At 46.2% G+C, this 107,481-nt stretch overlaps 1 protein-coding gene across 1 annotated transcript; it reads left to right on the top strand.

Annotated features, from left to right (window-relative positions):
- Positions 1–6,228: 6,228 nt before the first annotated feature.
- Positions 6,229–93,757, top strand: LOC122375110 (the record flags this gene model as incomplete). The annotated part of the gene is made up of 5 exons (XM_043354304.1): positions 6,229–6,759; positions 8,801–8,923; positions 52,049–52,182; positions 87,936–88,107; positions 93,564–93,757. Coding segments are annotated over exons 1-5 (682 nt in total), but the record flags the coding sequence as incomplete, so codon positions are not given.
- Positions 93,758–107,481: the final 13,724 nt, after the last annotated feature.

The following is a 107,481-nucleotide window of genomic DNA, read 5'->3' as shown; positions in this document are numbered from 1 at the left end:
CACGTGACTACAGAGGAGCATGGGGCAGGGCGGGGAATGATGCACTTTCACTGCAGCGTACAGTATTTGTCGCGGAGCGGTCGCGATACATGACGTCTTTACTACCAAGACGCTACAAATCAAGGCCGCTTATGCAGTTCTAACCACTCGAGGTTTTCCGTTGTTACGGCTTTCCCTGAACACGTCATTTGACAAATCCGCCACATAGATGTTACTTCATCGGCAATCCCTTCATGCGTGGTAATTAACATTCCCAACCGCTGTTGTGATCAGGTTGATATTAAACCTGTTTGTCATTCATGTTGCCGACAGAGGATATTATGCATTCCGATAAGAGCGTTGACACGTTGTAAATCTAGCCATTCTTCCAAGTGGGTTCCACTGGTTCCACGATTCAAGCTAATTCAATTGTTTACGAAGCGCAAAGTAGCGACAGTGGCTCATAGTACCACATCAGAAGCAAACACACACAACATGAACACGAAGGGGAGCTTTCGTGTCTTCTGTTCATCAATCATTCGTCAGGTTAAGTTGGCATGATTGTGGGAATGTTGTCAGCTACTGTAATGCATTATGGGATTAATGAGCACTGGCAGACAAGGCGGGACACAGGATGCCAGTGCTCTAGTTTGACTTGACCCTTAGCATTTGAGACTGGCTGCGCTTGGTGTTTTGTAATGGTATGATAGTGATACATGGGTATTCAGGTAATCATTGTATACCCATGATGTGTCATGACATTAATGAACAATGATATGGTATAGTTTTTTAAGCATGACTGTTCAGATGTGTCTATTACAAAATACACCCAAAAGTATCTGGAAAGCCATGGCTATATGATTGCTGAATCCACATGCAGGCATGTTTATCGGCCAGCTTCAATCGATGAGAAAACAATCTTTTAAGATAAATTTATCGACTTGTAAAAATAAAACGATAGTTGACACTCCTCGAATCATGCATGTAGCCGAAGGTTTGTTGTCAATAGTAAAACACTGTTCGTTAGAATTGTGTTTTTCCATTGAAAAACAAATCTGAGTTCCCGACAATTTGGCAAAAGCTGCCTGAGATCAGTACTATTTCATTTTGATTTCCTATCGTCCTTGGTTCATCGCCTTTATCCCCAACCTCTATGGTTTGTCCTGTGGCTTATCCTCTGTGGCTTATTCCAAAACCCAGATAACCTGCATCTGATATGAACACGTGTATAGCGAGATGTCAGAAAGGCCGACAGGTGCGATACGCAGTGCATATTCATGACTCGCCTCCACCTTTGATGTATTCAGTCTGTTTTGATAACGATGTCAAGCACCGCCTCGTTAAACACATGCGTGCCACTTCAGTACACACTCCATGATATATGGACCAAACGTGCACATTACTGCTGCAGTTGTGATCAAGCTCAGCAGTTAAAATCTCTAAATGGTGTTTATCGAAAATGTTGACATGCCAAATGTATAACAAAAACACGTAATAGCAGGTAAAGCGTTCAATCAGCAACTTAGCTCCACTTTTTGACAATATTTCTGTGTGTGTCGTACAATATGCGTTCGTAGTTTAGTAAATCAGGTTTAATCATTTTTTTTTAATTTAGATATCTGAGCTCTCTCTCTCTCTCTCTCTCTCTCTCTCTCTCTCTCTCTCTCTCTCTCTCTCTCTCTCTCTCTCTCTCTCTCTCTCTTTCTCTTCTTCCTATCCTATCACAAAACATTCGGCTTACAAGACAACACACGCAACTTGCGCATCGCACACTGAGTGCCAACTTTGATCAGCGCTACTGGTGTTAACACATTGACTCGACCGTTCTTCACCGCCCTAACCCGTACACCGGCCCTCCTGTCATCAACTGACCCTCATGTGGTCAGAATACGACCGGACGTGGTGCCTCGGGTCACAAGAGGTCACCCGAGGTCACCAGAGGAACGCACGTTACCCCAGACTGGTCCGGTTGTGGGTTAGACCACAGACAGCGTTAAAGTCGCCGGTGCTAGACCGCATGCAGCGATGCAGTCTACAGTGTGTATTGGCGCAAACGGGAGCTACTTGCGTAGGTGTTTTCTTCAATGCTTTCACAGTTTTAGTTCACTTGAACCGTTGATTTAAAAAAAAAATTAAATATGCTAAGAAAGCAGCTATATAATTTTGCCCATTTGCAAACGATTCGAGATTTTCTAGACAAATGATATTCAAAGTCGTTGTTGCGGTCCCACTTATCAGGGTAGTATTTGACATTCATTCTATCATAGACATCGCTTGATCATATTGAGCAACACTACGACCCCAATCTACGTCCTCCTTCAAACCCGTGCGTGACATATGTCACTGCGACCACCTGTTTCTTACATGTTTATCGGCTGCCCAGTGCGGGAGCTACCTCACAGATAGATTGGGCAGTCACTGCTTGCGTAATGCTCCTGAAGAATGAATTGCCAAGTGTCCGGCGACCGGCTGGTTGATGCTGCCGCACATTGAAAACCTATCTTGGTACAGTGCTATGAAAACGATGAAAACCCCTTGGCAGTTGTCTTCTTGTTGTTGACCTAATATTTAGCCAGACAGCCGCTCTGTAAGTGATTTTGAACCACTGGGATCTAGAGGAGAAATTATATGGTCGCCGCTATTCGATAGTTTTACAGATAATCATAAAACCGCCACCTCAAGTTCTCATTTTAACCAATTTTGCTCAAAGACGGTCTCAAGACATTTTTCGGGATGATCTCAAAAACTTATTTCGATCGTTAGAACGGACTCTATGATATGATAAAATACAATGAACTATGATAAAATACAATGAACTTATGATAAAATACAATGAACTTATGATAAAATACAATGAACTGAACTGAACTGAACTCGTGCGTATAGAAAGCGATCGTGGAAGGCGTCACATGCTCCCACGTGGAAGCCGAACAATTATAGCTGTCGCTCGGGGCAGTAGCTCAAACGGGACTTCGATGGCTGATCGTGCTTATCAGATTTGGTAGATTACATCGGGAGATATGTCCACACAGTACACAGCTGACATGAGCAGAATGCTGGAGAAAGTTGCTCCTGTTTGGGGATGTAACTGCATGAATATTGGATAAACTTGTGAAATCCATATGAAAACCATCAGTTTCCATTTACTGTGCCCGTCTCCCTTTGCTCTGTCTTTTTCTTTGCCTGTCTTTGACTTTATCTTTGTATCTGTATCTTTCTCCCTCTCTTTCTCAATCTCTCTCCCCCCTCTCTCTCTCTCTCTCTCCCCTCTCTCTCTCTCTCTCTCTCTCTCTCTCTCTCTCTCTCTCTCTCTCTCTCTCTCTCTCTCTCTCTCTCCCTCCTCCCTCTTATCATTTATTACATATTACCCAGACAGCTCTGCGGGACACCCGTCCTGCCAGTGAGTCTCTAGGACCCTGGGAAAGTCAGCAGAGTCAGAGTCCGTGTGGCGAATCCCTGGTGTGCCGAAACGCTGCCCCCAACGGTGCTGCGACGGCTGATGGTCCTATCGGCCAGCTAATCTAGCTGTTATTTACCCGAGATGCAAATAACTCGTGAAAAAGAAAGACAAGGACCAGTCCAGAAGTGAAGGTATTCGGCAGTGAAAGTGCGCATTCCGAAAAATGTTTGTTGAGGTTGTGGTAAGCGTAAAGCATAACAAATATTGTTCCGTGAAAATCTTGAGTAGCATTGAGTATTATAGTAAAATCTACGCGCTACCTGGACACTCTTGCTGTCCAATGTCCATGTGAATGTTTCCCATTTTGACAGGGTCTCTAGAAAAAGGTCTGCTCGAGCACCCCCTGAAACCGTACTTGGGTACCGATATACCGCCCCTGGGTAGATCGGGTCTGTTTACGTTTCAAATGCAGCCAAACGTGACTAGAGGTGGCAAAAGGTGAAAATTTTCGGAACCAGACTCGAACCAGACCCGATTGGACATTTCTGGAACCAGTCGGACCCGGTATAAGTTGGCATCGAAACCAGTGGGACCCGTTCCCCAAAAGTCAACTAACATGCAAACTATTTGCAGGTATCATTAGTTGCATTATGTAAAACAGCCTGTCCCCATTGGGAATAGTTATGAGCTACAGTGCGCAAAGAAACATACATGAGCAAATGTTTTCTTTCCATTCACTTTATATTTTGCAATCATGTGTGGTGTGCAAATGTATGGCTTATGGCAGGACCCGGTTGGACCCGTCAGAAAATTTCCAGGAACCGGTCTGGATCCATATATGGGTGCAAACTGGTTCGTTGGACCGGGTCCTCGGGTCTACATTTTGCCACCTCTAAACGTGACACATTTCAATCTTTTTAATGTAACTGCATTAGGTATAATGGAAGGTGGGTTTTAGTTGTATGTATTGGCGATGTTTTTTTTTCTCTCTCCCTCTCTGAAAACTTACATGCCTGTGCAATCTGCAGTATTTCGATAAAACAGGCTCGGAATTTAATTGTCTTGTAAGAAGCATTCGAAACCATGCTGCAAAGCACCACAATGATTTTCTAGTTGGAAATCCGTCAATGTCATTATTATTGCGATACTGTTTCCCTTTCACACAAACGCAGCCCACGACTCTGTCACGATTCTTACGCTTGTTCCTACGCCTTATACACACGCTGTCACATGTAGCCGCAGTAAATCCGAGGATCATTATCCTAATACCGCTCTAGTTTCCGGTGTCGGGCCGGGCCGCGCGCGACTCTACCGGACGCCCGTCACAAGGTCACGAAAGATCGCGAAAGGTCACGCCCCAGGCGTGAGCCGGGGTAAACGCCGCGCCATACGCCACGCTAATTTAGCGGACAGGCGCTCAGCCCGGCACAAAGAGGCGTGGGGGTGTCTTACCGGGCGACATTTGATGCGGTGAAAGTTGATGAGGTTGTTAGAACTGATGGAGGTGGATATGCCACGTAGGAAGTTGTTTTGAAGGGGTGTACACCTATGGGTGGATATGAATTACAGAGAAATAGGAGCAGTGAAGTACGGGGTTGTTGGTTGAGAATTATAGCTGGCAGTAGGCGAAACAGAGTTGTCAGACTGAGATTAGTGTCACGGTATGTCAGAGTGATGCATGTGGGGTAGCTGAAGATAGGTATGTTTGTTCAGGTTGATTGTGGGTTCGGCTTTGTTTAAAGCCTGTAAACCCTGAGTAAAACCCGACATGCAGCTGTGTTTGGAAAACTGTATGGCTGTTTAACATATTTTTGACGGAAACCTCTTACCAATGAAACGTCTGAAATGAACAACCATTTAATCTAAGCAGATCACAGGGTTGCAGAGTTGTAAGTTCCTCATTATTCCGGAGCTGGGCCATTCCATACGAGCCAACTTTTGGAAAACGATGAAAGCTTTGTCATGATTACTGCAGTCCAGGGATGATTTTATTGATAAATTTGAAATATGTTTGGTTCATACCATATGTAGATCTCTGTAAGCCCCAGAAGTTTCAATGAAAGCAGCCTACATTCATTGACCTCCCTTACATCTAGGACCGTTTTAGCAAATCATTCAGCCTCACGAAACAAATGTTTGCTGGTAATTGCATGAACCGTAATAGTAAATCATTCAGCCTCACCGAACAACTTAATTATTGCATGAATCGTAAATACTTGTTTTGTTGAGTATTCCATAAATCGTAAAGGCTTTTTAGAAGTAGCAAAAGTATGAGACATTACGCGTTGAGACCATCCAAGTTGTGTGTTTCTTTGTTCTCGATTTTTGCTAGACTGAACGAATCGAACAATAGAACACGCAATACCCACAGGATTCCACACAAGCGTGGTAGGAACTTAAAAGGTTCCGCCCTTAGCATACCGAGAGCCCAGCCATTCCACGAGACATAGCTTACTCAGATAAAATACCGAAGAGGAGCATAGTTCACTGGCCAATCACACGACTGAGACTGACTGTGACTGACCTTGACTGCGTGACTGACGGCGAAGCAGTTGTTTGTCATACGGGCACCGGGAACGCTCGCTTCGCTGGTTTGTTGTTGGTTCTTTGTTGGTGTGATGCTACATTTATGGCAATACCAATAGCTGATTTGGACACAAATATCATTTGAGGTTCAGACTCCCCCTCCCCCCCCCCTCTCTCTCTCTCTCTCTCTCTCTCTCTCTCTCCCCTCACTTCCTCGCCAGTCGCCACATACTCTCTTGCTAAGGTGACACAGTATGGATGATCTAAAACGCATGCCCACATGCTATTGCCGATCGCACAGCTAACAAACTTCTGTCTATTTCAGGTGCTGAATTTAGCGTGATCGTCAGACGCCCATCATCTCAAAATACCGCCCGAGGCGCGGACACCTGATCAGCCCCAACTAACGAGAACCAAACGCCCTGCGGCGATCATCACGTGACCCCTAACGAGCGGCGTGTATCAGCAGCGTGAGAGGTCACGTGACAGACCAACTAACGAGCTCCAAGCCGAAAGAAAAGCCGTGGTGTGCGTTCGACCGTAGCTAACGTGCTGTGTGTGGCCTACCAGAGACTATTATTTTTTCCGCAGTGTAAATGTGAGGAGGTGTAAATCGTAACGCTGCGTGCGACCTACGGTGAATTTAGCCTCGGGCTATAGGTCATCTGACTGATGTAGCTATAGAGAAGACAGATGTGAAGGTATGCTCTTCGAGCAAGGTTTGATAAAAGTGAACAAAGTGTCGTCTTCTTAGCCAGCGAAGAAGTGCAGAAAGAGAAGTGATCTGAAGTGAAGATGGATTTTCCGTTTGTGTTCTTCAACGGGTCGAGAATGCCGCCAGGATTTCCAGCTATGTAAGTAGCATGTTCAATCCTCTGCAGAGGGTTGAACATGGGATTGCACAGACGGGGTAAAACTTAAAATCACAGATGGATGTTCATGGACTTTGACACTAAAGAGCCAATGATCATGTTTGCCAGACGGGATACAGAGGCTCATGCCTCTAAAGATGATCATGTTTGCCAGACGGGATACAGAGGCTCATGCCTCTAAAGATGATTTGATATAACGTCACAGCGTTTTTCTTAGATTGAGTTTACTTTGCCGTATATCGAGTGTATGATCTCGCAGCACGCGTACTGTACATACAGTGTACCTACACATATAGCTTTTACAAAGTCATGACATCTTATTAATCTCATCGGTTAATATTTTCCTCATATCACAACGTGACTTGTATGTACCCTTATGTGTTTCAGTGTGTTTCAAAAGAGCACACAGTGAAAATGCCCACTGTTCAACTATGCGGTCCAACACTGCATTAGCACGCGCAGTGGAAGGGTTGCGGGTACTACGCCCAGTGGAAGGGGGGGGGGGCGGATGTCGCCCCCCCCCCTAAGATCTCAGCTCCCACTGGAGCTAGAAAGACGAAATTTGGAGGGTAGGTGGGGGCCATGGGGAACTCTATTGTGTGTGAATTTCATGACCCTAGGTCAATATCTTCAAGGTCAAATGAGGTCAAATGTGGTCAAATCTGCCATATTAGCGACTTTTTTGCGTTTGCACGCCGATAACTCAAAAAGGTACCGGCCGATTTTTTTAATCTTTCACTATACGAAAGAGCAAACATTTGTGAGTATGTATGGTGAATTTCTAGATAATCCAACAATAAATATGGCAGTTAGAAGCCTACGAAGGGTAAGATGTCGCCGGCTGAGGCGGCAATTGGCCGACGCGGGAAACGCGGCAATTACAATTTTGTGTTTACACACTCATAACTCAAGTTGTTACCGGCCGATTTTCAAAATTATTTGACCATATGATTGCCTCTACATTTCTCAGTCTTCTCACCGAATTTGACGCGAATCTAATATAATCAGCGGTAAGGAGCGCGATGTAAAGACGGAACCATCCCGCCCCGGCACAGTCTACAATTCAGGCGGCGCGTAACGGCTAGCGCCGGCCGTCGCGCCGCCGCGCCGCCGCGGCGGCAGGATGTTTGACTTTACACCGCTATTACCAGAAAAGTTGTGAACCGATTTTCTTACTTCTTGCACGAGAAGATCCGCAATTCAATTCTGGACAGGTAGCCGAAATTTCACATTGATATTATGCTTGCGGCGCGAGTTATTAGCGAAAAACAGGAGGGGTGGGCGAAATCCGCCCCCCCTTCCACTGCGCGTGTTAGCCAGTAAGCTGTAACAAGCTTGGATCTACCGGAAAAGATCAGTCCACTAAGCCATTCTTTTGAGGATGTAGTACGACTATCTCTTTGTTTATCACGTCAACTGCATGTGATACATGGAATGGGATTCTGGCAACTGTCTGTGGTGGCAGGAGGATGACGTAGTTTCAGTGTATATCCACAAACGCTTCTTCATATACGACTGTCGAAATTGGAAATTTGTTAGCTGGCAACCTTTCATATAATGTCATGCTGTCTTTTTATCAATAATGGCTGAACCAGCCTTCCACAGAAAAAATACCTTTCTTTATCGTAAATTCCTTATCGTTATTTTGATATTCCCCATTTTGACCGGTTTTCATTACGCTAACTCTGAAATTTAGCCTTGATCACGATTTAGCCTCACCTTACGCTAAGTTACTGGCTAATATCTGCTGAGTTTGCCTCCGATTGACTAAACATATAGTAAGTCATGACAAAATCATGCTTATGCTCTGACCCCCGCTGAAATGATCCCCATGGCTCATCCAACGCTCATTACTAATCGCACACGTCACATGGTTATTGTCATTTGTGACAAATTCTTTGTCGCGTGCGACAAAGCATTTGCTGTAACAGAGGTACAACAGTGTAACAGGTGCACCTGTTGCACCTGTCACATTGTAACAACCACCACAACTGTCACACCCTCTCCCCCCCGCTGTTTCCAGCTCTGAGGAGAGTGAGGAGGTGATTTTCGAGGACATCAAACCGCTCCGATCGACCCTGTGTCTAGGACCCGGCGTCAGCTTTATCGACGATATCGACGACCTCGCCGAGATTCTCCGAGTCAGGTGAGAGAATAGAGCGTAGGATTGTGGGTGTCGGTGAGAGAGATTTTGTTCGGTGAGATACCAAGTGTCAGGTGAGATATTTGACGGTGAGATTCTGTGTGTCGGGTGAGAGATTTGACGGTGAAAATCTGTACGTAAGGTAGCCTTTTGCCAGCGAGATTGTGTATGTCAGGATAAATAGTCAGATTTGTTGAGCCTGTCTGGTCTCTCTAAATGCACAAATAAATACATACCTACCTACTGCAAGAAGGAGCAAGAGGAATGAATAGAAAGTCAACGGGTAAGAAACCGGTCAGCTGGCCAATGTTTAAGGTATTGAGGCTCAGAGGCGGATCCAGCTCAGAGTTTTTTTTTTTTTGGGGGGGGGGGGGCAAACCATAACAATTTATCTATTCTTTCCATGCCTTGTCCATAGGCGTAATGTTAAAATTATGCCGTTTGGGAGGGGCAAACCGCAAATGCCCATTTTGCCCCCCCCCCCCCTTGGATCCGCCACTGTTGAGGCTACACGTGCGCATTTCTTTACAACACCGTAAGCGATAAAACAGACTTAAAAATTGATTATAGCTCGATTTGCCCAAGCCCCCATGCCCGGCGAGACCCTGTATAAACGCTCCACTCCAAAATGGCCAACGGCAACGCGGTTCACGTCACAACGCACGCCGCTGGTGGGATCTTTCCCTGAGCCGAGCAGATGTTTTTCTCTTGGCTTTCCTGTCATATGGGTGAGCACGTGATCAATCGTCCACGCACCTGGGAAAAGACAACAATAGAGACCGCATTCCACGCATTCCCTTGCTGACGGCTTGTGTTGTGTTTCCTGGCGGATAGATGAGTAAGCATTAGTACCAATTTTGGCCACAGAGGCCGCTAGCGTGCAGAGCAGTTGCCGTTCCGCCGCTGAGGCGATGTGTTGTCATCTCTAGTTCATAAAGCGGCCGTCTGGTGGCGCTGCTGTAGCCTAAGTGTCGAGCAATGGGGTTTGGTTTGAGTTCCCACATGCAGTGGTAACCGCAGGGGCGGTTCTCCCATATAGGCAAGGTAGGCAGTGCCTACGTCAATTGCCGTCTCCCCTGCGTCTAAATCATCCCTATATCGTGACTTTTGTTTGCTTGATTGCTTTTGTTAAAAAATCTTTTGTTTCTCGTTTTTCAAAATGCGTTGAAACGACAGAGAATTTCCTAAACTTTTCAAAAAAACGTCACATAAAGATCGTACTATAAGAACATTGACGAAAACCTTTGCCTAAGTTGTGCCTACCTCGTCCTACTAGATTATCGACTATTGCCATGCTGAGGCTATTGAGCCTTTTGGTAGAAAAGGTCTAGATGGTCGGCACATCAACTAGGTGCTACCTTCTAACTCTCAAACCTAACTTTTTAATATGTCCATTTATCGTAAAATAAAGCACTTTTCACTTTATCAATTTTTATCATAAGTTCAGCGTACGTAGCGTTGTTATGCTTGTTGTGTTATTCTATTGTTCCTTAAAAATTATATTGAACGAACTAGACTCCTACTGAGAGACTAGTTTGCCTCTGGCGGCAGACGTGTAAGCTCTAGTTAAGTTGATGGTTTTTGTAGATGACGCTGCTGTCGCTGCTTGACGCATCCCGACTAAGCAATAAGGCTGTCTCCCCCTCCCCCTTTTACCTATTCCGTATTCAGCTTTCCTGCCTTACCTACCAAGTGCCTACCTACTTTCAATAGGTCAGCGCCGCCCCTGGGTAACCGACTGGTCGTCCTCTCACTTTTGCATGGGTTGTAATCGCTCGCATTGGCGTTACCTAATCGTTGTCTAGCATCGACCTCGCTTCGCCCTGCCCCTTCGGTAGGCGGTGGCATTTTGTAAACTAAATGAAGATCAATGGAGAGTGCCTCAGTAGGAGTCAAAGTTGTGATTGAAAGCGGTTGATTTCAACGATTTAGCCATTTTTGGCCAAGATCGGTTTAAAATGGAAACAATGATCCGGATCGAATGCATTCCGACATACCCACTGGGTCGAAATAAATTAAAAACAGAAAGTGTTACAGGAAATGTATTCACTTCCTATTTGTGGACCTTGTGTTCTTTTTTGCGTTTTGCTTATAAGGATACAAAGAAAAATATGATTGTGAATAAGATTGGACAAAATATGATTGAAATGATTGACTGAAGCTTGCACCCATACTTATGAGCAGTGATGCGGAGCCGTGAAAATTTCAGACAGCTTCAGCTCCGGCTCCGGCTTCGGATAAATAAAATCGGCTCCGGCTCCGGTTCTGGCTCCGGTTGAAATGTCATGGCGGCTCCGTCTCCGAATCCGGCTCCGGCGGCTCCGGCTCCGGCTCCGCACCCCTGGTTATGAGGATGTATGCCTACAGTCGCGTCGAAAACAGTTTGCGTGGGATTTACTGCGAGACTTATTGGGCGGTGAAGGGGAGGTCAAAGCGTTAGTCAGTAATCTTTGTAAGCGTGTGTGGCTCACGGAAACTCAAGGGTTTTATCTAGCTTGAATGCCGCTTTGGAAAAGCCGATTGGTCTCCGGCTTACTCTAGCTAATGCTTTGTTACACCACAAATAAGCGCTTTATGTCGCGAGCTTTATTTATTTATTTATTTATTTATTCAAGTGATCACCAACAGGGCGGACCCCCACTGACAGGCGAAGTCAAACTAACACTATACATGATAAACAATGACATACGGGCAAACAATGCAGACTGCAGAGTAAACAGTAGGTAAATATTACGATAAATATAGCTAAAAATATAATGCACAAAAATATGTGGGTTAAGATGAATAAAAAAAAAACGAGCTTGTAAAAAGGCTCTATGACTTTAAAAAGATGATATATGCTTCAAAACATGAGATTTAAAAGTCCCAGTGGCATCGGTAAAAAAATGTGCCCCTGGAACACTGCATAAAAACGAATTGACTAGACATGGTACCCTGTTGAATAAACCCCGCTTCACGGTGTTGACACGTGCACGGGGCTCATAAAACAGTTTCTGTGTGCGGGTCGACCGAGTGGGTATGTGCAGTGCAAAGCTGTTTAATATGTGGCAGCAGTCGTGTCTCCCATGAAACACGTTTCTGATGAAAATCAGATCATGCTGAATTCGACGTGAAGCCAATGACTGTATCCGGAAGTGATTTAGTAAAGCACTGTAATCCAGAGAAATGGAATGTCCGGAGTGCGTGTTTGATAAAAGCCATATTAGAAATTTGTGTTGCACTCGGTCGACCCGCACTGTGTGGGTGTCAGCCGCACCCGCCCATATCACACTGCCATATTCTAAAATCGAGCGTACACTGGAGAAGTAAGCACACAAAAGTGCCTTGCGATGAAATTTGCTTCCCTTCTCACCTGTTTGAAAGGATCGAAACAACAGGCCCAGGCTTCGGTTTGCTCTGCTAACAATGCTGTTCACATGAGCAGCAAATGTAAGCTTGGTGTCTAAAATGATACCCAGGTCACGTATCTCTCCAACATGCTCGAGTTTAGTGGCGTTGATAAAATACTCTGTCCGGACGGGTGCGCGCCTGAGGGTGATCGTCAACGATTTGCATTTGCTGGGGTTTAGGGTGAGTCCCCATCTGACGGACCAGGCCGCCAGACGACCAAGGTCCTGCTGGAGCAGTAGTCCGTCAGATGGCGAGACAATTTTTCGAAAAATTTTGACGTCGTCGGCGTACAGAAGGCACCCGGAATCGACTTCTCGCGGTAAATCATTGATGAACAAAGAAAAAAGTAGCGGAGCCAAAAGGGATCCTTTGATCTTTTAAGGTCATTAACGTTTGTCTAAGCACTGTAAACGCATAGACCGGTGGCTTCCAAGCCACGGTGTGTCTTATCTTTTGCGAACACTGAGAAGCAGCAACCATGCTTGCTCATAAATTTTAGGCTAGCTGCCTTCATCTTGACGAAACTGACAACACAACTTTGCTGCAGTAGACTTTGCTTGTATCCCGATGTTTCACAACCTCTCAATTGTTTGGCAAGCTGGCTAAAGAGATGTGCTCATGCGGCTTATGCGTGCATGCTCTTAGCTTTCAGGTAAACCAAGTTTCAAAGCTCATCTGATTGTAAGTTGAGCTGGTAGTTTAATGAGTTCTAACTTGCTAGAGCGGTATTGGTGTGTAAGACACTTACCCTGCATAGTCTCCCCAGCTCCCGAACCATCTGCAGCTATCTTTGGTGAAGCATAAAAGGCCTAAACTACAACGTATCCACTGACACTTCAAGAAACAACTAATTATCCCAAAGTTGTATGTAGCTCAGAGCCAGGCTATTTAGTCTGACTCAAGGCTAAAGAACTCCTCCTGACCACTGTTCTGCTCAGTAATGTATGCTGACAGACTCAAGACTGATGCAATGTTTCAAAGCGTCGTTTCCGGCTGTAATGAACCCCAATGTGAAGTGCCTCTTGGCGCTTAGGCTGGAATTTATTCGATTCATTTACCAAAAAAAATATTTCGGTCATTTTTGCAGGTTTGTTTAATGAAACTAGAAATAGGATCTTGCGTTTTTTCATCAAAGTTATGATCAACATATGTAGCAATGCATTTGTCCTCTGGGCACCAGCCTTTTCTGTTGATTAACTAAATTCTGTTGTCTTAACTTTTATATACCAGACGAATCAAAAGCCCTTTAGAAATGCCTAGCAAACGCCATCAAAGTCAACGATTACCTTGTTTACGTTGAATAACGTAATGGAGAGCTGAATGCCACGTATGGGTACTAGAGCACTTCACGGATAGGCTTTTTAGGATCCGGCCCGGCCCATATCTGGCAAGTCATATCCAGATCCGCCCATTATCCGCCTTTCTTTGAATATCAGAATCCGGCCCACCCATGGCCCGTATTGCAGCCAAACTTCCAAAAAATATCCGTAATAATCCGTTTCACCAATAACTGGTTTCACCCAAAACTGGACTAACAAATTCAATCTAAGGGACCAGCCAGCCATACATCTCACAGACCATCATGGTTCCAAAAACCATGCTTATAAAGCTAAAACCACATGAAAATCACCACATTGGTAAACTAGGTATCAATTTTTAACTTCAATGTTGAATGTTAAAATTTTGATCCGTTTTGATCCGGGTTCAACCTTCAATTCCCAAATCCGGCCCGCCCATATCCGTTCTTTTTTAACAAATTTAGAATCCAATCCTATCCGGTCCGCGGATTTATCCGTGGATAACGGATTTATCCGGCCCATGAAGTGCTCTAATGGGTACATCGGCTGAATCATTCAATCGCCGTGACCAAAGACCTTGACTCGAGATCAGGATCGTGGCCCAGGTCAATACCGCAGCACAAGGCACGTTTTCTTGTTAGGGCTATAGCCACATGCGTGGTCTCGTCGTTCTGTGTGCTTGTCGTTCCTTTCGTCGGCGGTAGAAGTGGAACCTGGCGCCGGGAGAGACATTTCGTGATCTTCACGAGCGGAGAATCCGGACTCACGACTCACGTACGGTTCAGACGACTGGACAAAGTGTGAACCTTGTCAGGCCGGGTCAGAGAACTAAAAGCATCCAGGCAATTCACAGCAGCAGCCTGTATTTTTTTCTTCTAAGATTGGCTGTGCATTGCATTGCTGTGGCTGTGGCATTTTTCGGTGAGATCAGGCCTTCTTTCATGTACCCCTGCTGGTCGTTCGTGACGCCATTGTAAAAGCAATGGGTTAGCGTTAATCATATTCGATCATGTTTAAATCCTATTAGGTCCCGCAATTTTTGAAACATCGAACAACGAACAGTACAAAACTTCATTCTTTTCAAAGTTGGTCTAACAACCGTCTAATAGTGAGACTTTCGCGCCATCTCCCGACTCCTAACTGCACCTCAGTCCGCCTGGATAAAATCGATGAAACTACTTCAACAACTGGGTCATATGTCCCGAAGTTCTCAAGCCACCTGGCAAGATGCAATTACGAGGCAAACTTTGTGAGCAATCGGTTCATCTGGTGAATGGTGGGATAGATGATCTTACTGGGAGCGAGTCGGGTGTTCTGTCAGCGCCTGACACTGACACACGTGGTCGTGAAATGTCCAACATGTCTTTATTCAATGAAATGAATTAAGCGGAATAAAGTTCATCCAGTGTGGTTAAGTGCAAGGATGCTGCAGGCCAGTAACTCTTGTCACATTGTGAGTGTGTATTCACGTGTTGATGTCCATCGACGTTGAACAGAAATTCTATTTTTAACTATTTTAACACAAAACAAATAAACAAATAAACAAACAAGCAAGCAAGCAAGCAAAGAAACAGACGGAGAAATAAGTACAAACAAGCAAACTCTTTTGAACCCACAAATATAACTGCTAACTATATTCAAAGTCTGCTGTAGACATACGTCATTAGCCTCAGGCTAATAACGTCATCTGTAACGGCATTGGAGCACCAGTGACGAAGGAAAATTGAGCTGATTTTAGCTCGTTGCCGAGTCCCCTGATATCCACTTACAACATGGACTGCAGGCTTGAAGGCGGCCATTTGTAAATATCTGAACTGGAAGGAGGGAACAACAAGGCGGAGGGAAGCTATGACGAAGTGACTTGCTGCTGTCGGCATTAACAGGAAACACTTACTGCCAATTTTGACCTTAATCTGAATTACGAACGTTCCGTCCCAGTTCTTAGGAACAAGTTCACAAATAAGTGCGACATTTGCTCCCAAATGAATGAACTTATCTGAGATGATGGAAGAAACGACATTTGGTTCATTTAGCAGAATTGTTCTCCAGAACAAATTATAGAAAGTGGCCAACTTGCTTGAAATAAATCAATCTATTGCGTGCCTCAGAATGAGCGTTATCCGATTACAGGACTTGACGTGAGCTCCGCACCTTTTTAGAACAGAAACTTAGCTATGTTATTGTGAGCGTTAGCAATTTTAGCAGTGAGTGAGCAGGAGTGCAGAGAGAAAAAATGGAATCGAAAATTCACAAATCACTATGACGGTCTTAGATCTCTGCTAATGACATGGCCATTGGCCACGAATCGTTTCCAAACTAACAACGATGTAGCTGGTAAGCCGTGAACTGGAGGTCATGTTATGTTCTCCAGCTTTTCAGCAGAAGCTGTATGCTGCTCTCCGCCTTTATCGTCCCTAATTAAACAAAATTTTGCATGGATCGGGATTACTGGCTCTTTTTTTCGTTTCAAAACCGTATGAAGGAACTGTAATGACATGGTCATTTGTCACTGGTAACAGCTCACAAAATGTAGCGGGAAAACCAGCGCGTAAGGTAATACAATATTGCTTTGAAAACTTAGTCCTGTTGTATGGTCCGTGAATCCGTAATACCAGATCTGGAGGCATCTTTAATTTCAATTTGGCCCATTCATTTCAAGCGAAGTAACTGTTCCAACTCCTCAATTTTCCCACGGAGTTAGCGCACGTCGTCCCGTTAGTCACACGGGCGGGTAATAATTTTGCGTGAGGTGTGTAAAAACCGGTATCAACGGTTTTCCTGTGCTGCCGAGTGTTGTCTGGCTTGTTATCATTTTCCTCTGATGAAATAGCCTCACCTTCATGACCAAGGTCTTTGTTACTTGGAGACACGAAGACGTCACGATCAAAATATATTTGTGAGGCTCGGGGATTCATTTACGGTTGCATGATATACATTGTTGATCGAGACTCATTTTTATTGAATCGTGGTCGCGTTAGATTCCTGTAAAGCCTATGCTGTGCTCTAATCGAATCCTTTAAGGTTGACATTTAAATGGTGCACCACCTGAAAATATAATACAATACATCAGACGAAACGTGGAAAATTCCGTCTCCTTAAACGGTTCCAATTGACAAGTCAAATAGCAGGCTCCGCTCACTGTTATTCGACGTTTAATGTTCCATGCCCTACGTAACCCGACCTCCACCATTCAAGGTCCTGGTCACGTCTATCGGTAACCCTTGAAGGCGTCTCTTCCAATGCCGCTACCGCCTTCATGTCTGCTCAGACGCCACATTTATCCTCTCAAACACACCCTCTTGGGCCGACCGAGACGACCAAATCTCGTCAAGGTCATCCTTGAGCCGCATTTTCCGAATACCTCGTCACAATAGCCGCGTCTGCGTCAGGGGCGTCTGATCCCGCGTCGGGCGAGCGGGGGACAATCGCCAGCCATCCTCTTGTTTGTTCTTTCCCACTTGTTTGTCTTGTGACCTGACCCCGAAGTCATTCGCCGCGCGAGGTATCCAGCATCCACTGCCCGCAGACTCTACGCTAAGCCTCTATGAGACAAACTACACAGAAGAGACTCTACATGCCCCGGGGGTGGATTCCGCTACCTGCTATGTTCGTCCGATGCAGTTTATGGCCCCTCTGTCCAGTAAGATCCGTGCAGAGAATACCGGCGTCCAGGTACTGACTCGGCCAGCCCGCGGAGTCGCCCCAGGCACTGGTACACTCACCGGAGTCTTCCGCGATTTGGCGGCGTCTTATGTTAGCGAACGTTTTCCTTTAGACGTATTTAAAACCTGACTAGCTACCTGTGTGCATGTCATGTTTCTGTACCAACATTGGTGATATGAAAGGTAATAACGTCATAGAAAACATGTTAACAGCCAGATCACCAATTGGTGATTACCTGTCGCGGCTGCCTCGGTCGCGGCCGTGGCGGCGATGGCCCCAGCACCAGTGTTGTGCACAGGTCCAGCCTGGTGCGGGCGGTCGCAGCGAGCGACAGGTGCACAGAGTGGTGCGGTGGTGATTTTGGTGCTGTGGTGATATGTGGTGCATTCAGTGGCGTTGGTGAGTGGTGAGGAGTCCCCCACGACATGTTGTTGTCCTTGAAACAGGTGTAGTCTGGTCACTGGCGAGGTAAAAAGTGGAACATGCTCCGTTCTGGCCTGGCCCGGCAGAAGTTGGGTCAACAGGGACATGCAACCAAGCTGAAAACGTACTATGCAGGGTACTCTCTGGATACCTTGGGGTTACAGTACCGGGGCTACCCCATAGCCAATAACCATACAATTACAAACTTGTACTCAGTTGGACGGAAGGTTTACCTAAATCTGACTTCGAAGTCAAACAGTAATCTGAGGATAAGAATAAGCAAGAACACAAACATTTTAAGCTAATTCCATACCTGAAACAATTGGTAGGTTAGGAAATGCATAAAACTAACTACGTAACAGAAATGGTGATGCTGTCACGTGGCTGTCATGCATGCTGGCTCAACCTTTGTCAGGCCACGTTTTCGCTGATTCATGTGTGGAAGTGTTCACAAAGCCACCTATTCGTTCACGACTCGGCTCATCTTGTGAACAAGTATTGGAAAATATCGCAATAACTGGCCACTGGCTTAGTGCTCAAGTGCTTTTCTACTTGATAGAAGACAGGCGGCGAATAAATGCTGGCATGTCATGTGACACAATACTGTATGACAGATTAAACCTGAATGTCACGCATGAATTCATTTCAGCTTGTAAGGCTTTGTCGCTGTATCAAATGTGAAAAATGACCGGAAATCGTTCCATGATATCTCTCCGTCCCAAGAATTGAGCTTGTCATGGTTATCCCGCTGTGAGGCGATTAATTAATTAGCATCTAAATCTACCTGATCACTCCAGCCACCCCAGGAATACCGATTTATCAACCAGTCACGTCCTGACTTTTCCACGGAAAATCGCCAGGATTGGACGAAGAACGGCTAGCGTTAAAAGATGGCATCTTAGCAAAATTCCAGAGTGATCTAGTAGCATTCGAATGCACGAACCCAGCGGAAGGAGCGTGATGTCTTCGCAGTGGGCAAAAATCCAAACCGGTGTTGTAGCACTTTTCCTTTACGTGTTTTATGCGATGGGCGCGATCTGTGACAGAGTAAGTCAATTTTGGTGATTATACAAAGCCTTATCCTGACACGCTATCGCTTTATTTGTGAAAACAGTAGCGACAACACATCTATCCATATCTTCCTTTAGCCGACAGGACTGATGGCGGGAGCTTTCGCCGCATAGTCCATTCTTATAAATGCCGTAGAAATGATTTGGTAGCACTGGGTGAAGCTCAGCTGCAGTAAACGGTTATTAAATGCAAAATGTTGCTAATGCATTTCAGTCCATCGTATAATGACGGTCGCAAGAATCGTTCCGTTTTCTCGGATATGCATTTCTCAACACTCGGACCCTTATATTTGCTATCAAGTCCCGTGAAGAAAAAGGTACGGTTCTTTTTTAAGATTGGACCTGGATGGTGGACTAATCATCATCCAACCATCACAGGTGAGCCATCCCGGAAACCATATAGGAGTCCTTTGCGGTCCAGCGGCGGCGTTTAGTCATTGATGGTTATGCATGACTCATAATTATACCCAGGGATATACATGCTGAAGGATATGCATAATCCATAGGTATACTCCAGCTTTAATCTGGTCTCTAGTCGGTGAAATGGAATTTCCGGGACTGGTGGACTGGCTTGGTCTTCTGTCTATCTCCTTGGAGAGGTTTACTTGCACGGGGCGCGACCGAACATACGACTGACGCTGGCAAAGTTCACGGCAGAGGTAAAAAAAAAAAACTTCCTACTCGCTTACATTGTAGGCGACAGAAGCTGACAGGCACCAGAGACATTTGGTGACAAAGTCACGAAAATGGTGAACGCACTGCATCGCATTTGTTGACGGCGTTTTCGTACGCTGCTAGCGAACAGACTAACCAGCCAATCCGCGGCGAGAATAACTCTGAGCGAACCAATCGGATGCTGGTGACACGAGGGGACAACGCTGAGCTAACGCCCCAGCCGCCAAGGAGCATTCACTGTGGATTTTGTAGGCCCCAGGAGCCAACGCATCAAAGATTTTGAGCGGGCCTTTTCGGCGCACGTCTATACCGTGATCATGAACACGTAGAAAAACAGGAATGGACTCTCGCGAGTAGCGCTCAGTGCTTGTCCAATTTTCAAACAAGTTCGAATGCTTTCAAGAAAGGGACTGGCGCCGTGATGAAAGCTGAGTTGTTGTATTGTGGTTATGATTTTTTCTGTTTTAAGCAAGGCAGGACATAACACTGGAAGTAAGGAATGTTGGGTTGTCTAATTTTGCTGGTTTAGGTACTTGTAAGTTGGATATAACAACGCTAGCCCGGTGGGCATCAAAAGCAAGGCTGTGTGGATTTGTTGCCTGATTTTGAAACACTTGCCAAAGTTGTCAATGAATAGATGTTTTTACTGTTAATATTGACACAATTTTTATTTTGATTCTAATTTGTTGAGCCCTAGAAGAGCACAAATTTCAATTTTCATGAGCTGGTAAAAGTATACCAGTCCAAGGACTCTGAAAAAATGTTTTAGGTTGGTATGTAGGTTGTAAGTGCTGGGAGGTTGTAGGCTGGTAGGTTTTCTGCTTTGTGTTGGTATGTTGTAGGTAGGTTGTAGGTTAGTAGTTATGTGAGTTTGGTTCAGGCTTAATTGTTTTTCCTTCATTCCGACTTCTACTCTTTTACTCTTGCGTTAAGTGTTTAAGAAGTCTGAATGAAAGAAAAACATCATTACCTAACCTGATCTTACTTTCTACCCTACCACCTACCACCCTACTATTACCTACCAGCCTACAGCCTATCTACCTTCTACCTTATACCTGTACCTACAAGTTACAACTTCCTTCCTTAAACCTGCCAAGCGACAAGCTCCGAAGCATACAACCCACCTACCTAGCACCTACACCTATTTTATTTTGACTTATTGTATACTAGTACCAAAAATCTAATGATTAGAATTTTGGTTTAACAATATTAGTGGCCTTGATGTGGAAAAGGAACCTTTTGCAACATGTTGCATAGGTAGGCATATTGTATTATACATAGGCACCTATTATTTGTTATGTCATAACAGGTGTGAAATCCCACCATATAGAACACAAATTTAAATGTATTATGGAAAAGTGTAAAATAGAATGTCAGCAATTCTTAAATGCATCTGCACAAGATTAGTTAAACATGCATTCAGTGTCCCAAAGTTGAGTTTTGGCTGGGGTGTCAGAGGGGGATATTATCCACCAAAAAGGGGTAGAGGGTGGAAACTGCTGGTTACATTAGATACAAAAAGAGTGAGAAAAGATCAATAACATTTATTTTTATCCATGAGTATCTATGATCATAAACCAACTCCAAGTATCCACACAACTCAGTCCACCACACCTGTCCACTTGTCCAAGTCCACCACACCTGAACTGCCTTTTGAGGTAACAAGGTGTTCTTGGCTGAGAGTGGTTAATTGCTCTTAGAAATTGGTGATGAGAGTGGCAAATGAATCTCAGTATTTACCACCCAAATCAACAAATTTTGGGACACTGTATGTAATAATACATTATCCAGGTTTAGGGCCACACTAACATTGGCGACACTAACATTAACATTGGCCTGATGAATCCTAGAATTTTTCCAATTTTACCACCCTAGTGCAACACTTATCCGGCCTCCGGGGGCAGGGGACACAAAGGGGGTTGAAAATTTTTGTAGGTGACACAAAATAAGTTTCTTTGACCTCTGGTTCACGGCTTACCTGAGCTAACCAAACCACATGGCTGACGTTAGCAAGCTTGCCTTCACGGATGGTGTAAGCCAAGCTAACCGCATGTGGCTGACGCGAGCAGTCCTCACGTAACCAGGAAGTGGAGTCGAGACGGCGTCACACCGAATTAAATCGAATCGAACCAAATCCTCGGCGATTCGAGTCGAATAGTTACCGATTCGGACCAAACTTAACCCTCGCCCGTAAACGGTGTTTTGCCACCTTCGCCCATGCAGGGGGGGGGTTGGTGCGACCCCCCCCCCCCTGGCGTTTGAAAACGAAGCGTCGTAGAGCTTAGCGGAAAAGACCAACGGATTGCTCTCAACGAGATCTCGCGATTGGTGGTATATTTTTTGGTCCTAGGTCAATATTTGACCTACTTATGACCGGTCAAAGGTCAAATTTTCGGAAAAATCTAACTTTTTCAGATTTCCGCGCCGATTGCGGCAAAACGGTAAGAGATATCGACTTGAAACCCTCACTGTCGTGATCCTTGATCAATTCTCTATCGTTTGGTGTATATTTCGATGTCATAACTCTAAAAATGATGCGTTGGGAGCATCGGAAGTCTGCAAGGTCATTTGTGCATTGGGTCACGTCAGGCGTGTGACGTCACTGACCTGACCCTGACCCAAAATGAACTACAAGAAACAACCGACGATGCCTGAAATGGATAGCAAATTCGAATTCAGGGCATCAAAATACCCCGAAAAGGCATACAAGTGCAAGAAGTCATTACAGGTCAACCGAGGTCACTGACCTGACCTTGACCTTTAGTAACCTTGAAAAGGTCAACGGACATTGTGCCAATGTCAAATCAGCCAGTTATGATCCTAAAACAATCCATCAGTGTGTCAGGTCAGTCGGCATTTAGGTATACCAATGTGAAGCAATCTCAAATTTAGCGTAAATCTGGCCGGAGGTTGTTCCCTTTATGACGTCATAACTCCGTGACCTGACATGACCTTGACAAAAATTTTTTTACCAAAAGTTGCTCAAAGGATGCCCCAAAGGGTACTGAAAATTTGAGCAGGCTATCTGAAACGGTTCGGCGTGTAGCTAAGAAAAACCTCAGGGGGGGGGGGTTGCACCACCCCCTACATGGGCGAGGGTTAAAATAACTTATCTAAAACAAGCTTGAACAACTGAACTAAATTTAAGCTTAACCGATTTGAATCGAATTCTACCGGTTTCACAAAGGCTCTAATCTATATATGGTCTTTCAAGTCAAATTTTGGCCATTTCGAATAAAAAGCAAAAGAACCGGGCTTTATTTTCTCTTTTTTTATTCTCAGCAATGTAACTTCTCCTTGATTCGCGAGAGGAAAGCAAAGCTGCTGGCTGAGGAATGGTCACGACACGAACTCGTCTCAGACCATGGCGGACGGAGATACGCTTTAAACCACGGAATATATAGTCTACGACATGGAATGGACAAGATCGAGATTTCCTGTAACTGCCGAGTTTTTGGCGACCTGATGATTTAGTCGTGCGGATTCGCTGTGGTTACTTCCTTTACGAGGATGAAAGTATAGTTGCCAGACCTATAACTAATAGGGGAAGGTGGGGCATAACGGGGTACCGGGGCAATATGAGAAGGTGCATTTTATTCTAATCAGGTGTCGCTGTCTGGAATCACTTCTGACAATTTAAACTTCGCTCGTTTGCCGCCCTTTTCCGGTGGACGCCGGCGGGAGGCGGCGTTGCTGAGGATGGTGGGTAAGGTTTTTTCATGGTGCTGATGTATTTTTCAACATTCGTTTGGTAACTTCCTAGGTGAAAATCCGTTCGAGTAGGTTTGTCATAGTCAGTGAAAGCAATCACTCTCGTCCTAGCCAACCTTTCGCTGCGATAGAAAGTTGCCGGCTGTTTTGATAAACATGAACGATCCTGCTCTATCGCCAATGTCCTTCGGGGGTTAAAACGGGTTTCCGGTTGAGGCGATATGGGGTGGTGAATTTTACCACATTTTACCACATTTACCCCATTTACGTGCCCAGAAGTGCTTTTTTGTTACAGTTAAAACTAGTTGCCTTTATTGGCCCACTCACGTTTCATAAATGCATTTAGAGGAGGGGTTGTGTTAAACGTTTCAAACGTTGTCATAATGTTTCTTCATTATAAGTAGGTACACAGGCACCGTGTATGTGCCTAATATATATTTTGCCGAGATAAACTCTTTCATTTTCAGTAGCTTGGATCTTGGTTTAAGCGGCGAGTGCACAGGAACGTGCACCCAGCAGCCTGACAAGGATTTTCACCACGCCTTTTATCGTTTGTCGCGGTCCTCGAATGGACTCCATTCGACTCCTCGAATGGAGTCGATGCTGGCGCCGCCACCGACCGTCCACCGCTGCAGCCAGGCGTCGCTCTCCTGAAGGAACTGCAGGTGTTCTCCCGCCGTTGCTGGATGGAGGCTGGATATCGCGCGTCGCTTTGAGCAGGGGTCGAACCGGTCGGAAGAGTTTAGCACATCGAGCAGGTCGTTGAGGCGCAGCAGGAGAGTAGCAGTCGGGAGTGCAGTGCGCGGGAGCTTGCCGTGGGTCGCATGCAATGTGATTGCTGCTGCTACTGTCCGGCTCATCACCTGTAGAGCATAGCTGACTTTCATTTTTCAAAGCTGTTTGGCCTGATGTGTTTCTGGCTTAGTTTTGGAGCAGCCCGTGGGAAAGAAGCGCATTCCAGTGCGTAGAGTGTTTCTAAATGACTCCAAGAGGCTACTTCACCGTCTACTTCAATATCGTATTTCATTAATGCATTTCGTATGCATTTGAAGATGTGAGGCACGTCATACAGAGCAGCAACCTCGTGCCCGTCCACGGTGAACAAGCCGGTTTCCGCAGCTCCGAGCAGTCTGTAGGTCGCCTGGTTGTTCTTTGACATGTCACAAGTTGTAGCTAGCACAGTGAATCCCGCTGTTGTTGTTACACGTTGGACACACTGTGTTAACAGCTGCTGCTGCACAACGGCCTTGGTCGATCCGGAACTCAGAAAGAAACCGATGGGCTGTTTCCAGCGTTTGGTGACACTGACGCCCCGCACCATCATGACCAAGGCGTGGTCGGCGCAGGCATTGGCGCGGCAGAGAGAGCCATGATCAGTGAAGCCCTCGATGACATCATCACCCCGCTGGTAGGCCAACCTTGGTTTCAGCTGCATTTCGTCGAACGAAATGATGCACAGCTTGTCCTTGGCACTTGCTCCGGCGAACTTCTCTTTTATGAGAGCCAAGATAGCGTCATGAAAGCCAGGTCGCATCTGTATTTTTTCCATCTTCCTCCGCAGAGTTCGAGGATGGGGAAGGACGTACCGTTTTTGTAGGAACCGATACGCCCTGGGACCAAGGCCATATATAGTCCTGGGACCCTGAAAGTAGAGCGCGAGTGCTCACACTTCCTCATCTTCATCAAATTTTAGACGAATTTAATCGAATTTCATTTAATTTTAGACCAATGTTAAAACTCTAATGCAATGAATATGTATAAATGCTCCCGTAACAATGTGTGCTAAAAGTTTCCAATAAAATATACGGTTACCATTTCAAAGTCACAGTCACAACTTGGCCCTTGAAGACGAATCATTCGACGATTGTTAAGAAAAAATGTATGAAATGTTAAGAAAATATATGAAAATGTAAACCCACGTGGAAAGAAATTCATCCGCATCCTCCGGATCTCCGGATATTCATCCGGCAAAATCCTTGATTTTTGGTTACACACGTGGCAATGCTAATCGAAGCTCCTGTCCATTCCATGTCGTAGACTATATATTCCGTGCTTTAAACTCTGAACAGTTACCAAACGTGTGACGTCATCTCCAGAGCGGTAACAGGTTCGGTCTGTCCGAATCGGTCACCATTGGTCAAGAACGCTTCCTGGATTGGTCCAGCGTCGCTGAGACGGCAGTGATTTAACATGGTGCACCGTCAGGACTGCGATGAAACGATCTGAATGTAAAGATGGCCAATCTGCATATAGGTATGTCAGCCGACACAAGCTGAATGCTAAACCGCCGGCCCGATTCAATGCAAAAGTGGCCACTCTACCTACTTGCTAAGCGTGCGGACCGAGTAAGGGCTGAGTAGTGGGGTGTTCTATGGGACATTCATAGCGCACGTTTGGGCGTACGACAACTCTGGCGCATGTATGGGTCGGTGTTCTTTATGGCGTGGTTGATGTGGTGTGAATACTGATGTACCGAGAGTCGTGCCGTTAGGTATTCACCGCTAGGGCCGGGGTATTGTCTGCAATATTTGGGGCAAATGAAAGTGTGTGGTGTGCCAGAAGGGTGCTGCTAGGTAATAAGTAAAAAGTGATTAAGGTGAATAAGCTGATAAATACGCATTAAGTTGGGTATAAAGTCGTCACAAACGTATCTAATGCTGTTGAAATCGGCGGGGTATTGATAACACATTTTGCAGCTTCGATTGAAATGTCATTGGCATTTGTATACTTTCTGAGTAAGAACAAGAAGTTGTTTGTTATTAGCGAAAAATGAATTTCGAAACCATTTGCTTGCCAGTTTATGTTTCATTGTGCGCTCACCTAGCTATTCTTTCTCCTATTTCCGGCTACATATAAATTATACAGGCTAAAAGTATGACCGAGCGTTCCCAGAGAGCGCAGCCCTCCCGTGTCGCCACCCACGCGTCTCTCAGGCGTCTCTCATGCGTCTATCAGACGTCGGGCGGGACGTCTCCGGACGTCTGGGCAGACGTGGCCACCCGCTGCGATTCGCCACGCTTTCTCGCTGCTCCCTTCCCACGCGCTCGCCCGCGCCCGACCGCGCTAGTCCGCCTCACAGACTTGGCTTGTCTCGGGCTGAGGACCGGGCCTGCCTCATGGACTCCGTCGCCTCACCAGCATGGCTTTTTGGGTCTCGCAATATGTCTCTCGAACTCATGCGTGCCTCGCCGTCCTGCTGTCTCTCAGACCCATGCATTTCACACAATTTTCCTGTCTCACGAACTCTCACCGACTTGGAATTCTGCGCCTCTCGCGCTATGTCTCTCGGACTCATGCCTATATCATGGACAAAGCTGACTCTGGGAGTTATGCTTGCCTTACGGACTCGTTGCTTCACGAACCTTACAAATATGTCCCCCCTCACGGACTCGGTTGTCTCACAGTCTCAGTCGTGTCTCAGAGTCTCACAGAGCGTCCCTCGCACTCATCCCTGCCTCGCACTGACCAGGCTGCCTCTCGAACTCATGCCTGCCTATAATGGGACTCATATAATCGGCTCACGAGCCGAGCCCGCTATGTCTATCGGGCTTACGCTTCTCACGGACACACACACGCGTCACAAACGCTCTCATGTTCTACGGATTTGCACCTGTCTTTACCTTTATGCTTATTCAATTCGTTCTTTCTGGACGGTCTCGTGGGGATTATCGCAAGGTATTCGTATGCTCGGATAGCATGTGAATTGCGAATGAAGGCACGGGTACACCAATGCGTCCATATCGTGAGTTGGCGATACATGATTGTCTGGTTTGCGTGCTAGCTAGCAGACTTGTGAGTCAGCCTACATGCTCCAATTCGCGAGTTGACAGAACATGCATGACAATCAAAATTGTCAAAACATTCACGGATTTACTTTTGCGGGTTTGGCTTTAGCCAGATATTCTAGGATAGCTGAAGTAACTCAGGATTGTCCAAAATTCACCATGTCCAGCTGGCAATAGGTAAATTTCATTTACTTAGCATATATGATGATATGCAACCTTTCGGGTGGCCATATAATTTGAGTTAAGTTACATGCTCTGAGTATTAACTAATATCTTAGGGATCACTCTACGTTTGGTGAGCATGAGCTTGTATCTTAGGGATCATTCTACCCAGATGGGTGTTTCTACACGCGTTTGTCACGTCGACGCGCGCCTGTGGGTGATATAGGGCGTGTTAACAAACGCAGATGAGTAACACATACACGGGATTAGAGAGTTTAAACTGTCGACACTCTGTCGAAACGCGCGTGATTAATGACGTGTTTAGATCGGTGTGGCACCGGCGTGAGAAACCGGTCCCTTCACACTGCGCCTCTTTCAACACACATCGAGAAATGCCCAGATCGGTTTAGCATCGGATGGGAATTGGGATGATATTGTCCAGCGAGTTGTGATCGAGCAGTTATTAGACTTTGGTGTTGTTAGTTAGTAAATAATTTTATCATTGTGCTCCATTTTTTTGCTCGACTGTTTCTAAATCGTTAACTATATATACTTAGTGGTGTTTGGTAGCTTTTTTTAAATCAATTTTTTACAGAACAAAACACTCTTTTCTAGTCACTCTGCTATTGCACCACTGCACTGCACTGCCCGAGTAATTTTCTAAATCACTTGGAAAAATAAAAGTAAATATTCCAGCTGAATCTGAAAGCGCAATTCACTCTCCAAATCATTTATTTCTGCTATTCAATCCCATGAGATTCATTGATCCACTAAAGGCATACAAGTTGGAGTGGTAAGCAATTACGGAACCGGACCAGGCATGAAATTACGGAACGGTCGCCGTCGGCGGGCTGGTTCAGACTGCTCTTTGGATGTCGCTCGGGGAGTGACACGATTTTCGCGGTATAACCGAGCTCTTAAATCCCTCACCGGGTGTGTGTGGGAGTTAGAACTCCTCTGGGAGGCTGCGGAGCGATGGAGTTGGATAGGTCAGGCGTGCGTCAATGACAGAGATTGGAGGAAGTGGGTAGGTCATGTCCGCTGAAGGAAATAAAAGAGTGATAGATCGAAAGACATTGAATAAAACTCGCGCTGCGTCGATGAATTGAATGATAGCATTTAGGGAAATGCGAGTGATGACTGTTAGATGTTTTGTTGTGCTCGGATTCGTTCAGCTCATATTTATATATAGCATGCTGTTTGATTTGGGAAGGAAATTTTGCGCTACGCTTGCTCCAGTTTTGGTCAACTGTTCATCTTCTGTTTTGTTGGTCACGTGACTGGCCAGGTCACGAGCAGGTCAGTGGAGATCAAATGCCAAACGCAAGAGGTCACAGATATGCTTATTAGGAAGATTGACCTAAGGTGACCTCTGGGAGACTAATAAAATCCAGTCTGCCTGGTCTGTCATTTTGTGTGACCGCGTCAGTGGCACCCTCTCTAATTCTGGGAACACTTTTGCTAAATAATTAGCTAGCTAACTGTCACGAATATATTACGGAATTATCTGAAACATTGCGATATTGCCGTCAACATACCCCTTGATTGATAAAAGGAGAACACCGAACTCTGTTCTATCATCTTTTATGATTTTTCCCTCACACCCAGAAACGAATGAAGTTACGCCCGTGTTCGCCATACATGTCTACAAGCTAGTCTTCCAGGAGCTCCAATTCATTCTAAGTTCAACCACAAAAAAACGAAACATATTGAATGCCGGCATTGCCTGTGGTTACCTTGCGTCGCAGTACCATTGACTAAGTGAATGCCTTTCACCGCGAGTGAGAAAGCGTTCGGCTCAAGATCTTCTAAATGAGCGTTGTGCTGTTGTGCCACCTTATGCAATGGTCCAGTTGAAAGTTGTCAATTACGACGAAGAGTTGTAACTAAATGCAACGATTTAATGCACTCCGGTGAGGATATTAAACAGTCCATCGATTAGTATTTGTATATGATATTTTACGCAACACGTCAAAAAATACTCCCTCTCCAATTATTTTCGTGGAGCTCCAGCCTCCACTTGCCACATTTCGCCACGCTCGCATCGTTAGTGTTTTGCTATCCATTGAATGCGCACTCGAGCTTCCGAGTGGCATCATTAATTTTGTCGGCACTCGGTAGCCGGACGACCGTCGGATTCCAGCAAAATGCAGCGATATTCTACTCGCAGACACAAATTCGTCAGATGAAGGATGGACGACATCGATGGGTGGGTGATCTTAGCGATCGAAGAGAATCGCTGTGCATAGAAAGACGCTGCCTTTTTGCAGACTAGCGACTTGGCCCTGGGCCAACTATGGCGACGCTGTGCTCAGCTGAACGCTCTAGGGAAAATAAGATCACAAGATTAGGACTAGCTGAATAGACGAGTGATGAGAAAGTAACATTTTATTTCTTATGAAATGTCACAGAGCGAGCTTTACGTTCTTTAATTTATCTCTATTGCTTTATTTAAGTGATGTATCTTCTTCGCTGATGATGAAGTGAGCACTTATACGGCCTTGGAAGTGAGTAAACAACAAACCGACTGAGGATACTGTGCTGACTCTAACTTTTTTACTTCCTCTTCCAATTTGGACGGAAGCTTGTCTCAATTTTCCTATCTTCAATTTTCTATTGTATCACTCACCCGAGAGCATTGAATTTATGTGGAACAGACTGAGGAAACTCCCATTGTGAAGGGCTGAACAGAGCCCAGCCGCACGCAGGTCTCTCAGAGGCCGGCTTGCACGGCTATGTCGATCGTGTCGGCGGCAACCTCTCACTTTCTCCGGGTGTCGACCTTTGACCCGTGACCTGGACCTCGTTAGCGTCGGCAGTCGGGCGGAGGGTCAGCACAAGATGGCCGCCGCCAGTCCAACCCGGCTGCCGACCGCATGTTTAGTTATGTGATGGATTGGGGGTGTGGTGTGAAACAGTGTTCTGATGATTTACTGGGTGAGTCAGGGTGGGGTTAAAGAGGGTTTGTCACAGACTGATGGGTGTGAACATGGAGTCATGGTTAGGTTTGCTCATCCGGTGTGAGCCAGGAGCCTGGGTAGTATGCCGCCATCAAATGTTTGGCATAGTTCTCGTATTGAAAAATAATTGCAACTAAGCTAGACCCATTAATTAACTTCAAATAGTGTGCCATCTAAAGAGCACATCATATGACAAAAAAAAAACAATACATAGACATAACTCAACGAATCTGCTTGTCATCGTAGGCATATGGCTCGCATGCATTACGTTGCTGAATTCTGCTGAAAAAAAAAATCATTACAAAAACTTCAATCATGTAAATGTTGATGTTTCCCCGCCATCATTTCTATGTGAATGATATCTGTTTTCAGCCCGCGTTATTTTGTATCGTCCCCAGAACGATGCACACTGAAGCACATAACTGCACTTTTTGTGTAACTTTTCTAATTATCTGTTGTATACATCTCTCCTGTTTAGTTTCCTCATTCAGAGCACTCGTGGATACGAAAATAACTAATAAACCATTCTGACAAAACACTCCATGCAGCCAATAACGACATTCCCCCACCTCTCTCCCTCTTCTCTCTCTCTCTCTCTCTCTCTCTCTCTCTCTCTCTCTCTCTCTCTCTCTCTCTCTCTCTCTCTCTCTCTCTCTCTCTCTCTCTCTCTCTCTCTCTCTCTCTCTCTTCCTCTCTCACTATGGCTATCTTTGCTCTCTGTTTCTAGCTCTGTTTGGTCTTTTATCTCTCCATTCCTCTCTCTCCCTCCCTCTTTCTTTCTCTCTCTCTCTCTCTCTCTCTCTCTCTCTCTCTCTCTCTCTCTCTCTCTCTCTCTCTCTCTCTATCTCTCTCTCCCTCTCTCTGTCTCTCACAATCTTCTCTCTCCCTTCATCTCCCGCTCTCTCCCCTCTCTATCTTCATCTTTCCCTTACTCCCTCTTTCCCTCTCTTTCTCTCTCTCCCTCATTCCATCTCATTTTCTTCCCCGCACTTAACAGCAGTACGTGCACGCATACATTCACCCGTGCTCCGATTGTCCAAATAATCCAGTTTCCTCGCCCATTTACAACGTGTGGAAAAGGTAGGCCACGTACCCAGCGATGGTGGCAGAATTGGATACTTTATCTTAATTATTGCTGCTGGAAACTGACCAAATTGCCTCACCAGACGCGCACATTTGGTACATTATGCACTGAAAACGAGAAAATGGGCAAGAAGGTTATTCATGTTCTTCTTTTCGAGGCATATTAAAATGAATGAGTGTGTTTTAATACCAGAGTCTGGTATTTTTGACGAGACAAGCCACTTAGTAAATCAGCATTTCAGAAAAGATATTTGCATGCATGTTTCACGCTCTGTTTTTGCCCTCGGCGAGACCGTTGGGTCATGGATCGTGAGAAAGTGTTAGTTCTGAGACTAAAATAACTTGGTTCCCTGGGAGTTACTTGGCACATTCTTCGAATCGCTTCCACTTCCATGCCAACGTTGCACGTCTCTGCATACACCTTTTGCCAATCCGAATCGGCATCCGTTCATTCAAATACGGCAGCGGGCACCTTATCTCGACAGGCACTCTAACAACTCGACACTGGAGCACGCATTTCGACACTTTTCGCTAATTTAGAATAGCATCGGTTGATATTCGACCAGGGTCATTGAACAACGGCAGGGGCATTTAATATCGACAAAGGGCATTCTGTTTTGTCATATTGCATTTTATGTCGGCAGGCAGGTCATTCGGCAGGGGCATTTAATATCGACAAAGGGCATTCTGTTTTGTCATATTGCATTTTATGTCGGCAGGTTGCAGCCCAGCTAGACAGTGGTCAATTTATTTCATCAGTGAATTAAGCAACTCTTATCTTTTCGGAAAGGCATTTAAAGAATATGCGTTAAAATGTTCCACGGTACTGTAAAGAGACACTCAATATGGGCGCTTGGTTGCTACACCTTTTTTCAATCCGAATCGGCATCCGTTCATTCAAATACGGCAGCGGACACCTTATCTCGACAGGCACTCCAACAACTCGACACTGGAGCACGTATTTCGACACTTTTCACGGATTTAGACTAGCATCTGTTGATACTCGACCAGGGTCATTGAACAACGGCAGGGGCATTTAATATCGACAAAGGGCATGATTTTTTGTCATACTGCATTTTACGTCGGCAGCTTGCAGCCAAGCTAGACAATGGTCAATTTATCTCATCAGTGAATTAAGCAACTCTTATCTTTTCGGAAAGGCATTCTAAGAATGTGCGTTAAAATGCTCCACAGTACTGTAAAGAGACGCTCAATATGGGCGTTTGGTTGCTGAGTAACCACACCTTTTCCAATCCGAAGCGGCAACCGTTCATTGGAATACGACAAGGGGCACCTAATTTCGTCAGTCGCTCTGGAACCTTAACACCGGTTCGTCCCTAACATCACCCACTTCCGGCACACAAGCTGACCTCATTCGAGGTCACCATCCTTGCATCACTCTGTGACAATGTGGAAGCACTGGCGAATCCAAAGGGCGACGGGGGTCATTCGGGGCCACGCTCCTAGGAATCCAAAGGGCGACGGGGGTCATTCGGGGCCTCGCTCTTTTCAATGCATCTAAAGTTGACAATGTTTTAGCCGTATTTCTTGCATGAAAAACAAAAATATTGATTTTTTCCATTTGTGTCGATCTGTCGACACATTGTGAGTGGCGCTGACCGCCAGCGCGGATGGTTCAGGTCTGCCGAGATGGGAATGGGCGTGTCACCGGAGAGCGGCAACAATGTTTGCAGGACGGCGGTTTGGTCAGTCATGGTCAACTGTACTTCTGGACAAAAAAAAAACTGCCCTCTGGAAAGGTGGAGACCCGCTACGGGCTGACCCATCGATCGCTTTGGCGGCACATCCTAGCGGGACAGTTTTATACCAGCGCCTTGTCAGCCGCCGCAGCTCACTGCTCACTGGTAGACTCACCCAAATGCTTCCTCCGCATGATCCTCTCACCTCATGACTCTAACATGGCTTGCTAGCCTACTCAAACTCCATTCACAGAAAAAAAAAACGTTTAGACCTTAAAACCACGGCCTTGGCGTATTTTGTGTTCCATTTATCAAAGGGAAGTCTAAGAAAAGGAAAAATGCTATAAATTCTATTGGTAAGCATTGAAAACGCATCAATGTAAAAAATATGGTTTGAAATTTGTTCGGTTTAACTTGTTATACCGCCAACGAAACTGCATGACCATTGCCGTTGTAAAATGAAATTTGCCTTTTTCCAATGCCCGATGTCACAGTCATATGCCGTGTGCCGAAATCCATTGGCCAATGTCGAAAGCACGCTCATTGTCGACATTAAATGCCCCATGTCACGCTGTTGCACTATGCCGAGTTTGAGGCGTGGTTTGTCGAAAGCGCACTCCAGCTGACGTTCCCACTGGCGGATCCTGGGGGGGGTCCACGGGGTCATGACCCCCCCCAAAAGGTCTGAGAGGGTCATTTGACCCCCCCCAAAAGCCGAAGACCTAAATGCGCTATAGACGCCGTCTTGCATGCTCAAAATCACCTGTCAAACACTTCTGAGCTAATACCTTTGTTTTTCTGGATCGTGTTGCGTGAAAAGGCGTATTGAAGACCAGAATCTTACTCGTTTTTGTCTCAACCGTGCGAGCACCAGGGGATGATCCAGGAAAACTCCAAGGGGATGGTCATGAATTTAATTCGTGGTGCCCCTACCTATACGCAAAATTAAAAACTCAACGGATTTCGGTCACTTAATTTTGGTGATGTCCTATTTTCATTTTTTATTTTGTTTGTTTTATTTTTAGTGCCCCTGGGCCCTGGCAGGTCAAAATCACGTCTGAGGCGAAAGAAATTCACGGGAATCCCAAAAATCACGTCAGGACATTCAGGGCCCTCTGACCAGCCTGACAGCTAGGGCCCTTCTTACTTCCTGGGGCCTCCAGTGAATAACCGCTAGTGTCTGTGTCTGACCGCTAGGGCCCCTCTGACTCCTCAGTAGGTAGGAGGCCCTCTGTAGAGGAGGTCCTCTGTAGAAAGGAGGCCCTCAGTAGAGAGGAGGCCCCCTGTAGAGAGGAGACCCCTTTAAAGAGGAGGCCCTCTGTAGAGAGGAGACCTGCTGTAGAGAGAAGGCTCTATGTAGAGAGGAGGCCCTGTGTAGAGAGGAGGCCCTCTGTGGAAAGGAGACCGCCTGAATGCAGAAGGCCCTCTGAAGAGTGGAGACCCGCTGTAGAGAAGAGGCCCTCTGAAGAAAGGAGGCCCTCTGTAGAGAAGAGGCCCTCTGAAGAGAGGAGGCCCTTTGCAGAGATGAGGTCCTCTGGCTCTTTGAAGAGAGGAGGCCCTCTGTAAAGGAGGCCCTCTTAAAGGGAGAGACCCTCAGTAGAGAGGAAGCCCTCTGTAGAGAGGAGGCCCTGTAGCTTCTGTAGTTAAGAGGCCCTGTGAAAAGAGGAGGCCCGCAATAGAGATCGGTGGTCCTCTGTAGAGAGGAGGCCCCCTCTGTGTTTTGACAAATGTTTTTGCAAATTTTTCGCGGCGCTTCGCGCCGCCGATTTATGTACATACGTACAGGTCAATACGAAATCTTGACTGTAATTACATAAACCAACCGTGTCAAATTGAATCAGAATTCATATGTGTGCTGTAAAGGAACTCCGGCTTGTACTGCAATGCTAAAAGGGTGGTAAAATTTGTGTTTTGGAGCTGTGTTTCGACACATTCTTTTGCAAATTTTCTCGGCGCTTCGCGCCGCCGATTTATACACCAATCAATAAGAGAGAAATAACAGTGACTGTAATAACACCAACCGTGTCAAATTGAATCGGAATTCATATGTGTACTGTGAAGGAACTCCGGCTTGTACTAGCATGCTAAAAAGGTTGTAATATTTGTGTTTTAGAGCTGTGTTTTGACAACTTTTTTTTGCAAATTTTTGCGGCGCTTCGCGCCGCCGATTCATACACAGGTCAATAAGAGAGATCGTGACTGTATGCTACTATTTACTAATGCATTAGGCTAAAAGTGAGGTAGGTAACTATATCTACTTCTGGGTTTTTAAGTCGGTCGACCCGCCTCCCCCCCCCCCCCCAGTAAAAAATCCGTGGCGACGCTCCTATATAGGTGGGTTTCACTAACTAAAACTACTGAGCCGAGTGACTTACGATAAAACTTCATCTTATAAACGACGAAGATCAAATGTCATTTTTTGATCTCGACATACTCGCTCCCTACCCCCCCCCCCCCCCGGTCGTCAGAATTCATTCACCAGACCTGGTATGTCGGCCGACTGGTGACCCCCCCCAAAACGACCCCCTAGATCCGCCCTTGGACGTTCCTAATGCATATCTGCCGAAACTAACTGACCGGATGCCGATTCGGATTGAAAAAAGGTGTATTTTACTTGGTTCATGCTCTCCATAATTTATATTCCGCTATGCACTCTGTCGTATGCGGTGAACTCTGTCGCACTAAGTTGAGTGCAGATGCTATTTGCATATCAAACCCCAAGATCGGAATCAAATCCCGTAAGGTTCTCACGTGCATCTGTTCTAAATTTTCCGTCAGAGTGCTTCAGAGCAAATGACGGAAATTGCAGAGGTGCCGTTTCGCTCTCGTGCTATTACGTGAGACGTTTCGCCAGCACGATGAGAATAATTAGAGCGCATTCAGCCATGGAAACTAATCTTTCAGATGAGAGGTTGATCTTTCTTGGGCTACGACTTTGAAATGTGTATGTCCGCAGTCCGAATATTCTGGCCTGTTACCGGGCCAGTGGATGTTTATTAATTGTTCGTCACTCTCCAAAAATGTTTTAGTAGCCGTAAATAAACGTTTCCAAAAAGACGAACTCGTAACAAATTTGTTGGAGGCTGATTGCCTGCTGTGAAATAAGTGAGAATTTGGAGATTGCAATGCCTACTTTGAAGAAGGTTAAAGTTTTCAAGCACTTTTGTTCGTGAGTAGCGTTGTTGGCTGTTTTTTACAGGTGCCTTGCAACCCCAACTGCCACGCTTTCACGCATAAATTTCTTTATGTCCTGACATTTTTATAAGCTCTCGTGTAGCTTATTTTCCTCAATGAATATTTACATCATAAATGTCCGTGGTCTGTCTATTGACTAATGCTCACACTTCCCTCGGCCCCATCCATTCCCCATTGAAAAAAGCGCAGTGAATAGACCTAATCGGTCCGAATATCGTCACGGTTGTTAGCATGAAAAATGGCCCATTGATGAGCGGGCGTCAGAGCGTAGAAAATGCATGCTTTCTGGTTGGCGTCTGGGCATCATTCAACGCAATGCGTTATTGCTAGGGAACGCGAATAGTTGTGTTGCCAAGGGGAGCCGGTATTTATAGCAGGCATGAATGGAACTAGCACGTATGAATGAAGCCCGACATAGAGCTGAGGTGATGCATAAATGTCAGTGATCCATCACTAAAGTGATGGATCTTTAACTGCCACGGAAGTTTGCATGGTTTATGTACTTCTGGTGAACATAATGACTTTTTCATATGCTTTCGCAGAGCTTATTTTTCTCGATAAATATTTACATCAGAAATGTTCCTTGCCTGACTATTGGCTAATGCTCACACTTCCCTCGACTCCATGAAGGCAGCGTGCTAACTGCTAGATGAATATACTCGTAGCGTTTAGTGATACTACTCGACAGTAGGCAGGTCACCTGTAAACCATGTATAGTATGCAATGTGAAACTATTTATCGTAAAAATGGGCGCCAAGGACCAGTGCAATGTTTACCTCAGCTTCTACCTCATCTTCCCTGCCAAGGTTGCCAAGGCTGTAACTTATGTTCGTCTGAAACAACAAAGCCGAAGGACAGTAATGTCTCCGTCGGCTTTCATCTGATCGATCCTCTATTATCGCCTAAGCTATGACCAGACTACACCTGTGAGTTCACATAATCCTCCTCATTCCAAGAACTCCTTTGAAGTGAAAAGCAAGTATCTGCAAATGCGGTGATCAATTTGTGTTAACTACAAGCAAAGGCTGGAAGTGATTGTCCGTCAACAACTAACGTCGAAATGCAGTGTTTCGCCAAGCTCGTCTCATGGTAAGTGAAAAGGACATGGGGCAGACTTCGGAGTAACTTGGGTCAGACTTGGGAATATATGGGGTTATATCGGTTGCAAGGGAAGTAGAAAGGCTGTCTTTTAAGGCTTCTATCTTGTCTGTTTCTGGAAAGCAGTTGTTGGAAACTGTTTGTCGGAATAACTTATGTTATGTTCACAGTGTGTGTAGTTGCTACTTTGTTGTTCCTCATGTATAGTCGACTACAGAATGATGTTCCACTTTTCACAGGCAATTATTTGCCTGGAATGGTAGGCTGTGCCGCATCACACGGGCTGAGTTCACAAATTATAGCTTTGTCCCAATGCTCACAATCGACACGCTTAACCCGCGCCCGGCTGGGGGTCCTGGATTTCCACGCCCTGCTGGGGGGGGGGGGGGGTGTTTGAACACCCCCCCTTGTAACTCGGCTCCTGGGCCACGTAGCGATACGCGGAAGGCGGCGTTCGAAAGAGCGTCAAAAATAAGGACGAAATCACTTCTGTCAATTTTTTGGTCAGGTCAAAGGTCAGGTCACCAGAGGTCATTGAAGGCAAAATTTCGCCGATTTCCAGGTTGAATGTCGAAAATTTCCAAGAAGCCAACGCATAACTCTGGAACCAATAGAGCTACAGCGCCGCGGAAAAGCGCATTCGATAGCCCTATTAACACCCTTTCTGAGTAATTCTCTCAGATTTGGCCTAACGTCAACGGTTTTGCCTGCAGGGGACAAAAACTGGAAAAATAGCCGATTTTTTCGGAAACAGTTTTTCTGCAATAACTTTTGACCCAAGCCTTGTACGAGCTTACTTTCACCGGCATCGTGTTCCTCTCGTCAAGACAAATCGAATGAACTATAACTTGACCTTGAAAGGTCAACTTGAAAATTTGACCTCAGGTCAAGGTCATGACCTGACCGGAAAGGGTCATGTTGCATATCAGTCGATCCGTATCGTCGACCTGAACACATCTAAGGCGTTTTCATCGCTCTAGCATGCCTCTATCAAAAGTTATTTGCGAAAAACTGTTAGATACCATTCGTGACCTAAGATGACCTCAGGGCATAAACAAGGGTCACGGACACCATTTTCATGTTCAGTAAGTCTAAACCACTTGTAATTCGGTGTTTGGGAGTGCTTATAATGTCTTTCGTCCAAAAGAGGCGCATTTCAATTTTCTCCCATTGACTTATAATGGGGAGGTCGCAAAATTGACCTGACCTTAGGTCATCGATATCAAAATTCTGAGATATACATTTTGTACATGCTATTGCTCTTAGCAATCGCTGAAAGTTTCAAAGCGATCGGTCACTCGGTGTAGCTATGACAGACATTGAAACTTTTTATGATGCGAGGTCACTTCAAGTGACCTGGTGACCTGACCTTGAATGACCTTGGTCTGAAATTTTCACAACATGTGTAGAATTGATGTATGATAAGGTGTACCAAAAACGGCGGCGCTCCGCGCCGTTGTTTTTTGAGATATTCGCGAAAAACCACAAGGGGGGTGTTCAAACACCCCCCCCCCCCCCCCAGCAGGGCGCGGGTTAATTGCGTGATAAACGGCACAACTTAGCGCTCCGGTCAACTGATAGCTTCTGAGGAGTGGAACATCATTCTGTAGTTGACTATACCTATACGGGACTGATCCACCTAAAATCGTAGCTGGTTTTTTGTCAAGATCACCAATCGGATCTACTGTACAGCCCTCTGCAAAAGTTTGTTTTGAACTTTTGCATTTTGTTGCCACACGAGGCGTATACTTTGTTTAGTGATAGACCCAATCGAAGGAGTGGAGCATGGCATATCTAATTGCAGTGAGTTCCGACCGACTGATAACATAGCTTTTGAGTTATTACCAGTTTTGTCGATAAAGTAATACCTACCACGCAGTCTGCTGAGGGCTGTACATAAATACTAAATTCTCGCCTGGGGAATGCAAATATTTGTATTCAACACAAGTAACAAAATTTCATGCAACATTTTCCATAGTGTGCAGCCCGCCATTTCCTTTACTTACGGTCATGCGCTGCTCACGTGAACGTTATCACGTGACCTATGGCCCGCAACGTGGCAACAGTCACGTGGCAGCTATCAGTGTCAGGTCGGCAGGGGTCTGCGCAGGATCACGTTAATTGAATTAGTTGCGGCTGTGTTCCCTGCCTGCCCTGGCCACTCAGATAGTGGCGATGGTATGGTTTGTGATGGCGCTCACCTGATTCGGTAACGAGAGAGAAATATGGAGAGAGAGAGAGAGAGAGAGAGAGAGAGAGAGAGAGAGAGAGAGAGAGAGAGAGAGAGAGAGAGAGAGAGAGAGAGAGAGAGAGTCATATGAAGCGGATGAGGAAGAGGAAAAGGTAGAGACAGAGAGAGGGAGGCGGAAAGTCATTCGCTCGCCTGCTCACTGATGCGTGCTCTTTACACTCACACGTAAGCTCAGCCTCTATTGAAGTCAGTCACTGTTAGCCTATTTCCCTGCTTTTATTCTTTGTCGCCTCACCATATACCTACTCTCTGCCTCAAGAAGGTTTATTTAAGTTGACTTGGTTTCTTTATTCGTCTAATAATGCTTGAAGAATGGTGCACTCTGCAAGTCCTAACGTTGTTAGCCGCTGCGCCATTCGCCCCCTATTGAACAGCCTTTTATCATTGGAAGAGCATTAACCTTTCTACCTTGTCTTGTTCAAGTTATTTTTACTCGAATGAAATTAAATGTTAGTAAGCTTGCGAAGTGCTGTTAACTATTTTTTTTAAGAACTGATTGGAGACATTTTTCGAGATGCTGCAAATAGCGTAAAGTTATTTGCATTCTTGTTCTGTGCGCTCAAAACCTACAATAAGTACAGATCAGTCTATTCCAAAGCTGTTGATTTCATAGTGACTTATATAACATGCATATTGACATATAATTTCGGGGCAGTCTATAATACATATCATCAACTGTTAAAGGGACCCTCCCACCTTCAAAAAAGTTAATGAATTGGCACGAAAGTGATGTCGCTCGGTTCAGAAAGAGCGAAAACGAATATCTACCAAATTTCATCGAAAAATATTCACCGGTTTTCAAGATATTAGACTTTTACTTTTGTTTACTTTTTTGGATCTCCGCTGTTCCTAGCGACTTTATTTGAAAGTGCGGCATTTGTTGCGCGCAAAGCAGCATATACCACCGCGTGCTACCAAACGTTTTAGTAAAAGATTTAAAAATCGTTAGATCTCCGCTGACATCACAAATTCTAAGGGGGCATACCAATGCACTAGCCCCTTAGAATCCGAAAACTGCAAGTTTGAAATTCCATATCTCCGAATTAAAGCATTTGTCGATGTTGTGAGTGCCCAAACCGGTATTTGCAGGCCATGGCCACCAATTTGGCTATCTCAACTGAAAACTAATGTTAAGGTGGGAGTGTCCCTTTAAGAGCACATGCTGACTCAATTAAAAGTAGATAAAACCATCCATGACCCTAACTCATCAGAAAGCATCAGCCTGTTCCTAGACCGAGGAACATCTCCATAAATCGTTTTCATGTTGTGTGGAACTCATTGACCACAACGACACTCCCAAAGTCGTGCCCTCTCAGACCAAAACGAGGGGCTCCTCAGTCCACACGACAGCTCAATCTGAACTCCATGCAAAGTCATCGTGTCAACCGCACCATTCCTCCCGAACTGGAGGTCAAAGCCAATATCATCTGCCGTGACTGTCGGCGGCCGGTCGCTGCCTCGCGGCGGTGCCTGGGGCGTTTGACCCGACCGACGCCGGCCTCCGTCGGTTGCGACGAGGGTCGTCGCCAGCGACGCTGGCCACTGCAGAGCTCCGTCGGGGCTCGACGGGTTCGCGTCGGTCCCGACGATGTGTGTCGATCGGCGTTGAGTTTGATGAGGTGGCGGAAAAGTCCGGTGACCCTTCGGCGACTTTTACAGTGGTGATGATAAGCAGCGAAGCGTGCTAGTAGTAGAGGAGTGTCTTTATGGTGGAGTGGTGATGGTTGAAGTGGTGTTTGGTGAAAAGTGAGGTATTGTGATGTCTATGTGGACGAATTATCGCAAAGTGTGACGTACGGATCACCGTCAGTGGCGTGTTGAGCTCATGAGTGACATTTGATCTTCTCCGGAGTCAAGCGAATGACGTTTTCGTGATCTCAGTGAAATGAAGGTCTTCCGCTTTCCCCGTGAATCAAAGTTTTCTTTCCTTAACCCGGCAGTTGCTGGGGTATTTCGCCACCCACCGTTTGCTGGGGGGGGGCGTTAAACGCCCCCAGCCGATAACTCGAGAACCAATAGGCGCAGCGAAACGCACGAGGCGGCAAACGAAAGAGCGCGACGAGACGCTTCAGATGAGTACTTTAAAGTTGAATTTTGAGGTCACAGGTCGGGTCAAGGTCAGGTCAAACACCTGAAATCGGGCTTTCAGTAGCATGGGCTTCAGGACTTCGCAATGGGCGCCTCTCGTCATAAACTCTGTCCAAACGGTGCACAATCCATCATATAAGGCCTACAAGAGTGTCAGCTCCATATAGGGGTCAGTCAAGCATAGGTCAGGGTCAAGGTCAGGTCAACCGGGTAGGCACATATCCCCGAAAATCAAAACTGATATTCGCAGCCTGTGACACATGTTTTATAGGTAATTTGGGGCGTAGAACACGATGGTGACATTCATTTTACCATATGTGTACGTGTTTGGCTCAAAAAGTTCAATTTAAGAAATGCATGTATCATGGTCGTGAAGTAGTCACGAAAAATTGCCAAGATTCAGTTCAAGATTATGGAAAATGCGGAACGATAATCAATAATCGAAGATAGCCATTTGATTGATCATGGTATTGGCAGTCTAATGGCGTTTACGGCATGTCTGTATGTCTGTTCTGTGATTTTATATGAATTTTTGAACTTATGCCGTTTTTGGTCGAAAACTCAGAAATCATGACGTCACTAAAACCTCGATATCTCAAAAATTTTCCGACTGATTTTTTTGAAACTTTGTCACAATAAACTTCAATCAATTCCCTACAGGTACCCAAAATTTGGCGCGCCTGCGGCGCGCCGTTTTTATGCTATAGCCCGGCGAAAAAAGTGGGGGCGTTTAACGCCCCCCCCCAGCAACTCGCGGGTTAAAAGTTTCTAGCTATCATCCATCAATAAGACCGGAAGGAAGCCCTTTCGTCTCGGATCACTCCTAGTGAATCCCAGGCATTCTGCAGGCCCTGACTAGAAATCCCCGAATATCTCGACAGTCACTTTTCGCTGAACGCTGACTGACTGCTGACTGCGTGAGACATTGTTTACCTGCGTACATCAGGGTGTGTTTACACATCTTTACCGGTCTACGGAGAACTTTGCGTCCTGACAAACTTCTGCGGGCCGTGGCGGATAAGAGACACCTGGGTTCGGAAAATCAGGAGGCCAACTACGTCAGGGAACGCAGCTTCCAAGAAGGACGACGAAGACGGAACAGGTTCGGTGAAGGTCGGTGCGAAAGCAGACGATGCGTGCTGGTGCGAAAGGTCGCTTCATAGCGTTGGCGTGCTCTTGAGAGAAAACGCAAAAGTGTCGTATTGACAAGCTCACGAAGAAAGATAAGCGTCTGCTGGTTCGTTACTAGTAAGAAAAGATTAATTGAAGAAGATTAAAGAACTGCCTGTTCAGAAGATCATCGGGTCCCGCTTTTGCAGTGCCGTGCCGTGCGTAACTACAAGCAGTTGATCTCAGTCTTTTCTCGACGAGCGCCAGAGGAGCATAACTAAAACCTGGGACCTGTCACAAGACCGACTATCAGATCTCAGACAAACAAACTAACAGAATGTTGACTTTGTAAACGTCAACCTTGAAGGGCACTGACCTTGAACGTCGACCTTGACCGCGTGTGCCCCGCGGCGGAGTGTCGTTTTTCGGCGTGTTTGATGTCCACTGTCCGTGGATCCGATGCTCGGAGGGGTTCTGGTCATTGAAATGAATCGACCGGAACCGAAGCTGTCCTTCCATGCCGCCGCCTTTCTTCTGCTTCGCCTGGAGCGCATGAGGAAGGTGTTCAAACGGCGCAGGAGCAAGCAGCGGAAACCCAACTGGTAAGCGATTGGTCGCCTGTGGATCGAGGTAGTATGTGTTTTTGCGTTCCTATCGATGGAATGCAGGGATAAGCTTTAACGATGTATTTTATTGGTTTCTTTTTATTGCAAAACGAATAATGATCCTTTTTAAGAACCATTTCTGATACGTGATTTAAATTTTCACTTTGTACTTTTTTATTATGTGCACCAAATCACTTGCTTATCACTAAATTCTACATAACAATTTATAAAATATTTTGAAAAGAACTTGCATACCGGCCGTACACTATTCATTCTGTTTTGATGTTATCGCTCGCAAAAAATGAAAAAAGTAAAGTTAACTTATTTCTAACACAAAAGCTACAAATCTAAATCAGTTCCTCGGCACTTGGCACTGGGCAACGTCAAAGGGAGCACCGGGCACAATAAAACCATCGATTTTTGTGGCCTGCTGAATTGCTGTTTGGACAGCTAGCGTGGAGGGAAGGGCTGCTGTTTGCCCGAACTATGTAGAGTGATTGTGGTGCTTCGATTCAGACACTGCGTGTGTGGGCGTGATTTAGTCCGTAGCCCTATTCCTGGCTGAAAATAAACGCCAGTTTTGTCCAAATCGGGTGGTTGGATGTCGTTTTGTAGCCGTTGAAGACGCAAATAAGAACGATGAATTTTAGTTGTTTATGTATGTTTTTTTTTCGATTCCTGCGTTAGGCTTTGAGTTAATTGCTCTGGATCAAAAACACGAGCAGGGCCTCTTAGCTGAATCATTAATGTCTCAGCATGTCATGTTTGTTTCTAAAAATATTTCACGATGATAAACACAAACTGAGGAGTCTTGCACAGTGCACACACATAATTGGGCTTTAAACTTATTCAGCTTCCATTACGATTATTATAGCTCCAATTTACCACTATAATATAATTGCAATATGTCCGACAAATAACAACATTCCTCGACGCACGGAAATATATTCCCTACTTGGATGTTCTGTAAACAGCATTTGTGGCCTGTCACCAGTTCTGGGCCTGTAATTTGTTAACTGAACCCTAAAGTTGTTGACTCGTTGTCGGTCTTCCAAGGTGGTCTGTCGGCGTCTTTGCGTGAGTAGGTACTTTTCATTATTAAGTATTCATTTGTGGAAGTACTTCATTGCGTCGTTTTTATTTGCAAGTTATTTGTCAAATGGCTTGATGTAAGTTTGACATGCACCTTTTATGTTGACCGGTGTAATATTTAGGAGCCAAAATGGTTTGGCCTAGGAGGAACCACCATTGCTGACCAAATATGGCTCAGATGATGTTACCCTAACAAAATATGCTATTTGATTGCTGTTGGTTTGCTGAATTAATAAAAATAATAATATTTCTCTACCTAGCAATTCAACACCAAAACAGTATTCGTCAATGCTCAAAATAAGACTCAAATCCGTGTAAAATAAATTGTATGTTTGCCTTGAGAGACTTCCGGTTAAAGGGAGATAATGACCTTTTTCCACAAAATCTGAGTTAGGACCATTTTCTGACAAAACACAACAAGTTATAACGTAAATTAAAACCATTTTGCTCAATTCGGTACCTTGCCGCAAATATCTCAACTTGAAGTCACGTTAGCGGGGAGCGCTGAAAATGACCGTTGAATAAGTACTTACATCACTTTTTGGTACTTGCATGTAATTTTGTAAAATGAGCGTATTCCTTACATTTGATCTTCATCACATCTAGTTAGTTAATGGTCGTCTATAGTGCCTTCAAAAGATATTCATGGTTTGGGGGTGGTTTATGTCTAAATTTACGCAACTATTTTTCCTGTTCATCATCTGACGCCATATGCTGCTATTTTAGTAGCAACGACTCAATTTTGAATCGGTCCCGCCGACTGCACAATAAAAGAAGATAGATACAACACTTTTGCGGCATCACTGAAAAACTTATGCAGTACTGTTATCAAAATTCTCATAACACCGTTCGACAAACCTGAAGTCTTTTTGAAATAAATATGCTTGTATTTTTCGCTTCAGGCTCTGACGCCAAAATAATGAATTTCGTAGTCGCAATCGGAAGATTTGGCTGCGTTTCTGGCGCATGCCGTTCATTTGTGTGCAAAATAATACTTGGAAACAAAGAAGAGTAGGCACTATGTACCCCCGAATTAGAATCTAATTAATTCTAAACCGAATTAACTCTAATTCAAATTAGAATCCTTACAACCAAGCAACGACAAGGCGATAACATAAACAAAAACCCAAGCGTCGCTGTTTGAAACAAAAGCGCCATATACTGCGACTTTTTATAGAGAAGGACAAAGCATTTCGGTGGGTGTTACAAGAACTGCAAGTACTGCTTCTTTTTTGCAAAAATAAAAACCTTTTTCACATACGAAAATGTGCTAGGAAATTTTCATATTTTATAGAAACTACAGTAGAAATAGTATAGATGTCGAGTAATTTTTATTTAAGAAAAAAGAAAGCTCATTATCTCCCTTTAAATACTGCTTGGATGACGTCACATAACAAATAAATTCGCCGTCGAATGGCACTGGCAGTCATTGACGACGGTGGAAATTGCGCCTCATTCCGAGTTCATGACTCTGACGGGAACCGGCTCGTCCCAAGGACAGATATCACGGGCAATATCGATTAGTTGAATTCCAGTCGCTGAAGTTTCTCTCTCCTCTCTCTCTCTCTCTCTCTCTCTCTCTCTCTCTCTCTCTCTCTCTCTCTCTCTCTCTCTCTCTCTCTCTCTCTCTCTCTCTCTCTCTCTCTCTCTCTCTCTCTCTCTCTCTCTCTCTCTCTCTCTCTCTCTCTCTCTCTCTCTCTCCCCCTCTCTCTCTCCCTCTCTCTCTCTCTCTCTCTCTCTCTCTCTCTCTCTCTTTCCCATCTCTCCTTTTGTCTGTTTCTCTCTGGCCTATAGCTGAACTCAAATTGAAGATCGATGTTGATTCGGATATGTTGACAGACAGGAATAAATCATGCATAATGAAATCCCATGGGCTGCTCTACGATGCCAGAAAGTCATTTTTTATCCGAATTGAAATGGTTTCGGTCTGCAAGCCTCATGAATTATTCTATATAGATTCGGCTTGAGCCTTGTGATTTGATGGTTGTAAAAACTATTGCTATGTCTGTTTTTTTTTTTATAAATGTCACTTAAAGGGACCCTCCCAGTCCCACCTTCAAAAAAAGTTTATGAATTGGCATGAGAGTGATGTCGCTCGGTTCAGAAAGAGCGAAAACGAATATCTACCAAATTTCACCGAAAGTATTCACCGGTTTTCAAGATATTAGACTTTTACTTTTGTTTCCTTTTTGGGATCTCCGCTGTTCCTAACGACTTTATTTGGAAGCAATAGTTTGGCAGCTGAAAGTGCGGCACATGTTGCGCGCAAAGCAGCATATACCACCGCGTGCTACAAAACGTTTTAGTCAAACATTTAAAAATCGTTAGATATCTGCGCTGACGTCACACATTCAGAGGGGTATTCCTATGCATTAGCCCCTCTGAATCAAAATACTGCAATTTTGAAATTCAATATTTCCGAGTTAACCCACAAGCCGCTGGGGGGGGCATAAAGTTGCCCCCCCTTTACGTTTTGTGAAATATCTCCGAAACCTGATGAGCTACGAACGTGAAACTTGGCATAGCTTCAAATGAATACCTAGGCAATGTTTGAGGAAAGTTTGGTGGTTGTAGCACCTAAGATGACATCACAGTGACGTCATAACGTTTTGTCGTTTTCCGACATGGACCGTTTCTGATGACGCTGAGCATGAAACTCAACTGTAAATGAACTAGATAGCACCTGCTGTCATCCTAAAACATCTAACTAAACTTCCATCTAGTTTCTGACCATTAATCGACCCTTTATATTCGGTCCCATATATCTGATGTATCGTGAGGAATATGAGAGTCGCAAATCTATAATTTCACTTATGACGTCACTGTGACGTCATTTCAAATGGGATCGACACCAAATTTGGACACAACTTCGGCTAGCTATTCAGGAAGATGTGTGCAAAGTTTCGCTTCTCTATCTCTTCGCGTTGCGACGATAGCGCCGCAGAAGTAAAGGGGGGGGGCAACTATATGCCCCCCCCCCCCCCCCCCAGCGGCCGGCGGGTGGCGCGGAGGCCCAGCGGCCGCCGGGTTAAGGCATTTCTCGATGTTGTGAGTGCGTGCCGAAACCGGTAATTGTGAGCCAGGGACCCCATTTTGGCTATCTCAACTCAAATCTAATGTTAAAGGGACTATCCCACCTTTAACATGGGGTTTGAGTTGAGATAGCCAAGTTTGCGGCGAGGTTCAGAAACCACTATCTATCTAGGTTGCAACCCCCGCGGCCTCTTGGTGTTGAAGAAATTCGTTCCCTTCATTTGAAAATGGGCCTTGTGCAAGGCCCTATCTTCAACATGGAGCGACCGTTAGTGTGACGTCACCTCGTTTAGTCATTCTGATTTAAATGGGTTTGTTCGTTGAAAAATCGCTTAAAACTTGGTCTGAACTTTGTTGTGGTGCCTACAGAGTAAAAAGAATCAGCTTTATGACAGTAATGTGGCCTGGGGAAGTAGGTAATTTTGGGCTGTGACGTCACATATTTGAAAGTTTGTGTTTGGAATATGGGAAGCCTAAGATGTTTTATGAAAAATAAATGCCAGAACTGTGTTCCTGGTCATCCAATCTATAAAGTCGGGCACAATTTAACTGGTTTTAACAACATTTTAGAAGGTGGGATAGTCCCTTTAAGGTGGGAGGGTCCCTTTAAATGTGAATGATTGCTGCAATTAGACGACGGACCTAAATTATATTTGCTTTCTGTACCAGTACGCATGGCATCAGTCATGCATGCTATTCAGTTGAAAGCTTTCCGCAGACCAACTGCCTATCACCAACTTATGTCGCACTATAAACGGAGCACTAACAGCCAGTTGATATGAGTTTCCAGCCATGATAACCCGGTCCTGATGGCCAATTTTCACTTCGCACGCCTTGTCAAAGGTCACTTGGGCGCTTTTAGGACTTTTCCAAGACGAATGCAGCGCTGCTTCTAGCCGTTTCTCCATGATAAAGCTAAGCTTTGCAGGACGGGACAACTTGGATGTCCATTTTCCATTGAGGGATATGTCGTTGGGGCTAAAAGTCGATGGCTTTCGGAAATCGGACTCGTACTGTGAAATGTAATGGGGCGATGTTGGCTCTCAAAAGCTGGGCTAGCGGGTCGATGATAAGGTCAATGTCACGGGTGAGAAGACCATTGATTGGCGGTCTCTGTAGAAAGGGTGCTGAACGTGTTTGTATTTCGTGAGTCGTGGGGCAGAAACGGACGTTTAACGCGTGACTGCATTGGCTCTTGTTCACGGCAAATGATGTGCGAGTGTTACATCGGTCTTGAATACGTTCAATAGTTGCACAGCCATTCGTGGTTATATGCTGCTACTAAGTCTTCTCACTGAAGTTTCGTCCGACGATATAATGATATGAATTAGATTCATTGTTTTCGAGCGTGTTTTATGCTCATATTCTTTTCAATGAATAATTCTTGATAAAGCGACAAATGAAGATGTGCATAACTGGCGCACATTAGTTTTAGCTCTTCGGAGCACTATAAAATCAATGCCACTATAAATCAGTGCTGGAATCTAATTCTGAAAATTGACGCCGTCCATTGACATTAATTTCCAGTGGCGTCATCGATGCATTACGCCAGTCGCGTCATGTAGTGTGGTAGCTATCGGATCATTTCTCATAAATCGAAACGACGCATTGACTTGGGCATCCGTGTTGTGGTATGCTCGTTGTTCTACACGGCTTATCATACTTTGCATTGTTCTAAACAAGGTATGCGTCAATTTTTCAATATTTTTCCGTTGGCTATTGGTTGACAGCTGTGTCACGTTTCAGCTAAGTAATATTGGCAGTCTACGGTGAATGATTACCATTTGCCATTTGATCCTAAGCTGTCTTTATTAGGGTGGCACTTAAAAATCAATTTTTGATTTTTAATGCGTGCGGGTGGTTTTCCGGTTCCATTCCCGTAAAAAATAAGGGATGCAAATTTTTATTGAAAAATATTGATGTTTAGAGGTCGCGAATCAAGGTCAAAATTGAGATTTTGGTAGCATATTTCAATATCATTAAAATCGTTTCTGACTTTCCTATTACGCTGTAATCGGATGATAATAAGGCATTTCTTAGTAATTTTCATATTGTTTATTGATATTTCATGCAGTTTCGATCACACCAAAACGCTCGTCTATATACTCCACTACTCTAGTTCCTCCTCTTTAGTAGATTATTGGCGCCTCATTGGAGGGAGGGGTATCATGAGCAACGGGCACCCAGATCACGTGTGTAGCCTGGTTAGCAATTTGCAGTCGATCTTCGGGTGTCAGGTTAGCGTTTTCTGTGATCTTTTAAACGACATGGAGGAAGAACTGGCGCTAATCTTTGTCTTTCATGAGTGCCAGTCCTACATCAGCGCCATACCGCGCCTGGTGAAGTCATTCACCATCCGCAGCTCCCGGACTACACGAGCTGCGGTTTGGTAGCTGCTGTCCTCCCAGTGGCCTTGGTCATTGATTATTAGCCCCGCGTCCAGGTTGTAGATCCTTGAGAGCTTTTTGAACGATGGTGTGAGGAAGCTCGCCAACGTCTCGGTCGCGAGAGCGGCGTTCATAGTGTCCACTAAGGACTTATGGGGCGGGTCCTCGTCCTCCCTCTCCTACAAGTCTATTGCCCGCACCATGTCTTGATTGAGCCCGAGGGTCGGGGTCTAAGAGCTCCAGAGTCACCAGCCGATCGCTCAAGTACTACAGGTGACGGCCGAAGACCGGGACTGTCGCCTTCGACAGCTCCTTGTCGGGGTAGGTGCAGAACGAGTTCACGAAGGTCAGGTCCAGAGCCGGCGCAGTGGCAGTAGAGTCCCAAACCAGGCGGCGGCGGCGGCAGCAAACTTGCAGGCGACGGACAGCGCACAGCGTCTGATGACCTGGGCCTCGGCCGCCGTCAGCCGGAGCCGCTCCCTGAAGAGGAAGGCATCCACAGTGCGGATGGTCTTTGCCATCCACCTAACTCAGTGGAGTACTCTGAGGCGGAGAAACGGATGCCGTGCTTGGAACAACTCCACCGAGAGCAATTACGCAGAGCTCCAGAAGTTTTCGATAGGTAGTCTCCCCAGTTCCCGGAGCTAGGCATAGTCCAGCGATGGAAGCGATGGAAGCCGACCAGCAGCTCGTCCCCCTCCGGAAGGTCGTCGACGGCGAACGCCATCAGTGTGATCCTGTCAATGAAGTATGAACTCCCACCCGCCTTTGAACCTCTTAAACAGCCGGATGTAGAGGCCGCTCGAGATTCTAGGGCAGGTGGAGAAGGCCTTCTCTAGGACCAGTTCTTACACGTGGTGCCGGCAGGCCAGCTGGAGGACGGGCCGATCCAGCTTCTGCTCGATAAGGGCTAAAGTACCGTTCACCAGCATGCTGTTCGCCGTCGTGGCGTCGAAGCAAAAGGCCGCAGTTCCGCTTCTCCAGTTCTTGGTCCCCCAGCGCTGTGAGCATGGCCTCCTGTGCTTGGATGGAGGGGAGGTTGGGAACGGCGAGGAGCTTGGCCACCCCAATCCCTCCCCCCTCCCCATCACCAGTACCTAGAATCGGTCGACGCTCCTTCTCTCGCGATTCAGGATTCGCGGTTCAGCCGGAGTCGTATCCTAAGTTCCATGCCGCAGTTGATAACAGGCTCACGTGTTCTTCACACATTACGGTTGGGCAGTTTGGCCCGGTCGAGGCCAGTTCACTGTTGGGGACGTCCGCTCGCCCACATGCACTTGGGAGTGTGAGACGACGTTTCTCTCATGGTCGCCATCGTCAAAGACGTTCCCTCCGTGTGCGCGCCGCAGCGGCCAGGTAAGTCTGTTGCTGGCACTGGCACTAGAGTCGGAAGAAGCGCCCACGGAAGAACATCCCGAAAGCACAATAAACCAGTGCAGCTCAATGCACACTCTCGCCTCTGCTTTCGCCCGCCGGCGATAGACTGACTCCAACTTCTTAACATTCTCTTTGACAGAAAAGGAGCATGTCTCAAGAACCGATAGAACCGTAGGGCTCGTCCTCCCTTTGGAACAGGAGAGACCGGTCACTCCTCACACTATTCAGAGGATATGACCTCCACTGTGAGGAGGCACCGGTCGAAGGCCAAAACAGGCCTGACATGGGTAAAACAGCCCAGATCAGACCCGTCTTGGCCTGACCTGGACTGGCTACGATCGGCCGGAAGTGATGGGATAAACAATTGTTAAACAAATAAAGGTCAAAATACGTCAGAAATGACGCTTAATGACCACATATGTCATTCCAAAAAGGTTTAAAGTAGTTTCCAAAAAGTTGGATTTTTCCCCAAAAATGTTAACTTTGGCCTCAATTCGCGACCCCTAAATATCAATATTTTTCAAAATCATTTTGCACACATTATTTTTTACGGGAATGGAACCAGAAAACTACCCGCACGCATAAAAATCGGATGATATAAAATTCACCCTATTGCTAAGTGCCACCCTAGTCTTTATGTTGACCCCTGCCTGTTTCCGGTTTAAACCAGATTTGGTGTCAATATTGGCCCAAACTTGACCCGATATTGACCCGATGTCTGGTCCCTATGTCGACCCACCTCTGGCCTACATCAACCCAAGTTTAACCCTTACGTTTACCCCTGTTGTAACCCTACCTTTACCCCTGTTTAACCCTACATTTACCCCTGTTTAACCCCTACGCTTACCCCTGTTTAACCCCTACGTTTACCCCTGTTTTACCCCTACGTTTACCCCTGTTCAACCCCTACGTTAACCCCCGCTGTAACCCTACATTTACCCCCGTTTTAATCCCTGCCCCTCTCGTTCGCAGTCAAGTGACCGAGTCCGGTCTGCCGGCCACCTCACGACCTCAGTTGGTGCGTTCGCGGACGCTGCCCGCCATCGTCGTGCCCGGAGCAGGGGACGGCGACCCAGACTCGCAGGATGATGGCGTCGACAAGAAAGGTATGCTAAATGTATTTTGTTTTAAATGAAGCTTTGAATAGATCGTCATATGGTCTATACGGCTAGTAAAGTGAAAAGGAAGGTGCGCGTCATTATCAATTACGTTATTTTTAATTGATCGACATTTAGTATATCTAGTAAATGGTTAGTTTGCTCAATTCGCACATTGTCATGTTACATGGATATGGATTATTGCAACCTATTTGTACGGTATACCCCCTTCGATACGCTGGCAAGTAATCTCCCCTCCCCTCATGACTTACCCCGTTTTCCTGGAAAACCAATTTACGGTGGAGTGTAGGTATTTCTGGGAATAGTAATCCACTGATGGTAAGGTGATTATGAATTGCTACTCAGTAGTCCTTCAACTGTGAGTAGGAGTTTTCATAATATTTGATATTTTTGATATTTATTTTATCATCAGGAACTCTAAAGTCCTTTAGTGAACGCTGTAGTAATGTGATTTAGAGACTCATTAGCCTCGACCCAACCTATTTGTATTGTATTGTATTACCTTCATGGACAATCCACGCGGGGCGTGGCGATTACAGTCCAGAGTCTGAGTCGGGCACAGACAAAAACATGCGGGGACAAGAAACACAGGCATACAAATTCAATCGCTGGACATTCGCTCTCTCTATATACAAACGGACGATTCAAGACAGCACACCGCACACGGATGTCGCACCTCCTTCCCCTGACACGGGTCATCGTCGGGCGGTCGTCATCGCCGGACAGACTGCAGCCTTGGCCGCACGGGCGAATTGGGCGGGGCGCTGTTCGATGACACCGGGAGGCAGACTGTTGAGTAGCGCCGCGGCCCGGTAGGCGAACCGTCGCTTGCCAGTCTCGAGCCGCGAGCGTGGAAGGTGGAAGAGGTGGTCCTGTCGTGTGGATCTCTCTCGCGCGTCACTGTTATTCGTGAAGATGGCAGCTAGTGCTTCGGGCTCGCCGTTGCTTATTATTTTCTGCGCAGTTACCATGGTTTTAACATCGGCCATAGCTTTCGGAGGCATCCATCCGAGTGAATCGCGGAGGCCAGAGACGTGATCGAATTTCCGGCGGCCGAATATGACCCGTGCTGCAAAGTTTAGAATTTTTTGGAGTCGGTCGAAGTTTTTCTGGGAGCCGTTTCCATATACAGTGAGGCAGTACTGGACGCGCGAGATGACGAGTGCAGTCACGATCGTTTTGAGGATACCGTCTGGGAGGCAGTGTCGTGCGTGGGAGAGGCCGATCAGTACGCCCGTGCAGCGACGGCTCAGCTCGGCCACGTGTGCTTCCCAGGTGAGTGCGCCGTCGAATACAACACCTAGGTTTCCCACCTGCGCGCACGGCAGGAGCTCAGCGTCACGGAAAGAGATTTTGAAGCGAGGCAGGTTACGTAGGTTTTGTCGGCTACCGAATACCATCAGTTGAGTTTTAGAAGCGTTGACTTTCAGGGCGTGTGCGCAGAACCATGCGTTAAGTGACTCTAGCGATGCCTCCATGCGCGAGATGAGACTCCTGATGTCGTTGCGTGGGCCGCTCACCAATATCTGGGTGTCGTCTGCGTACTGATAAGCGGTGGCGTCTCCGGCAAATAGTGAGAGGTCGTTGGAGAATATAGTGAAGAGGAGGGGACCCAGAGCCGAACCCTGGAAAACTCCTACGGTGTTTGGGAGCGGTCGAGAGGTTATCTTACGGCCGGTTTTGTCTTTCAGGGATACACTCTGCGTGTGTCCCTGAAGATAAGCGGAAAACCAGGAGGTCTCAATACCGTAGATTTGGAGCTTTTTGACAAGGAGTTCATGGTCAATGACGTCAAAACATTTGCTGAGGTCTATGAGGCATAGCATTGAGATCTCACCCCTATCGGTGGCGGCAAGGATGCTATCTGTGACTGACAGCAGCGCAGTCTCAGTGGAGTGTCGGGGGCGGAATCCGTGTTGGGTAGACGAAAGAAGGTGGTTATGGGTGAGATAGTGATAGAGCTGCTGATGGATTACACGCTCGATGATTTTCATGATTACGGGAACTAGGGAGATCGGTCTGAAATTGCTGGGGTCAGATGGGTTGCCAGACTTGAAGATCGGTTGAACGATAGAGTGTTTCCAGGGGTCAGGAATGTCGGAACGGGTTATTGAGACGTTGATGATGTGTAAAATGATGTCGCCAATAGTTTGGAAGCATACTTTTAACATGCGGATGCATATACCGTCAGTGCCACGCGCGGCAGAGTTTCGCATGTTGAACACTGTGAGTCCGAGTTCCCCGAGAGTGATGGCCCTCGGCCTAAAGCTGCATGCGCCGACACGGGGTAGACGTACATTTAGATCAGTATCGTTGTTTTGGGTACTCAGTTCGGCGGCAATGCGGGGCCCGACAGAGACGAAGAAGGAGTTCAGATCGTCGGGAGATAGATCGGGCTGAATATTTGGACCATCTTTCTTTCCGGCGATCACTGATTTGATGCTTTGCCAGACTTTGTTTACCCCACGCTCGCTGATCTCGTTTTGGAGGACGTGACGGCGGTCTCGGCGTAAGGCGGCACGGACGGAGCGGTTAAGAGCCTTATACTCGGGAGACTCGCGGCCTAGCCGACGTAACGCGGAGCGACGTCTGGACATAATGTCGCGGGTGGCGGCAGATACAGGGGGCGCTGTAGGATTTCTTATCAGCACATTTTTGAGGGGGGCATGGTCGTCGAAGACAGGTAGAAAGTTGTCTAAAAAGACCTGCCACTTGTCAGCAACAGACGTCGAGTTATAAACTTCCTGCCAATCGACACTCAGCAGCTCTTGGTTGATAGAGTGAACGTCCGCTTGGTTAAGTGATCTAGATTGGATGACAGTTGGTTTTAGGCGCTGCTTAGGCACGTCGACGGTCACGTGGATGAGTTTGTGTGGGCTGAAATGGCAATGGACTACGCTATAAGAACGCACAAATTTTCGGTTTTGTACAATGCACACGTCCAAGAGAGAACCGGTAGTGAATGTTGATGTTGTCACGAGTTGATCCAGGGAGTAGTCAGACAGGAACTCGCTGATGTGTTGACGGGCGGGAGAGCTTGCGCTCTTTAACAAGTCACAATTCAGATCGCCGCATATAACAAACGGGACGTTGGGGTGGTCGATAAGGACACGCTGAAGCTGGGTTTCCAAGTCTGTAAAATCCGCACGCAGTGCGGTCGCGGAATAACGCGGCGGTCGGTACACCGAGCAGACAATCAGATTGCGATTTTTTGGTAATTTCAACAATGCCCACTGCGATTCCAGAAGACTGTCCGGGCACTGCGAGCTTGGTGGCTTCAGTGCTACAGGCGTAAGGTCCGCTTTGGTGATGATGGCGACGCCGCCAAAGCCTCGGCCGTCAGGTCGGTCCACCCGGCTGATGGAGTAGCCAGGGTGCTTTTGTGGCTGGTGCTTTTGAAAATAAGACTGGTAGGTACCTGTAAAATCCTGAATTAGGCTCACTCTAAAATGGTTTGAGGCTTTAGCATCGTGGGGCTTGTTTCATTCTATTTCAGACCCCATTTCTACGTCTATTTTGGTGTGGTCCGTAAGACGAGCCATTCTGCTACCCTTATTTTCATGATTGTACTCCACTTAAGCCGTTCTCTGCTTTTGTCCCATCTACTAATTTTAGCTATTCTGTGCCAAGTTTTCTACTTTGTTTTACGCTTGCGTGCACAGTCTGGTCTATTTTGGTGCCAGTCTGCTTTGCATTGCAAACTACGCAGGCGTCCATTCAGACGCTTGTCCTGTGCACTCAGTTCAAGGGCCGATAGTGGTCTATTTTGGCGAACCCAATCCATCTGAGAGAGGTCTAGCTGAATGTTCGGTGCCTGCCTACGACGAAGGGGCTGATAGAGATGCTAGGCTGAGACGTCACTGGGTTTGTCTGGTAATTTTAACGTCGCTATGATCGAGCATACAACAAATAAATTGGAGTGTGAAACAAATTGGATAAATGGATATCGAGAGGTAGTTGTGGTGTTTTCACATGCATAGGTTTATTACGGTTATACGCCATGAACTTGCCCTCTTTCATACTCACGCCATTATTATGCTTGACTTCACGTTTTTTGTATGCCATTTTCTAAGTATTTCAGCATTTTTCATATTTCATCATCAGCCACCTCTTTCCTTGCATTATCCTTTAATGATCACAAACTACCCTGATGCTAAAGACGTGCTATCATAAGTCACCTGTGCAGATATCGATCACTTATTTATGTGAGGTAATTCACTTGGATTTAGGTGAAGTCAACAAGGAAGGAACTAGGAAGAGGCCCGAGCCAGCCATATGCGCCAACATAACTCGTGGTTAAGGTGTTTGGAACATTTTGAGTCACAAAAATTACGCAATAAAATCATGCCAGCATACAAATTATGCGCACTGAACACCTTTTAATCGACTGCCAGCAGGGATGCGGAGCCGGAGCCGGAGTCGGAGCCGGAGCCGCCGGAGCCGGCATATTTTGCCCGGAGCCGGAGCCGGAGCCGGAGCCGTGAAACAATATAGCCCGGAGCCGGAGCCGGAGCCGGAGCCGCCAAAAAAGGGGGCGACTCCGGCTCCTTTTTATTTTTTGAAGAGGAAAAAAATAATTGACCTAGTTCGGTTTGACAGTACAAGGCAGTAAAACGATATGGTACTTACGTCATGGGCCATCAAGTGAATGAAAAAATCCGAATATCCCCAGTATCCCACAGTACGCAAACAACTTCCTGTTTGCTCTTCCCCCCCCCCCCCCCACGTCTACTGCATCCCCAGAACATGAGGACCAGTCATCAGGTGACGGCCATTGTTTTCAAACCAGTGCAGTGGACTGCGACTCCCAGCACCGTCTCATCCCCCCCCCACCCCTCACCCCCCAATGCAGCCGAGACGGGTGTCAGCTTACGATGGTTCACTGAACTCCGATCCGATTCGCGGCGACTGCGTTTCCAATGCCATCGCTTCCTAGCCCTTTGTTCTGCCAGTTCTCTCCGAGGTGCGTTTGCGCGGGGACGCGGTGAGCCGGTCATGGCAAAGAGTAACGCGTATAACCAATCCAATTTTTCTTCCACCCGTATTTAATTGATTGCGTAGGGGATGTACTGAGTCGGAGCCGGAGCCGCCGGAGCCGGAGCCGCCGGAGCCGGACCATTTTACTCGGAGCCGGAGCCGGAGCCGGAGCCGCCATACCATTTCACCCGGAGCCGGAGCCGGAGCCGGAGCCGATTTTTTTCTCCGGAGCCGGAGCCGGAGCCGGAGCCGTCTGAAATTTCCACGGCTCCGCATCCCTGACTGCCAGGTTACAATCCATTTCGACCATACCCAGCCAATAGAATTCCTACATCAAACAAAGCCCTGCATCATCTGCACCTTCAAGTGCAATTTACACCGGAAAACGATGTTAGCCCACGAAAGGTGCAAACAAGAACTCAGTGTGCTATTCTCGGTGCAGCATAGCACCTGCGCGGCTATTTCGGGAGCGAAAATTGCGTTGTCCCTTGTTAAATACTGCAAACGTCTTTCGCCTCGCTAGATTGCGTTTGCGGGCGCAGTTGTGTCCAAAAATATCGCACAGTGCACTTCCACGCCTGTCGTGAGTCTGGTGCTCTCAATTCCGTGTCATGGCTCTCTAGGGGCGGACACGGTCTTTGTCTAAGATCGGAACTAGGTTCGTACTTGAGGCTTGCTCCGAAGAGACAGCTTCAAGAAATTAAAGTTTAAATGTGTTCACTGTGAAATGTACGTGTCCATGCATGATTGAACACACACGTGTCGATGCAGAATTAACACACCAGAGGTCAATTTTCCAACGGGATGTCGCTATCTGTCGGAGATTTTATCTCCTGTTTAACAAGTTTAATCAGCCATGCGAAAAAACCGCTGATGTCAATGCATATGAGTTTGGCCCGCTGATATTATTCTTTCACATCGGCGGCTATTTTTTCGCGTGGCTGGCGAAATTCGGAAGCGACTTTTGGCAACAAAAAAGATATCATAGCCAACAATTTTCCTGTTAGCAAAATCCACCTTAGATCAGGAGTGTTTTTATGAAAAGAGAAAATCAATTATCCCTCAAAAATGCTTTGTTTTTTATATACTTATTAGTTATAGTACTTCCATGCAGCCTATCGGTTGAAGATACCGGTGGAATCATAAACGAATTTATTACCAAGTGCCCATTCAAGATAGTTAAATTCAACACTACCATCGGGATTTCTGCACCGTCTTGAGCCTTCTGTCTGGGAGGCCTGTTCGCTCGTAATATCCGATGGGATGGCTTTTACTACTTCAAACAAGGTTTACGCTAGGGGTTGAGTGGTGTCAACACGCCCGTGGCGAAATGACCGCCTGACCTTTGACCCCATGCGTGTCACCGAACCATCCACGCAGAGGGGTGTGCACCGATTAATTGTGACCTCTGACCTTGGTCGAAGACGAGGGAGATGGGCCGTAAATGTGACAGCGCGTCGTGAAACACGTGTCTCCTTGCGAGGGAGTTTTGTTTGTACGGATAGAAGAGGAATCAAATAGCAGGCATAGTGTAGCTATATCAGATGCAGGCCTGGCGTCAGTGGTATCAGTTCGTTCATGACATGGCACATCAGCTATGCGTGGTGATGACTGCATTTAGACTGCAGTTAGGGGAGGGGAGCTTTCTACTCGCTTCTTGGAACAACGCATCTGTATTTACGAGCTTGTAACATGTGAGCATCGACCCATGTAGTTGGTCACGCACGTAGTAATCCAGCGTTACATTGCTTCTTTTCTGGCATCGACCCAGCGCCTTTGCCAGTGCGTGCTACGCCACACGAGTTTTGGATTGAGCTATGGAACGGTTCCTTGCAATATGGCACACCATATTCGCGACGAATAAACATGTTGCATTAGCTATAGCTATTTGAACGTGTACTGTATATCTACGCATATGCAGATTGCAGAGGCTACCGTTTCCTCGGCACAAAATAGGTACTCTTAGTCATTCTATCTCAGTCTCTGTCTCTGTCTCTGTTGGCGCCTCTGTTTCCGTCCGTCTCTATTTCCTTCTCCTTCTCCCTCCCTCCCTCTCCCTCTCCCTCTCCCTATATATCTCTCTCCCTCTCTCTCTCTCTCTCTCTCTCTCTCTCTCTCTCTCCTCTCTCTCTCTCTCTCTCTCTCTCTCTCGCTCTCGCTCTCGCTCTCGCTCTCGCTCTCGCTCTCGCTCTCTCTCTCTCTCTCTCTCTCTCTCTCTCTCTCTCTCTCTCTCTCTCTCTCTCTTTCTATCTATCCCCCTCTCTCTCTATCCTCTCTCCTCTCTCTCTCTCACTCTCCCCACTGTGTGTAGGCCACACGGGTATCACCGACCGTTTGTCGTCTTATCCACATCACACCCAATTTGAGTCAGCGCACGCACAATAATTTGTCAACAATGATGGCTCCATTACCCGCCGCGGTGTTTGGCGCCAAATGGTGTCAGTTTTGGCGCGGGAGGTGTGCGTGAGGGTGACGCAAGTCGCACACAAACTCGTTCGAGCAACGAGCGCACAGCGTGGGTTGTGGGTCCCAACCTCAGACGCTTTGGGAGAAGGCTGTTTGTGAAGCGAAGAAACGACGAATGGTGGAGATTGGACGGGATTGGGGACCGTCGAAAATGCATTGCATAGTAGGATGGGCTTTGTGTGCTGAGGCGCGAGTCCCTACCCACACCATCGGCAAGGTTTCTTGAACTAGGCCGTAAGAGCACCCCAAGCTTATTGTCACCCAGCTGAAACTTGTCGAAAAGTTCGGCTCTTCAGTATGCATGACTGCAGTATATAACACTAACTGCCTTGTCTGTCATCAGATCAGCGGGCCTTAGAGACTGATGAACTTACAGAGCTGGAGTCGGGGCGTTCGATCCCCATTGCGCAATATTGCTTCCCGGGATGTGGAAAAGTTTGTCTCCCGATGGACGTTGTCAGTGATATGCCCCGCAGGAATCAAATCTGTCTTGAGAATTAAGCGCTGGCCTGGATCTAGTTAGAGAGGGAAGGATTTTCTATGGGTGGCCGGGGTGCCAGCCAAGCTTGCTGACATTGCATTTCATTTTGATATCCTCTGGCTGTACCTCACCTCATAGTTCATACCCATACATACACATACATACACGGGAATGCATGGCTATCAATCCATCCCATAGGGATTCTTTCTTAGAGGCAGGCTCTGAGAAAAAGCTTAACCCGCGCCCTGCTGGGGGGGGGGGTGTTTGAACACCCCCCTTGTGGTTTTTAGCGAATATCTCAAAAACGGCGGCGCGGAGCGCCGCCGTTTTTGGTACACCTTATCATACATCAATTCTACACATGTTGTGAAAATTTCAGACCAAGGTCATTCAAGGTCAGGTCACCAGGTCACTTGAAGTGACCTCACCTCATAAAAAGTTTCAATGTCTGTCATAGCTACACCGAGTGGCCGATCGCTTTGAAACTTTCAGCGATTGATAAGGGTAACAGTATCTATAAAATGTATATCTCGGAATTTTGATATCGGTGACCTAAGGTCAGGTCAATTTTGCGACCTCCCCATTATAAGTCAATGGGAGAAAATTGAAATGCGCCTCTTTTAGACAAAAGACATTATAAACACTCCCAAACATCGAATTACAAATGGTTCAGACACACTGAACATGAAAATGGTGTCCGTGACCCTTGTTTATGCCCTGAGGTCATCTTAGGTCACGAATGGTATCTAGCAGTTTTTCGCAAATAACTTTTGATAGAGGCATGCTAGAGCGATGAAAACGCCTTAGATGTGTTCAGCTCGACGATACGGATCGACTGATATGCAACATGACCCTTTTTGGTCAGGTCATGACCTTGACCTGAGGTCAAATTTTCAAGTTGACCTTTCAAGGTCAAGTTATAGTTCAATCGATGCGTCTTGACGAGAGGAACACGATGCCGGTAAAAGTAAGCTCGTACAAGGCTTGGGTCAAAAGTTATTGCAGAAAAACTGTTTTCGAAAATATCGGCTATTTTTGCAGTTTTTGCCCCCTGCAGGCAAAACCGTTGACCTTATGTCAAATCTGAGAGAATTACTCAGAAAGGGCGTTAATAGGGCTATCGAATGCGCTTTTCCGCGGCGCTGTAGCTCTATTGGTTCCCGAGTTATGCGTTGGCTTCTTGGAAATTTTCGACATTCGACCTGGAAATCGGCGAAATTTTGCCTTCAATGACCTCTGGTGACCTGACCTTTGACCTGACCAAAAAATTGACCGAAGTGATTTCGTCATTATTTTTTACGCTCTTTCGAACGCCGCCTTCCGCGTATCGCTACGTGGCCCAGGAGCCGAGTTACAAGGGGGGGGTGTTCAAACACCCCCCCCCAGCAGGGCGTGGAAATCCAGGACCCCCAGCAGGGCGCGGGTTAAAAAGAAAAAGAAAACAGTTCCCGTCGATAAACAGCTATTATTGGATGGCATTTCCACATTTTGAAAACATCATTTTCCACGCTATCTCAGATCTACCCTGTAATCGTCTTTTTCTAAGCCTTTTAGAACAAAGGAATAGTATGTGCGGGCCAGGAGTAATGTTGACACTATAATGGTATAATGGTATTTTGATATAATGGTAACTCTCTGCTGACTGCAAACACTAAATAACAAACTAAAAGTAAACTACTCTGTGTTGTGCTGGGCAGATTATCCACCTCATGACGTCATTAGTCCCCCTGGTGACGTCATCAGTCCCCACTTGTGTCGTCGGACGGCCGTTGCCAATATCAAATGACAGTCGTTTGACGATCTAACACCTATGGGTCGGCCGACCGGCCTTCCAACAGCCCAGCGACACGGAATTTCACGGGTGTTGAGGTTATCGATTTTGGTTGCTGTCTGGAGGTCAGGCCAAAGTTGTTTCATGCTTTATTGCTTAGTTGTCTCGACTCTTTGTTTCTTGATAGTTGATGCAGCCGTTAAAAAAAAACACACACTATACCTAAATGTCGAGCATTCTAAGGAGAGTCTCAGGAAGAGAGGCAGGTAGAGAGGGAGAGAGAGGGGGAGAGATAGAGAGAGAGAGAGAGAGAGGGAGAGAGAGAGAGAGAGGGGGGCGGGACGGAGAGAGAGAGAGAGAGAGAGAGAGAGAGAGAGAGAGAGAGAGAGCGAGAGAGAGAGAGAGAGAGAGAGAGAGAGAGAGAGAGAGAGAGAGAGAGAGAGAGAGAGAGAGAGAGAGAGAGGGGGGGACGGGACGGGACGGGACGGGACGGGACGGGACGGGATTTATTTTTGTTATTTTGCCATATATTTTTACGACGTTCGTCGGCATTAGCACATCTGATGGATCGTTCTATTTGTCATAAAGATGTTGTGTATAGCCGTAGGGATCTGTAGACTGTAGGGGCGTATAGTAAGACTGTACCAACATGAGCGCACTGTTAATATTGTCTCTCAAGTCTCAATACATACATATGTGCTCAATACATACATATGATGTAGAGAGGCACTTTTGTGGCGTGTAGGTAGATACTGTTTTAGTATTTTTGTGGTGGTTCATCTGTATAATTTTGTAGCGTTAATAAGTCAACGGATGGCCCTTTTTCGAGATGGCAGATTCTTTTGTAAGACGTGCCATAACTTCAAAAAATAAACGGTCGTCAAGTTAGATGTAAGTGAATCCTAATATATAATCTAAGATTCGGAATCAGGTGAGCCCCTACGATTTGGACCAAACTTGGTCAGTGGATAGTACGTAACGTCCTGATTACGATGCACCCAAAATCTAAGCTCGGCCCGCCATATTTACGAAGTTACGGATGTTTGAATTTCAAGGTGATTTGGGAGAGCCTCTGCGATTTCCGTCAAAATTTGTGTACGGACACTCTAGATGCTCCTTATTACGAATATCGCAAAATTTAAGCTCGGCCCGCAATATTTACGAAGTTACGGAGGTTTGAATTTCAAGGTCATTTGGGTGAGCCCCTGCGATTTCCGTCAAAATTGGTATACGGACATATTACATCCTCCTCATTACAAATATCATAAAAGTTAAGCTCGGCCCGCCATATTTTTCCAGTTACGGAGTCACAAAGTTACGGAATTTCAAGGTCATTCGGAGAGCCCCTCCGATTTTCGTCAAAATTTGTATGCGGACACATTACATGCTCCTCATTACGAATATCGTAAAAGCTAAGCTCGGCCCGCACTATTTCAAAAGTTACTGACGTTTGAAACTCACTGAAATTCAAACATCTCTAACTTTTGAAATAGTGCGGGCCGAGCTTAGCTTTTACGATATTCGTAATGAGGGGCATGTAATGTGTCCGCATACAAATTTTGACGAAAATCGGAGGGGCTCTCCGAATGACCTTGAAATTCCGTAACTTTGTGACTCCGTAACTTCGTAAATATGGCCGGCCGAGCTTAAATTTTGTGATATTCGTAATGACGAGCATCTAGAGTGTCCGTACACAAATTTTGACGGAAATCGTAGGGGCTCTCTCGAATGACCTTGAAATTGAAACATCCGTAACTTCGTAAATATTGCGGGCCGAGCTTAAATTTTGTGATATTCGTAATGAAGAGCACCTAGAGTGTCCTTACACAAATTTTGACGGAAATCGTAGGGGCTCTCCCGAATGACCTTGAAATTCAAACATCCGTAACTTCGTAAATATGGCGGGCCGAGCTTAGATTTTGGATGCATCGTAATCAGGACGTTACGTACTATCCACTGACCAGGTTTGGTCCAAATCGTAGGGGCTCGCCTGATTCCGAATCTTAGATTATAGATTAGGATTCACTTACATCTAACTTGACGACCGTAAAAAATAATGTCATTCCATGTCAAAAAGCACTCAACACTGATAAGATATCGCGATACTCATGTGAAATATAACCCATTTACGCCCTTCGTTGCGTTTTCGCAACGCAAGTAAGCGTCGACGTGATCGAAGCTTGAGAAGTATGTAATGGCGGCTAACCGATGAGACAAGTTTCAGCGTGTGTAGCATGGTTGTGCGCATGATGCTACGCAGTTACAAGTCTGTGCGGCCGGTAAGTTACTGTCTAGAGCTCCCAGAGGGAAGTTGAAGGTCTTGTGAGTGATGACGCCACGAAAAACAAGATAAATAGGCTAAGTGCTTAATAATATCGTAATGAAGATTGTGTAAACATATTCTGCAGAGTCCCTACAATAGCTTAGATATGCATTTTGTTAAGAAATCATGCTGCAAAAAGGGTTTGTGACAATTTTCAAATATGACTACGGTGGCGTTGCGGAAACGCAACGAAGGGCACATCGGAAAGACAGCGATGTTGCGAAAACGCAACGAGGGGCACATTGGTAGGGTAGGGAAAGTATGAATATCAACAATAGACTTCACTCGTGATACGCTGTGGGTTCTTTCTTTCTCTCTCCCATCTTCCTCCATCTCTTTCTCGTTCCCCCACCTCTCTTCCTCCCTCCCTCTCTCTCCCTCTCTCTCTCTCTCTCTCTCTCTCTCTCTCTCTCCTCTCTCTCTCTCTCTCTCTCTCTCTCTTTCTCTCTCTCGTTTTGTAGTCATGAGGGACGCGTATAGGTATGTTAAGCGCAAGGTGCGTTTGCACTTAAAATGTTGCGACATATTTCACATTTACTGCCTGTAACAGCTACAAACACTCCTTTCTTTTTCTCTCACAGATTATCGGGAAGTTCGTTCACTAAGCAATGTGTTCCCATACATCTGAAAATCGCATGGTAGGAAGAGGACCTGCATCAAACGGTCGGCGATGCTAACGGACCTGAGAGATAATTAGGTCCTTTGAAAATTGGATCGACTATGTACATACATTGTACAATGTACATAGTATATAATGAATAACGGGGATGTAGTCTGGTATCAGACGACAGATAGGCATTGCCATTCTCTGGATACCATCTGCTGACTACCAACCTTTACGTTAGAAAAAATAACTGAGGGTCGGCAAATAGTGGGATAGGCCCCCTCTGTGGGAAGCAGAGCCCTTCGGCAGGGGTAATGAGGGCGTCTGGGAAAATAGTCATTTTTAGGATTCATAACTTGCAAGTTGCATAGATAAATAAGCTACTTGATATGGAGTCAGGGTTGTATACCAATCAAGTCGATTGAATTGATTGATTTGTTTCAACGCGTATTTTGAGTTGATTGGATTGAGTCGATTGACTTTTCGCGATGACTGGTTGACTGACTCGTTTGACTTTAGCGACTGTTTGACTGATTTGATTCCCGAAAATTAGAGTGACTCGTATGATTGAGTCGATTGAATGGAAAGTTCAAATGTTTTAGTTGACGAAAAATAATGACACCAATTGATGACATCAAAGATCACAAAACTACTCTGAAAACTGCTTGTCATCACAACTGCAATATGGGGTACATGGCCAAATAAAGAACAGGTCCTAAACATGAACAGCCAACTAAGCCAACTTTGACTTTCAACTGCAATAACTGCTCCAATCCTGGTGATAGAACTTGGCGATGCACCTACCTACCTTTCTGCACTCAGCAGGAAACGTTTTTTTTTAATCCAGATGATAAAGTGCAAGGCCCTATATACTAATAAAGTGTGATTAATTAATAATTCACATCTCCACATCTCATCAGAAACAACCCACTGAACTCTACAAATATCAGAAACCCCTACAAAAATAGCTGAAACAAAAGCGCCGTTTTCGTCTCACTAATTACGTTGTTTAGGTACCTAATTAATAGCTAATTTGCTGCATTGTTTAATTTGCAGCAGAACGTTTGTTGATCCTTTTCTCCTGAGAGCCTAAGCATAACATATTTAATATATTTCATTTTCCTTAAAATATTTTACCGAATATTAGTAAGTGGTTTTATTTCAAATGAAATAATAATTAAAACGAAATTGGTGTTGTACAACCGATTTATTTTATGATGATCTACCATACTACATGATAATCAATGACGTCATCTTACCAAAAAATCAAAAGACGTAGAATAAGGATTTATAAAAGCTTAGCATACTTATTGGCAAAACGTTTTCTCGCACCGTGCCGTTTTCGCGTTTTAATTTTCCTTGTTCCTACTTCCTTTGTCCTTAACTTATCCTGTGGTTCCAGAGTCCCTGTCCTCTCCATTTCCTTTTAAATATATTTTTAATCCTCATCCCTATCCCCCAGTCCTAACAGTTTCAAATTGTATTGCAATAAAATGTTTTGAATTCTTTACATAGGTACCTAGCATTGACATGCCACGTCCAGAGTCGTGGACCGCTAAATACTTCAAATCTCTTCCTTCTTAATCTGACAACATCCCACGTCTCAAATGCACATGGTGTGGAAAGATTTTTCAGGCTGCCCGTCAGTCTCTGTCTAACCGAAACTGTTACATGCAGGTAAGATATTTATTTCTATTTCCCTATGGTTAATATGTTATTGATGCATATTATCCATTAAAATAGACATGGTGTAGGGTAAATGGCCAAATCACGAACACTGCCAAAATCCGAGCAGCCAACTTTCAACTGCAATATCTGATATTTAGTGTAAATGGAGTTGGAATATGGCCAAAATTAAATTGACAACTTTTAGGTGAAAGGTGGTGATTAGGGTTAAGGGCCGAGTCAACTACTGGGTTATTTTGCACCCATTAAATGAAACTTCTGCTCCAATTCTACCCATTGAACCTCAATATCATGATCCACCTGTCCATCACTAGGTATCCTTCCTAATCACATAGAAACTTTGAATGGCATGGCAATTTATAATTTTAAATGACAATATTTTTATCTTTCTTCTGTAGGTAGGTAGGTAGGTAGGTAGGTACATCAGACTGCTATGGACACTTTTCCAAGTTGGTGGGGCAAAAAACCTAATGTATGTCTTGGTTTGAGTCGTTTGATTGAGTCGATTGATTCCTTTCATTGTCGCGTTTGAGTCGATTGAATTAATTCCCGAAAACTGCTCTGACTTGATTGACTTGATTGGTTTCCCAAATTTGTCGTGATTGAATTGATTGCTATTGATTGAGTCGTATACAACCCTGTATGGAGTACACGCTTGTTTTCTTACTTAGGATAGGCCTTTTATCGAATCAGACCATTTTAGAGCCAGCAGTATTATTGGAATTAGGGGAGACATTTGTCTAAGCGGGCACGGAATCGTTAAGACTGAGCCCAGCCAGTGGGCAGGCCACCCATGACCCAGCCCCCCTCCCCCTCCCAAGCACTCACTGCACCCGGCTACAGGCGTGCTCCTTTGTGATCTGCCCGAATGCAATACATATATAGTTGCCCGTCCAGCCCGGAAAGGGGGTTGAGGCGTGGAGAAGGATTCAACTATCCTGAAGATGGAAAGGACGGATTCACGAAACAGTTGGAAAGTGTGCCACTGCGTCGAATCACCATTCTGCCCTGGCATTGCCTCGAGAAAGAGGTTACACTTGAAGGTCGCTGAGAGTGGGGCCATGAAAATTTTCGATCAGGTGTAAAGGCTGAAACAGATTCTTTCCGCGTTCAGGAAATCGCATGCGAGAGCCTATTCAAATACATTGTAATTCTTCTCGCATCAATCGCTTGCGGGAGGTGCGTGCGATTGATGCGAGGGTGCTTCCATGTATTTGAATAGGCTCTCGCATGCGATTTCCTGACTGCGGAAAGAGTCTGTTTCAGGCTTAAACGTGATAAACTGGGAGGCGAGTTGTTATGATGCGCTACGCCTTGTGCGGGTAATTTGTGAAAGCCGGATCGGTTCATTTTTTTTCTCTTTTTTGCTGAGAGTGGGCACGACTAACCTGCAATGGAATTTAATTTTAATCCTAGGAGGGTGGTTTTGCGAATACGCGTTTATGTGAGGCACTGGTTTACTCCAAACCTCCGTTTAATTGTTTTCAGTGTGGGGTCTGATAGGTGGGGACATAGATAACATGAACTACCTGGATTGGACACTCGTTTTTGGCGCCAAAAATAAGAGGCCACTTTGGCCTCTTATTTTTAAAGGCGGCCTGTAACACTTTTGAGAGGCTGATATCTCAGCAACCACTGGGCCGATTAGCCTGCGGTCTTTTTTGTTCGGTAGCCCCATCCCTTCTGCCCCATAATTGACTTCTCATGATGCGTCTAGGTGACTGCCGTAGCACGTGCCACGTGAAAAGTCAGGGGTGTTCACTGTTCAGGGTATTTTGCATAAGTAGCGCTTTTGCGAGGCTTATATCTCAGCAACCACTTGACCGATGTACATGCGGTAATTTTTGTAGGGTAGCTTCATTCATTTTACCAAGTATTGGACTATTCCCGATGCATGTGGGTGACCCCTTATGCACGTGCCACGTGCAATACGAAGAAGTGTCAGTTTTGTAACAATTGCAATATCTCGGTAACCACTCGGCCGATTGCGCTGAAACTTGGCATACAAATACGCACCCACCGGGCAATGTATATCCATGTGCCAGAGATGGGGTGCTGCTGCACGTGCGCACGTGCAGGGCAGGGGTCGTTTCCAGATCTCGAGAACGGCTGGACCGATGGCGCTCAAATTTGGTACACGGTTAGGGACCAGTTAGAAGGGTGCCGTGCACAAGGCAGTTGGGACCCATATTGCACGTGCGCACGTGCAGGGTGCCGCTTCCAGATCTCGAGAACGGCTGGACCGATGGTGCTCAAATTTGGTACACGGTTAGGGACCAGTTAGAAGGGTGCCGTGCACAAGGCAGTTGGGACCCATATTGCACGTGCGCACGTGCAGGGTGCCGCTTCCAGATCTCGAGAACGGCTGGACCGATTGCACTCATATTTGGCACATCGCTATAGACCGGCTAGTAGGGTGCCGTGCACCGAGAAAGTTGTGGCTCTGCGCGTGCTCACGCGCGCACGTGCACACCCTTCCGTCATATCTCGGGAACGGACTGACCGATTGCAATGAAATTTGGTGTGTGGCTGTTTGTTGCTTTTGTTGTGTGACCATGATGCTGACCGTGTATGAATTTTTCTCAGTCGACGAAGGTAAAGTAATGCACGTGCGCACATGCACACCTTATTTATATTTCTTCGAAAATCACCAAATATAACTGGCTTCCACATACATGTTTTGAAAAGCACATTTCATCGCGGTATGAGCACGGTGCACAACACATGAATAAAAGTCGTTTTGGCCTGCTTGACCAAAACAGGCAAGAGTTTTTTAGATGACCACCCCAAACCCGAGGAAAAGTAAGAATGCCCATCCAACCGAGGAGAGTCCCACGATGCCAACCTCTTCGCCAGCGTCTTGTACAAACCAAGCCTATGTATAAAAAAAACAACGGCATAAGAGCACTCAACACAATTGTGGGTCACCACACTCCTCAGTCCTCACGCTCACGCACGTGGGACTACGGTACGCCCGGTCGGCCAGACTGGGACGGCGCCGTATGACAGTTTCCACAGTCCATGGGAGTCCGTAGGCTATCTCCAGAGGTTAGCCCGGATAGGTAAAGGGCGAGGCACGAAGGCACTACCACAGTTCAGTTGAGTTCTCGACAACATGTGCGAGATCGCACACGCCTCTTCGTGTGTGTGCTAGTACCTCTAGGCTCTAGCTCTTCTTGATGCCGGATAGCTTACGCCTCTTATCGTCTGTTGTTTTCTTCGCTGCACAGTTTCCACGTTTGGCATGGATCGCGCTGTTGATGTCCCTCACCATGTTGCCTGCAAACAGGCTAAACAAGGCCCTTGACATACGTTCCAAGCTTTGGGCGAATCCATGCCCCTTGGGGCAGCTGGTATCTCTGACGATGGAGCTTCGTGTCGTGACTGCTTTTACCACGTCGACAAATGCCTCTCTGGGACTAAAGCATTCAAAAAGAAGTCTTTTTGAGGCCTCTTTTCGCACGAGTTCTTTCCAGATTCTAAGGATAAGCATCGTGGTTTCTATGGCGAGCGAGGACGGCACAATGAGTCGCCCTCGATCCAATATCTTCGTGAATATTTACTGTCATACTGTTTACTGTTTACTGTCATATTTACACTGCTCGCCGACAGACTTATCTGCTTACATTATAGAATGTAACTAATGGCATATAAAGAAACAATATCATTCATCGTACTGTCATGAAATAATAAAAAGCAGCCTCTTGCCTTTCGTGACTTTCAAAACGACTCTCAAAAATGCTTTAACAGCTGTTGAATGTCACGTGCACTTCAGTTTAAACATTCTTTCGTTTCTTGCCTAATTTGACAGCAAATAGCAAAATTGCAAATAAATTTACAAAATAGAAACGCATGTTTTGTGTAAAGGCCTGGCTACACTATGCGTTTTCTGCGTGCGTTTTTGCTGGTTGGCATGTAACCCCTCTGTGTGCCGCTGAGGTCATCTCAGGTCATGAACGGTCGCCAGCAGTTTTTTGGCTATAACTTTTAATAGAGGCGTGCTAGAGCGGTGAAAACATGTCATAAGTGTTCAGCTCGACGATACGGATCGACTGATATGCAACATGACCCTTTCCGGTCAGGTCATGACCTTGACCTGGGGTCAAATTTTCAAAATAACCTTTCAAGGTCAACAAATAGTTGATTCGACGCGTCTCGACGAGAGGAATACGATGCTGCCAAAATAAAGTGGCTGTCTTGAGGGCCACTTTAAAAGAAATGTGGGCCTTGAGTTATTCCCGAAAAACATTTTTTCGTGAAAACGGCTATTTTGACAGTTTTTGCCCCCTGGAGGCTAGCCGTTGATCTGATGTCAAATCTGAGAGCAATATTTAGAAAGGCCTTGAAAAGGTCTGTCGAATGCGCTTTTCCGCGGCATTGTAGGTTTATTGGTTTCCGAGTTAGCCGTTGAAAGTTTCCAAAATTAATTACTGAAATGGACTTAATTTGACTTTTGATGACTCGAGTGACCTGACTTTTGACCTGACCTAAAAATGACTGAAGTGTTTCCGTCATTATTTTTAACGCTCTTTCGAATATCCCTTACCGCGTGTCGCTACGTGGCCCAGGAATCGAGTTAGACGGGGGAGCGTGAAAACGCCCCCCCCCCCCCCAGCCAAGTTCCAAGTTCAGGCCACCAGCGGGTTAACAATTGTGTAAGCAAATGTGTGTTTTTTTTTTTAATGAGCACGAATATTAGTCTGAGGCACCCATGCGTAGGTGGTTGTGCGTATAGGATACAAATCTTATGAGTGTGCACATTTATGCCTCTCCCACAACGCATACACTAAAGTACCTATATTATTACCAGACCGCTTCACTCTTAAGCATAAGGTGGGATGTGAATATGCGCAAGTGTAAAGTAGGCATGTACCTGACCTGACCGTAATCTCTAGCCTGAGCGAGCTGAGTTATCGATTATAGCCCGAATCTGATCACTTCGGTGAAGATGAGCTATGGCTAGTTTGAGCATTATTATGAATATTATGGTGTTAAAAATGACCTTATGTTCACGATACAATAAGAATCTGATCATCATCAGCCTGCCAGTTTTTCAGCTGTAAAAAATGGGCTGTGCACCTCCATACGTGCATGCTCACAGCCATTCTGATGCGTACAATCAGTACACCTTGCTATTCCCTGATGGCACGCCAAGTTTGATCCAAATCGGCTTGCCAGTTTTGTTAACTTTAAAATGGGGTGTGAACGTGCACACGTGCATATTCCCACCCATAGTTTGATGCACAACATCAATGCACTTTGTTATCCCCTAATCGTAAGCCAACTTCGATCAATATCGGGCCTGCTCGTTATTAAGCCGTTATTATGAGGTGTGCACGTGGCACGTGCATATTCACACCCTTCTGAGGCACACAGTCACGACACTTTGTTATCCTTCAATCGCACACCAGCTTTTTATTGAAGGCGGCGTGTCCCATTTTTAGCTGGAACTATGGGATGTGCACGTGCGCACGTGCATTACCTCACCTTCGTCGACTGAGAAAAACTCATACACGGTCAGCATCCAGCCACACACCAAATTTCATTACAATCGGTCAGTCCGTTCCCGAGATATGACGGAGGGGTGTGCACGTGCGCGTGAGCACGCGCAGAGCCACAACTTTCTCGGTGCACGGCACCCTACTAACCGGTCTATAGCGATGTGCCAAATATGACTGCAATCGGTCCAGTCGTTCTTGAGATGTGAAAGCGGCACCTTGCACGTGCGCACGTGCAATATGGGTCACAACTGCCTTGTGCACGGCACCCTTCTAACTGGTCCCTAACCGTGTACCAAATTTGAGCGCCATCGGTCCAGCCGTTGTCGAGATCTGGAAGCGGCACCCTGCACGTGCGCACGTGCAATATGGGTCCCAACTGCCTTGTGCACGGCACACTTCGGTCCCTAACCGTGTACCAAATTTGAGCGCCATCGGTCCAGCCGTTCTCGAGATCTGGAAGCGGCACCCTGCACGTGCGCACGTGCAATATGGGTCCCAACTGCCTTGTGCACGGCACCCTTCTAACTGGTCCCTAACCGTGTACCAAATTTGAGCGCCATCGGTCCAGCCGTTCTCGAGATCTGGCAGCGGCACCCTGCACGTGCGCACGTGCAATATGGGTCCCAACTGCCTTGTGCACGGCACCCTTCTAACTGGTCCCTAACCGTGTACCAAATTTGAGCGCCATCGGTCCAGCTGTTCTCGAGATCTGGCAGCGGCACCCTGCACGTGCGCACGTGCAATATGGGTCCCAACTGACTTGTGCACGGCACCCTTCTAACTGGTCCCTAACCGTGTACCAAATTTGAACGCCATCGGTCCAGCCGTTCTCGAGATCTGGAAACGACCCCTGCCCTGCACGTGCGCACGTGCGGCAGCACCCCATCTCTGGCACATGGATATACATTGCCCGGTGGGTGCGTATTTGTATGCCAAGTTTCAGCGCAATCGGCCGAGTAGTTACCGAGATATTGCAATTGTTACAAAACTGACACTTCTTCGTATTGCACGTGGCACGTGCATAAGGGGTCACCCACATGCATCGGGAATAGTCCAATACTTGGTAACATGAATGAAGCTACCCTACAAAAATTACCGCATGTACATCGGTCAAGTGGTTGCTGAGATATAAGCCTCGCAAAAGCGCTACTTATGCAAAATACCCTGAACAGTGAACACCCCTGACTTTTCACGTGGCACGTGCTACGGCAGTCACCTAGACGCATCATGAGAAGTCAATTATGGGGCAGAAGGGATGGGGCTACCGAACAAAAAAGACCGCAGGCTAATCGGCCCAGTGGTTGCTGAGATATCAGCCTCTCAAAAGTGTTACAGGCCGCCTTTAAAAATAAGAGGCCAAAGTGGCCTCTTATTTTTGGCGCCAAAAACGAGTGTCCAATCCAGGTAGTTCATGTTATCTATGGTGGGGATAATGGCTCTGTCTAGCATCCAAAAAGAAAGCGTCACCCTGGGTACGTGTCGACCACAACTTTAAATGGACAACTGTTGTTGATAATGACCGTTTGTTGTCATCTCCCCGTTCGCGAATCCTGAAGTTATGCTCCCCCACTGAGGCTTTTAGGCGGGTTATAGAGTATGAGGGATGTGGGTTCCACATTTTCAAACAATAGTTGTCAACAGTTGATTGATGTTTTGTCAAAACAAATTAGCATATACGGCAGTTCAGTGTACTTTATGGCCGCCTGATGTGCCCGTCGTTGCGTTTTCGCAACGCTGACGGCGCCCGGTGTGCCCTTCGTTGCGATTTCGCAACGCACGTTTTTTACGTTTTTCTCGAAAAACTTTTGCTGCAGGCAAAAATTATTTTCGATTCCATGCAAGGCCCTGGTAGAAGCATAACATATTTTGATTTCATCGATTTTCATGATGGTCAATATTCCTGGGCATAAATGGGATAATGCATTCTTCATAAGGCCAGCACAAGTTTTTGGTCGTAACTTTCTCCAGGTGTTAAGGTGTTTTTCGCGTTGGGCTCCCGTGCTGTGTTGTCGGCTGTCGCGCTGTTCTGTTCATCCATCATTCAACTAAGAACTTCCGTACTACGTCTTCGATGTTTATCAACAATACTTCAAAGTCGTTTTAATGATAAATATAAGCTGTTATTCTTCGTCATTCTATCTGTATCTCTTTGCTATGCTTCGCGTCTGCCTTTGCTTACACCTGGGCATGCTCACACCTATGTTTTACCCTTTCTAACTCGAAACCATTCCCGACCTAAAGGAGACAAAATATAACTTTCCCATCCATTTTTAGCAGCTTTTGCCACCGGCTCGTCCCTGCTGCCCCGTCTGTCGCAGTGGCAGAGCCAAGGCGGGCCCACTCCGGTGAGCTGGCCAAAGCTCGTAACTATCTGTCCCCCGGGGGGGGGGGGAGGAGAGAGAGGATCGGGGTGGTGCCAACTCACTGATGTGATGCCTTCGATGTCCGCCCGTTTGGCGTCCGCTGTGTCGTGGGAAATGGTAGTCAATCGCTCTTGGCGTGTGGTGACTTGCTCTTGGCATACGAGTACGAAGCGCATTCGTGGAAGCACATTGCAGAAGTAAGTGCTGTCTTGAAAGGTTTATGGAATGCTTTTTCGATAGGTATATTTTTTGCAATATTTGAGTTTTGTGATGTGCCTACTTTCTGCCACTTTTTTGTTTAAAATATGTTCACGATGAAGTGGTATTTATGACCAAGAGCTCTTTTGTGTCGCAATACATACCACAAATATCGCATGTCTTTAAAAAAAAATATGTATTCCTGAAGGCCGTGTCATATTCATATGTGTCGTTAGCTAACATTTTGCTCATATTATCATCATTTTTTGTTACTTTATCTATCACATGTATTTGTGTTTATCATTCCTTGGCTCTCCATTTCGGTACATAAAATTGTCATCGCATTTTTGCTTCGATGTCGCCCGGCAGTGCAATTCACTACAAAGCGAGGAATTGGCTTTGCCATTGGTGTTACTGTTCGAACGCGTTTCATTTCATTGCCGTTCCAAGACAAACACTGCTCCTTTCTTTGATGGTTTCGGAGAACTGTTGTGATTGCGAAACTGGCCGAAAAGTAACATGGTTGTTTCTGTCTTGGATTGACGTTTGGTCCAAACAGACCAATTGGTTGAGGCTAGACTATGCCAATTGGTGTGAGACATTCCACGTATGGTTTGTTGTTTTGTGACGTCACATATCTCAATGATGACGTCACCAGACAGACAAACGCCGTTGAGGTCATAGGATTGAAATGCCGTTCGTAGCGTGAATAAGGGGAGGGGTATGTTGAGACCGGATGGCAACGAACTTTCGTCGTATGGATGTTGGCGAATCTTAAAAATGAAACAAAATAAGGGCTTGCGCTAGTTTTGTTATTGTTACTAGTATTCATGTTCCTGAACGCATACATGATGCCGATGTTCCCACTGCCAGGCTATTTCCATGGGCATCTGCAAAACTAAAAGTTAGATTACAGCTAGAAGTATTGTGCTTGATTCGCCTTCAAAGTTTGTCTGAAAGATTTCAAGTTTTTTTTTTGTTGTTGTTGAAGATATATCAAATCGAACCTACCAAACATGGAAACCTATGGAAAGCTCTCACGTCAGCTTCTTTATCACCTCTGACGTCACGACTTAACTTCTTGGACGCTCAAGATGTTGATAGTTTCCCTGTATGTCCTGAACTGCAATGCTTACCGGCCTTTGGCTGTACTGGGAAACTGCACAAACTAATATTTACGTGTTACCTGAGCCTCTGTGATCGTTGGTGTCCTTTTGCTGACCACTGTGGCCATAGCTCTGGTCGATAAAATCATTCGTCATCTCCCCCCCCCCCCTTGCTCATTAACCCTCGGTCATCAGTTCTGTCATATGCAGAATTGCCTCAGGCGTCTGTGTGTAAGGATGGCGCACGCTACGGTGTAAGGAGGCGCTGGCATGAGACGAAGGGAAATGGGACATAACGTTACACCATACGTTGTATGATGAGTCAGCATGCTTACATGACAACATTGGTAATGTCGAAGCCTGCTTTAGCCTGAGTGCAACCATAACTTTATGTATTTTTCCTTCCGCAAAATTGTTAATGGTTGTAATGCAAACATATGTTTCGTCAGATTGCAAAATGTGTAAGGAAGCACAAAGAGCGACCAGTGTATGAACTCAGTGGCAATGTAGCGGAATTGAAACATCATGAGAAATATAAAAAAAAGTTGAGTTGAGTTGGGCACGGACCACAAACAGCACAAACTGGAAAGAAATCCAGCGACCAGAGGGCTGGTTTGAAGACATGAAAAGAGAGGTGGAGTAACCAAAGGGCTGGGTTGAGGGAGAGCAGGTGGGCGAAAATGCGACCCCGGACGGCCGGGCGGAAAGAGTGAGAAGAGAGGAGAAGTAACCAAAGGAGAGAGAGAACTGCGGGGGGGGGCGAAAATGTTGAGTAACTGGACGGCTGGGTTGAGAGGAGTGGGTACGGGTGGGCGAAAATGTGGAGTGACCGGCCGGACGGGTGGGATACTTTCGTTACGGCACCTCGACTCCCCACCAACCGCTCAGGTCATACGTTATGGATGCCGTCTTGGGTAGACATCGTGACGCTGGGGTCCGTGATGGTCGGGTGAAGCGGCCCCTCTGGGAGAGAGGGTGAGGGGTAGGGGAGAGAGAGAGAGAGAGAGAGAGAGAGAGAGAGAGAGAGAGAGAGAGAGAGAGAGAGAGAGAGAGAGAGAGGGAGGGAGGGAGAGAGAGAGAGAGAGAGAGAGAGAGAGAGAGAGAGAGAGAGAGAGAGAGAGAGAGAGAGAGAGAGAGAGAGAGAGAGAGAGGAACTGACAAGGAGAGAGAGAGAGAGAGAGGGTAAGGTAGGGGAGTGAGCAGAGGTGCAGAGGAAAGGCACAGGAAGAGAGTTGAAGGGAGAAAGTGGAGGGATAGGAGAGAGATGGATGGGAAGTGGAGAGAGGGGAAGGACTGGGAGAGAGGAGAGGAGTGTAGGAGAGAGGGAAGGCGCAATGGAGCACACCAGTTCACCTGGAGAGCCTGAGAGGGGTTAGCAGTTTAATGGATTGGTCATCCACAATACATGACCTGCGATGCAGCTTGACGTAGCCGGGGTTCTACGATGGGAATTCGAGAGAAATAATGCAGAACGGTGTAAGTTGGGGCTTGGTGAGGCTTTGGGGTTGTGCTGGACTTCCGGCTTTGCTTTTTTCAACAAGGCTTCGCGAGATCTGATTGATTTTGTTGCTAACTAACACATTTGCCGCTATTAAGGCATTTGATGCTGTGTTTATTTCCTATCATCCTATATTTTAGAAAAATCAACAGGCTGAGTTAGATCAAGTGATTGGTGCTTTTATTGGAGTGATGTTACTGACAGGATGCACTTAAATAATAAGTAGCTATATTTGTGTTGAAATGTCACCTGGCAGACCCAGCTGAAATAACAAACAGATAATAAAAACCTTTTATATCCGGCTCAACTGTGTCCCTGTCACTCGTGGATCAAAGGAAAGCTCAGACGCCTCAGCTTAGAGTGGATTCTTTTCTGGACCATTTGGCCAGCATAGCCTGTAGCGCTGGCCTAGCGGGTCGAATCGTGAAGTCTACGGCCAGAATTTGTCACAATACGGGCCTTAGAGCTGCCAGTTTATGGGTGTCAAACCCGGAGCTGACGATGGTGGGAAGCTCACGGTGATATTTGTGGTCTTATTACGTCATCGGTAGAAAAAATGCAGGAGTGAGTCACACGAGACTTGTTGATCGGTCTCAGATATGGTTAGACTATGACTAAATAAGGTTGGCTGTATTCCAGCGTATTTCTAAAGCTGTTGAATGCCCTATCCGGAAATCACACACATGCAAGTCTGTTTATTTCAATACATAACACTTCGGTCATGCTATTTAGGGTTTTAATCACTGCTTCACGTGCACTTTGCGCACAGCCTATCGCAAAAGTATTCAATACTTTTGCGATACTTTCGCTGTATTGCTGAATAGTTTTCGCGTTCTTTTCTTGTCCTCCAGCCACCCAGCTCCAGAGAAAACCACCAAACAAGCTTTATATGATTGCCTTCCATTCGTCTCCAACGCCTCTTTCGAGGAAGTTGTCCCATTTAGCTCTTTGTTCGTTTGTTTGTGGCAAATGTGTTGGACTGCGCTTGCATATAAACTGATATAGATGATTGAATAAACACAGAATCAATGGGATTCGTCCCAAGTGGAAGGTATGATGTTATGAAAGCTTTAAAAGCGCACAAGGAAAGTAGATATTCAAATATTGAGTTGCTTAAATTCCTCTTATATAAATATAATGATAAGTTTCTATTTTTATTCTCTTATTGGATCATAACTTTTATTCGATGTCGATATTTCATGTAGCTTATGTGGAACTTAACTCAGTATTTTACTTTTGGTCAATATTTATCATGGCTTGAGTCATGCCTGTTTCCCGCTTACTTCATTTCTTTTGGCGTTTATTTTTACCTATGACATACCTTTCCAATACCGACACCATTCCATACACTTACCTATTCTGAGTATACGCAGCAGTCTCCGGGTCAAGGCTCACCCCATCCCCGTTTTCCGGGCGTTTGTCCCGCGGGCACCACCACGCCTGGCGCGCGACAGCCCCTGATTGCATTATAGCCGCGGGCGAAATTAGATCCAGCCCGGCGAATCGCCAGGTCACGAACACGGCCAGAGCAGCCACTTCGTGATCCGGTGGAGCCGTGTGGGTAAAGGGGCGATATAAGAAGGAGCTGGTGGAACGGGGAAGTAGCGTAGGGAGTGGTTTGTATGTATACTGCTTCTGTGAAAAAAAGTTTGTTGGAGACAATGCCTAAACTGTCGTTTGTAGCCGATAGCTCCTTAAAAATGTCGAAATTTTCTAGTAATATTGTGTTTTTCCTGAAAAATATAAAGATCAGGTCACATACACTCAAAACTCAAATGATTCCTTTTTTGGTGTAAATGGGGTGTGGTCTAAAACGATACCCACTTTACGCCCTACTTAGACCAGAAGAACACCATCTTAACCCTCTCGAAACACCAAACATACACCCTGTACACCTGTCGAACACCGTTCATACACCCCTCTTGCACCCTTTTAACACCACCAGTAAACCTATATGACACCCGTATGATGCCCACTTGCACCGGGTTTACACCCCCTGAACCAGCTTTATGCCACCTTTGCACCTTATGTGCACTCTTTTTACTCTTGTGCTACACCACCTTGCACCCATTTTACTCCTGTTCTACACTCCCTTTGCACCCATTTTACTCCTGCTGTACACCCCCTTTGCACCCATTTTACTCCTGTTTTGCACCCTCTTTGCACTCATTTTACTCCTGTTCTACACTCCCCTAGCACCCACGGTACACCCGGCTAGCACCATCCATGCACCGCTCCCCAACACCACCGCTCCCCACCTTTTTCATTTGCAGACCCGTCACCAAAGTCAGCCAGCTGGTGCAACATTTATTACAACGAAACTTAAAACGAAACGCATAACGAAACTTAGCGCATACGAAACTTAGCGCGGCCGCCCAGCCGCGGTGGCCGACTATGACGAACAGTTTCAGTCTATCTTGAAGGAACTGCTGGTCTTGGATGTCGGCCGGGGGCCGCTCAGTGGCTAGGAGTAGCACTCTGATTTCTTGGCGGTCCCTTGTTTGATAGTTCTCGTTGATAAGCCTCTGTTGAGAGAGGTAGTTCCGCCACTGCTGGTTGAACTCGGGCGGCGGGAGCACCAGCGGAGGTGGGCCGTCCATGGGGCGCTGAGAAGCCCAACCCGGCCGAGGTGTCGAGTCTGGTTGCGATGGCTGGGCAGCGCGGCCCGGCCGGGGCGGCTGTAAAAGAGTCGCCACTCGGCGGGCGAGCTGTTCCAGCTGGTCGTCACCCAGAAGCACCGGCTGGGTGGGCCTCGCACCCCCGGCACCGCCTTCGGATCGATCCAGCTCGAACTGTAGCTGGCGAGCCACCTGGCTCCTGGTGTTCCTCGACGGCGTGTCGGCTGCTGAGAGTCGTTGGCGCGATGTGGAGGGCGTACCTGGGCAGTCGTTGCCCATCCGCTCCTTGGAAGGGCAGAATCTGGCCGCGGGTAGGCACCGTGGTGCGTCCCGCTAGGCCAGAGGGAGATCCTGCGTCGCACTCCGCACTCACAGCCCACTTAATAGAGGTTTTCACTTTTCACCACCTAGCACTTGGGAAGCTCCCCTCGTCGGAGCGTCCTGAGTCGCGGTCACGGCGAAACTGAGCCGTTAACGGCGGCCGAGGGCCCGCGCAGGGGCCTAGGCCGCTTCCCATTGGTCGGCCGCGCTGACGTCATGTCGGCAGCCGTTAGAAAGCGCGCGAAAAACGGCGTTGCTTCCTTGTTCAATGAGTGTAAAAGGGGTGTTTCCAGAAAGTTCTTATCCCGATCTATTCCCTTATTACACCCCGATCTGGGCATCGCCATATGGTGTACAGATGGTGTTTCAACGATGGTGTTCGTATAGTGTAAAAAGGGTGTTTCCAGAAAGTTCTTATCCCGATCTATTCCCTTATTACACCCCGATCTGGGCATCGCCGCCCTAGGTGTACAGGTGGTGTTTCAACGATGGTGTTCGTATAGTGTAAAAGGAGTGTTTCCAGAAAGTTCTTATCCCGATATATTCCCTTATTACAACCCGATCTGGGCATCGCCATATGGTGTACAGATGGTGTTTCAACGATGGTGTTCGTATAGTGTAAAAAGGGTGTTTCCAGAAAGTTCTTATCCCGATCTATTCCCTTATTACACCCCGATCTGGGCATCACCTAGGTGTACAGATGGTGTTTCAACGAGGGTGTTCGCCTGGTGTATTGATGGTATATTTAGCGGATCGGTGTATGAGCGGTGTTAAAAAGGTTCATGGGTGCAAACAGGGACTAACAACGGTGTATAATGGGCATCAGGTTGGCGTACTTCTGGTGCATATCTGGTGTAAAGTGGGTGTAATCCCAACTTAAGGTGTCAATGGGGTGTAAATCGTGTTTTCAGTGTACATACTGCATTATACAGACGTCTATTATCTAGTGGAATTTTTTATTTGATTTCATAGATGAGACTGTCCTCAATCCTCAATTTTTACCCTTACAGACAAGCTGGAGGAATATTATAGGCAAATTTTCTGCAGTAGGAGAGTACATTCTTCTTTGATCTGAAATAACAAACCACTCGCACGTCTTTCGTTCACAATTCCACTCACACTCGACCTACCTCCGCGATAGGACGCTTCGAATTCTTCAGTGAATAACGCACTCCTCGGTATCTCGGGAATGTAATATCTGTGATAAACCGGCAAAACATGCCACCGGGCTAGACATAGTTAGAGGCTTCGCTGTCACAGCCTTTATAAAGAAGCGAAGCTTTGGAAAGTTGATTGAAGCTTGCATTGCTCAGATCTTGTCAAAAAATACATACACAAAATATTCCTTATGTATCTGTTTTACTGTGGATCAGCTATCACTTTATTTGCATTTATGTTTCACGAATTGATATAATGCTATCTTGAAGGCATCTATGTAGAATGCTAGCTAGTTTTCTGTTTGGAATATTTTAACGTTTCTTTATTTTCATGCGTGCATTATACACTATATACTATAGGCATCAACATGCTCGATTACCATGTGCTAGGTTTTGTTTGCTGATTATAAAACTTGAATCTATCGCTTGTAAGAAAAAGGAAGCCTAGTTGATTGCCATTGCACATATTTTAACTTCCCAACATTGTCGACCCAACGAATTTCGCACACACTTCTCAAAGCTGGCTTAAAACGGGCTTGATTCCTACCCTTGCTAGAGTTTGTGGAAGCTGAACCACAATTATCGAATTATGCGAAATTTTCCAGAAACCAGCTCAACCCGCCACCTTTGAACTCAACCCTCCCAGGCCTGCTTTCACTCCGTTCCCCGAAGTTCCCGCAGACAGCACCATCCCGAGCTGCTGCATGCAGCCCGGATGTCTGAGCTGCCCCGTTCCGTAGCTTTCAGCGCAGTCCTTATCACGAGGGTCGCGGAGTACCGCGGAGTGGGGTATTCAATAAATGGGAGGACCCGGGCTGACCTTATTGACCTGTTGTTTGTCGTTGGATGGTGGTTGTTCGCTCCCGGGTCACCGTTAGTTTATCGAGTGGGTTTACACGGTGTTCGTTTCAATCTAATTATTCGTCATTGTATTTTGTGGATCTTTGGTCGGTATTATGTTGGCTGATCTATAACCAAAGTGGGATATTGTGTGGTAATGGCTGACATAGCTGACATTACACTGAAATTCTACATACACGATGCTGAGTTGTAAGTCTGTGATCCCTTTGGTTACACTAACCGCTGCCATTTATAACTGAGCGCCGTTTCTGTTTAATGTTACTCTATCGATGATACGGTCAAAGGCTTGAGCTTTTCCATCGATATAGTACGCCAGCGATGATCATATTCTGATCATTTATCACACAGACTGCTGATGACCTGTCAGCAGAATGGAGAGATAATACGAGAGCGGATGGGCACGTGTGGACTATCTGTCTTACTGTCCCAAACGTTATATGGCTCAGAAAGATATGCGAATATGTGGCGTATAGCACATGGCCAGTGGCCTATCTAGATTGGCACAAGGCAGTCTGAATTGTCTTTGTGGTTTGTCAACGTAGAATTTGTGTTCTTATGGAATGATGTAAAGTTTATAGTGTTATCTAGGGATATTTTACGTAAATTATTTGCAAGAAACTTTTTTTGCCATGCTACAAGCGTTATGTAATACTGTATGCATTAATAATCACTTGATGGTGCATATCAGCTGCAATGTAGTTACTGTGGCTGTGTTGGTTGCACAGTGCAATCGTGCATCAACAGCATTGCTGTTGGGCATGAAATATTAGCGAACACAAACTTTTGTTCAAGGTCTTGCTAAGGTAGTGATCTGATCGTATCATGAAGCTCATTTCTCTAGGATGGTTTGGAATATTTCCTTATTGCGCTTTCATTAACTTAAAATGAGTGCAGTGGATCGCGATGAAATTTCTACGTAAAACAAAAAAGGTAAATAATAGAACAATTTCCTTAAAGTGTTCTTTATCACCCTCAGAATCGTATTAAATGTTTTATCAGTGCAGGAAGAGCACGAATTAAATATGCAAACAGCAAGCAGCTGCGACTTTGTAATGTTTTTTTTTTTTTTTGTTACGAAAACTGCTCACTGCTATTTTATTATGAATGAAACAATATGCTATTGAAATAATAATGATCTTTGGATTTTCAATAAATATTTTGCGCATTTCAACATCATTCACTGGGTTCATTTCGTGCAAGCTCAGGATTCTGAAAGGAGCCCTTTTCGCTGGACTATAAGCCCGTATACTGAAAGAGACCTGCAGAAGCCAGGTCAGGAGGGTCAGAACAATTTTCATTATCCAACCAAACAATACGATTGGAGGTCTTTCCGCCTTTGCAGAGAAAAGATTAGAGCTTCCATGAACCAGTGGCGAGGAAACCACGAGAGCTGCTTTGAAACTACCGGCCTAGCTCGGCTTGAGAGCGTGTATTAGTGATAGTCCCATGTTATTTAGGCTCCACTCCAGGTAACTTTCTGCAGAAGGGTTCATTAGTTTGACGTGGAGACGCTAAATGTGTAAAAATGTGGAATATATAAGTATATAAGTGCAATTGTAGATGAAAAGTATTATGTTATAATTTACCCTGGACTCTTTTCCTAACCGCCGAGGCCAAGTTTACCATTTTGAAATTGCCATCCAAATCACACTAAGCGATTTATTCAAATGCTACACAATTATTCCGATCATTATTCGCCTCTTATTACTACCCCTAATGAAGCATTCATCACATTCACTCACCGAATTAATTAACATGAATGGCACGTAACCTTTCGCTACGTTTCGCCACAGTAACAGCGATTACTAGCCATCGCCAGGGAGCACTAACAGGAAGTGTTCTATCCGCTCTGCTGTTCCTGCTTTTGATTAGAGTGGTATTCGGCGGCGGCAGAAACCAGCTGCGTCGCGATGGCTAACATTGCGCTACATTTGTCTCCAGTAAAAAAGGCGTCTTTGAAATGGGTTGGCTGTGCAAGGTCGTAAAACAGTTTTATAGGTACATGTTTGACTGGCCCTTTTGTGTTTCATATGGTTTTAATGCTTTGTTTAACTGTAATGAAAGCGTAAATATTTATAGAGATGTGTCAGTGCCATGTAGTTAGTGCACTCAGAATATTACATGCAATTTTGATAGCTTTGGTCCGTTGGTTATAATGTTCTCATGCATTTGCATGAAAACAATGCATATGTGATTACTACCACTTGTTATTGCTACAGCCTTACTTGGAAATATGTTGTTTTATGCATAATAAGAACAGCGATTATGTAGAAGCTATTTTACCAATGAGTTTGACTCACGTCATGATTAAATGTGAGTGTCAGCACTTCTGGGCATGTGCAATCTCTTGAATTGTGCTGTTGATCACTTCAAACGTAACTTTTGACTTTTATATATTTCCATTAATGACGAATTGCCAGGCAGTGTATGCCATTTGCATAAGCAACACACGAGCTTATATTATCGGAGCAATAAACGGACTTGTCATTTTGCGTGATGATTAATCAAGTCATGCACTTTTCTGATTTCACTTAACCCGCGCCCTGCTGGGGGGGTGTTTGAACACCCCCCCCCCTTGTGGTTTTTCGCAAAGCGCCGCCGTTTTTGGTACACCTTATCATACATCAATTCTACACATGTTGTGAAAATTTCAGACCAAGGTCATTCAAGGTCAGGTCACCAGGTCACTTGAAGTGACCTCACCTCATAAAAAGTTTCAATGTCTGCCATAGCTACACCGAGTGACCGATCGCTTTGAAACTTTCAGCGATTGCTAAGAGCAATAACACGTACAAAATGTATATCTCAGAATTTTGATATCGATGACCTAAGGTCATGTCAATTTTGCGACCTCCCCATTGTAAGTCAATGAAACAAAATTGAAATGCGCCTCTTTTGGACGAAAGACATTATAAACACTCCAAAACACTGAATTACAAGTGGTTTAGACACACTGAACAAGAAAATGGCGTCCGTGACCCCCTGTTTATGCCCTGAGGTCATCTTAGGTCACGAATGGTATCTAACAGTTTTTCGCAAATAACTTTTGATAGAGGCATGCTAGAGCGATGAAAACGCCTTAGATGTGTTCAGCTCGACAATACGGATCGACTGATATGCAACATGACCCTTTCAGGTCAGGTCATGACCTTGACCTGAGGTCAAATTTTCAAGTTGACCTTTCAAGGTCAAGTTATAGTTCATTCGATGCGTCTTGACGAGATGAACACGATGCCGGTAAAAGTAAGCTCGTGCAAGGCTTGGGTCAAAAGTTATTGCAGAAAAACTCTTTCCGAAAAAATCGGCTATTTTCGCAGTTTTTGCCCCCTGCAGGCAAAACCGTTGACGTTAGGTCAAATCTGAGGGAATTATTCAGAAAGGGCGTTAATAGGGCTATCGAATGCGCTTTTCCGCGGCGCTGTACCTCTATTGGTTCCCGAGTTATGCGTTAGCATCTTGGAAATTGTCGACATTCGACCTGGAAATCGGCGAAATTTTGCCTTCAATGACCTCTGGTGACCTGACCTTTGACCTGACCAAAAAATTGACTGAAGTGATTTCTTCATTATTTTTGACGAACGATCGAACCTTGCAAAGTTGGTGGATATAGTTTATGATTGTTCTCTTTTTTCTATAATAGAGCAAATTGCGTGAAAAGACCAGCAGCTCGCCTGCTCATAATTTATTTTTACAGAGTCGTTCACAGCTGAATCGAGCCTGTCGGACACCGACACCACCAAATTACCTCAGTCGTTTTATAGCCTTGCCTCAGTCAGTGAACAACTCAATGGAGCATTTGATCCGGTGATAGAAACCACTCTGCGCTTTTCCTCCCTACTCCCACCCTGCTCCCCTCCGTTCCCGTTCCTCTCTTCTCCGTTCCTCTCCTTTCCTCTCCTTTCTCCATCCCTCTCCTCGCCTGTCCTCTCTTCGCCACTTTTTTTCTCTCTCTCCTTTTCTCTCCTCTCATCTCTTCTCCTGTCCTCATCTCTCCTCTCCTCTCCTCTCCTCTCCTCTCCTCTCCTCTCCTCTCCTCTCCTCTCCTCTCCTCTCCTCTCCTCTTGCCATGTTTCCCAATGTTAACTTTTACCACCACATGCATTTATCCCTGCGGCCCTGCCAAATGCTTAATGACATGCAGCCTAGAAACAACCCACAGAACCTACATAAGTCAGTCACCCCGTGACCATCATCGGTCGATTGACAGTCAGCTGTTTAGCCCTGGGGGCATGTTGAGCTAATGGGCACCGTCGTGGCGTGCGAACGGCGTGGAATGGAGACGGGTGGGTTGGGAACATAATGGTTAGGGAGATAATGATTTGGCCTTACGGTCCTGACAGGCAAAGCGAACCACTGCACTTACTTGGAGCGTGCTTATAAAAGGGTACATTCACTGCATACGTTGCAACATCGGGATAAAGGGAGGTACCCTATGTCGGATCTGCTGTGCTGGTTGGTTGGTAAGGTCTAGTTCTGTGGAATCTCGTATGATTATGTATGGTTACGCATTTCTCAGTCTGATTATGGGGAACGTAACCCACGGGGGTCATTCCTTACGCTTATAATAGTAGGAGAATGTGACGGTCATGATATTATTGTAATTCTATGCAATATTGATGTTTCCGGAACCACTTAACTTGGCATTTGTGGATGCTCTGTGAAATTGTGACCTATCCGGATTTGTAAATTTGTTTGAATAGCATATGCGTTACATAATTAGACAATGCTTTTTCATTTATATCTGCGGTAATGTGCGTAGAGATAGTACTGCCACGTCTTTGTTACAAATAGAAATAAAAATACCATAATTATACGATTGCCATTATTATGTGCTATATGTGGCGCATTTGACGTAATCGCTGTCTGCTCCCGATAAACGAGCATATTACCATACGCTATTTCGCAATGCTAGCCTATTGTTAGCGTTACTCGCTACACACAGACCACCATATGGGATAAGGCCGTGCGCGATTTGTCTTGATATGTCCAATATACCAATGTCAATCGACTGCTGCCACTGGAAATTACTTCTCGTGACGTGACCGTCAGTTATCTTATATTGTATATTTGTGGTGCTGGTGTGGGGTTTGGTCATAAATACTTGTCTCCTTAAAGCCAGTGGCCGGGTGATTTGGGTTATATGGGTGTTGTTTCATGTTTGGCTATTTATTATTCGCCGGCAGTTATGGGGGTGCCTTCTGTACCGCATGTCTATAAATGGCCCATACGACTCAGGAATCAGCTCATTTTCACCCGTGATGAACGAATGATAAAAGCGCATATGCACAAGAAAACGTTTAGGTTTGCAGAAATGCCTTCATTAAAATGTGTATTAACTTCATATTACCGAAAGATATGAGGAAAGGAGTGCGTCAAGTAAGTTTGAAAAGATAGGACTGATAAACATAAAAACACGCTATTAAAGTGAAGCTCTTTATGATTTAAGTTCTAACTGGACAAAAGGAGGCGTTGATTAAAAAAAAAATCTTGGATCATTGATTTCCTTCTCAGTTCTCTACATGAGCATTGAACAAGAGTCCCTTTTTCACAGATAACTCGGCACTAGTCTATTTCTATATTTTCGTGGAGAGCCCTAAATCTAGACCAAAACCTTGACATGTTGCTGCTAAATTGAATTGACATCTATGTGATTGCCCCCAACAGAGCCCGCTCTGGATTCATGACGTAATTTTAATAACCCTTTTGGACTCTGTCCTAAGCGCCCCTTCTATCCTCCCCCCCCCCCATCTCCCCTTGATCTGCCAGTCAATGAACGTGTGATTGACCCTGGCTTGTTCCATGCTTTCCAGACGGTCGTCACGCGATATCGAACACTGCGTCACCTATCGGCGGAGTTCGGAACTTCAGCCTGCGCAGCCCGCCGAGTCCGGCGCTACTGCGGGTTCCCAACACTGACTCGCGAATCAATGCGTTATCTAGGCTGCTGAGCCCCGATCGGCCTTCGTGGACTAGCCTCAACGAGTGAGTGACGCTTACCATGTATTTTTCCCAGTTTGATACAGATGACAAAACCGACAGTAAATGTACGAGTATGCTTGACGAGCATTGGATGGGTGCATGCAGTGGCGTAGCCAGAAATCAGCGAAAGGGGGGGCCATGGTGCTCGAGGGGGCGACTTTTTCCCTTGAGAGGGGCGCCATAGTGAGCTAGTGACAGGGGGTCAGTCTAAAATGTAGCGTCATATATTCATGCATGATTTACTAGGTGTTCCTACGGAACCGGCACGAGTATCAGAACCAGGTTTCGCTGATTTTTCATGAAATCCAATTAATGCAATTTGCAGCTCAGTGTTTTTTATCAAAAGCGATAAAAAATCTTTATGCATATTTAGCACGATATAGGAAACGAGCTCAGGCTACGGACATGTTATTCTCATAATACACACCCATTCGAATTCGAAACGGTAAAATATGCGTTGATCGATTGGCACAATCTTTATTCTTTGCAAAGAAAAAAAAAACATACAGGTCACTGAACCAAAATGACCTGTGGACTGCAGCCTCTCAAATATCTTCATTGAGGGCCAGTTCAATTTTGCTACCTCTCTATAAGTACCTATAAGTTACCGATTACCTATAAGTTAACCCGCGCCGTGCTGGTGGCCTGTGCTTTCCGTGTCGTGCTGGGGGGGGGGGGGGGGTGTTTTCACGTCCCCCCTCTAACTCGGCTCCTGGGCCACGTAGCGACACGCGGTAAGGGGAAATCGAAAGAGCGTCAAAAATAATGACGGAAAGACTTCGTTTCAATTTTTAGGTCAGGTCAAAGGTCAGGTCACCAGAGGTCATCAAAGGTAAAATTGAGTCCATTTCAACAATTTTGGAAACTGCCAACGGCTAACTCGGGAACCAATAGAGCTACAGCGCCGCGGAAAAGCGCATTCGATAGCCCTTTTACAGGCTTTTCTGAATATTGCTCTCGGATTTGATCTCAGGTCAATGGTTAAGCCTCCAGCCAGAGGGCAAAAATTCCAAAAATAACAGTTTTTATGAAAAGCGTTTTTCTGCAATAACATTTGGTTCAAGACAGTGACGATATTTCTTTTGCCTGCCTCGTGTTCCTCTCGTCGAGACGCGTCGAATGAACTATACGTTGACCTTGAAAGGTTATTTTAAAAATTTGACCGCAGGTCAAGGTCATGACCTGACCGTAAAGGGCCATTCTGCAGATCAGTCGATCCGTATCGTCGAGCTGACCACATCTGACGTGTTTTCACCGCTCTAGCACGTCTCCATTAAAAGATGAAGCCAAAAACCGTTTATGGTGATAAAATAGGTGACCGCTTATGACCTGAGATGACCTCAAGGGCACATAAAAGGACACATGTGCATTTTTACGATTCAGTGTGCTATGTTTACCTATGAACCGATGTTGAAGGGGTTTTAAACGACATTCGTCCAAAAGAGGCGCATTTCACTTTTCTCCCACTGACTTGAGGTCCCAAAATTGACCTGACCTTAGGTCACAGACATAAAAAGTCCGAGATGAACATTTTATGCATATTGTTAGTCTTATCAATCTCTAAAAGTTTCAAAAGTGATCGTTCTGTCGGTGTAGCTATAGCGGGTCTTTTAACTTTTTTTAGGTAAGGTCACTTGACGTGCCCTAGTGACCTGACCTTGAACGACCCTCATCTGAAATTTAACAAGCTGTGTAGAAAAGATGTATGAACAGGTGTACCAAAGACAGCGGAGGCGCTGCGCGACGCCGTTTTTGAGATGTTCGCGAGGAAAAAACCTAAGGGGGCGTACCCCCCCCTCCAGCACGGCGCGGATCAATGGGAGACAGTTGAAATGCTCTTCTTCTGAACGAAAACAACCTCAACCATCGGGATGCAGGTAAATATGACACATTTAATCGGTAAATGTCACTCATGATGTGACCACTTTTATGTTACTGAGGTCATCTCAGGTCATGAAAGGTCTCCAGTAGATTTTGGACAATAACTTTTGATAGAGATATGGTAGAGCAATGAAACACCCTATATAATTATTTTCCTTCTCGAAAGTATGGATCGACTAATATGCAATATGACCTTTACCGGTTAGGTTATGACCTTTACCTTAGGTCAAATTCTCAAATGCCCTTTTAATGTCAAATTCTAGTTCATTTGACTTGTCTGTCTCGAAAAATGGAACACGATGCTGGTTGAACTAATCTCATGCAGGTCTGAGCAAAATGTAAACGTCCTCCGCGAAAACGTATATTCTGAGGCTAAAACGTTTACCTTAGGTCAAATCTGAGATAATCAATAAGAGAGAGCATAAAAAAGAGCTATCGAATATGCGCTTTGCTGCGGCGCTGTAGTTCAATCTCTTTCTGAATCCTGACTTATGCGCCGCTTTGTCAAAAAATGTCAACATCGGCGAAATTTGATTTTCGGTTGTCGCTGGTGACCTGACCTTCGACCAGTTCGACCTAGCCTTAAAATGATCTAAGTAGTTTTGTAATAGTTTTTGACGCTCTTTCGAACGCCGCCTACTGCGTGTCTCGACGTGGCCCACAAGCTGAGTTAGAAGTGGGTGTTCGAACACCCCCAGCAGGTTCAATAAAAAAACGCTTACGCTGGGGGCGGCACCCCACTGCTAGGCGCTGTCGGCATCGCAATAATGGGCGGCACAGCGCTGAGGGGCGCAACTTGCATTGAGGGGTGGCATTGTACGGTGAAGGGGCAGCGTCGCGTTGAGGGGCGGTATCGCAACGAGGGTGGCACTTACAAGGCTGCCTAATAAGGAACGCTTCGCTTGGCACATCCAAGCCCAGCTCGGCGCCGCCTAGCTGCTGCATCTTGAAAAGGGCCCTTGGTGTCGATGAGAAAGCCCCATTGTCAAAAAATTGCCTAGCGTCAGTGGTTTCGGGGGGGGGGGGCGACCGAAGTATCCAATTCAGTTTCGCGTCAGTGACTACTGGAGGGCGTCAACGACCTCGGATAGGGCGAATGTGATCTTCAGAAGGGCACCGGGTGCTCTAGAGGGGTGCAATGCTTGGATGGGGTCACTGCTGCCTTCAGTAGGGCATCGGACGCTCTGGAGGGGCGCCATTGATCTCGGATGGTCCGACTGGGATTTTCAGAGGAGCATCAGTGGTTTCAGAGGGGCGCCATTGATCAAGGATGGGCCGACTGAAGCCCCGGTTCAGGTGAGCGCCAGTGGCTCTTGAGGGGCGCCAGCGACCTCGGATTGATGGGGCGACTGTGATCTTTAGAACGGCGTTGAGGGGCGCCATTGGGCATGGATGGGGCCACTGTTGCCTTCAGCAGGGCGCCGCAGGGAGGCTCTGGAGGGGCTTGAGCTTGGGTGGGCCGACTGTAGTCTCCAGGGGCGTTGTCTCGGATGGGGCGAATGTGATTTTCAGAGGGGTGCCGGGTAGTCTAGAAGGGCGCCATTGGTTTCAGAGGGCTGCCATCGATCTTAAGATGGGGCAGCTGTAACCTTCGTTTAGATGGGCGTGATCTTCAGAAGCGCGCCGGACGCTCTGGAGGGGCGTCATTGGGCTTGAATGGGGCGACTTTAGTCTCAAGCGGGACGACTTCAGTCTCAAGGGGGTGGGGCGCTAGTGGCTCTTGAGGGCGCTATTGATCTCGGATAGGGCGACTGTGATCTTGAGAAGAATGCGGGTGCTTTAGAGGGGCGCCAGTGGTTTCAGGGATCGATCTTGGATGGGTCGATTGGGGCAGCTGTGAACTTCAGAGGGGCGCCGGGTGCTCTAGAGGGGCGCCATCAAGCTTTAATGGGGCGACTGTTCCGTTTAGGTGGGTGCCAGCGGCTCTTCAGGGGCGCCATCGACCCTGGAGGTTCGGAATATTCTGGTTTCCGGAGGGGCGCCCTTGAACATTTGGGGGCTCAGGTCGTATTTGGGGGTGCCCTGGAGATTATTTAGGTGTCCAGGCACCCCCAAAGAGATATTGAGTTCGATCCCTGCCTGCACATCACTTTTTAATTCATGTTCTCTCTGTAAAACGGCATCAGCCTAGTCGGCGCTAATTGGGGCGCCATTTGGGCGGCTGGGCGGAAAGGGGGGGCCATGGCCCCCATGCCCCCCCCTGTCTACGCCACTGGGTGCATGGGATTATGGCGCAAAAAAGGGACAAACGGGCCATACCTACCTACGCAGTACGCATTTTAGGGGTCCACTTGAAGCTGGGGCATAGGCCGAACGCCGCCCGCAGTGGTTTCTGAATTTGTTTTCAAGTGAATAATCGTGGCTTATAGATCGCCAATAATCAACCGAAAATCATTAAATTGTAACTGCCGTCATTCAAGTAATGTGTATAAAATTATCAATCGAAGTCCACTTCTTGGGCTCAAGAACTTCGGTGTTCGCCTTACTACGTCAAATCTCGCCAACCTTCCCCGGTAGCTATTGCGACAAACCTCCGGCTCTAATTGAACACAGCGTTTGCGGCCAAGTTTGCTGTGTCGCTTGCTCAACTCGGCTCACCTGGGCTCAACTCCGGGCGAAGATTTAGCGAAGGCGACACCGAGATTGCGTTTGGTGGCTACACGGACACTATAACGTGAACGGCCCGGAAGGGCGGTGAAATTTATCAACTCTGGGGGAAATGGCTACGTGCGTCAGAGCACTCTGACGTTTAATTAATGAAATACTGACAGGGTCGGTATTTTTCGAATTATTCCAATGGCAGTGTCATCGTGAGGGTATGCAGTCGTTTCGGGAGTGCCCATGGTATTTTTATGTTTTATCGGAATGTTTGAGTTTTTATTATGCGTGTTTGGGTCTAGCCGTCCGTAATTTGAAATATGCTGGTGGTCACTTTCTGAAATATGTCCTACCCTCCCCTGTAACGATCAACAAGAAACATGGCAGTTCGTTTAGATTCATGTTTCTACATAGAGGAAGTACAAATAGCTCCCATATTGTAATATTTATTTGTTGTCTGGCTTGATCAAATGAGGATGTTTATCAGCTTATTTCGTATTATTATCCCCTGAGCCTTATTCAATTCACCTTTAGCCATATGTTCCAACGGCTTAATGAAATGCGGCTTTTCCGAAGTTGCTTTATAAAGCGATTTCGAGTTTGCGCGACGTTTTTTTTTTTGTGCGACCAAGATAGCTAAGCCGTTGTATGTTCTTACTCATTCCCAATCTAATATACAAGGGCTCAAGTGGTGTCGGTGCTGACAAGTTTCCATGGTTACAAAGAAATGTGATTCTTTTATTATTATATCGATGCCGTATGTTCCAAATCCTAAAGTCATTGCGGAAAAAAGATATGACAATTGGCGTGCATCTACTAAAACTTTCACTTTTGATCGAGTCTGCCGCTAGTTCGTTTCGTACGTAAACAAGCATGCTCCTGTATCAAAAATCGTTTTTAATTGTTATTAGCTTTTGCTTTATTCATTATGTATATGTTCGCATCCGACTAACTGAGCTTGCGTGTTTATTATCCGGCAGCTCTAGTGCCGACTGCAGTCCTACACCGCTGCGACGCTCCACATCCATAGACAGCCTGAACCGGCCCAGTCCGCCTCGCAGCCAACCAGAGGACAGCTCTGACAGCCCTCCGAAGCCGGCCAGCCAATCACAGTCGCGGAAAGGCAGCGCCGAGTCGCCCGGGATCCGCCGCAGGCTCTACAAGGACAAACTAGGTCAGTGGAGCTGCGGGATTTGGGTGCTGTTGGGACCGGACTGCTCGGTGTTTGATTTACACATGTTGAAATTCCGTAGTAAAAAAGAGTTTCGTTCGGCACCTGACTAATCGCATGTTCCCCTTTTTATTCGAAGGGGTTTGAAGGGACACATTTTGTACCTCATTTTTCTCATAATCGCAACGCCATGGGACCGCAATGACAATGTGAGTGTTTGAGATTCTAGCCTGGTTTCACTGGACTTGGGACCGGGCTACATCATCTAATTTAGTGCGATGAACTATAAAGACGACATGAGCTAAAAGTTCAATGTCTTGAAGACGACAACAAAACTATTTTTGCCGTACTTCACAACAGCAACTCAAAATTTATCATCCATATTTCATATTAACTGTTACCGGGATCTGTAAACACGCATATTTCAACGTATCGTTTTACGTAACGCCTGTGCTGGACATACCATGATTGACGGCACTTGTATGTTGTAGCTGCCCTGGCATATTATGCTATCAATAAAGATTTACGATTTGACCGTAGATCATTTCAAAACATCCCGTATAAATGAACCGTGCTGGAATCGGGAGAGGACGCATTTGCTAAGGTTCATGTCACATCGTAAGGCTTTGGCAGCCTCTATCAAACATGTAAAACGGATGCTGCCTTCTGGAATGCGACGTTGAAATTGAATTCTTATTGGCACATTCCGTTTGGAATGCATCTTAACGCTACGTTTAAGACAGATGAATTGTATAATGTATAACGTAAGCCACTTTTATAATGAATAATTGCACTTTATCTCGCTCCTACGAAGTGTTTCTCACAATACATATTGAATCTATCGTATCCATTTTCATCCCTGCTGGGTATAATACACCCAAAATGAGACGCCATTGCTCCCATTACAATTTAGACGCCCACTGTCTCGGCTTAAATCCCTCCTGTCATGGGGCTTAAACCTAAGCTTAAAGCTGTCAGAGGTCGGGTTTTCTGCATGGCTGCGTACTGTGACAACCTCGTTTGGGCGCCTCCGTGGGATCAGCATCTTGTGATGGAATGTGTTATAAGAAACTGAGATCGGTGACATTGAGACGATGCTCACTATGGTTTTCGTGTCGTTTTATTCCCCTCATGGAATAAATCGCGATTTGATGACACTTTGATCTGCAACAAGGAATGAGAAGAGGTTTTCGTGTTTGTACCGAATTATTGAATGTTCGGTGTTCAATTTGTGTATGTCATCAAACGCATTCAATATTGCAATAATCACCACAATAATTGCATAATTTAGTTTTGATAATCACAACATACTTTGCCTTTGCATGTAATGTACCGTATATTCTGCCGTAAGTTGAGTCAACTACCGTTCTCACTAAATTTATCTTTTAATTAAGCGTGAAATCCAACGCAAGGGCAGACTTGCGGACTAAGCCACCTTTCGCAACTATGCAGATGTACTACTTGACTTTCGGGAATGGCGGCTTTCACCAGAATGCCCCCGTTTCGTGAGGTTCATCAGTATACATTTGATGTATAATGCAGAGGCTCATTCATAGCACCGTTCGTCGCCAAAGAGTGCGCCATTCGTAGTCAATGCCGCCAACACATGGGGCACCGCTGGCGTGGCGGAACCTCAAAACGCTTCAAGGGTGATCCCGGACCTTTCAAGAAAACATTAGCGAAACATATTCAAAATCCCTGGCCCATTCCCAAAACGTTTTCAGTGCTGACCTTTCAGGTAACTCTAACTTAACTACATTGTCTTTGCTAATGTACGGCTCTCCAGTAAAAGTCTTGTTGGTTTTGCTTTTTCGGACATATCTGGTCCTATATAATGTTCAAATGCACAAGTATCAACCCGAATTATGTGTATGCACATTTACCACGAGACTGTGAAATTGCATCGTTGTATGCCAAATACTTTCCGAGATATTCACCAAAAACCTCATTTTCTGCCGTTTGGGGTATTCTGGCCGCAATCTTCCTGGGATCGCCTATGACATCAGTAGAGCCATCTAACGAGAGGGACACAGAAACACAGAATCATGAATGAATCGAGCGCGTAGTAAACGGTGTATGAAAGGGAGACTCGGCAGAGGCTATCCGGGTGGCCGGCGCGCGGCGCGCCCTTAGGCATCGGCCGACCCTTCGGACCGCGTGGGGTCAGAGGTCGCGCTCGGGAAGTCTCGGCTCTGGGTTTAAGCGCTGTGCAGTCAGGAAGGGAGGATAGGATAGCGCTAGCCCGACTGACTAGTGTCTCGGCTGATTCGTGTGGGGTGGAAGGGGGCACAGAACGGGATGGTGGCTAGTGGTGGATAATGGAATGGTGGTTAGGTTAGTGCGTACTGCGTAGAACGTAGCTGAACATGCATTGTTTTTTTTTTCATGGCAAACAACATGCAGCATAATGTGCGGGATTATGCCAGAACTCATACAAAAGGGTAATAATATTTCGGCCGAGGGAGTGGATGAGTGCCATGACAAAGCATGACGATGCTGCCAAAATCGGGATGCTTTTTTGCCCCCATTTTTTACCCCTAACATGCAGCACTTAATCCGAACTTAGAGGTCCCCGACTGACCTTAGACCTTAAAATCGCACCTGTCCGGTGCGCCACCTTTTCTTCAGGGGCGCTCTTCTTGGTTGTATCTGTTCTTACCAATAACTAAAGTAAATCGAATGCATAATAAAAAGGCATACCTCGAGCACAGTTTTATTCATACCCGCTCGTGTGCATACTTTTTTGACCTATACCTTCTCGCATCATAATATCACTTCAGTGCTTAACCCTCAACGGAATTTTGGGTTTTCTGCATACGAGTATACCCCGGCCGATGGGGGGGGGGGGGTGATTGCGACCCCTCTCCGTCTTTTTGCCCCTAATTGAGCTAGCGCCTTGCGGATAAAACTGAGCGCGTGCGTCGTATGAGATGCAGCAACTGGTACCCGATTTGAATGTCTCGGGTCAACCGATGAACTCTGAGGTCAGCTCAAAGTCGCGGGATCGGTTTTTGGCAAACAACTTCACCACTTAAGTGGTTACAGAGCCAACATTATGGCACCGTCGAGTTTTGCATGCTCAACTTCAAGCGCGTCGAATAGTATACGCTTTGTTTTCGTTGAGGTCAATTTAAGGTGCATGTTCACATCAGGTCATGGTCAGGGCAGAGCCACTCAGGCCACGAAGCTGGCCCAAGGAGGTCATATATGTAGCTTCTTCGATTCGGTAGGTCCTCACAAGTCCACTGGTGGCTTCCCGACTCGCTAGCTCAATTTGATCGGGACTTTTTGGTGAAAACTCCTGTGACCTTAGTGACGTCATAAATGAAGTCGCCTAGCTTTAAGAATGGAAAAGTGAATGCTGGGGCTTGCAAATATTGTATAAAATCGCGAATTAATGCGCTTGAGACAGCTTTAGATGTCTCCTGGCGCCAAAATAACAGCTTTCATATTTCCCAACTGATTGACAATCGTGAGGTTGCGTGTCCTACCTGACTTCAGGTCACTCTTAAGAAAAATACGAGATAGCTACATACAAGTTGTGAGGCCTCTGTGAGATAGTACTAGATCATATAAGCTTCATTCCCCGTTGAAAAGTCCCCTGGCACGAAAGGTGCTACGACGTCGCGACATTTTGGGATCTTACAGAGGTTCACTTTTGACGTCATTGGTCAATGGCCTGACCTTAACCTTCGCACTTGTAGGAGGGTGTCGAACAGCCCTCCTACCCTCAGATTTTTCGCAAATAACTCGCGCAAAAAGCGGCTGATTGCGACGACACTTTCAGTACCCTCGAGTTAATCAATATTACGCCTACCCTGTAATTTATATGACCCTGACTCAAAAGATTTTTGACTTGTGATTTGTTTTCCGAAACCATGTTTGGCCGGAATCGCGTTTTGGCGTATTTCGCGTAGAGCGCGTTTTATTGTCTTTCTGTGGCTTTAAGCGATCAAACATGTGAAAGGATGTTGATCCCATGGATTCTAGTGGGTATCAAGGTCACGTGAAGGTTAGTCAGGTCACTGATCTTTGATGACCTTTGTTCACTCTTTCGAGTTCTACATGTTTCCAGGGTAGATTTTGTTTCGCATTTAGAAACCGTTTGAACATTTAAGAAAGAGTTTTGGTTCCCTCGTAACATGTGACCTGATGCACGAAAACATCATCTGTGATCAAAACTAACTTGAAATTCGTGATCAGCACCCCGCAAAACCCTATAGCAGCTTCACTTTACGAAGCTCTAACAGGTCCCGATTCCCCGACTTTTGATTTATATTGACCTGTCAACCAATGACCTAGGACCTTGAAATTGGGTATCATCGGCCTCCTCTCGTCACGGGCAACACGCTCTTTTTCCGCGAAGCGTTAGCTCGATCAAGGGCTGAACGGCAAAGGGGTCCAATGGACCCTCCTCCCCCCCCCCCTTACGATAGACGCTGGCAAAACACCAATATGGGCGAGGGTGAAAATACAGCTGCTGTCATAAAAATTCAGCTTGAATCAAAGGTCAGGCTTGCCAAATTTCAGCTTTCGCAGCTATCAACAAAAATAAACATGTGGAGGCGGCACCCGCCTCCCCGCCCCCCCCCCCCCCTCTCCTCTCGGCCACTGCCAGCGAGGTTTTAAGCGTATCATACACGTTGCAAGACATCATATATCAAGATGACACACCCCAGCAGCCATATGCACTGAACAAAAACTTATTACCCACGCTAGTTTATCGGCACCATAGCACATGGTCGAGACTGTCGTCAGCCACGGACGCGCACTCGACCAACCCTCTGAGCCCGTTGACTGCGGGTGACCTTGACATGCCAGGCCTGATCGGCGGCCGGCCGCTGTCGTGCGTCGTTACACGCGGAGGGGAGGGAGACACAAAGCTCTGCGTTATAGTTGACCTCTGACCTTTCCCTGCGCCCTGGTCACTGACCCCGCTCCATGTCGCTGGGCGGTGGCATGGCGATGGAAACCGGTTCTAGCCTCTACACATGCCACCATTCTAACCCTCCCCTCCCCACGCTACTACGCGGCGTGGAGTACGCTCGTGCGTAACTGGGCGGAGCAAGGGGTCACGCGATACAGGGGCGGAACTGGTTGCCCTCCCGCTCGCCGAGCGACCTACGACTAATACCCTGGAGAACCGTACTCGTACTGCACGTTTTCAGAAACTACCAAAATCAAAACATGCTTCAAACCTGCAAGACTATGTTCAGGATGAATCGTGACATTTTAGACATTGATTGTCGTCATGGAATAATTACAAAACGCTTTATTTCTATCCTTGTTATTCCCAAAATCGTCATCAACATGCCTTTACACCCCCCCCCCCCCCCCACACTCCCCCCCACACACACACCTGCCCTCCCACACATTCCTTCCCCCACGCACCATCCGTGTCTCCAAACACTCTAAAGCCGTTCAACTAGCCGTTCTAAACGTCTTCAACGTCCCCAGAACTCCCCACAGAACGTCCTCACGACATCCCAGGAACACTTCCCTGAGCCCATACCTAGAGGTCCCTATAGTGTCCCTCCCGCTCGCCAAAGCGTTGCTCCAGTGTTTGAGAGCCTCCCCCCCCCCCCTGGCTGATGAGAGTGGTGCCTACCGACCGGTCTAGGGGAGTATGTTTACTCCCCGGAGTGAGCACGCAACGCCACGGTCAACAGAGTGGTGTTTGTGGTCGACGACGAGCGTTCTGATGCGGGGGATAGGTTTTTTCGGTAGGAGAGGTGGCTCAAGGTTGGTACGGTTATGCTTCTTTTTTGGATATATTTTCCGGTGAAGTGGAGATATTGTTGAGCCTTTGGTGGACATTGTCGCACTTTGCGTTTATATTCATTTATTTTGCTATTTACTTTATTTTTCATTGAAATGGATTGCAACCCTGAGTGGGTTTAGCGCTTTTGCTTAGAAGTGATTGCAGATTGCGGAACCTAATTTGATAATGAAACTGGTGGCTCAAGAATAATGCGCTCATTTCTTAAGTTGTCAGGCGCTCAGGCGCTTCCTTGCTCGGCGTAAATGGTGTACGAATTGCGGCGCATTTGTCTTTCAGCGTAAAATTTTAAACATTAGCCTGTACCTCGCGCGCCGTAAGACTCGCTTTCAGCCTCACTACCTCCTGGAATGTTAAATGCAGAACCAAAAGATTTACTGGAAGCGCTATCTGTGGGTTAAACTATCGGCTTGGTGGAATTAGATGGGCCGTAAAACCAGCTGTAAACGGGTTGTTAAGTGTCATGAACAGCTTAACAACGCGACTGAGGGCGCCGGCGTCAGCTCGGTATGCTTTCATTGCGCTGGGATTAGGTGCCCGACACTGAAGGGATTGGTTCCGCCGGGTCCAATGCCGAAATTTATAGGAGGTGCTGTAAAGCCTGCTCTTTGTTTGAAAAATGATAGATGCAGGAAGTATTCTTGAATTACTTTGATTGCTGTATTTGTCTATGCACATCTTTTTTTAGGATATTTCATCAATATGTACCTAAATGGTTTTCATTATGCTACAAAAAAATGCATCCTCCATCCAGGATCTTTTTGCTATAACTGACAAACTTACAGTTTCAAGAAAGCGTTTTGTACATTCATGGCAATCATGGTCTGTTTTACCAGAAACAATGCGCGAACGGCAGGAAGCAGACAATGCGTGGATAATCCAGGGTGTGAGGTAACCTTGTAGCTCTGACCTCCCGGCCCAATCAGAGGACAGTTTTCCATCGATGATTGGTCTCTTCCGGGAGGTGTTTATTGTCCACACGCAGCACACACATCAGCAAAATACACACATCAAAAACACACAATGGACATAGCTTCGCAATAGCCATCGCCTTACGTAATATTGGTCCTGTATTCCTTCTACGATAGTGTCCGACCCTCAATAGTGTCGCTAGCGGAATTATTTTTTATTGGTTGAAGTTGCGGATGTGTTCGTGCGTTACATGTGAGTTACCCGTCCGTTACGTGTGCGTTCGTTAAGGTGTTCAAAGTGCCGAGTAATATCGTCCGATTTTGACCGCTCCGTCCTCTCCCCTCCCCCCCCCCCCCCCCTCCACCGCTCAGCTGTGACCCCAGTAGGTACAGCGGAAGTCTCCAGCCGTTTGGGGAGTTGACGGGCGGGCAGGCAGCGCGGCCAATTTGAATACGTTCCCATGGTTAACCCGCGTGTATCCGTCCACGGTTTGGGGTCGAGGCCAGCGGAAATTAGTGATTATACCGGTGTTCCCACTGGGCTCAGTTACAGTGTAACTACTGCTTGCCGCTTTCTCCCATAAATTTGGATCGTGCGTTTTCTAAAGCATTGTCGAATTAGTTAAAGCTAATGGACTGTAAGGTATGAAGGTACAATCCAAATATGACATTTTTTAGTATAACATGATGACTTCTTATTATAAATTTTGCTCCACAATATTTTACCTTTTACTTCGTTAGCACTCAGCAGCTATACCATTGGTAAATATTCACTAGCGTTACGTTCTTATTTATCAAAACACTGCTGCATAATTTTCCCTTTTCAGCAGGCGTGTTGACATTTTGTCGCGTTACCTACCTGCTCTAAATAGAGCTATCTCGGAACCGTTTAGTGTGCAACAGAAAATCACTTACCTCTCATCGCGGATGTAGCCACCTGAGGCGGGAATTTGCCAGGATTGCCGGAATCTGTCGGAAGTACTGACAAAAATCCGGCGAAATCCGATCGGTTCTCTCTCGGTCGCTGATTGTTTTCCTTTGGTGGAGTCTACCGTGCCGTCAGCAGCACGAAGGCTGTTAACTATTTTCGACGAAGATGGCAATGAAGTGTTCTATAGGGAGATTTCAGGGAACCAAGGTGGGGTACGAGATGTCTTATTGATACACAACACAGGCTGAATAACATGTTCAAATAAAGACATAAAGGTAATCGGAGAAGCGTTATCTTCACTTTAGACTGCTTTCGTTTCTGGGTGTTAAGTGGTGCTTCTTTACTGATGCTGTGTGAAACGCCGCGAACTTCGGAGGGCGTTCGGCCATTCAGCAGAGAGCTACAATCAAAAGTAAAAGTGAATGGATTGTAAGGTATGATTTTGTCCCTTTATAGGCTTTGATCTGAATCACATTATTCGTTTATTCGAAGTAGGGAACAAACTTGTCCTGCGAGTGACCTTTCAAGGACAATATAATATATGATACATAAGCACATTTTGTTACGGGTATTTAATCATCTGTGTAGAACAGGCTCATTCTGCCATAAGAGGTTCACAGCGGAAACATCTGAAATATTGTCTAAGGCCATTTACCTTCTGGATATCCTTCACGAACAAAGCGATATCCATGCGTATTTCCAAATTCCATGGAAATTCAAGTTGAACTTTGTTAAAATGCAATGACTCATGCAATTGCAGAATGTATTTGTAGCTGCCATGCCCTTTGCCCAGCTCTTGGAATTATCCGCCCAGCATTTGGCATGCTTGCAAAACGTGACAGAAAATCCGTTTGCCCAGTAAGCCGTCGGCCTCTTTGGGATTCACATGTTCATCCATGTAAGCTTCCTTGTCAGGGGCCACACCTTTTTACGTCAGGCCGCAATAATCCAATGAATAAATGATTTGCACTGCATGAAATGTCAGCTCTGGTTATGCGCCGTTCAACACGGTTCGTACCGTTACGTCGGATACGGAGGATTATGCAAAATTTGATGAAATGTTGCAGTAACGGTCAAGTGTGTCTTGAGTGCATCTCAGCGGATAGTATGTTGCTAATTCGAATCGAATAATTCGGATGAATGTAGTTTTCAGAGTTGTATTTGTTGATGAATCTAAAACGCGGGATCGTCAAACATGGTACCATTGCATGCGTAAAAGCAGCTAAGCGAAACCTATTTGGCGTTACGTTGTTCTTATATTTATTGTGAGGCTCGTAGTGTGAGGCTCGATGCACGCTAAATGTACACTGTGACATGGCCCGGGCCTTCGTCAATGTTTTTCGTTCCACCTTTAGTCTTGTTCTGTGCGGTGTGGCAATGCCGATGTTACGAGATAGCATCCCATCAATACCATCGATTTATTGAACAACTGTCGGACGCAACTGTAACTAATTTTAGCTTCGTTGGCAGTCAATACAGCGGTTATTACGTCTAGACAGTAGCTCTTCAGCACAGATCGATGCAGACGCAGCGTAATATGAATCGTGCTTTAGTGCTTTATCTGCTGATACAGTGCTGGCGTGTTCAGTTTTGTTTGTAATCAACTAGCATTGCACACTGCGCTAACGGCTACTGGTCGGTCATTGGCTGGAAAACGATGGACATTTGCTGACGTATTGAACGGCGGCCAAGTACCGAACACGTTCCGATACTTACTGGGCCGAATTTCGCTGGTGATAGGTGCTATTGATCAGGCTAATATGATCGTTTCACGTGGCAAAACAAGCATGATGGATGATGATTCATTTATCTTTTGAACGAAGACTCAGAGTACGGTAACGGAACACTTGATGAAGCAAGGCCATATAGGAGTGATGAAGAACAAATAAGCTATACTGGCGTCTAAGGTCTCATAATCGTACGGTGTGATGAATTTAAACATTTGTTTCTGGTTGCTTGCTTTTGAATTGCAGATGTGAAGTTTTGAAGCAATTCGGTGATAGCTATACGTTTTAAGCATATCATTGCACATCTTCATTTCATTTTACACCTTTATTCAGATAAATTCACCTCTTTTCGCAAATATTTGGCTTCTTCCTGGCATTTTCTCCAGTCCATTCCTTGTCTTGTTTTCGTGTTTTTTTGTTTTTTTTTGTTTTTTTTTGCGATTGCAACCCGTTCCAAAAATAGCCAATGCCTTCAGTTGCCCTTTCATTTGTTTTCATAACGCTGTCTCGATTTATTATGTAGTCAGCTCTTCAATATTCACCGGTAACTCGTAAATGTATGCCTGTCATTCTCCGAATTTCTGCATATGGTTATCGGGAAAACAAGCGGAAAACACCGTGACGACATATAATTCCCATAAATGACTCATCAAAAAGACAATAGGACCTTCAGTTTTCCCCTCCGTTCCCGGCTGCACTCCCTCACTCTCCCTTTGCTCCTTTCGTGACCATTGACCCCCTCCCCTCTCCCGGTCACACATGGGTGATGACTAAGCCGTCCCATCCCCCTTTTTGTCCACCGTGCGGCGCCCCGGGCGTCTCACGTAACAAGGACTTCCCGCTACCTGTATGGCCCCTCAACATAGGCCCTTCTTGCATGCGACACACCTGAACGCGGCCAGCGGTGCCTGCTCGCAGTGTGGAGTTGTATGCCTGGCGACTCCAACACGCTACGGGCTTGGATCGCACACAATCCGAGATATCACGCAGTAGCGAAGCGCCCGCGCGCACGGGAGCACGTGCGGATTCATCCGTTGCTATGACAACGTTGCAAAGCGCGTGGTGACGTAGGTGGCGCTGGTGTGCGGCGGCCGATTCGAACGGTGTTATCGCGAGCGTGGGAGGGCGAGCGTGCGGTGCTGACTGCGGAACCCGGTTTTACCTGTTGGCGGCCGGGGCCAGTTGCGGTCAGGTGCCGACGGGAAAGGAAGTGGCCGGCTGCCGTGAGCGAACGCCAGGTGGTCGCAGGCGAGCCAGTGATCGCTGAGAACGCACAAGCTGTGCGTTGTGGCAGTGGCTAAAGTGCAGTGCGTGGGGTTCGAAAGTGCGTGGTGAGTGTAGGAGGATATGCGAGTGACATGTGGCAAGCGTGACACGTGAGCGTGCGAAGTGCAACGTCGGTACAGCAGCATGGCGTGACTACGCCATGCTGCTACGGAGCTTGATTGTGCATTACAAGTTGCGATAGTGCTACGAGAAGTGTTGTGGCCACGTGCTTACGCTAGTTACCCAAGAGACCAACTTGCCGTTGAATTCACCACGCATAAATTAAATTGTGGTGGCTGATCGCTGGCATTAGTTTTATGCGTCTCTTCACTAGCTTTATGCGTGGATGTTCCTGAGCGAGATCTTCTCCAGTCCGGAAAAGTCTGGACTTTTCCGAACACCTTTACCGGAACATTTGCGGGAACACCCATCGGACATTTGCGTGTCGGACTCTAAACGCTAACGATTACACGCACGAAACGCTAACCAAGCAGAAGCCAAAAATCACCGCTGAAACCCCTCGCCTTCCCTCTCGAAGGAGGCCACAGTGACTCTTTATCCACCACGCAAAAGGCGAAAAACCCAGTCATCTGCCCTCGACCACCAAGAAGCGAGGCCTCCCGTTTCGCGCTTCGTGACTTGCGGTGGTCTGTGGCCGGTAATTTGGCTGCCGAGCCGGCCAGGATTTTCGCTGTGGCTGCCGAGTTCTGCTGTCAGCTGGTCGAGGAGCTGTCATGGATCCACCTAGACCAGGTGGGTGATGGTTTTACGAGGTGGTTATGGTACGCACGTCTTGTTGAGACAGCCGCTAAGACCTCGCGATTTTTCAGGGAGGAGTGAAAGCCAAGCGGTGGTGGGTAGATATTAAATACGGATTAATGCCCGATAATTTGTTTTGAGGGTGGCAGTGATGAGGGGTGTCGGTAGTGTGAGGAAACTAGCGAGCTATTGGTGAAATACTGCGGTGAAATGAAGTGTCATCGCTCTTACGAATCGGGAACTTTGCCATTCGCTCGTGTAGATCGTATCGTACAGGTCTACGGAAAAGAACGTCATTACGCTTCCAAAAGATTGTCGAGCACATTATATTTGTGTGCCGTCCTGAATACGTTTCGTGCTCGGCGGGATAACTGGTGCTTTGTAGTTTGTACCGTTAGGTGAGCATGTGTCTCTCGTCAAATTTCGGCGCCAATGGACGGTATTGTCTTTTTGTTATATAATCGCATCACAGGTCACTATTTCACTAACCGTCGTAAGCATTTCGTATCCATCACTTGAGCTGTCCTTCGTAACTTGTCAGCTTCTAAGAGGCGTATGCATTGCAATGAAAAAAAATGACTTTAAAACATCGCATAGGCCACCTTTTTTCTCCATTCGGGTCTACGGGACATCTACTCGTACTTCTAAAATTCCATTCACCTTTTCTTATTGTATCATCTCCGTCAGTTCTGAATTTCAGACAAAGCGTAGATGCCATCTCTTCCAACCGATTTTCTGGGGATTTCCTTCTGTCGACAGGGTGGGCGTAGCATCTTTGATTGTCTAACACAACAGCGCTCGGCTGAAGCCGCTTTGTGTGCAGATTTCACGACGTGAAAGAATGTCTCGTATCGCGCGTTTCATCTCCGACGCGAGAGAAGCCGCGTTTGGACGCTTGTCACGATTGGTTTGGGTGCTGAATAGGTTAAAGAAGTGAGTGGGCGGGAGGTCGTAATTGCTATCTCGCGATCTTATGGTCTCGTGACTGCGTGCTTATTTACGGAAAAGATGAAGTGGCGTGCCTTTTTTGTCACGTTCTTTGAGCCAAGCCGACGTTTACCTTTCTGACGGTGTTCGTCTATTGTTCGGGAGATTTGACTTGGAATTTTGATTGATTTTGTGATTGATTCTCTTTGAAATTGATGTCTCATCGTTCGCAAAGCGTGTCCAGAACTTTCTCATGCCTAAAAACCTATGTTATCAGTTGCATATTATATCAGTTGCATACTAAATCCGTCTATGTTGAACTAAATTTGCTATAGTCCGAGGCAGGTGAATACTGTCATTGTGTTATATATTTTTTTCTGTTAAAATATTCTACGTAACGGACAGTACTCACTCACGATTCAAATGCACTCACTTCATACAAAGCCATGAATTACACGCTGTTTGCTTTCCTCTTCATCGAAATCGGGCTGGCTAAGTGTACAGTCCTGGCTTTACATTTAGGGTGTCGGCGGAACCTGTATTCACTCTGCACTTTCATGTCTACCTGTTCACTTTTAGCAATGTGCGTTCCTCCGCCTAGTGTGGCTCTCGACCTTGCCGTTGAAGTGTTCTCTCACTGATAACAAGAAAACCAAACACTGTTGTACGCATGTAGAAATGTAAGAAATGTTTACCTTACGCGCTCCGCCGCCTTCAATTACTACATACCATCCGTGGATTCTCGACCAGTCTTGCCAACATTGCAGAGAACTAATATTAGCTGACATGATCAGCATTCTTGCGAGTTCACTTATGTGACACCCACATGGGCGCTCCATTCGTCTTACAGTCGACACGCCTTAGATCCTATGGGGACACCCACTCTGGCTGTAATACAGTTGATCTTTGAGCGCCGTCCTCCCTGCCGGTGGATTAGGCTTATCCGCATCCTTCTCTGTCGTTTCTTTTCTTCTTCCCATGTTTTATCCGTCCTTTTTTGCCGAGGAGGGTCCGACACAAATGCCCATATCTATCGTACCGTAACGTGGGACCTGCGCCTTGGCGAGGGGTCGTCAGCCAAAGTGACCCAATCTCTGTTACTGCCTGGCAACTGTCGTCGTGGGGAGAGGGGATAGAGGGAGGGGACGGGAGGTTACCGTCCCCGGTCTGTTGGACCATTGTCCGCGGTCAGTCGTCCTGTTTTTCGGTGGTCAGTGGCCCGAAACTCGCGACTCCCCACACTGTCTTTTCTCAGTCCTCTGCTCTTTCTTCGGCCGTCCTGTGCCGTCTTCACTCTCTCTCTCTCTCTCTCTCTCTCTCTCTCCTCTCTCTCTCTCTCTCTCTCTCTCTCTCTCTCTCTTCTCCTCTCTCTCTCCTCTCTCTCCTCTCCTCTCTCTCTCTCTCTCTCTCTCTCTCCTCTCTCTCTC

The sequence above is a fragment of the Amphibalanus amphitrite genome, unplaced genomic scaffold (assembly GCF_019059575.1).
Source record: "Amphibalanus amphitrite isolate SeventyFive unplaced genomic scaffold, NRLGWU_Aamphi_draft 001777F_arrow, whole genome shotgun sequence".
NCBI lineage: Eukaryota > Metazoa > Arthropoda > Thecostraca > Balanomorpha > Balanidae > Amphibalanus > Amphibalanus amphitrite.
The sequence above is the reverse complement of the archived record's forward strand: the minus strand, read 5'-3'. Positions and strand labels throughout refer to the sequence as shown.